A 143241-nucleotide genomic window follows, 5' to 3' on the forward strand; every position below is an offset into this window, starting at 1 on the left:
CATCGTCTCTTCGTTAAACCTCCCAGTGAACGGACGCCACTGTTGACGGTTTCGTTTTGCCCATTGATCGGTGGTGGTGCGGAGGCTCAGATCATTTGCCTGTCTTGTTTCGTCTTTGCTGGTCTTTTATAGTGTGTAGGTTAGCATTGTTGCTCCGCTTCTCTTAATCTTATTAGGGGGACGGAATCCCTGGATCATCGGAGAAGGCTTGCCAAACTATGATGATCTTTTTTTGAGAGCATGGAAGCCACAAAGAAAACAGTTTGCCGGGCTTGGTCTCGTCGGTTTTCCGGTTTTGGACTGGGCGGTCGAGGCCAACGTACGTTGACGCGTATGATCATGAGAGAGAAAGCGTGAGTACCAAACTCCAATTATTCGATCCTATTATGGGATCAACGATTTTGAAATATATTCCTCGCCTAATTTAGATTTTGTTATTCCTGGTTTTTTCTTCTGGTTGCCGCACAAGCAACACTACCATTGAATTAGTTTTGATGTGCGATTGGACGGGAACATTGTATACCCGCAGATTATATCATGGCTTTTCCTGTTGTAGTTGGAAATGCAGTAGCAAATCATTTCCTAGTAGTTCAGATTTTCCAAACATTTTTTCCACGACAACTGCTGCAAAATGCGCATGGACCTTTTCCGCACCGCATCGGTGGTGGTGTCACACTTGTCCCTATTTATCTACCAAATGACACCTCACACGAATCCATGCCATCTCACCCTCGTAAAAAAACTCCTCGTCTCAAATGCACAGAAAAATGTCTTGTAAAAACAGTAACATAGGGTTGAGTTTGGTGCTCACGCTTTCTCTCGCCCCACAAATATACATCTCATAGTTTTCTTTTTATACTAAAAAAAACTTAGCTTATCCCACCAATGAACAAAAACTAGAGCATATAAACTTGGCTAACAAAGCATAGCTTATCTCAAACGCACGCAATGCAAGCAGTCTGCCCACGTCAAAATGGTCCTTATGTAATATGTCCCGTCGATTTGTTTACTTAACAAACAAACTAATATTACTATTATACATGACTTTCTTTCATGGATTTTCTTTCGCAAAAAAAAAAGACGGCACAGCCACCGCCGCGAGTGACATTTGTTTCCTTCCTTTTGCTTATTATTTGCTCGGCTCATCCCTTTTCCTATCAAAGGTAGTGTTGAAGTTGCAAGAAGGATGCAATGAGAGTTTGTGAGTGAAGAAGGCGACGGTCCAAAACCTCGAGCGCTCACCATATTGTCATCACTGTCTCACCAGTCACCACCCCAGGGCCGGGTTCGCCATTGAGCTATTGTACAACGCCTCCGCCAGAGCTCGGGGCATTGGGTCTCCCGTCGCCGCTAGTGCCACCGACCTCCTTGTGGCTCCTTCTTCCCTGACAGTGCAGTTGACGACGAGACAGTCTACACAAGCATGGTCGTACACTACGACTGCTCACGAGAAAAAGTGTCTACATTTTGCGTGGTGAAAATTAAAGTTTGGTATGGTTTCATGTTTACGTGTTGTGAAGTCAGCGAATAAGACTTAAATCGGTGTAGTTCCATATGCGCCATTGATACATAATACATTAGACCCATTAGTGTGCAACAAACTTAGGTAGACCTCGCCTACAGCGAGTGGAGTAGCCACGAAGAGCTATGCCCAAAGTATCAATTTTTCTATAACACACGATTTATATTATCTGTGGTATTCAGCTCCATAGAAGTACCCAAACGGCTAGACAACGCACTTCGGCTTGCAACGCTAATCTGAAGACTAGCACCACACACTACAACTACAACCACAAATGCACAAGGGCCTCACCCAAACATGAACCACATCTTCTTTCGGACTCTTCTTCTAAATGTACGATCCACCCTTGAGTGCCCAAGGATTTGGCTGAGTGGGTGGTGGGACTTGACAATCCCAAGAAAGGTATCGTCTTGGAGTCATCCGCAACAGCGTCGATTTTGCCCCGGAAGATCAACCTTAAGCATCATTAACACAAGAGCAGTGCAACGCGGGAACCGATCTGCTTCACCCAACAATTGTCTCCAAAAGAAAAGAAAAAAGATGCTTTCAACAACAAAAAAAGCAAGGCCGAAGCGGCCTCCATAGCTGATCCGGAAACGACACTAATAGTAGTAAATAGCTTACAGTCGTAAAAATAATAGTGGTGCACCTCCAAAATACCACGCCTATTTGGCCAAAATACAAGAAGCGTACGAAATTATGCTATGCCACCTTTTTTTTAGCGTAAGATCCATCTTTATTCAAGTAATAATGTTTATGTGTACAAAGACAGGATCAGGAGGAAAACCAAGCCACAAATGACGGCCGGTTTGTAAAGCTACTAAAGATCTAGCAAAATTATGAGCTTCTGTGTTGAAGGATCTTCGTTCATGCACCACCCTAAAGTTGTTAAAATGCCGGCGGCGCTCTGCAATCTCTTTTGATATAGAACCATATGAAGCTAAGCTGCCATCATTGATTTCTCGCGAGTCAACTAGGCAGTCTGTAATCACTTGGATATTTGCAATATTGAGATCCTGAGCCAGAGCTAGCCCCTCAGAACATGCAAAAGCCTCCAACATCGTAGGGTCATTGATACTGACGTGGGCATAATCTTTTGGGTACTCGACATTGGCATACCTGATGCAAATTATGAAGATAGACCAACACAAGAACTCGACGAGCTGGACCCGCAAGGAATATCAACTTGGACTACAAAGAAAGAAGGCTCCAATACGGATCCTACTAGGCGAATTCCCTCCCTCACGATCGCTCGCTCAGGCGGTTAGATTCTACCACGCGCGCTGCCGCTGTCTTGTTTTTGTCGTATTATACCGTGGTTCCGCCCGCGCTGAGCTAGAAAAAATAATCGCGGCTCACGCGATTCGAACAAGAGACCTCTTGCACACAAGCGGGTGAACTAACCATACGAGCTACTAACACTTCGCGAGGAATATCAACTTGGACTACAAAGAAAGAAGGCTCCAATACGGATCCTACTAGGCGAATTCCCTCCCTCACGATCGCTCGCTCAGGCGGTTAGATTCTACCACGCGCGCTGCCGCTGTCTTGTTTTTGTCGTATTATACCGTGGTTCCGCCCGCGCTGAGCTGGAAAAAATAATCGCGGCTCACGCGATTCGAACAAGAGACCTCTTGCACACAAGCGGGTGAACTAACCATACGAGCTACTAACACTTCGCGAGAAGAAAAGAGACAGAAGTCTTTTGTACTATAGACTGTACATGTTATAAAGATAAAAATATGGACTTTTTTCGCGAATTACCTTTACTGCTATTTTCCATTTTTATCAGTTAGTTTTGATTGCACAATTTTATAAAAAATTCAAACTATTTGTGCAAGTTTTTTTACAATTCCCTTTGTACAATTCCCTTTTTCAAATTCAGTTTCATTTTTTCTCTTAGATTAAATTTTATACGCTAATTCATGTTCTTTTGGATCAAATTTATAATTCCCTTTTTCGGGCCAATGGGTTTTATGGGGAAAATAACGGGTGGGGAAACCACTTGCATCTCAAATAAACTACCACTTGCAACTTAAATGAACTACTACTTTCCACTCAAATAAACTACTATTTTTGGGGTCGATAATTTTTCACATTTACCATTGATAAATAGCGGCAGAGGGGTTCATAAATTTGAGAGCTAAAATGGCCAAAACAATTTTCTAAATATAATTAGCTTTTCGGGTTGATAAATTTTCATATTTACCGTTGATAAATAAGTGACAAAGGGTTTGATAAATTGTGAGGTAAAAATATTCGAAAAATATTCTAAATAAAATTAGGTTTTTGGGTCGATAACTTTTCGTATTTACCATTGATAAATAACGGGCGGAGGGGTTGATAAATTATGTGATAAAATGTTTCTAAAATATTCTAAATGAAATTAACTTTTCGGATTGATAACTCTTCACATTACCATTGCTAAATAATTAACAACGGGGTTGATAAATTGTGAGCTAATAATGTTCCCAAAATATTCGAGTTGACATTTAGCTTCTCGGGTCGATAACTTTTCACATTTACCGTTGATAAATAACGACAAGAGGGGTTGATAAATTGTAAGCTAAAAAATTCGATAAATATCTAAATGAAATTAGCTTTTTGGGTCCATTACTTTTCACATTTTACCGTTGATAAATAATGGGCAGAGGGGTTGATAAATTGTGAGATAAAATTGTTTCCAAAATATTTAAATAAATTAGCTTTTTAGATCGATAATTTTTTGAAATTTATCGTTGATAAATAACGGATATATGAATTGATAAATTGTAAGCTAAAAAAGTTCATAAAACATTCTAAATAAAATTAAATTTTTGGGTCGATAATTTTTAACATTATAGATAATGGGTAGAGGGGTTGATAATTTTTTACCTTTACACTAGATTTCTCTTTTTAAATTTTCGATGCACTAATTTTATCGACCAGACCAGTGACCATCGAGTGGCTTTAGGAGTTGTACGGTTTACTAATATGTTTGCTGGTTTTTTTTAGTGTTTGAAAAGTTCCCTTTTTACTTTTAACAGGTAGGTTGTATAGAACAAAAGTTCTCGCTGCTGCGAAGGGGCGAGGACCGAAGGTCCCAGGTTCGACTGTCGTGGGCGCCCGAATTACTTTTTTCCTGTTCGCGCGGTTTGGAAAGTGCCGGAAAGGGAATAGAGAACCATGTACGGAAAGTGTAATTAATATTGTCGGAAATCGACCGCTGAGTACCTGCTGCGCGCTTGACCGCCAGCTAGTTCCCTGAAGAGACCGCAGATACGAGCAAGCTCCGTGTCCTCGTTATGAGCCCAGACCTCCACGACTCGCGCCTTGCCCGCCCAGGCTTCACTACCCGGCGACATGTTCTTCTCAACTAGGCCTGAGATGTGAGATCAATCTAATCTAATAGGAGGAGATGAAAGTCCTCGTCCCGAGAAGATCTTATATACAAATTACTAGGATCTGTCATTGGCAACCGTAGCGCGGATCCGAAATCGTATGGGATACTGGTATTTTCATACAAGAAACCAAACTGGTGTGGACTTCGGATGAACTGGGATTTTCTTTCGACTTAGAGCACCTGCAGCCATTTGAGGCCCTAGGGCGAAATCCGGACGAAACTAACGCTGGATTGGATGAAAATAGGGCGTGGGGCACTAGTTTTCCGGTCGCACCCCCAGCATTCGCTCAACAGCGGTGATAATTTCAAAAAATCGTCTTCCCGCTACACAAAAGCATCGCCCAATAGTTCGGCGATCGGATCAGCCACATACCGGCGATCTAAACAGAAACTAGACGATAACAGGGGCATCGGCAGTCCCTTCCTGCGTCTTGTCTGTCACGGAGTTTGGCGTCGATGCAACGTTGCCCGCCGGAGTCGCAGCAGCGGGATTGGACGTCGGAGGAGAGGACGAAGCAGTCGACGGAGGGGGTCGGAGGATGTCTTGGTGATGAGCATCGTACCAAGCTCTCGTCTCCTCGTCCGTCGTGCCGTCGTTGCCACCGATCAGAAACGCTAGGTCGGTGTTCCTCTTCTTCGCCGCGGAGGTTCCTTCGGCAAGGCGATCCGGATGCCCTGGCCAGCATCTCCTTCCGCCCGAGCTGGACTGAGTTGGCTCGCGTCCAGCGTGAGCCATTCCTCTAGTGTATTTGAAAACAAAAATGCGATCAAACAGAAGATAATCCACATATAGCATCCAAAATACCTGAACATATATAGCACACTCAGTGGTTTTCATTGGTTTTAACAGAATAGCCAGTACATACAACAACATGTATTAGAATGAAATTCGCGCATAAGAAAAATCATAAAGGCCAAACTGCTTGGTCCTCTTAATTTTGGTGAGGCATCAGGCATGCATAAAACTGAGGAGCCAACAGTGTGTTGTTAGTTGTTACTAGATCCAAAATGCGGCGTGAGAGAAGTAGCCATTGTTCTTGGACACTGCATAGGACCTAGTGCCACGAGGAGCCGTAGTTCGGAGCTCTCCCATGTGATCATAGTTGAGGCCAAAGAAGGTAACATGGAGCACGGTGCCGTCGTCGATGTCGTCCTCGCTGCGTAAGACGTTCTCGACGAGGCAAAATCTGCTACCGCCCATGTAGGTAAGAGTGGCCTTCATGTACCGGCCACCGTCCGTGTAATTCTCCTCGTCGTTGAGGCGGAACAGCTTCTCCTTGAGCACCCTGCATTCCGGCGGCCGTCTGACGGTGGCGACGCTGCGGGAGGCGACCTGGCAGCAGCAGACGCATCCAGCGTCTTTGCGATCAATCCCAACCCACGCATCTAGGTCGGTGTCGAAGAAGGCTTGGCCTCTGAAGGGTAGCACCCAGCCGCTCCCGAACTCCTTCCACGCGCCGGTGTTGGTGTCAAAGGTGTGGGTTCTTCCCTTCTTCGTGGACATGAAGATGGTGCGTCCGTCCGGGTGCAGCGCATAGCTGACGATGTCGATCCCGTGGCACCGGGGTCGTGACGACCGCACTCTTCTCCAGGACCATTCCATGCTTGGCTCCCATATCTTCTCTGTGGCGGTGCGACCCCACGACAAGGCCTGCAAACAGGGGGGATCAGGCGAGTCTGCCGTCGTTAAGGCATAGAGCGTTTCGCTAGCAGCCATGAAAGTCGATAAGCCATCAATCCCGCGTGGAATGCGTGGGCCGACGGTGAGGGCAGCAGTCTCCGTGTCGTAAACGAAGACCCGGGGTGCCTTGTCGCCGCGGTTGTGCGGGTTGGTGTCGATGAAGATGGTCGTGCCCAGAGCGGTGAAGATCATCCTGCCATACACTGGTGTCTTTATCCGGATGGCAGCAGGCTCGGGAAGCTTGTGCTCTCCACCGTCTCCCAGGTCGTCCAAGAAGATGTTGTCGGCGTCAAGCTTGTGGATGCTGTACCCGCCCTCCCAGTCATCCAGTGCCAGATAAAGGTGCTGCTTCCGCGGCGGCCTGCTGCTACTCCCGGCGTTCCGTCGCCCCCGCTTGGAGGACGTGCCGCTACTCTCGGCGTAATCAGGCGATCGTCGCTGCCGCTTGGAGGACCACTCATCCAATCTGCCACCCATCGCGGTTACCACTACCAGAAGGAATTTCTTTCCCAAGGAAACAAGGATTAGAACTATTGATTGACTATATGAAGCGGTGTAGCCGTGTAGGTCTGCCAATGCAGGGGGAGATTGATTTATAGAGGGAGGAATTCGAGTCGCAATATGTTCGATTCCAAGTCGGTTTCGCTTGTGATGGAAAAAAAAACTTCTACTTAGTACTCCCTCCAATTCAGATTATAATAGCAAAGAAAAATACTACAACCAACTGTTCTCTATAACATAGACATTATGCTCGAGAAGAGCCCGACTTTAAATTAATAAAGCCACACCGGTAGCATCCATACAAAGTACCAACAACACCAGAAACCAACATATGAGCCACACACGAAACACGCCCAACTCGGACAACAGATAAGCATAGAAGTCAGATACAGGCACAAAGCAAACAAAGCATCCTAACAGCAGTCTACGCCCCAACGTAGACATACACACAGCCGAGGCACAAGTCCTAGGGTCTTCTAGGTAGGATCCTTGATAGAAGCATACAGCGCCCTGATCTTGTGAATCGTCAGCTCGATCATCGTCCGGTCCTATCTCCTAGCCACTAGCCTCCACACCTGCAGATACATTGATAGTTTATAGAGCGCATCAGCTGGTTGGTTAGGAAAAACCCGTTCTATGGTAAACTTGTTGCGAATGTTCCATATGGTCCAACAGAGGGCAGCACCGCAAATCCAAAGGACGCGTTTGGATTGGCCCTCACAACGTTGAAGCTGTCTATAGAGGTCGGCAAAACACGCGGGGTTACAGGAGCATCCCAACAGTTCCCTAACTGTGCTCCAGAGGAACTTGGCCATGGGGCAAATGAAGAACAGATGATTAGTGTCCTCATGTTCATCACACAGCGCGCATCTCCCATTAGATGGACCATGTCGCTGCTGGATGTTGCCATTAGTGGGTAAGCGTTTACGCACTAACTGCCACAGGAACACTCTGATCTTGAGCGGCATGGCAACCCGCTAGAGCTCGCTGTAATGCTTTCGAGTTGTTCCTTGACACAACTTGCGGTAAAGCGAACTAACCGCGAACTTCCCGGAACGCTCCAGTGTCCATGTGAGCTCGTCCGGTCGGGGCGACAGGTTGGTCCCCGCCAACATGCGTCGCATCTCCTCCCACTCTAACCTCTCGCCCCTACTGAAGGTTCGACGGAAGGGGACCACCCAGTCCCCCCTCTCCAACTATGCGCTACCGACGCCTCAGGGTCCGCCACAATAGCATATAGGGAAGGGAAGCGTGACCTAAGGGTTGTAGGGCCGGTCCACCGGTCAAGCCAAATCATGGTGGAGGTGCCATTACCCACCAAGTGCCTGGCCCCCAAGCGTAGGACACCCTTAATACGCTGAAGCGCATTCCAAAACTGCGACCCGGGACGGTGGTTATCAGTCAAGAGATATTTGGATCGGAGGTACTTTTGTCTTATGAGGTCCGCCCACAAGCCCTGTTCCCGCAGTAAAGCTTCCAGATCCATTTTGCCATGAGGCAGATGTTCATAATCTTGGTGTCCATGATCCCCAAACCCCCCAAGGATTTTGGTTTACACATGGCATCCCAACGGACCCAATGAAATTTATGTCTAGGTCCATTAGCCTCCCAGAAGAATCCTGAACGGTGCTTGTTCATAACCTGGTGGACTCCGTCTCCCAGAAGACACACCCCCATAGCGTGTAGAGGGAGGCTATAGAGGCATGCGTTAATGAGCGTAAGGCGAGCCGCAGAGGACATGAACTTGCCCATCCATGGGTCCGCTCTCTTTGCCACTTTGTCCGTAACCGGACCCCAATCCGAAGCTAGGAGAGCTCGCTCTCCAATGGGCAGACCTAGATAGGTAAAGGAAAGGTTCCTTGTTTGCAATTTAACATATTTGCAATCCTAAGTTGGCCCAAGTCCGAGTCCCCCAAGACCAAGACTTCGCTCTTGTGGAAGTTGATGCGTAAGCCGGATATACTCTCAAAACATAGCAAAAGGAATTTGAGGTTCGTGATATCTAAGGCCTCTGGTTGAATCATGATGAGCCCGGTTTCAACCGGATCCTGCACTGGTGCCAGCCGGAAGCATTCTGGTTCTCGTCTCGGCGCACCCGGTCATGATCCGGCCCCAGGCCCGTTCCAAATCGGACCGGCCGGCCCCAGGCCCGGTCGACTGGCTCCTGAGCCGACCGAGTCCGAGTCTGTCTCGACCAGATTCCGATCTGGGTCGGTTATTCTTGTATTTTCTCGAACCCTGGTCGTCCTGAACCCCTATATAAGTGCCCAGGACGCCCCCAAATTAGGTTTAGACCATGTTTAAGATAAACCCTAGTTCATAGTTGATTGCTTTGCAACTCTATTGAATCCCTACACCATATTGCATTGATTTGGTGTATACTCTGAAAAGACTTTTGTGATCTGATGTTCAATTGGGAACTAGACGGTTGCAACTTACCGCTTCGTGGTTGGCGGCTACGTGCGCAAATGTGTGGAGTTGCGAATATCTTGCAGGGTTGAGAGCTGTTGCATTGGCGACAGGGACCAATCGAGATATCTCGTTGCGTCATACAAGTTATCATCCACTTCATCATTAAGTTATCTCCGTTGTGTTTATCCCGTGATCATCATCACCACCGGGCTTACTGAGAAGATCGGGCAGCCCCTTATCATCTTGGTATCAGATTTCAGTGTTTCCTCGGTAAGCCATCCACAATCCACCCCATAGTTGAGTTGTGAGTGTTTTCCTATCCAGAAAAAACCAAAAATATTAGGGTTAGGGTTTGCCATAGCCTTAGATTGCACTAATTTCGAGTTTTAGTTGCTTTTCATAGTTGTTTTTGCGTATGTTTTCTTCCATCTAGTTTTGTTAGGGTTTGTGTCTCCGTTATCATCTAGTTTCAGTTTTTGTTATTCCGAGTCCACATAGCGTATAGTGTGCTTGTCCCAACCATAGACACAGCTTTTCGATATACGTGACTAGGAATTTCCCCAGAAGAGACTAGTTTTACCGCTCGACAGGCTGCTCGTTAGGGTTTTGGTGCTTTGCAATTTCTGTTGGCCGTGTTATCAAGGATTTGAGTCATAAAATCAAAAAAAATTGAAAAGAAGCAAAAAGAGTTACATAGCTGCGTGTGTTACAAAAATAAAATTCAAAAAGAAAAAGTGAAGTGCTAGTAAGATTCAAGTGAAGGCCTAGTTTACTTTTCTGCACCTGTAGTTGAACAATCTTGTGCCGGTTTCGTTGAGCTTTGCTAGTGTCTCTCGAGTGCATTGCAACCTTTCATCCATATAGTTGCATTGCCACATTTATCGCCTTGTGTGAGTATCATTGGTTGTCTACGGTCAGCACTAGAGCTTGTTATTGGTGCAAATATGTAGCCTACCTACAGCCCCACATATATCCTGCTTTGCCGTGTGATTTGTTCTTATATCCTTGATATTCGCTTCGCTACATCCGTGCACTAGTGTCACTACAAGTGGTAAGCAATACTAATTCACTTTGGAGCGGTAAGATTTTCTTTTCTTATCAGTTTTGAGTGAGTTGTGAGAGTACCACCATATATATTTGCTTTAGTGCACTAACCTACTAACCATGTCTTCTAGTGATGAGAAAATTGTTAACCAGAAAAACAAGAATTCAGCTGATGTGATGACATGGAGGGAGTATGAAGCTCTTCGTAATGAGATGCAACGTGAATTCCGCACTCAGGGCGATGAACTTAAGGGGACTGTTGAGGGGATCTCCCAGAAGTTGGATGCTACTAATGAGACCATCACCACAATGCAATATCAAATGACGGATATCCAGCGCAGTCTTCAAGTTTTGCAACTAGCTGTTGACAACCTCACACAACAACAGCAACAAGATGAAGCAGACCCTGATCTTCAGTATGAAGCACCTGGTGTTGGTCGTGGTGCTGGACGTGGTAACCATGGTCGTGGCTTTGTTGAACTCGGACGCCATGGTCGTGGGTTTGATGAAGAAGATGGTTTGGGTAAGCCCAAGTTCTCCATACCCAAGTTTGAAGGAGGAGCTTATGTTGAAGAATACCTCACTTGGGAGCTGAAGATTGAGACGTTATGGCGCTTACATGATTATACTGAAGATAGGAAGGTCAAACTTGCTTCCTCAGAATTTGATGGCTATGCATTGCGTTGGTGGGATGGAGTTACACGTACTCGTCAAGAAGATGACGAGCTGCCAATTCATACATGGCGTGAGATGAAGGCCATTATGCAAGCTCGTTTCGTTCCCACTAATTATTTGCGTTCTATTTATGATAAGTTGACCCTATTGAGACAAGGTGTGAAGACTGTTGATGAATATTTCATGGAGATGAAGATGCTTATGCAATGTGGCCGTGTCCGTGAGTCACTTCAGATGACAATGCATCGTTTTCTACATGGTTTGAAGTATGATATCTAAGGCATTGTTCGTCATCACAGTTACACTACAATGAATGAGCTGCTACATCATGCGAGAGAAGCTGAAGCACAGTTGGCTGAAGAAGCGCAAATCAAAGGTCGTGCTACGGGAGCTAGGCGCTACACGCCTAGGGCGCCCCCATCTACGGCGCCGGTGTCATCATCGCGCTCCGCACAGTTTCCTACTTCGTCTAGCAAGCCGGTTTCCAATGTGTCCAACACAAAGAGGTCTGAACCTGCTGCAAGTACAAGTGGCTCTAGCATGTCTACTGCGCGCAACCGTGATATGGCTTGTCATACATGTGGTGTCAAGGGTCACTTCAAGAGAGATTGTCCTAACCGCAAGATCATGATTATCAATGAGGACAATGAGTATGAGAGTGGAGATGATGTTGATCCATATGCTCCAGAAGATGATGACTATGATAGTGATGGTGTAGATGTCGGGGGGGAAGACCCCGGGTAGGGCAATGGACGCGGAGCAGCCGGCTTGAGGTTGGCCAGCTGGCGGCAAAGGCCGGCTGAGGAGCAGCCGGCTGCCTCGGGAGCCGGCTGGCTCTAAGTCCTAGTCGGCCTGGCAACGGCCTTCCGCGTTGTGGCTGGGCCGGCTTCTACAAGCCATATCCGACTGGGGTTTACACTCTAGACCGACTCGAGGCTGGCGAGTCTTGCATAAGAAGGAACTGGGTAGGTGGTCCGGGTTCAAAGGTCCACGCTGACCTCATCTCCCGTAAAGCGCGGGGCACTGTGGAGCAATAGTGCCACGCGGCGGACAGGCCATCATGGCGTACGTCGGTCCGTACCGGCTACAGGGCATGATGGCGACAGGGACATCTCCTCGCCATGCCGCTGACCCCCGCAGGCGGACAAGACAGGCCACTACGCCTCAACGGCTCCATGACGTCAACGCCTCGGGAAGGAGCGGAAGCCGAAGCCGGCCAAGCCGGCCACTAGACTATAGGGACTTCTATGTAAAGTGCCAGTGCCTATATAAGCTGGGCTACCCCCCTCATGCGGGGGACGATCGATCATTCTCACTTCATTCTAGTCTTAGCGCTACCCAGGGAGAGAGACCTTCGTCTACCTTAGCCTCCCCGAGCAGCCGGATACAGCTCAAGGAGCACCATTGTACTGTGTGATTACCATATACACTCATAGCAGGAGTAGAGGGGTTACCTCCACAGGAGGGCCTCGAACCTGGGTACGTCAAACGTGTCATTCGTCCCCATACCCGCATCCGGATACCGCCGTGAGACCATCTAGGAACCACCTTCGATTAGCCACCCTATGGCATATGCCGTGACGATACCACGACATTTGGCGCCCACCGTGGGGCTCTCAACGTCCGTGGCCGGTGTCTTCATCCGGACGGGCCTCACCATCACCACCGGCGAGCGGGTCGCTTCAGGCTTGATCTGGAGATTCGGCTCCCTCGACTGCGTCGGCCGACAACGCCGGGCTGCTTCGCCGACAGAGCCTTTCCCTGCCGGCGGCAGCGTCATCTCCTTCGGCGGCCACGACGTCTACGTCGCTACCGTCGCACCGCCGCGCTACCCGCGGCAGGTGCTGCGCTGCGCAAGCCCTCCTCCAGGAGCCGGCATCAGCAACGCCCTCGCCGACCCCTGCATCGTGCAAGTCATGGCAACCGGCGACGAGCAGCCCACCAAGTCCACGCGCGTCCGTGGCCCGGACTTAGAGCGTCCCGCCGCGGCCGGCGCGTCCGGCTCAGGCCCAAAGGCGCCACCACCACCGTCCCGGCTGGAGCAAGTCCGGGCGAAGCTGAGCACCCCGCTCACGCCTGGTGGCGACCCCACTGCCATCGAGGCGGACTTGGAGGCACACCGCCAGCTCCTCCTCAAGCAAACCAAAGAACTGGCCGCTGCCAAGCGCCAGATGGAGATCACTCAGCGCGAGTACAACCGCGCCCACGGCCTCACTCCAGGCGGCGACGGTCCCAGCCGAGCCGGCCAGATCCGCCGCAGGGGTCGCGACCTAGGCGTCGAGATCGCCCGCGACGACGCCCCCTCGCCGGCTCCGTCTATGGAGCAACCCGTCTACAACACCCCCGACAAGAACATGCGCGCGGCGCAGGCCGCAGCAGAAGAGCTGAACCGCCTCGAAGGCGAAGAGTTACGCCACCAGACCAAGAGGGTGACTGAGCTGCTCAACGCAGCCACCAAGCAGTCGGCCGACCCCAGGTACGTCAATGCCCCCAGAGCTTCTCACGCTCGTGGCGCTCCAGGCAACGACAGGGAAGGTGCCAGGGACACGGCCGAGTCCGCCTCCCCAGCACCAAGCCGGCACCGTGACTCCCGGGCCACACACGCCAGCTCAAGCCGGCCGAGCCACCAGCCAAGCGGCAGCAGCAGCCGCAGCCGGCCTCCACCAAGCCGGAACCATGAGCAAGACTCCGAGCCCCGCCGCCAGCACCGGCCGGCTCCAGAAGAAAGCGGCGCTCGCCAGCCGGCACGATCCCGGCTGGGCCCGCTCATCGAGCCAACCGACGCCCGAGATCACCTCGACCGGCTGGTCGAATCCCGCATTGCGGAAGAAGAAGGGCCAGCCGGCCCAAAGTGCTTCGGGCCGCGCATCCTCAACGAGCCCATGATCGATGGCTTCCAGCTTTCGCGTGACACCCCCAAGTACGATGGCACCGCCAAGCCGGAGGACTGGCTGCTGGACTACTCCACCGCAGTCGGCATCGCCAAAGGCAACAAACGCTGGGCCGTGCGCTATTCGCCCCTGATGTTGCTTGGCTCCGCCCGCACCTGGCTCAACAACCTGCCAGCCGGCAGCATAAACGGCTGGCTGGACTTCGAAGATGCCTTCGTCAGCAACTTCACCGGCACCTACCGCCGGCCGGGTCGGCCCTAGCAGCTGGAGATGTGCAAGCAGGGCCCGGACGAGACGGATCGCGCGTACCTGACGCGCTGGTGTGAAATGCGCAACTCCTGCGAGGGCGTGCATGAGATCCAGGCCATCAGCTTTTTCATGGGAGGCTGTCGGCCCAACACCATGTTGTGGCACAAGCTACGCCGCAGCGACCCCAAGTCGTTGGCCGCCTTGATGGCCATCGCTGACAAGTACGCGCTGGCTGAGGAAGCCGGCAAGGCTCCGGCTGAAATTTCGCCGGCCCCCGCCAGGCGGGACAACAACAAGCCGGCCGAGCACAAGCCGGCCGAGGGCGGCTCGCATGGCAGCCGGTGGGACAACTACCGCGCAAGCGGCACAGCGACCAGTCGGACCGCCGGTACGGTTCCGCCCATGTGGCAGCCGTGTCGGACCACGCGGCGGCTGGCGGCAGCCGGCGCCAGAAGCAAGACCGGCCCTGGAAGCCGAAGTACACCTTCGAGCAAATGTTCGACTCGCCGTGCAAGTACCACAGCGGCAAGAACCCCTCCAACCACACCACCCGCGACTGCCGCTTCTTGAAGCGGCTGACGAGCGGCGAACCTCTCCCGCCCCCACCCCCGCCTCCACCAGCCGGCGGGCCGGGTGGCCAAGCCGGCGCAGAAAACGCCAACCTCGAGCACCACGAGGCTAACCACGTGCACCTTGGCAGGTACCTGCCTAAGGATGCTACCTACATCATCTTCACCTCCGAGCCCGAGGACAAGACAAGCCAGCAGAGCCGTTCCCTCGAGGTCAACGCGGTCATACCGCCGGTCCCCCAGTACCTAAACTGGTCAGAGCAGGCCATCACTTTTGATCGCCGCGACACACCGGCTGTCCTGCCGAAGCCGGGCAGCTACGCCATGGTCCTCGAACCCACCATCGGCACAACCCGGCGCAGCGTGCGCTCCTCGCGTGTCCTCATCGACGGGGGCAGCAGCATCAACATCCTCTACCGCGACACCGCCCGCAAGCTGCGCGACACCGCCCGCAAGCTGGGCATACAGGAGGCCGAGTTGCGCCCCACCCCCACCGTCTTCCATGGCATCGTGTCAGGCCACTGCTGCCAGCCGATTGGCCGGATCACGCTGGAGGTGATGTTCGGGAAGCCGGATCACTTCCGCACCGAAAGGATCAAGTTCGAGGTGGTGGACCTCGTCAGTCCCTACCACGCACTCCTAGGCAGGTCGGCTCTGACCAAGTTCATGGCGGTACCCCACTATGGGTACCTGAAGATGAAGCTACCTGGCCCAAAGGGGGTCATCACCGTAGCCGGCGACTACCGCCGCTCCATGGACTGCGCCACGCAGAGCTCCAAGATGGCCCAGACGCTGGTCATCGCCACCGAGAAGCAGCTCATCCACGACGCCGTCGCCCTGGCTAAGGCCGCGCAGGCGGACATGCCAGCTGTAGGCAACCCGGCTGGGATGACTCACTTCCAGCCGGCCGACAACTCCAAGAAGATCCTGCTCGACCCGGCGCAGCCGGACAAGTACGTCACCATCGGTGCCGGCTTGAGCAGCAAATAGGAAGGCGAGCTCACCAGCTTCCTCCGTGAGAATCGGGACATTTTTGCATGGTCTCCAAGGGACATGCCGGGTGTGCCGAGGTAGTTGGCTGAGCACCACCTCCACGTCAGGCCTGAAGCCAAGCCGGTGAAGCAGCCCCTCAGGCGCTTCGCCGAAGAACGAAGGAAGGCCATCGGTGAAGAAATCGCCCGGCTCCTAGCAGCCGGCTTCATCATGGAAGTGCTGCACCCGGACTGGCTGGTGAACCCGGTCCTGGTTTTGAAGAAGAACGGCTCCTGGCTCATGTGTATCGACTACACCAGCCTCAACAAGGCGTGCCCAAAGGACCCCTTCCCCCTGCCGCGCATAGATCAAGTCATAGACTTCACTGCCGGCTGTGAATTGTTGTCTTTTTTAGATGCCTATTCAGGCTACCACCAGATTCCTTTGAATCCAGCTGATCAAATAAAGACTTCGTTCATTACCCCGTATGGGGCTTATTGCTACACGACTATGCCATTCGGCTTGAAAAATGCAGGCGCCAACTACCAAAGGTGCATGCAAAAGTGTTTGCAGGATCAAATCGGCAGAAATGTTCACGCATATGTGGATGATGTCGTTGTAAAAACCAAGGAGATGCCTACCCTCCTTGATGACCTGAGAGAAACCTTCACCAATCTGCGAAGATTCCGGATGAAGCTCAACCCGGCCAAGTGCACGTTCGGCGTGCCGGCCGGCCAACTCCTGGGCTATCTCGTCTCTCGGCCGAGGAATCGAAGCCAACCCGGAGAAGATCAGTGCCATTGAGAAGATGGAGCTGCCGCAGTGCCTCAAGGACGTCCAGAAGTTCACCGGATGCCTGGCCTCCTTGAGCCGCTTCGTCAGCCGGCTGGGGGAGAAAGCACTGCCCCTGTACCAATTGTTGAAGAAATCGGACAAATTTGTCTGGTCACCACAGGCGGATGAAGCCTTCCGTGACTTAAAGCGCGTGCTCTCGACCGCGCCCATCCTCGCATCGCCGGCTTCAATGGAGCCGATGTTGTTATACATCGCTACCACCAATCGTGTGGTTAGCGTCGTCCTGGTGGTGGAGCGCAAGGAAGCCGGCAAGGAGCAGTCGGTCCAGCGCCCAGTCTACTACCTCAGTGAGGTGCTATCCCAGTCGAAGCAAAACTACCCCCACTACCAGAAGGTCACCTACGGCGTGTACATGGCGGCCAAGAAGCTCAAGCACTACTTCCAGGAGCACCCCATCAAGGTGGTGGCCACAGCACCCTTGGCGGAAATCATCGGCAGCAAAGACGCCAATGGCCGGGTTGCCAAGTGGGCCCTGGAGCTAGCCGCCCACACCATCATCTACGAGCCGCGCATGGCCATCAAGTCGCTGATCCTTGCGGACTTCTTCGTCGACTGGGCTGAGATGCAATACTTGCCGCCTGTGCCTGACTCCACACATTGGAAGCTGCACTTCGACGGCTCAAAGATGCGAAACGGCTTGGGAGCCGGCATCGTCGTCACCTCTCCCAAGGGAGATCGGCTGGACTACGTCCTGCAGATCCACTTCGCCGCATCCAACAATGTGGCGGAGTACGAGGCGCTCATCCACGGGCTGAAGCTGGCCAAGGAGATAGAGGATGACATGTGGGACCGACCTGCCAACAGAGTCCTCATCGTTTCAAAGGGGGCAGGGGATCAAAATAAAAAGGCAAATAGCCAGAAATTAGGGGTCAAAAATAACTCCAAGAAAGGAAACTTTTATTGTTCGTAGAGGATGACATGCGGGACCTATGAGCCAGCAGCTTACTCAACGTTTCAAAGGCGGCATGAGATCGAAAGAAAAAGGCAAGTGACGAAATATCGAGAGCCTAAAATAATTCAAGAAAAGAAACTTGATTGTACATAGAGGATGACATGCGGGTCCCATGAGTAAGCAGCTTATTCAACGTTTCCAAGGCGGCAGGGCATCAAAAGAAAAAGGAAATAGCCAAAAATCAGAGAGTGAAAAAATCCTAGAAAATAAACTTTTATAGCACATAGAGGATGACATGCGGGTCCCATGAGCCAGCAGGTTCCTCAACGTTTCAAACGTGGCATGAGATCGAAAGAAAAAAGGCAAGTGACCAAATATCAGGAGCCAAAAATAATCCAAGAAAAGAAAGTTTTACATCGAGGATGACATGCGGGTCCCATTTAGCAGCAGCGGTATCACCGTTTGAGAGGCTGCACGGGATCGAAAGAAAAATGCAAGTGACCAAATATGAGGTGCCAAAAAAATTTCCATGGAAAGAAAGTTGATTGCACATAGAGGATGACATGCGGGTCCCATTTAGCAGCAGCGGTCTCAACGTTTCCAAGGCGGCAAGGGATCAAAAGAAAAAGGAAGTAGCCAGAAATCAGGGGGTCAAAAAATCCAAGAATAGAAAGAATTTTGGTTCATAGAGGATGACATGCGGGACCCATGAGTGCCAAAAATAATCCAAAAAAAGAAATTTTATTGTACATAGAGGATGACATGCGGGTCCCATTTTGCAGCAGCGGTCTCAACGTTTCCAAGGCGGCACAGGACCAAAAGAAAAATGAAGTAGCCAGAAATCAGGGGTGAAAAAAAATCCAAGAAGAAAGATTTCAATTGGGCTGCATCTCGGACATCCGGGCCTTCGAACTATCCTCGCTTGGCCTTTTGACTCGTACAATTTCAGCCCACTCCAAAACAGGAAAGTTCGGAATTTTCTAAAAAAAACAGGAAAGTCCTATGCTTCGCAAAAACAAAAAAACAAGGAGATTCAACATATAAGTTTGTTTATGTAAAAATAAAGATTTATTTTATCCGTTTGAAATAGCTCAGAGCGCAATACACTGTTTATTGTCTGCAAAATAATCAAGATCACATGTTTGTTGTACGGGGAGGCTGACATCGGGGACCCATGAGCCAGCAGCGTCGTCAAAGTTTTAAAGGCGGCAGGGGATGGAAAGAAAAAATAAACCAAAAATTTGTTGGTAAAAAATCCAAGAAAAGAAACATTTTCGTTCTAAGAGGATGACATGCGGGACCCATCGAGGCAGCAGCATCCTCACCGTTTATTGTTCATAGAGGCTGACATGTGGGACCCGTGAGCCGCCAGCGTCCTCAACGTTTTAAAGGCTGCAGGAGATCGAAAGAAAAAATAATCCAAAAATCGTTTGGTCAACAAAATCCAAGAAAAGAAAACATTTACCGTTCTGAGAGGATGACATGCGGGACCCATGACGCAGCAGCATCCTCAGCGATTTCAAGGCGGCAGGGGATCAAAAGAAAAAAAGGAAATATCCAGAAATTGATTAGGGGTTCAAAATAAATCCATCAAAAGAAACTTTTATTGTTCATAGAGGATGACATGTGGGACCGACCCGCCAACGACGTCCTCATCGTTTCGCAGGGGGCAGGAGATCAAAAGAAAAAAGGCAAATAGCCGGAAATTAGGGGTCAAAAATAACTCCAAGAAAGAAAACTTTTATTGTCGTAGAGGATGACATGCGGGACCCATGAGCCGACAGCTTAGTCAATGTTTCAAAGGCGGCATGAGATCGAAAGAAAAAGGCAAGTGACCAAATATCAGGTGCCAAAAAAAACCAAGAAAAGAAAGTTTTATTGTACATAGAGGATGACATGCGGGTCCCATGAGCCAGCAGGTTCCTCAACGTTTCAAACATGGCATGAGATCGAAAGAAAAAGGCAAGTGACCAAATATCAGGATCCAAAAATAATTCAAGAAAAGAAACTTGATTGTACATAGAGGCCGACATGTGGGACCTATGAGCCAGCAGAGTCCTCAACGTTTCAAAGGCGGCAGGGGATCAAAAGAAAAAGGAAATAGCCAAAAATCAGAGGGTGAAAAAAACCAAGAAAATGAACTTTTATAGTACATAGAGGATGACATGCGGGTCCCATGACCCTGCAGGTTCCTCAACGTTTCAAACGTGGCATGAGATCGAAAGAAAAAGGCAAGTGATCAAATATGAGGAGCCAAAAATTATTCAAGAAAAGAAAGTTTTATAGTAGATAGAGGATGACATGCGGGTCCCATTTAGCAGCAGCGGTATCACCGTTTGAGAGGCGGGACGGGGTCGAAAGAAAAAGGCAAGTGACCAAATATGAGGTGCCAAAAATAATTCAAGAAAAGAAAGTTTTATAGTACATAGAGGATGACATGAGGGTCCCATTTAGCAGCAGCGGTATCACCGTTTGAGAGGCGGCAGGGGATCGAAAGAAAAAGGCAAGTGACCAAATATGAGGAGCCAACAATAATTCAAGAAAAGAAAGTTTTATAGTACATAGAGGATGACATGCGGGTCCTATTTAGCAGCAGCGGTATCACCGTTTGAGAGGCGGCAGGGGATCGAAAGAAAAAAGGCAAGTGACCAAATATGAGGTGCCAAAAAAAACTCCAAGAAAAGAAAGTTGATTGCACATAGAGGATGACATGCGGGTCCCATTTAGCAGCAGCGGTCTCAACGTTTCCAAGGCGGCAAGGGATCAAAAGAAAAAGGAAGTAGCCAAAAATCAGGGGGTTAAAAAAATCCAAGAATAGAAAGAATTTTGGTTCATAGAGGATGACATGCGGGACCCATGATCCTGCATCGTAAACGGCTCGATCGGAGAACGTTGAACGAGATGGCGCGATCGAGAGAAAAAAATAATGCCAGAGAGGCTACCATCTGGGCCCTACATCCCTCGGCGGTGCGGAGTTGCGTTGACTCGGCCGGCGAACTCGAGATTTTGAGATGCGCCACGTCCCGGGCCACCATACGCGACGTTTTGGCCGTTTTCGTCGGGCTATGTGGCCTCAAAAACGAGAAAAAAACGTTTTGACATGCACAACGGAGAGACCAAAAATCGTCGGCCATGGTCACCAGCAACCACGGCGCGGCTTCAACTTCGTCGGCCATGGCAACTTTTCTTGTAGTGGGAGGCCAGGTCTCAAGAGGTCTAACCGAGTACGACTAGATTTTACAGTAGATCTATTTCTAAACTTTCCTTCGTTGTCTTGCTCGCCAAGGAATCTTCTGCTGCGCCATCCAAGTGGCCCGTCTTTGTCATTGAATACCTTCATGGGCCTCCAGCTAGATCGTATAGGGTAGGGCAATGTCGGTTACCCGAAGGGTTATGCCCACGTCAACGGGTTTTGCAAGACCCGCAACACGAGCTGATCACTCAAATAATTTGCTGACCAACAAACACACATACGCTTAAACGAGTAATTAAGATTTGCTCCTTCAAAAACTTGCCAACGGCGTTCACATGGTAAAAGTGCGTATATACGCACCTACCGATAAAAATAGTTTAAAATCAACAATCCAAACACTCGATGTATTAACCAAGTCTTCTATTTACAATAGGAGCACGACTCTGACTTATTCCTGTGGAGTTTCTTTTTCTTCAGATACCTTCGAGTTTTCTTCAAGCCTGTCGACAATTATATTGGCAGGCAGTACCACCTTCGGGTACAGCGGATCCAACTCACCCACCGCATTGGCAATTGCTAGCAGGTTCACCGAAGGGTAACGCACAAGAATGAGGGCAAGTGTAAATCTGGCTCCTGCAAAAACTTGAGCTCGAACCAAGTTTCGGATTTTCTTGGTGTTACCAAATTCTGACATCAAAGTCAACAGCGTGGGAGGGACCGCGTTCAAAGGGAACATCGTCTTCCATATTACTCTCAGCCCTTTGTAGCAGTTGTCGAAGAAGCGATGGACCTGCTGGACCCGATCTTGGAACTTTGCGACAGCCGAAGCTTTCGAGTGCTCTTTCCAGAAAACCTCATCCGATGATGATAGCTGAGTCAACGCGTTCACACGCTCGTGAATCCGCTTGTTCTCCTCGGCAGGGTTCAGAGCTATGACTAGCAAAGGAAACAAGGGAAGTTCAGACGATGCATTTCGTAGAAAAACAAGGAGCGAGAGGACAAGGAGGCTTACAGTTCAAGCTTTCTGTGGTCCTATGCAATTCCGTAAGTGCATAGCGCTCTACGTCAGCTGCAAGCTCGCTGTTCTTTCTGATAATAGCAGCCAAAGCATATGTACTGCGTAAATTCTTTTCCATTTGCGCAATCCGATCCTTCATACGCTGGAGTCGATCACTTTCAGAGACAGCACCCGGAGAATCATCGACAAATGCAGGTACGGGGAAAACCTGCAAAACATCGTTAAAAGGGTATGATGGATTGTATCGCTTCAGCATTGGAAGTTACTCCCATCGGGAGAACGCAAGTAAAAATGTCATAATAAGAGTACACTGGCAACATTGCCAGCATGGAATTTATTACAACCACAAGTCTTACGGCAGGACATTGTTTTAAATCAAGCTAAAAGAAGTCTGTTACAAGAATCAAGGGGCTTGGGTCTAGTTTGTTAAACTTGGACCAACTGATGATTTCTTTGCCGAAACCAGCTCAAGGAGTTGGCGTGCACACTTAAGAGCCGAAGTTTTAAAGACACCCAGGTCGACAAACTGCCCATCTTGCTCTTTCGGCAGCTCTTTAGACATCTCTTCAATATCAGCCTTGAAGCCATGACCCATCATGAGTTGGAAGGCTAGAAGGGTGCCATAGGTACGTGAAGTATGTTTGAATACCTCGATGACTTCCTTGGTGTTAACGGCGAAAGCGTCGATAAGTTGCCTCAAAGTCTTCTCTTGACTAATTTTGGGGAAGATCATCGAGTGCATCCGTGTCATGGCTCCCTTGCCCTTTTGAAGGAGGTCCTGCGTGAGCTGGTGGGAAGCGAGAGTCATCGACAGAACATTCGTCGGGGAATTGTTCGGGAGCTTGTCCAGAGCTTCGACAGAAATATCAGCGGCCTCTGCGAAAAACGAAATAAGAGGAATTCATTAACAAAGGATAGAATCCGCAAGTTAATAATCAACAAAAGAGCAGAAAGGGAATTACCGAGCAAGGCCAAGGAAGATTGACGAAGAAGATCGTCCCGTTCAATCGCCCAAGCCTCAGCGGCTAGCCTGGATGCCTCTTCATTCTTCAGCCTCTTCTTCAGCACCTCGAGCTCCTTCTTTAGGGAGTCAACTTCCTGGCGAGCTTTGGCAGCTATCTTTGTTGCGCCCTCCAGCTTCGATGAGGAAGACTTGACCTCCTCTTGCAGTCGGGTCTTGTCAGCTTCCAGGGAAGTGTATTGAGAGGCGAAAGTCTCTAAAGATGATATGACAGCTCGCAAATCCTTAGGAAATAAGGAAAAATAGTTATTATATGAAGAATTATCGACCACAGGTCATTCAGGAGTTCCAACCTTCCTCCATTCAGGAGAGCTCGTGTTGGAACAAAAAAAGACTTACAGGTTTCCCTGAAGAAGGAGCTGCGGCTGCCGAAGGAATATCCTTCCCCTTGGAAACGGAAGAAGCAGTCGATAACTGAGCTGTGGGGGCTGCGGCAGGGGCTGAAGCCTCGGAAGCTGCAGGATTCACCGGAACAGTGCTAGATTTAACTTTCTTGGGCGGGGGCTCAATGAGGCCTTCGTCCCTGCGAAAAAGCAAATTGGCAAAAGTCAGGAAAGGAATGTGAATGATAATGACGAAATACAAATTTTGGGAAAGGAAACAAGGACTTACAGATCAAAAAGATCATCTTCGTCGGCAAAGCCGCCGGATGGTCTCTTTACAGGCGAAGCTTTGGCCTCCTCCACCGCTGCATCAACAAAGGCAGCATGATCAGCATCGTCGTCATGCATTGACCCCGCTGTGTCGCTAATATCGTTGGCTATGGAGGATCAATAAAATCAGCTTCAGAGTTTATCGGATCATCACGTTCGTCCTTTGAGCTCGTATTTTCTTCAGTATGAAATCCTATAGGAGGTGAAGAATATCTTCCCTCAGAAGTATCGTTTGGCAAGTCTCGCAAGTCTTCAGGAGCTATGAGGATCTGTCGAAATGAAACAAGTAAGAATAATGGCAGTTGCATCGATCAAAGGAAACAGCGCATCAAGAATATGGAGAGGAGAATTTACCTCCGTTGGCGGATGATCAGCATCAAATGGTGGATGGGAAGATATCAGCGGGATTGAATCTTCTTGGCTGAAGAGAGTGAGGCGCCGAACTTCGTCAAGCAGTTCCTTTTCCAATAATTCGGCAGCATTTATCCTAGTCTCATCCTTGGGACCCGAATATAACCACATCGGGTGAACCCTAATCATGATCGGCTGGACTCGACGCTTCAGAAACACAGCGGCTACCTCTGTGCCTATCATGGTCTGGCCATCAACTTCTTTGATCCGAAGAAATCTATCAAATAACTTGTCGACTGCTGGCTTTTCGTCGGGAGAAAGGATATTCTTCCAGGATTGCTTAGGCTTGGCTTCGAGAACGTCGGAGAAGCGAGGAAGCTGAGATTCGATTGTTGAAGAGTCCCTAATGTAGAACCACTTCAGTCTCCATCCTTGCACAGATTCTCTCATCGGAAAGTTGAAGTAATTAACCTCTTTACGAGCAACAAACCCAACTCCCCCAATGACAAAGGATCCGCCACTACTGTTGTATCTTTTCACGAAGAAAATTTTCTTCCACAATCCGAAGTGGGGCTCAATGCCCAAAAATGCTTCGCAAAGGGTGATAAAAATGGCAAGATGAAGGATTGAGTTGGGGGTCAGCTGCCATAGTTGGATCTCGTAAATTCGGAGAAGGTGATGAAGGAATTTGTGGGCAGGGAGCGAAAGGCCTCGGTACAAGAACGACAAGAACATCACGGTAAAACCAGCGGGAGGGTTAGGCCGTGAAATCGCACCTGGGAGAATGACATTCCCGTCGTCGGAAGAAATTAGTCCAAGGCTCTGAGCCTTCTTTTCATCGTGCTTCGTGGTGGTAGACGCCGGCCAATCGCCAGGGTTGGGCCCAGCCGTAGAGCTTGACGGTGATGACCCACAAGTATAGGGGATCGCAACAGTCTTCGAGGGAAGTAAAACCCAATTTATTGATTCGACACAACGGGAGACAAAGAATACTTGAAAGCCTTAACAGCGGAGTTGTCAATTCAGCTGCACCTGGAAACAGACTTGCTCGCAAGAGTTTATCAGTAGTGTCAGCTTTATAAGCGAAGCAATAGTGAAATAACAAGAAGAGAGTAACAAAGACAGCAGTAGTGATTATAGTAAACGAGCAGGATTAAAATACCGTAGGCACAGGGATGGATGAACGGGCGTTGCATGGATGAGAGAAACTCATGTAACAATCAAGATAGGGCATTTGCGAGATAATAATAAAACGGTATCCAAGTACTAATCAATCAATAGGCATGTGTTCCATATTTAGTCGTACGTGCTCGCAATGAGAAACTTGCACAACATCTTTTGTCCTACCAGCCGGTGGCAGCCGGGCCTCTAGGGAATCTATCGGAAATTAAGGTACTCCTTTTAATAGAGCACCGGAGCAAAGCATTAACACTCCGTGAACACATGTGATCCTCATATCACCGCCTTCCCTCCGGTTGTCCCAATTTCTGTCACTTTGGGGCCTCGGGTTCCGGACAGCAACATGTGTATACAACTTGCATGTAAGATCATAAAGCAATGAATATCATCATGAATTGATAACATGTTCAGATCTGAGTGGCACTCGGGCCCTAGTGACAAGCATTAAGCATAACAAGTTGCAACAATATCATAAAAGTACCAATTACGGACACTAGGCACTATGCCCTAACAATCTTATGCTATTACATGACCAATCTCATCCAATCCCTACCATCCCCTTCAGCCTACAACGGGGGAATTACTCACACATGGATGGGGGAAACATGTCTGGTCGATGGAGAGGCGTCGGTGGTGATGATGGCGATGATCTCCTCCAATTCCCCGTCCCGGCGGAGTGCCAGAACGGAGTTTCTGGTACCGAGACGGAGTTTCGCGATGGTGGCGGCGTACTGGATAGTTTCTGGCGACTTCGACTTCCCGTCTCACGTTTTTAGATCGAGACCCTTAAGTAGTCCACAGGGGGCGTCAGAGGCTGGCCGAGGGGGCCCTGGGCCTCCCCCAGGCCTGCCCTTCTGGCTCCGTGAATCTTCTGGAAAAATAAGCCCTTCGACATAAATTCCGGGGATTTTCCTGAAAGTTGAATTTCTGCACAAAAACGAGACACCAGGGCAATTCTGCTGAAAACAGCGTTAGTCCGTGTTAGTTGTATCCAAAATACACAAATTAGAGGCAAAACAATAGCAAAAGTGTTCGGGAAAGTAGATACGTTTTGGACGTATCAACTCCCCCAAGCTTAGCTTATTGCTTGTCCTCAAGCAATTCAGTTAACAACTGAGTGCGATAAAAGAACTTTCACGAACACATTTGTTCATATGATGTAAATATTCTCATGATATGGCATGTACTTAAGCAATTCATAATAAGATACATGCAAATAAAGTCATCTAATAGCTATATCAATCATGGAAAAGGTACCAACAAATTAATAATAAGCATCATGAATCATGTCTATCAACAGGATTGCAATGTTCATAAAAGGATATGATAAAGTGGTATCTCGCTTGCCCGTATTTGTACAGCAAAACATAAATGCTCGAGCACCTTCGAAGTTCATGGAAAGACTGGAAGTAGAGATTATCAAAGATAAAAGCATCAAAGTTGTACCACAGTTAATCATATTTTGGGACAAGCATATTATACTAAGAATGACAGTTGTGCTCTCAAGAAAGTGCTCAAAGAAAGGATGGAGACTCAATGTAAAAGTAAAAGATTGACCCTTCGCAGAGGGAAGCAGGGATTAACATGTGCTAGAGCTTTTCATTTGTAAAAATAGGAGTAAAATTATTTTGAGAGGTGTTCGTTGTTGTCAACGAATGGTAATGGGTACTCTAACTACCTCATCAACCAGACTTTCAAGAGCGGCTCCCATGAAGGACGTTATCTCTACCAACAAGGTAGATCATCCCTCTTCTCTTTTGTTTACACATGTATTTTAGTTTCATTATGGATGACACTCCCCCCAACCTTTGCTTACACAAGCCATGGCTAACCGAATCCTCGGGTGCCTTCCAACATTCTCATACCATGGAGGAGTGTCTATTTGCAAATTAAGTTCCTTACTGATAAATCAGGGCAAAGCATGTGAAGAGAATTATTGATGAAAGTTAATTAATTGGGGCTGGGAACCCCGTTGCCGCCTCTTTTTGCAAAATTATTGGATAAGCGGATGTGCCACTAGTCCATTGTGAAAGTCCGTCAGGAGTAAATGACAAGATTGAAAGATAAACACCACATACTTCCTCATGAGCTATAAAACATCAACACAAATTGAGAAGCATTTTGAAGGTTTTAAAGGTAGCACATGAGAATTTACTTGGGATGGTTTGAAATGCCATGCATAGGTATTTATGGTGGACACTCGGAATAACTTGGTTTTCGTGGGTTTGGAAGCACGAGCAGCGCTCTCGCTCGAGTACAAGTGAAGGCTAGCAATAGACCGGGAAGCGACAATCAAGAGAGCAATGCATCGTCATAATCATGCTTGCGACAAAATAAATTAACGGAGGCATAAAAGTGATACAAGAACTCTGAGGTAAAGTAAATCATCGAGGCTTAATTGAATTTTGTTCAGTCATATGCATGCGTGAGCATGTGCCAAGTTGATTCAAGTGAATTATTCAGATGAGGATACCACAATGTCATATCTATCTATGAATAAAGCAATGCAAGCAAATATTTATGACATGCTACTCATATTAATAAATTGGAGCTAAACATGAGAGATCATGAAATACTAGACTTTCTTAAATGACATATACCTCACATGAACCAATTAAGCATTCTCACATGGATGAGTATATGTACAAAAATGAAAAAAAAGTGTTCATACAAGCCTCTCACCACAGTCGGATTGTTGTAGATCGTCATTATTGCCTTTTCACTTGTGTAGCTTGAATAATATGGAGTGAAAACCAAAATCCAACCACCGAAGACAACTGAACTCCATAATGAACTTTACAAAACCAAAGAAGAACAGCAAATATTTTTGGTGTTTTCGAATTGGAAACAAGAACAAAAGGAAATAAGCAAACAAAGCAAAATCTTTTTGGATTTTCTTATAGCAAACCAACGATAGCAAATAAAGCAAAATGAAAGCAAGAAACCAAAATAAGCAAATGGTAAAGAGAAACAACAGAAATATTTTTGGTCTTTTTGTGTTTTAGGAAAGAAACAAAGCAAAAACAAGAAAATGAAAACTAGAAGAGTCACATAAACACAAAGCAGCAGGAGTCTGCCAAACTTGACAGCAGTACAGTAATCGATTTTTAAGAAATTCTTCCGCTGCCCAGATCGGAAAGTGTTCAACTAATGAAAGTTAGATAACAACCTGGGGAACATGAACAAAAATTGGCTTCACAAAATAACGTTCTGGATGTTTTTGAGATTTTTTTTGGTATCAGTCCAGAATCTGTTTTCAATCGGCACTTCCCCAAATATCATCTCCCTCTTATTAGAAAACCACTTTAAGAAGCTAAACAAGTATGTACAAGTATCCAGCAACCATAATATGCAAAGAATGAGTGATGTCGGTATACCTCCCCCCAAGGTTAGGCTTTTGGCCTAAGTGGAGATCAATCCCATGGTGCCCATGAAGTAGCACCTCCGTAGTACGACGAAGATGGATCCTGTTCCGGGTATGTGCTGGAGGAAGCACCAGGATACGTGACGGTGTAGTCGTGGGAGGGCTCGGCATCTTCGGAATCATGCTACTGGTGAAAGCCATGTATCTTCAGCTGCTCATCCACCTCCTCCTTAGAGCGCGACCATGGTTTCATGTGAATACTGAACAAATCTGGCTGCGGCAAAGGGATTTCCCTCTCTTCCCCGTCAGCAAACAACATTCTATAGACAATATTATCTAGGCTAGAGTCATTTGTAACAAATTGGTGACTCTTCATAGCAGCAATATCAAGCCTTATAGGAGTTAATTTCTCATCAGTAGGGTCAAGAGGAAGATCTAGATGTGCTAAAATGCGTGAGGCAACAATTCCTCCAAAAATAGGCCCCTTGTTAGACAAGCGACGGGCAACAAGAGCACCAAGATGATAAGGTGTCTCTCCAGTAAGTGCAGCAACTAAGAAAGCAAGATGATAACTAGAAATATTGCTAGTGTTCTCCCTACCAAGAATGCTAGTGGCAAGATAGTAAGCGAAATATTTAATGGCAGGGAGTTGAATGTTTCTTATCTTGCCACGCTGAATGGTGCAACAGTCATCATTGGTGATTCCTCGATAGAGCTCCAGCAAAGCCTTGGGATTGTTCTCGATCTTCTTCACTGTACCTACAGGGGCAATATCCAATGCAGTACAAAAATCCTTCAACTTCATAGTAATAGGATCATCATAAATCCTGAATGTAACTGATGGTTGGTAGTGTTTGTTGTTGAACTGAAAGCTCTCAACAAAGATTTTAGTAAGCATGTGGTATTGATCCCTCTCTTCCTCCATGTAGGCGGTTAAGCCCACATTACCAACGAGGACAAAGAAATCATCCAGCAACCCTGCATTACTCAAAAAGTTATAACATGGAAAAGATGAAGCGTTAGGGACTCCATTGTCCTCTTTAACTTCGAAGCTCGGTGCGATGACATCCTCATTATAGGATCGTCTAATCCGAGTGGATGACCTTGAGGGCCTCCCCGTGCTTGTCGTCTCTCTTTCAAACATTTCTCCAAAGTTATAGTTATCCATCTTCCTTTTCTGAAATTTTTCAGCAAACATTATAAAATTTGACTTGGTGACATATAATTGAGGGAAACTACTATGGGAACTTGCTAGGGTACTAAGCATGCATCAAAACTAGTTTTTACCACTTAGAACAAGCATGCAAGCTCACTAAACATGTTACCTACAGCAGCAAAATATTCAAGATATACTCAACCAAAAAAAATTCTACTTGGATAATCGGAGGAGTCACATACCGGAGAGCAAATGTACCAAATTTCAGACAGAAATCTGGGCTGAGCAAAGAGATCGAGAAATCTTGAGCTCTTGAGCAGAAACGTGAGTGAGAGAAAGTGAGTACGAGTTTTTTCGGGAGAGAGAGTGCAATGAGTGGAAAAGATGATGAAGTGGGGCAAGGAAGGGCCCACACAACAGGGTGGCGCGCCCCCCTTCCAGGCCGCGCCGGCCTGTGGGGTGCCGCCCTGGCGTGCCCCACTGGTCATCCCCAGGTGTTCCCAGGTGCCTCTTCGAAAAATAAGACCAACGGTATAATTTTTGTGAATTTTTAAAAACTTTGAAAAACGCACATTTCTGGGTATTAAATTTATTATTACTGGGCAGAAAAAGATTTGCAAACCTCTAAACAACTAAAGCATCTTGCAAAATAAGTAGTGCTACAGCAAGTAAAACAAGTGGAGGAAGAAAGAAATGTTGTTTAGCTCTTCTATGCATATAAAATATACTTGTTAACAAGGGTGATCAAGTCTTGCCACCAAATAAATTTTACATAACATAAGAAGAATTAAACCTCAAATCAATCATGTTACCTTGTATTGTATTGATACGGATCCAATCACAAGAGTTTGATATTCTTCTTTTGGCTCATATATTGGACAATCAATAGTCCCCACTTTGATAGATCTCACATTAGAAATGGTATTAACTCCACATACTTTATCAATCCTCTTGGGAAAATAAACGGTATGCTCCTTATCATCGACATTGAAAGTGACTTTTCCTTTATTGCAATCAATAACAGCCCCTGCGGTGTTAAGACAAGGTCTCCCAAGAATAATAGACATATTATCATCTTCAGGCATTTCCAACACAACAAAATGAGTTAATATCAAGCAGTTATTAGTAACTTGAACAGGAACATCCTCACATATACCAACAGGAATAGCAGTAGATTTATCAGCCATTTGCAAAGATATATCAGCTTGGTATCAACTTATCTAAATAAAGTCTCTTATAAAGAGAAAAAGGCATAACACTAACACCCGCTCCCAAATCACATAGAGCAGTTCTAACATAATTATTCTTAATAGAACAAGGAATAGTCGGTATACCTGGGTCGCCAAGCTTCTTTGGAACCTTGCCATTGAAAGAGTAATTAGCAAGCATAGTGGAAATCTCCTCATTAGGAATTTTCCTTTTGTTAGTGACAATATCTTTCATATACTTTGAATAAGGAGGCAATTTAATAGCATCAGTCAAAGGGATTTGCAGGAATAAAGGTTTCATCCAATCACAAATTTATTATAGTGTTCTTCTTCCTTTGATTTTAGTTTCTTAGCAGGAAAAGGCATTTGCTTTTGAACCCAAGGTTCCCTTTCATTACCATGTTTCTTAGCAATAAAATCTTCTTTGGTATACTTTTTATTTTTAGCATGCTTTTCAGGTTCTTCTTCAACCTCTTCTTTATCAGAAGCATCATTCTTATCGTTATCTTTATCATGTTCATTACCGCTTTCAGTTTCAGCATCAGACATAGAAATACTATTAGGATCGTTAACAGGTTCAGAGGATTCTACAACAGTTTTATGTTTCCTTTTCTTTTTCTTAGATGGAGCACTAGTTTCAGTTCGTTGAGAATCTTGTTCAACTCTTTTGGGATGCCCCTCAGGATATAGAGGATCCTGAGTAGAAACACCACCTCTAGTTGTTACTTCATAAGCATGTTTTTCTTTAGAATTATTTTTTAACAAGTCATTTTGCACTTTAGTGAGTTGATCAATTTGAGTTTGAACCATATGAAAGTGTTTAACAAGCATCTTAACATCATTGGAGGTTCTCTCCACAATACCATGCAATTCACTAATAGCTCGAGAGTTTTCCATTAAATGATTCTCTACTCTCATATTAAAATTTTCTTGCTTAACAATATAATTAAGCATTGAGCAGGAGGTTTCGAATACGGAATATCTTCCCTAGTAAAGCGGTGAAGAGAGTGTACCTCAATCATGGATGAAGGGGGGGTTATCTTACATAAATCTTCTATAGGAGGTAAATTCTTCACATCTTCGGATTTAATACCTTTCTCCTTAAGAGACTTCTTGGCTTCCCTCATATCTTCATCATTTAATTTAATTAAACCCCTCTTCTTCAATATCGGTGTCGGAGTTGGTTCAGGTGTAGACTAATCATCATGATTCCGGCCTATTTTAGCCAATAATTCTTCAGCTTCGTCTGGAGTTCTTTTCCTGAAAACACAACCAGCACAACTATCCAGGTATGGCCTAGACTCAATGGTTAGTCCGCTATAAAATATATCAAGTAAATCATGCTTTTCCAAATCATGTCCAGGTCGAGCTCTAATAAGAGAGCAAAATCTTGCCCAAACTTCAGGCAATTTCTCTCCATCTTCCTGGTCAAAATTGTAAATTTTCTGCAAAGCAATATGCTGAGCACTAGCAGGAAAGTATTTCCGAAAGAAAACATCAAGAAAATCACTTGGACTATCAATAGAACCAGGAGGCAAACTATTATACCAAGTTTTAGCATCATCCTTTAATGAGAAAGGAAAAATTTTAGCAACAAAATAAGTACGCAACTTGACATCATCAGAAAACAAGCTACTCAAAGTAGAAAGCTCATTCATGTGTTCTACAACACTTTCTTTTTCAGTACCACAAAAGGGTGTTTTCTCAACAATAGATATATGAGATAGATCAAGAGAAAAATCATAATCCTTATCCTTAATGTTTATAGGAGATGTGGCAAATTTAGGATCAGGAGACAGTTTATATCTAACGAGTATGTTGTGCAAGCAACTTTTTAATTTTTCTTGCATCGGTAGTAGCATTGCATTTATCAATAAAATCATCATGAAGTTCCACATAATCTTCATCGGGATCATCACTAGAGTATTCAACGAGACTCGGGTGAATTAACGAGTGTAGCAAGCATTTTCATTAGGAGTTTCAGTATTTTCAATTTGTCTAGACCTAGCAATTGTAGCATCTAGAAAAGATCCTAATGAACCATCATTATCAAGTACAGCAGAAGCATCATCAAAATTATAAGAGGAATTTTCAGATCTAGCAGAAGTACCAGCATGTGAAGCTTGTGGTGGTGAAACAAGTTTACTTATCACAGATGGTGAATCAAGAGCGACAGAGGTACTCAGAGTTGTACCTTTTCTTGTAGTGGATGGTAATATGGCGACTTTAGTATCGCGAGGTTTACCCATGATGGAGAATTTGCAGCGAACAATATCAATCCAAGTGAACTTGCAAATAAAGCTATGCTCCCCGGCAACGGCGCCTGAAAATAGTCTTGATGACCCACAAGTATAGGGGATCGCAACAGTCTTCGAGGGAAGTAAAACCCAATTTATTGATTCGACACAAGGGGAGACAAAGAATACTTGAAAGCCTTAACAGCGGAGTTGTCAATTCAGCTGCACCTGGAAACAGACTTGCTCGCAAGAGTTTATCAAGATAGTAACAGCTTTATAGCAGAAGCAATAGTGAAATAACAAGCGACAGAGTAACAAAGACCAGCAGTAGTGATTATAGTAAACAACAGGATTAAAATATTGTAGGCACAGGGATGGATGAACGGGCGTTGCATGGATGAGAGAAACTCATGTAACAATCAAGATAGGGCATTTGCAGATAATAATAAAACGGTATCCAAGTACTAATCAATCAATAGGCATGTGTTCCATATTTAGTCGTACGTGCTCGCAATGAGAAACTTGCACAACATCTTTTGTCCTACCAGCACGGTGGCAGCCGGGCCTCTAGGGAATCTATCGGAAATTAAGGTACTCCTTTTAATAGAGCACCAGAGCAAAGCATTAACACTCCGTGAACACATGTGATCCTCATATCACCGCCTTCCCCTCCGGTTGTCCCAATTTCTGTCACTTTGGGGCCTCGGGTTCCGGACAGCAACATGTGTATACAACTTGCATGTAAGATCATAAAGCAATGAATATCATCATGAATTGATAACATGTTCAGATCTGAGATCATGGCACTCGGGCCCTAGTGACAAGCATTAAGCATAACAAGTTGCAACAATATCATAAAAGTACCAATTACGGACACTAGGCACTATGCCCTAACAATCTTATGCTATTACATGACCAATCTCATCCAATCCCTACCATCCCCTTCAGCCTACAACGGGGGAATTACTCACACATGGATGGGGGAAACATGTCTGGTCGATGGAGAGGCGTCGGTGGTGATGATGGCGATGATCTCCTCCAATTCCCCGTCCCGGCGGAGTGCCAGAACGGAGTTTCTGGTACCGAGACGGAGTTTCGCGATGGTGGCGGCGTACTGGATAGTTTCTGGCGACTTCGACTTCCCGTCTCACGTTTTTAGATCGAGACCCTTAAGTAGTCCACAGGGGGCGTCAGAGGCTGGCCGAGGGGGCCACACAGTAGGGCGGCGCGCCCCCCCCTCTAGGCCGCGTCGGCCTAGTGTGTGGGGGCCCTGGGCCTCCCCCAGGCCTGCCCTTCTGGCTCCGTGAATCTTCTGGAAAAATAAGCCCTTCGACATAAATTCCGGGGATTTTCCTGGAAGTTGAATTTCTGCACAAAAACGAGACACCAGGGCAATTCTGCTGAAAACAGCGTTAGTCCGTGTTAGTTGTATCCAAAATACACAAATTAGAGGCAAAACAATAGCAAAAGTGTTCGGGAAAGTAGATACGTTTTGGACGTATCAGACGGCGCTGGCGGCGCCGGAGCTGGAGGAGCAGCATCTGGAGGACCTCTCTTCGGTGGATTTGGAGAAGCTTTGGCGGTGACTGATGGCGTGTAACTCACACGTTCGTTGGGAACCCCAAGAGGAAGGTATGATGCGCACAGCAGCAAGTTTTCCCTCAGAAAGAAACCAAGGTTTATCGAACCAGGAGGAGCCAAGAAGCACGTTGAAGGTTGATGGCGGCGGGATGTAGTGCGGCGCAACACCGGGGATTCCGGCGCCAACGTGGAACCCGCACAACACAACCAAAGTACTTTGCCCCAACGAAACAGTGAGGTTGTCAATCTCACCGGCTTGCTGTAACAAAGGATTAACCGTATTGTGTGGAAGATGATTGTTTGCAGAAAACGGTAGAACAAGTATTGCAATAGATTGTATGCGATGTAAAGAATAGGACCGGGGTCCACAGTTCACTAGAGGTGTCTCTCCCATAAGATAAATAGCATGTTGGGTGAACAAATTACAGTCGAGCAATTGACAAATAGAGAGGGCATAACAATGCACATACATGATATGATGAGTATTGTGAGATTTAATTGGGCATTACGACAAAGTACATAGACCGCTATCCGAGCATGCATCTATGCCTAAAAAGTCCACCTTCGAGGTTATCATCCGAACCCCTTCCGTATTAAGTTGCAAAACAACGGACAATTACATTAAGTATGGTGCGTAATGTAATCAATAACTACATCCTCGGACATAGCATCAATGTTTTATCCCTAGTGGCAACAGCACATCCACAACCTTAGAACTTTCTCGTCATCGTCCCGCATTTAATGGAGGCATGAACCCACTATCGAGCATAAATACTCCCTCTTGGAGTTAAGAGTAAAAACTTGGCCAGAGCCTCTACTAATAACGGAGAGCATGCAAGATCATAAACAACACATAGGTAATAGATTGATAATCAACATAACATAGTATTCTCTATCCATCGTATCCCGACAAACACAACATATAGAATTAAGGATAGATGATCTTGATCATGTTAGGCAGCTCACAAGATCCAACAATGAAGCACATAAGGAGAAGACAACCATCTAGCTACTGCTATGGACCCATAGTCCAGGGGTGAACTACTCACTCATCACTCCGGAGGCGACCATGGCGGTGAAGAGTCCTCCGGGAGATGATTCCCCTCTCCGGCAGGGTGCCGGAGGTGATCTCCGGAATCCCCGAGATGGGACCGGCGGCGGCGGCGTCTCGATGAGGTTTTCCGTATCGTGGCTCTCGGTACCGGGGGTTTCGCGACGAAGACTTTAAGTAGGTGGAAGGGCAACGCGGGGGCCACACGAGGGCCCCACACGCCGGGCCGCGCGGCCTAGGGCCGGGCCGCGCTACCCGTTGTGGCGGCGCCTCGTGGCCCCACTTCCTTTCCCTCGGTCTTCTGGAAGCTTCGTGCAAAAATAGGACCCTGGGCGTTGATTTCGTCCAATTCCGAGAATATTTCCTTTGTAGGATTTCTGAAACCAAAACAGTAGAAAACAACAACTGGCTCTTCGGCATCTTGTTAATAGGTTAGTGCCGGAAAATGCATAAATACGACATATAATGTGTATAAAACATGTAGATATCATCAATAATGTGGCATGGAACATAAGAAATTATCGATGCATCGGAGACGTATCAGCATCCCCAAGCTTAGTTCTCGCTCGTCCCGAGCGGTGTAAACGATAACAAAGATAATTTCGGAGTGACATGCCATCATAACCTTGATCATACTATTGTAAGCATATGTAATGAATGCAGCGATCAAAACAATGGCAATGACATGAGTAAACAAATGAATCATAAAGCAAAGACTTTTCATGAATAGTACTTCAAGACAAGCATCAATAAGTCTTGCATAAGAGTTAACTCATAAAGCAATAAATCAAAGTAAAGGTATTGAAGCAACACAAAGGAAGATTAAGTTTCAGCGGTTGCTTTCAACTTATAACATGTATATCTCATGGATATTGTCAATGTAAAGTAATATAACAAGTGCAATATGCAAGTATGTAGGAATCAATGCACAGTTCACACAAGTGTTTGCTTCTTGAGGTGGAGAGAGATAGGTGAACTGACTCAACATAAAAGTAAAAGAAAGGTCCTTCAAAGAGGAAAGCATCGATTGCTATATTTGTGCTAGAGCTTTTATTTTGAAAACATGAAACAATTTTGTCGATGGTAGTAATAAAGCATATGTATTATGTAAGTTATATCTTACAAGTTGCAAGCCTCATGCATAGTATACTAATAGTGCCCGCACCTTGTCCTAATTAGCTTGGACTACCGGGATCATCGCAATACACATGTTTTAACCAAGTGTCACAAAGGGGTACCTCCATGCCGCTCGTACAAAGGTCTAAGGAGAAAGCTCGCATTTTGGATTTCTCGCTTTTGATTATTCTCAACTTAGACATCCATACCGGGACAACATGGACAACGGATAATGGACTCCTCTTTAATGCATAAGCATGTAGCAACAATTAGTGTTCTCATATGAGATTGAGGATATATGTCCAAAACTGAAACTTCCACCATGATTCATGGCTTTAGTTAGCGGCCCAATGTTCTTCTCTAACAATATGCATGCTCTAACCATTAAGTGGTAGATCTCCCTTACTTCGGACAAGACGGACATGCATAGCAACTCACATGATATTCAACAAAGAGTAGTTGATGGCGTCCCCAGGAACATGGTTATCGCACAACAAGCAACTTAATAAGAGATAAAGTGCATAAGTACATATTCAATACCACAATAGTTTTTAAGGCTATTTTGTCCCATGAGCTATATATTGCAAAGGCGAATGATGGAAATTTAAAGGTAGCACTCAAGCAATTTACTTTGGAATGGCGGAGAAATACCATGTAGTAGGTAGGTATGGTGGACACAAATGGCATAATGGTTGGCTCAAGGATTTTGATGCATGAGAAGTATTCCCTCTCGATACAAGGTTTAGGCTAGCAAGGTTATTTGAAACAAACACAAGGATGAACCGGTGCAGCAAAACTCACATAAAAGACATATTGTAAATATTATAAGACTTTACACCGTCTTCCTTGTTGTTCAAAACTCAATACTAGAAATTATCTAGACTTTAGAGAGACCAAATATGCAAACCAAATTTTAGCAAGCTCTAGGTGTTTCTTCATTAATGGGTGCAAAGTATATGACGCAAGAGCTTAAACATGAGCACAATAATTGCCAAGTATCAAATTATTCAAGACATTTTAGAATTACTACATGTAGCATTTCCCGATTCCAACCATATAGCAATATAACGAAGAAGATTCAACCTTCGCCATGAATACTATGAGTAAAGCCTAAGGACATATTTGTCCATATGCAACAGCGGAGCGTGTCTCTCTCCCACACAATGAATGCTAGGATCCATTTTATTCAAACAAAAACAAAAAACAAAAACAAATCGACGCTCCAAGCAAAGCACATAAGATGTGACTGAATAAAAATATAGTTTCAGGGGAGGAACCTGATGATGTTGTCGATGAAGAAGGGGATGCCTTGGGCATCCCCAAGCTTAGACGCTTGAGTCTTCTTAGAATATGCGAGGGTGAACCACCGGGCATCCCCAAGCTTAGAGCTTTCACTCTCCTTGATCATGTTGCATCATTTCCCTCTCTTGATCCTTGAAAACTTCCTCCACACCAAACTCGAAACAATTCATTAGAGGGTTAGTGCACAATAAAAATTAACATGTTCAGAGGTGACATAATCATTCTTAACACTTCTGGACATTCCATAAATCTACTGGACATTAATGGATCAAAGAAATTCATCCAACATAGCAAAAGAGGCAATGCGAAATAAAAGGCAGAATCTGTCAAAACAGAACAGTTCGTAAAGACGAATTTCAAAATGGCACCAGACTTGCTCAAATGAAAATGCCCAAATTGAATGAAAGTTGCGTACATATCTGAGGATCACGCACGTAAATTGGCATATTTTTCTGAGCTACCTACAGAGAGGCAGGTCGAAATTCGTGACGACAAAGAAATCAGAATCGCGCGAGTAATCCAAATCTAGTATGAACCTTACTATCAAAGACTTTACTTGGCACAACAAAACACAAAACTAAGATAAGGAGAGGTTGCTACAGTAGTAAACAACTTCCAAGACTCAAATATAAAACAAAAATACTGTAGTAAAAACATGGGTTGTCTCCCATAAGCGCTTTTCTTTAACGCCTTTCAGCTAGGCGCAGAAAGTGTGTATCAAGTAACATCAAGAGACGAAGCATCAACATCATAATTCATTCTAATAATAGAATCAAAAGGTAACTTCATTCTCTTTCTAGGGAAGTGTTCCATACCTTTCTTGAGAGGAAATTGATATTTAATATTACCTTCCTTCATATCAATGGTAGCACCAACAGTTCGAAGAAAAGGTCTTCCCAATATAATGGGACAAGATGCATTGCATTCAATATCCAAGACAAAAAAATCAACGGGGACAAGGTTATTGTTAACCATAATATGAACATTATCAACTCTCCCCAAAGGTTTCTTTATAGCATTATCAACAAGATTAACATCCAAATAACAATTTTTTAATGGTGGCAAGTCAAGCATATCATAAATTTTCTTAGGCATAACAGAAATACTTGCACCAAGATCACATAAAGCATTACAATCAAAGTCATTGATCTTCATCTTAATGATGGGCTCCTAACCATCTTCTAACTTTCTAGGAATAGAGGTTTCAAGTTTTAGTTTCTCTTCTCTAGCTTTTATGAGAGCATTTGTAATATGTTTTGTAAAGGCCAAATTTATAGCACTAGCATTGGGACTTTTAGCAAGTTTTTGTAAGAACTTTATAACTTCAGAGATGTGGCAATCATCAAAATCTAAATCATTATGAGCTACAGCAATGGGATCATCATCCCCAATGTTGGAAAAAATTTCAGCAGTTTTATCACAAGCAGTTTCAGCAGTTTCCGGCAGTTTTGCAGGCTTTACATTAGAAGTAGAAACATTGCCAACACCAATTCTTTCACCATTATTAGTAGGAGGTGCAGCAACATGTGGAGCATTAACATTACTAGTGGTGGTAATAGTCCAAACTTTAGCTACATTATTCTCTTTAGCTAGTTTTTCATTTTCTTCTCTATCCCACCTAGCACGCAATTCAGCCATTAATCTTATATTCTCATTAATTCTAACTTGGATGGCATTTGCTGTAGTAACAATTTTATTTTCAATATCCTCGGGTTTAGCAGCCATTTTATTAATTAAAGAAGATTGTGACGCAGACATGTATGAGATTCGGTTTTCAGCATTTGCAAGTTTAGTTTGCAACCCATAAATCTCCATATTCAGATTTTCAAGTTGATTTCCTATATTCTTCAACAAGGTAGATTGTTCATTCATAGTTTTAGTAAACAATTTTTTTTGCTCATATTGTGATTGCATAAAGCTCTTGGTAGATCTTTCAATCTCTAACATCTTTTCCTCATTAGGTGAAACATATCTACCATAAGAGTTACCATTAGCAGGATATGGCCTAGAATTTTGAGCAACCAATGAAGCTAACGGAACATTATTAGGATCAACATTAGTCCTATCATTCACAAGCATAGACATAATAGCATCAATCTTATCACTCAAGGAAGAGGATTCTTCGACGAATTTACCTTCTTACCTTGTGGAGCTCTTTCCGTGTGCCATTCAGAGTAATTGATCATCATATTATCAAGAAGCTTTGTAGCCGCCCCCAAAGTGATGGACATAAAGGTACCTCCAGCAGCTGAATCCAATAGGTTCCGCGAAGAAAAATTTAGTCCCGCATAGAAGGTTTGGATGATCATCCAAGTAGTCAGTCCATGGGTTGGGCAATTCTTTACCAAAGATTTCATTCTCTCCCATGCTTGAGCAACATGTTCATTATCTAATTGCTTAAAATTCATTATGCTACTTCTCAAAGATATAATTTTAGCGGGAGGATAATATCTACCAATAAAAGCATCCTTACATTTAGTCCATGAATCAATACTATTCTTAGGCAAAGATAGCAACCAATCTTTAGCTCTTCCTCTTAATGAGAAAGGAAACAATTTCAATTTTATAATGTCACCATCTACATCTTTATACTTTTGCATTTCACACAATTCAACAAAATTATTGAGATGGGCAGCATCATCATCAGAACTAACACCAGAAAATTGCTCTCTCATAACAAGATTAAGTAAAGCAGGTTTAATTTCAAAGAATTCTGCTGTAGTAGCAGGTAGAGCAATAGGTGTGCATAGGAAATCATTATTATTTGTGGTTGTGAAGTCACACAACTTAGTGTTTTCAGGAGTATTCATTTTAGCAACAGTAAATAAAGCAAACTAGATAAAGTAAATGCAAGTAACTAATTTTTTTGTGTTTTTGATATAGAGAACAAGGCAGTAAATAAAGTAAAGCTAGCAACTAATTTTTTTTGTGTTTTGATATAATGCAGCAAACAAAGTAGTAAATAAAATAAAGCAAGACAAAAACAAAGTAAAGAGATTGGATTGTGGAGACTCCCCTTGCAGCGTGTCTTGATCTCCCCGGCAACGGCGCCAGAAAAAGAGCTTGATGGCGTGTAACTCACACGTTCGTTGGGAACCCCAAGAGGAAGGTATGATGCGCACAGCAGCAAGTTTTCCCTCGAAAGAAACCAAGGTTTATCGAACCAGGAGGAGCCAAGAAGCACGTTGAAGGTTGATGGCGGCGGGATGTAGTGGGGCGCAACACCGGGGATTCCGGCGCCAACGTGGAACCCGCACAACACAACCAAAGTACTTTGCCCCAACGAAACGAGTGAGGTTGTCAATCTCACCGGCTTGCCGTAACAAAGGATTAACCGTATTGTGTGGAAGATGATTGTTTGCGAGAAAACAGTAGAACAAGTATTGCGATAGATTGTATGCGATGTAAAGAATAGGACCGGGGTCCACATTTCACTAGAGGTGTCTCTCCCATAAGATAAATAGCATGCTGGGTGAACAAATTACAGTCAGGCAATTGACAAATAGAGAGGGCATAACAATGCACATACATGATATGATGCGTATTGTGAGATTTAATTGGGCATTACGACAAAGTACATAGACCGCTATCCAGCATGCATCTATGCCTAAAAAGTCCACCTTCAGGTTATCATCCGAACCCCTTCCAGTATTAAGTTGCAAAACAACGGACAATTGCATTAAGTATGGTGCGTAATGTAATCAATAACTACATCCTCGGACATAGCATCAATGTTTTATCCCTAGTGGCAACAAGCACATCCACAACCTTAGAACTTTCCGTCATCGTCCCGCATTTAATGGAGGCATGAACCCACTATCGAGCATAAATACTCCCTCTTGGAGTTAAGAGTAAAAACTTGGCCAGAGCCTCTACTAATAACGGAGAGCATGCAAGATCATAAACAACACATAGGTAATAGATTGATAATCAACATAACATAGTATTCTCTATCCATCGGATCCCGACAAACACAACATATAGAATTACAGATAGATGATCTTGATCATGTTAGGCAGCTCACAAGATCCAACAATGAAGCACATAAGGAGAAGACAACCATCTAGCTACTTCTATGGACCCATAGTCCAGGGGTGAACTACTCACTCATCACTCCGGAGGCGACCATGGCGGTGAAGAGTCCTCCGGGAGATGATTCCCCTCTCCGGCAGGGTGCCGGAGGTGATCTCCAGAATCCCCCGAGATGGGATTGGCGGCGGCGGCGTCTCGGTAAGGTTTTCCGTATCGTGGCTCTCGCATCGGGGGTTTCGCGATGAAGACTTTAAGTAGGCGGAAGGGCAACGCGGGGGCCACACGAGGGCCCCACACGCCGGGGCCGCGCGGCCTAGGGCTGGGCCGCGCCGCCTCGCTGTGGCAGCGCCTCGTGGCCCCACTTCCTTTCCCCTCGGTCTTCCGGAAGCTTCGTGCAAAAATAGGACCTCGGGCGTTGATTTCGTCCAATTCCGAGAATATTTCCTTTGTAGGATTTCTGAAACCAAAAACAGTAGAAAACAACGAATCGGCTCTTCGGCATCTTGTTAATAGGTTAGTGCCGGAAAATGCATAAATACGACATATAATGTGTATAAAACATGTAGATATCATCAATAATGTGGCATGGAACATAAGAAATTATCGATACGTCGGAGACGTATCAGTGACACGACCGCTTGCAGCGCTGGAGGCGACGGTGGAGTTCTTCTTCCTCACCATTGATGGATCTGGGGAAGATCTGGAAAGCGGCGGCGGCGCAGCGGTTATGAGTGGAGAAGATGAAAGAAAGAGAAAGGAGATGCGAGGGTGAAGTATGGAAAGGGGAGAGTTTGCTCTGAAAGATTATAAATGGCAAGGAAACCTGAGAAATGAGTGGGCACGTGTCGTTGTTTCCAATTCATTAAGAGGACCCTCTTTTTAAAAGTGCATCGCAGAAATTGAGGAGACGCCTTGGTAACTGTACGCGGGTAGCGGTCATTTCTTAAAACAGAACCGCGCAGAAGTAGGATGGGCCCAACGGGTCGTGTCCTGTCAGTCAGGATTGCAGCAGTGATTGCGTCATCAGTGAAGTCGTGAAGCCCGCCGGAAGCATCCGAAGAAAAACGAAAAAACATCGGATGGTCAACTTGAGTCTACGCACGGATCGCAAGCATCCGCACCTAGACTCGGGGGCTACTCCCATCAGGGGCGCTGGACGCGCACCCGATAAACTTGAACTCGAAGATATTCTTGTGAAGTAATATTTGAAGAAAGGCTCAGCTCGAGTCTGCACCCGGTCACAAGCGCCCGTGCCCAGACTCGGGGGCTACTCCCATCGGGAGCGCTGGACGCGCACCCGATAAATTTTTTTTGCACTCCAGGATCATGCCCGGGGACTTGATTCTGTGTAGGGTAACGATGTTTTGTCATCGGCAGTTAACCAACAAAGTTGGGCACGTTACTCAATATCCTTTACGCATTCAAACCTTACTGAAAAGTACAAGCCCTGATTAAAATGTATCGGGTGACCTATGAAGACCTGTAGAAAACTTCGGCAGCAGAAGACGTTCGAGTAGCACAACTTGAGTCTACACACGGATCGCAAGCATCCGCACCTAGACTCGGGGGCTACTCCCATCGGGAGCGCTGGACGCGCACCCGATAGAAGAAGATGATGCTGTTACAAGATGGACAAGAACAATCAAGGGGGAAGAACATTTAGTGGAGGCATGCTTTAGTCTCTACCCGAATAATCTTCGGCTAGACACTCAGGGACTACTGACGTGGGCATTACCCTTCGGGTAACCGACATTGCCCTATCCTGTACGGCCCAACTGGAGGCCCATGAAGATACCCGATGGCAAGGTGGGCCACTAGGACGGTGCTGGAGAAGATTCCTTGAAGTACAAGACGAAGAGGAGCCGAACAAGGAGCTAGGTCTTTTGTAAACCTAGTCGCACCCGGACAGATCTCTTGAGACCTGGCCTCCTATATAAAGGCCAAGAGAGGGGCTGCCGAGGGACGGAATCAATCTTAGCAACTTTAGCCACTAGAAGTCTAGAGCTAGGTCGTCGTAGCACTTAGCCTCTCGACGAGATCACAGCCGAAACCTTCGGCACCCCATTGTAATCCGATATTTTTATAATCAAGATCAGACAGGCATGACGTAAGGGTTTTACCTCATCGAGGGCCCCGAACCTGGGTAAATCGCTCTCCCCGCTTGTCTGTTAACCGATGTCTCGTGTCAGCCTACAGGATTCCATCAGCCCTAAGCCCCAATCGGAGGGCATTGCCGAGGAGTACCCTCGACACCGCATGTCGAGTTTGCTTACAACAGGGCGGTACATTCTACCACAGAGCTGTGTCCCTTTGAGGTGGTGTATGGTTTCAAACCCATTACTCCACTTGATTTGTTGCCTTTGCCCATACATGAGAGAGTCAATATGGAGGCATCAAAGAGGGCAGATTTTGTGCGAAAGATTCATGTGAAGACTAAAGAGTTGATAGAGAAGAAAGGCAAGAACAATGTTGCAAGCGTGAACAAGAAGCCCAAGGAGATGTTGTTCAAGCCTGGTGATATGGTCTGGGTATATTTTCGCAAGGATAGGTTCCCAAAGTTACGGAAGTCCAAATTGCTTCCTCGTGGTGCCGGTCCTTACAAAGTGCTTGCCAAGATCAACGATAATGCATACTCTATAGATCTTCCAATTGATGAGTTTGGTGTCAGCAATTATTTCAGTGTGGCTAATTTGACACCATATGACGGAAAAGACCTTGAAACCGGATCCTGCACTGGTGCCAGCCAGACCCGGTCCAACCAGTGCAAGATCGGGCAACCCCTTATGACAAGGTGACGCGGAGACAACGATGTATCCCAAAGTTCACACTCTTGCGAGTGCTACTGAAAGTTCATAGAGCCCCCATATGTGGTTTTGGTAATTAATGACAATCCCTATGGACTAATGTTTGCATTGAGTCATATGTGTAGGAGTTGTCCATAGGCAATGCTTGAACCATGAGTTGGCTTCAAGATTGCAATACAAAGAAATGAGGTGCAAGTTCAAGATGGGTCTACTCGGAGAGCTCAAATGTTGAATCTTTCCATTCATATGTGTTCATGGATATGTGAAATTGCACCGAAGAAGAAGCTCATCCATAGTGGAGTATGGGGGAGCAATCCGCAAGACCTCATCTTCATCAAGCAAGCACAATCAAGAACGACGTTTCATCTTATTGCGGTCAAGATCGCCATCATCGAGCTCAAGTGGAATGCGCAAGGTTACAGTTTGCTCTTGATAGGGTTTCTTTCTTACCGGTCTCGTGATTTAGTTGGGAGACCGGGTTATAGGTTAGTTGTCGCACTATCAAGGGGCTCTCGAGTGAGTAACTTGCTCGTTTCATTCGGAGAGAGCTTAAACCTTTACATCCTTCCATCATATTTCTTGGTTGTTATTTATATCTTATCCATATGGTGTTTTAGAGCTTGTGCTTATTCTCATGATAAGCTCTAGTTTATCGAAAACAGATTCCACATGAAATACTTGTTGCGTTTTCGATATTGGAGTTTTTCTCGGTTCATTATATTGTGAGATTTCACCTCTAAATTCCTAAAAAAATATATCCCACATGTTATTAATATTTTATCTCCTTGTAGTCTACCTTATTTCATCCTCTTTCTAACAAAATTGGTTTTACTTAAGTCCGAGTTTCCTAACTCAAGTTGTTGCATTTTCCCTATTGAAGGTGTTACCGGTTTATCTGTTTTAGATAGGTTAAACATTTCCCCATTTGATCTTGTGCTCCATGGTTGGACTATGATGTTTCCCTGAATGATCTTATAGAGCTTTTTGTTGTGATTCTAACGAGCCCAAGATCATCAAATTCGGAGTTCGGATGTGAAAATAACGACGTTTTCGGTGTGGAGTGCGCTGCCGGCCAGAGTGGTCCGGCCACGGGCCAGCCTTAGTCCGGCCAGGATCTCGGGTGCACGAAAGTTATGCCTGGAATGGTCTAGCCTTGGTCGGACGAGTCCGACCGGCCAGAGTGGTCTGGCCAAGCCCGGAAGGTCCGGCAGGGGGCTATTTTTTGGTGTGTTTTGAACGACTAGATTCCATTTTGGAGGTCATATATAACCCCCTTCTTCCCTATTGAGTTGGTTGCTTCTCCTACTCTCTCTCTACTCCATTGTTGACATTGAGAAGCTTCTGCTTCCTCTAATCCCTCTATGATTCTTGCTCATATTTGAGGAAAAGATAGAGGAGATCTATTTAAGGCATTGTAACTCAGAAGGTTCAAATTTTATCATTTGTTTCGACAGCTTCACTTTATTAAATATTTTTTCTGCATATCCTCATAATGGACGGGCGCAGCAAAGCGCGCCTTAATGGTCTAGTAAATTGGAAAATGTTAGTTTTTAGAAATAAGACTGTAAACATAAAAAGGAAAAAAGAAAAAAAATATTTACTTGATGGGCTGCGGCCCACTAACAGCCGCCGGGTCAGAAGGGTGTGCAGCACCCGGTACCTGCCAACCCGGTCGGCATATAGCACCTCCCACTTCGGCCTATCAAAGGCGGGTATTCTAACGAGTGGGTCATACCTTCTCATACACTATGGGCCTTTCAGCCTTTTTACCCTGGGCCAGGAAGCCTGGACCCCCTGGTGTGTATCGACCTCTGTCTAAGTCGATCCTTTTTCATATCGCTTCTTCTCCTCCCCCCCCAACTACTTCCCGGGAAATCACCACAGAAACCCTAATCCCCTTCTTCCTCCCCGCCAACCCCATGGCCACCGACTCGCCGCGACCTGCCGCCGCACCTACCTCCTTATCTGTCGGAGGCCTCCTGCTTGCTGGACAAGTATGACAACCTCCGCCGCGGCCTCTCCATCTTTCTTTTATCTTTCGCTTTCGGTTTCTGATCTAGTCGAAATCAAATAGTTTGGCCTAAAATCGATAGAGATAGGTAGGGCTCATTTGCCCCCTCCAGTCGGATTCATGTCGGAACTTGCCGATGTATGATACACCTCACAGTTTCCGTAGTCGTAGCGTCTTATCTAAAGAAAGTGTTCATATGCATCGCACAAGAAGTAAGTTATGTATTGTCTATCAAGCAGACCATAGCACGATGATGATAGGGATCATTCATCTCCTAACAGATAAATTTCTGTAGAGGGATATTTATGGCATGGTTGGTTTGGTGCCAATTTCATTCCCTGTGTTTCGTGGCAAGCCAATAAAAATTGGCGCCCAATTGGTTTGATCCCTATATTTTGAAATGCCTATAAAACTTGGCACACTTGTGTCATGTTGGTAGCAAACCAGACTTGCCAAATTCTGGCTTGCATCAACATTGGCAATGCAAAAGGTGGCACCTAACCAATCAATTTGGATTTTCAGCTGTATTTCTGCCCTCTTATTGCCTTCTTTGTTGTAGGAAGCACAGAAAAGGAAAATATTAATAATATTTTCTTATTGATTTTGGTTGTGTTATGATGGTAATATTGATCATCCATTCACCGCCTAAGATTGGTGCTCATCCAGCCTGCTTGTTCCACTTCAGGTCTGAGAAAAGTGTGGGTGGGCCTGCATCTGGACAAACGTTGCATCAAAACTTGCATGATGCTCAGCGGGACACCATTTGGGTCCGGGAACAGCACGATTGGGGGCTCACATTTTACACCAGGATTGATCTTCGGGGATATTTCTGCACATATCCTAAGGTGGGCGGACCATTTAACAGCTTAGAGGAAGCTAGCAATGCCATTGATCGCTATCTTCATGACCGGCAGGATCCAATGATGTAAAGTTTCTCAACTCTTTTTGTCTATGTTTTGATCTGCTCATTTCTCCTATTTCGGGTACATACATGCAATTGATTAGAGTTAAACAAGTGCCAAATGCTTCTGCCCTCTATGATTTGGGGCACAAAGATAATCACAGTTTTCACAGCATGAATGAGGACAAGAACAAACAACCCCAAGCTAGATAGTAGATATTTCACATGTTTTACAAAAATAAAAGAAAATATTAGCCTACCTTAATTTATAAATTCTTGTTTTGTGACCACTTAGTGTTGATAAGACGGTTTTAACTCTATATTTGTGAGAGAGTTGTTGAAGGAGTGCATACATTAATATGGACGCTACGCTACCACTTTGTATGAAGGCTTGTTTTGTTTTTGCTGATTACTGCCATGAGCTATGTCAGAAGTCGCGTGCGAGCGGTTTGATCCATATCAAACAATGCTACATGCAAATTTAAACTATTTCTATCTAGCCCTGTTTCTGAGTGATGACACTAAAGTGTACTTAGTATTGCTCTCCACTATTGTGAAAGTAAAATATATTAATCATGAAGAATGCTCTGATCTAAACTAGGCGGAAGGAGCAACATGAGTTCTATGAAGTGGGTAAGGCTAGTGTGGAGAGGGGTATACGAGCTTGTCTTTACTGGCCTGATGGCTCAAAGAAGATGCATGTGATATCAGAACAAATTGATAAAAGCCGTTGCAAGATGCTCCAGTTGGTTCAAGCTTTGGTGGACAAGTATAATGAGGATCCTCTTCATTTTGAGGTTTTCTCTCTGCCCCCCCGCCGTCCGTACTGTACTTTCTTATCCGTTCGTCCAATAACTAATTGCTGATGGGATCCATTCTTGTTATTTAAGGATGTTCCATTTGAACTTAAAGATGTTGTGTGCTCCGAAGTAATATATGAGGGCGACCGTTGCTACTATCATACCAATTTCACTACAAAGATGAAAGGAGCAAAGACAACTGACAATCTATTCTTTGCGGAAGTCACACATATGCCAGGAGAAGACGGAAAATTGGTAGTCAGCTGTATCTGCAGGGTTGATACTTTTGATAATGGTATTCTGTTCTCTTATCATAAGGATTACTGAAATACTGTTTATTATTTGCATTAACTAACAACTTATCTGTTATAGTCTTTCTGACTTAGTATACAGTATCTGAATCGACCTATTTGTTTGTGCCTTATGTCATCTGATCCATTATCCTTGAGCTTTGCATTCATTATCTCTCAAACTGCTTCACGCACATCCATGTGTCACGTGTCTCTTTTATTACCTTCAGTTAATTCACTGTCATTATTTAAAGGCTCTCATCTCCCTCTTTCTGTAAACAAAGGTCAATGCTACGGTTGTGGAAGTAATATGAAGCACCCAAATGCTGATGCATACAACGGTGGTCACTCTAAGGATTTTAAGTTTTTTCACATTGGTGACGGATGTCGTGGACCTAATATCGACACCGCGAAGACTATGGATGATGTAAGTATTATGGTTTTTTTCCCGGCAACCTAGCATTTGACATTTTACGTTACTGTATTCATTATTAATTGAATGATCGTGTTTGACAGTGGAAAGCTGAGGAGGCAAGGGTAAGAAGATTGTTCGAGGTAAAAGACATATCTTGTGTGGTACATTACCATTTTTAGTAGCATGATGTGGGTTACTTGGTTGATCGTTCATGTTTGTGTATTTGTTGTTGTTAGGGCCTTGATGATCCAAGTGTTGTGGCGAGACTCATGGAACCACCTAAGTTTGAGTTTGGAGCAAACATGGCCACTGATGACGAAGTAGATTGTTTCATGGAGTCGATCATGGGGCCATACAATGGCAGCACTGAAATCATAGATGCTAGTACTGCAGAAAGATTTAGAGCGCAACTAAAGTAGCTCGGAGCTTTCTTGTGACTACATAGTTTGCCACCAGGGAAGCCTTTCAATACCAAGTTATGCACCCAAGTTGATGTATGATTCTTCTGTGAACCTTGGTGAAGTTGCAAGGTTAACAAAATTTCTCTTATCAAGGTAATTTTCTTGTCTAGCAATACTCCTGCTTTGTTTGATGTAGCATAGGGATGATTATGGTGATCCTTAGGCATTTGTCTTCAGAAAAAAAAAGGGTTGTGTACAGTAGGGGTGTTCAAACCTGGTTTGGATTCAAACCCTTGTTGTACGGCATCAGTATTCCAGGAAACCTTAGGATGACACCCTGTCGTATCATGCCCCTAAAATACATGCACTTGTTTTAAGCTTGTGTTGTATAGTGGTTTAGGACTTGAGGACATACTTGCGTTGCGTGGTACTATAGTATTTACTTTTCTGTTTAGCTTTACACCTGTTCATGATATATATATGGACGCAAGTATAGAGATGTCTGTAAATTAAGGAACCTGGTGAGAATGGTAGTTTGTAGATGATCTTATGGTGAATAGCTTCAGAAGTTCTATGTGTGTCCACTCCCATTTATCACCACACCTATGTTCGTTCAGAATTAGCTCCTTGGATCTGTGCCTATGCATTATATTCTGTTCTTTCTAGCATTTCTTTATGGCAACCTGCTTATCCATTGTTCTCCTTTTCTGATGTGCGCAAAGCAGTGCTGCTGTGGTTCTTGGTGGTTGTCAGTGTGAAGCTGGGGCGTCCCCACATCGTCCACCACACAGTGGAGCTGAAGCAGGCGCGCAAGTTTGTGGTCTGTCGCGGCTACCTTGTGGCCAAGATGCTCCTTGACGTCTCTCCAACCTCCGAGCTGTCTCCCTGGAGGACGGCGGGATGTGGCCTGTCCTCAAGTGCAACTCCTGTCCTTGAAGTGAAACACCTGCCCGCATGTAGCAACAGGTTTAACTTGGTTCTGACGTAGAGTTAGCCCTCTGCAAACACAGTAATCTATGCACATGCGTTCGAACCTCTCACTTGTTACAGTAGAAATGGTAGGATTGATGAAACCGTGAGGGTGAAGTGGTAGCGATAATTGGTCATTTGCTTGTTTATTATGCGGGTGCACCCCATTCTTTTTGTGACACTTTCAAGTTTAAGAAAAAAATTAAACTAAAATTCTAGACATATATTGTGTTGTATCTTGTGCATCTGCGAAGTTTCATCCAAAAATATGATAATATGTGTTGGATTTAACCGTCGCTAATTGTTATTGCATTTTGGAGAAATTTGCCAGAGCAAGCTATATGAAAAACTATCTATGATACTATAACTTAGATCAGGAACCTAATTGTAAATTCTCACAATTTTGATACTATACCACTGAATTGGAATATATATACCTATGCAACACTGTCATCTTTCTTTGGCTGTGAGTGTGCACTTCTATATATAATATGGTGACCCTCTTAATATTGATAACCAAATGCGTCAAACAGCCATATCCGGACAACGCTGCATCGAAGCAAAAAAGAAAAGACAAGTCATGCATGCAAAGGTGGATAAAAAGGAGACGGGCAGTGGCAGGCAAGGGAGCCAAGATGCCATTGGAGAGAGCACTGCAGTTACCATAATAGGATGTTAATTTATAGAATGTGTTTTAATAAAAAAGTAACAACTGAACTTTGTTTGAAATGCACAGCTTTTTAGAAGAAACATTTTCGTTTATGCTTCCAAATTAGCTTATGAATCCGATGTGATGCAGACTGGAGTACCTGCTTCTCATTATTTGATCACTACTCTTGCTTCTGTACTTTACTGAAGATCATTTATGTAATATTAGATGGTCCATTGTCATCTTCATCAGGATTATAAGGTAACCATCTGAACCATTGACTTTCATTGTCAAAATAAATATGTTTGGCCACTCTATAGAAAATGTCCAAAAAGTATTGGAGAGTGAATTAATCACCGAGGTAAATTGGCAGCATGATGATTCTTAAAAACGGCCACTTAGAAGAAGCAGCATTCATTTTTTATTTTTTTTTGAAATGGGGGAAATATCGCCCCAGCTTCTGCATCCAAGGGATGCACACGACTTTTTATTAGATTATTTACAATAACTTACAAGAAGCAATACAAAAGATCAAACTCGAAGCCACCTCGCTAAACCTATAGTGGGATGAAGAGGGTGACAATACACCAACTCACATCATCCAGAAAACCAAATGTCTTCCCAGGCCGCCAATAGCAGATGAGAAACACATCCAGTCAAACAAACTCTCAACGCACGCCAACGCCCACGCCATAGGAGCTGCTACCGCCGTCTTCCTCGACTCCATCTTCAAGAGGGATCATCGCATTGACCTTGCCAGGCCTGCCATCGATGCCGCCACGGCGTCAGACGACAACACCATCCTGCGCGTGTCCATCACACTGCGTCCGTCTCCGAGACACCACTGCACCATGCCGCGGAGACTCGACGACGCCGACACAACAAAGAACACCGCTCCACCTCAGCACCACCACCATCCGCTGTCTGCTCCAAAACGATGCCCCCAACAGGTAGAACGGCGCTGCACGCCGCCATCGTCCGATCCGGAAGACCCGGGTCTAGGGTTTCCCCTGGAGCAGCGCAGGCAAAGAACGCAGATTGCAAAGACAATGCCTTCAACAAGGTAACGACAAACATGCGCCACCATCATCCGCCATGACCGAAGTCAGGGCCGGCTTTCACCGGTAGCTACGCCTCACCATCGGGAGCTAGACGACGGATCGCGAGATCCGCTAAAGCTAGCCACACAACTAGCCGATCTCCTCCGGCGGAAGAAAAGACCACCACCGCCATGTATAGAGTAGAAACTCCAGGCGCCCTCGTGAAGCGGAAGGGACCCAAACAAAGACCGCACGCCGCTGCCCGCAGGAGCCCGCCCACCCCCTCCGCCCGATCCCCATGGGGACCGGATCAGATTGAAAGGAGAAGCCGCTGCATCTTGCGGCCACCGGATCCGCTGTGGCCGCCGTCCCTTCGCTGCACCGACGAGCGCCGTCGTCGCCGCAACTCGGCGTCAAGAGGACATCCGCCGCCGCCACCACACCGCCCAGGCTTTGCCTGGCGATGCTGCCGGCAGCTGCGGCGGAGAGGAGAACGCCGGGAGGGGTGCTGGAGTGGGCGGGTGGAGGTGGGCGCCCCGGCGGCGGCGTGGCGCCGCCGCGCGGGGGCGGGTTAGGGTTGGGAGTCGGGGGCGGGTCGGCAGCATTCATTCTTATCAACTTGGTTTCCATTTTGGTCCTCAATATTTAGAAATTATATGAGATGACACTGAGTGGTGCATGAATGTTATTTTTAGGAATGCCTCCGCAGACTGGTGGCAGCATGCTTGTGGCTCGCTCTCTAATAGCAGAACGTTTCTTCTAGGAGTGAGGTTCTGTCCCAACAATTAGGAAAAGAAAAGCAAAAAATGGATATTGCAGGGCTAGGAGTTAGTTTTATCAATGAACAAGAATGTCCCATAAAGTCGGATTACAAATCACATAAGTATAACTGAGTTGACTTTCTAATTAAGTTGGAATTTCATATATTATGTTGCTTAGTTTTGTGAATGGCACTCTCATACTGATACTTACTACTGCTTTGTCTTAGTCAACACAAGATATAAATTTTAGGTTGTTATGCATAGATAATGTCCATTTACAGATTTGTATCTAATTGTATTAGATGCAAAGTAGTTTTGTTTTGCAAAATAATGTGGCTATCACTTTACATAGTTTGAATTATCATGTGTTAACTTCCCATGTGTGGAAAGACAAAATATTTGAGAGATCCGTAGCAACGCACGAGCATTTAACTAGTTTTTGTGGTATTACAGACACCACTTGTCGTGTGTGGAAGGAGGTGCCTAAGGTCGTCTTTTTAGAGATTTCCGCAACTCGTCCAAAAGAAAAACCAAGTTCGTAAGATAGAAGAGCCATTGGTTCCTCTTGTTGTTGGCAAAGTGGGCATGAGCGGAGCGGGCATTCATGGTTGTTTCTCTCCTCGAGCTAAGGCGAGCTCGGCAATCACGGCTCCGGTCATGCATATCTTGCCTGAGCTAATGAAGCTGTGTGGTGATGTGCTTACGCCTCCTTCCGTCGAGGAAGTGAGGCCCGTCTCACACGAGTCCTCGGATATGGCTTCTCCGCCGTGTCTTGGCTTTGAGAAGTGTGATATTATTGACGCTGCAGTCTCTCTCTCACCTGAGTTTGATAGGCAGGTGGTTCCTATTGGTGATGAGGTTTCAGAGTCTGGACTGTTGTCAGCGGTGCCTGGAGCGGTCGTCGCCAGAGAAGTTTGCGATTTTCTCGCTACCTTGGCTATTGCCTACGCTGGACCTGCACCCTATGTCGTAGCTTATCCTTTACGGCTCGATGTTGGAGTGTTGTGTTTGAGTGTTTGTAAGTATCGCGATGTTGGAGTGTGTTGGTTGTGGGTGTGTGGGTATGTTGTTTGTGTGGGCTCGGTCCGTCGTAGGTTTTCGGTCAGTTTTCTCATAGAATCTGAGCACACTCTTCTTAACAAAAAAAAAAAAAAAAACCGCGCCTAGGCCTTTTGTCACCACGAAGTCAGCCGCGAGGCTACAAATACGGCCCACCGGCCTCTCGACCTGGCAAAACAAAAGCAAGAGAGAAAAGCAAAGTTAAGAAGAGCTCTCGACTACTGAAACCCTACCCGGTGCCCCGCCGCCGCCGTCGCCTCTCGCTCTCGCCGTACACCCTTGCACCCCAAAACTCAATCTTTCTCTCCCACCCGACCCGATCTGATCCGATTCGTGCGTGCTCGTCTAGGTTTCCATCCGCCGCGCCGCCAGGAGAGCAGGGGTTGAAGAAGGCCAGCGCCACCATGGCGGACGAAGAGCATATGGAGAGGAAGGAGGAGGCCACCGAGGTGAAAAGCGCTCTCTTTTTCTCTGTCTCCTCTCTTCCGTTTCGCGCAGCTGCTTCGGGGGATTCGTCTTTGGTTTGGGCGGCGAATAGGCTACCCGAAGGAAGGGGACGGGTTAGGGTTTCGTGCTTATGAATCCGCGACGATGGGGGCGATATGTTGTCGATTTGTGTGCATACTAGGTTATTGAAGAACGAGTTATTCTGCGAAGCCAAGGCATAGGTTTGGTTGATGCGCGATGTGTCGTCAGATGCAAGGGCTGTGCCGGTTTGTTCTCTGGGTTGGAATGTAAAGCCAAATTATTCAACTTATTCTGATTTGTTTCACGTGCGAGAGAGCTGAAGTCAAGCCTAGGATTTCAAGCTCATGTAGCATTGAACAGCAGTATGTGGTTGGCTAAAACATTTGAACTCTTAATGTTTGCTATACGACTGTAGTGTCGCCTGATGCAAAGTTACTGGCGTGGTGTACTATATATTATTAAGTCCACTTTGGTTCGGAATAGCTATCACCTGCTTGTTGGTGTTTGATATATATAGATTCGATTTTCCCTTGTCTTGTCTGTAGGGCATGCTTATTGACAATGTTTGTGGTATTTTGCAGATCGCCCCTTTCGATCCAACCAAGAAGAAGAAGAAGAAGAAGGTTGTGATCCAAGATCCAGCTGACGAGGTTGATAAGTTGGCAGAGAAGACAGAAAGCTTGGCAGGTTTGTTTTGTATGCTGCAAAAGATGGTTTCATGATCTGCTTGCTACTCTTGTTGAAACTTGTATGCATTGTTTTCAGTCGCTGAGTCTGGCGAGCCAAGCTTCGCAGGATTGAAAAAGAAGAAGAAGAAACAGGTCAGTTCCTTAGGCCAAGTTTATTGTTTCTGTCCTATGTTTTGATTATTTTTATGCTGTCAAGAAAAAGATGTTGTGAGATGTGCGCTATCCTATTTTGTACATCAAATTAAATTCTCATATCCCATTCTCCTCTTATATGTATCTCATATGTTTTGGAGATCAATTCCTTTATGCAATTTTCTACAACTCACTTATGCTCAAATTTCAGGTGGAACTTGACCCATCGCTTGTTGAGGCTGCTGATGGTGAAGACACTCTTGGTAAATATATTGATCATTAGTAGTTCTATTTTCCCTCGGCATTGTATTTGCTGCAGTCTCTGAGCATGTGATTTCCAGATGATCAAATTGGAGAGGATGAACAAGGAGAAGGGATTGTGTTGGGTGGAGTGACCCAATACCCGTGGGAAGGGACTGATAGAGATTACAAGTATGACGAGGTAATTGATACTTCATTTCTGTTAAAGTTTCATTATCCTGTTGCTATTGTATGTGGACAAATGATAGACCATGAGCTCTATGAACAAATAAATAGAAAAGATCATGAGTGTTTTCTTTAAAAGCAGTAAGGCGGTACCTTCTCTCACACCATCAGTATATCTTCACAAGGCATATTTCGTAAGGTGGTACAGTGTATATATTGAGAGTGCTGTATTTTTTTTGTGTGTTTCTTGATTTAGCTATTTCTTTGCTGTTTATACTGTAGATGCTCTGGTACATAATTAGCATGTTGGGCAGTGCCAATTTTTTATCGTTTTCAATTGCATTACCTTTTCTGAAACCTTATCACTAATTTGTTTGGTTACAGCTGCTTGGCAGAGTCTTCAATATCCTGCGTGAGAATAATCCAGATCTTGCTGGTGATAGACGAAGAACAGTTATGAGGCCCCCTCAAGTTCTTAGAGAAGGCACAAAGAAGACAGTTTTTGTGAACTTCATGGACTTGTGCAAAACGTATGATTCTTCCTTGTTTTCACTCCTTTTGATCTTGTTCCCCTGTTAGTTTGTTTTCATTCGAAAATCATAAGGCTGTCATGAGCTAATTTAAGTGGTATTTCTACTTACCAGAATGCATAGGCAACCTGAGCATGTGATGATGTTTTTACTTGCTGAGATGGGAACAAGTGGATCCCTTGATGGGCAACAGAGGTTGGTTATCAAAGGAAGATTTGCCCCGAAGAACTTTGAAGCAATACTGAGGAGATATATCAGTAAGTTTGCTGTTTCTTTCATGACTGCGGTTTCAGCTCCTTTTCTGCGTCTTTTATGTGCAAGTAGTGGTAGCACTAGATGCACTTAGGAGAAGAAAATGCATAAATTTTCTATATTCTTATCTCTGAGCTGCTTTAATTTTTTATGCTCAATGGACTAACTTCTGCTATCGCAATTTCACTCGTTTCAGATGAATATGTCATATGCAATGGATGCAAGAGTCCAGATACTATCCTTTCCAAGGAGAATCGGTTGTTCTTCCTACGTTGTGAACAGGTAAGCACCCTATTATTCTGCGCAGACGAGTTACACTAAGCAGTTTGAATTTGATCATGTTTATATCTTCTGTTTCTTGTACAAATTTTCCTAATTTTGGTTTTATCTGTGTTTTGCCTTTGATAACTTTCCAGACTGCATTTTGTGACAAGTATTTGTGTAATACTATCTGCAAGAGCTCAGGCTCAAAATCCATCATAGTTTTTTCTTTTTGGATTGCATTGTCATCTTTTGCTGAACCTAGATATTGCAAGTGCTATTATTTGGTTACATTGTTTGACAAATATGTTATGTGAACATTTGAGGTTTAAAGCTGTACCATAGGTCCTTGGTATTCCTTTTTATTGTTTTAAGCTATTATGTTCTGTTTTTTATGTTTACGTTCAGTTATAGTGTTTCCCATGTCTACTCTCTACCTATGATGAATTGCAAACTGTATTGCCTACATTGGTTGATCAATCTTATGAGAAACTTCTGCAATTTCTGAGGATGGTTAATTGCCATTTATTTAGTCAGCTGCATTTTTAAACGTAGAATTTATAATCTGTATTCAAATGAGAATCTAGTTTCTACGTATAATGAGTTGCAAACTGTATTTGGTTGCCACTTATGTAGTTCTGTCCATGATGAGCTGCTGAGTTATTTGGTTACATTGTTTGACAAACATGTTGAGAATTGAGATTTAAGGCTGTTCCATAGGTTCTTGGTATTCCTTTTTATTGTTTTAAGCTTTTATGTTCTGTTTTTATGTTCACATTCAATTAATTAATAGTATTTCCCCGTGTCTAGTCTCTACCTATGATGAGTTGCAAACTGTATTGCCTACATTGGTTGATCAATCTTATGAGAAACTTCCGCAACTTCTGAGGATGGAACGTTGCCATTTATATAGTCAGCTGCATTTTTAAATGTAGAATTTAGAATCTCTATACAATTGAGAATTTAGTTTCTACCTATGATGAGTTGCAAACTGTATTGCCTACATTGGTTGATCAATCTTATGAGAAACTTCCGCAACTTCTGAGGATGGAACGTTTGCCATGTATTTAGTCAGCTGCTTTTTTAAATGTAGAATGTTGAATCTCTATACAATTGAGAATTTAGTTTCTACCTATGATGAGTTGCAAACTGTATTGCCTACATTGGTTGATCAATTTAATGAGAAACTTGCACAGCTTCTGAGGATGGAACATTGCCTTTCATTTAGTTAGCTGCAATTTATGTATTTTTTAATGTAGAATATATAATCTGTATACAATTTTGCCTACATTGTTTTACAAATCTATTGGTGATAATATTGCAACGTTCTGAGTTTTGTATGTTTCGTTTTAATTGTTTTTAGCTAAAATGCTGTGATTTATGTGTTGAATGTGCTACTGGTGGTATCTGGGCTGTCTTTCCTATGATGAGTTGCTAACTGTATTGCCTACATTGTTTGATCAATCTTATGAGAAACTTCTGCAACGTCTGAGGATGGATACCTTTACATTTCGTACTAGTTCATGTGTTCTCTACCTATGATGAGTTGCAAACTTCATTGCCTACATTGTTTGACTAATGGTATGAGAAACTCCTGCAACTTCTGAGGATGGAACACTGATATTTGTTTGTATTGCGTTACCTCTAGAGCTTTGAACTTTCTACCTATGATGAGTTGCGAACTTTATTGCCTACATTGTTTGACCAATCCTATGAGAAACTGATGCAACATCTGAGGACTCAACATTATCATTTCTGAGAATCTGCTGCAATCTAGTACTCCCTCTGATCCAAATTAATTGTTGCAGATTTAGGCAAAATGTATCTAGATCTGTCTAGGTTCATTGAATCTGAGACAACTGATTTGGGTCAGAGGTAGTATATTTGTCTTGCCTTAAGAGTTCAAATATTAGTTTGTAGTACTGGAGTTATGCTGATGATGAGTTGAAGTTATTGCCTACATTGTTTGACAAATATGTTAGTGATATAAATACTGCAACTTCTGAGGCTTCAGCGTTATCATGGCTCTTCTGCATTTTTACTTGCTGTCTTTATCTGAAAACTAATGCTTACAGTGTCTTTTACCTATGATGAGTTGCAAACTTCATTGCCTACATTGTTTGACTAAACTTGTGAGAAACTTCTGCAACGTCTGAGGATGAAACATTGCCCTTTATTTGAATCTGCTGCAGTTCAGGAGGTTCTCATCTGCACACCTATTTTAACCAAACTAACTGATTTTCTTTATTATCTTATCAGTGCGGTTCGTCAAGGTCAGTTGCTCCTATCAAGGCTGGATTTGTGGCGCAAGTTGGCCGTCGGAAGGCTGGGACTTAAGTTATCTAGTGCTCGGATGCTATATCAACATAGTCCAATTTGCCGATTTACAACAATTATTGTCCAGTTCTTACTGTGCCTACACTGTTTTGTGGATTTCGTTTCCTGTACTTCAAATGTTGCTGTGAATTCCAGTTTATCTGAGAGGATCTATGTTTGCGGCCTGACTGCCTGTCCCCTGCTTTGATTTTCATGGAAGAAATCATTGTCTTGCTGCTTTGCTAGCGTTGTCAAAACACCTCAAAATATACATAACAGTGTATGAACGCTGGACGCAACTGTCGTCATTAGGGTTAGGAACCCAACAAGATAAAATCCAGGGATGTCGCTTCTATCCTAGGGATGACAATTGGGTCTTCTCCTTACATTTCTGTCCGGATCCCCGTTTAATAATCGGGTAGCCTGGTACAAAACCAATTTATGCAAAGCATGAGAGTATCTATTGCCATTCCTTTGGCTGATTCATTTCCTTTCGGCGGGGCCGCTGACACGATTTGTCTTGTAATTTGTTTTTTAACCAAATTCACAAAAGAAGTCAATACATGAGCAGAAGTGACATGCAAACAACGAAAATAGTGGTTAGCAACTGGGAGTGGTACTTTGGAACATTAGAGTATATGCTTTCTTTATTTTGAAATGCATAAATGCATGCTAGACATACTTTGAGATTTCAAAAAATTGAAATGAAAAAGTCACACATACATCTTCACTCATAAAGTTGTTTCATGAAAAATCGACTTATCGTATGACGTGTGTAAAAAAGATAAAATTCAATGCTAAAAATAAGGTTTTTAGAAGATAAATTTTCTCCTTTTGTTCCTAGCGAAACTTGAGGAACACATATATTTAGAGATGTACATGTAAAATCTTTTTTCAAAAAAATTTGATATTTTAACATATAATTTTTTGGTAGAGGGAGCATACCCATCCAAAAACCGAATTGAATTTCCGCTAATAACATGGCTACTTTAGTCAATCCCAAAGTGCACATAAAGAGTAGCTAATCAAGTTGCCAAAGGGGCACAAATTTGATTAAAACGAAGATCGTGTCACGTTGAATGGGGCTCTCTTCTTGATGCTCAAATCGGCGAACATGATTTAGTTCTCCTCCGAAAGCAATTTGGTTGCAGCGTCCCTCAAATTTTTAACGAAAAAGCCTTCCCCAACGCATTGTCAAAAAGAACCACCTCACGAGTGAATTATCAAAAAGAACCGCGTGCCACCCTTAACTATGGCGGCAAGTGCCTGCCGCCGTCCGCTGTGGTGGCACATTAGCCATGGTGTATGCCTCCGCGGGCTCTGGCGGCATGTCCTGGTACTGACCATGTCAAATCATGAGTAAAGAGGGAGCTGTGCTCCATTGCTGTGTCCATTAATCACAAGCTCCCGCTGCGCTCGGCCGAGGATAGAATAGACGAAATGGACTTGTACCAAGTACCACATGACATGTAGTACGAATGCAGATGTCTGTGTATGCTTGTTGTCAGGTCATCTCCAACGATGCGACCCAAATTAGACGTTGTTGAGCTGTTCGATTGTGACCGTTTGGGTGGCCGCGCGAACAGGTGACCATGGCCAACAATCCGTTTGGGTCGCGCAGTGCGTCCAACGCGCGGACGCAACACAAAACAATAAAATCGCAAAGAAACAATTAAATTTAAACTAAGTTCATTAAACGATGCCCTATTTTGGGCAAATTTACACAAAAGAAAGTCCAATATGGGCTTAACTAAAAAAAAGAAATAAACCCTAGGCTAGGGTTTGGAACGCGGTGGCCGCCGGCGTGCCACCTAGTCCTAGTAGTACTCGTCGTCGTCCTCGCTGTCGATGACAACTACGCCTCTGCAAAGTGCGGCCATTTGGCCAGATCCTCGAGGTCATTGACCTGACCTCGAGGGACGTCCTTGCGTCTGGTCGAATGGTTGAAATCGACCGCGTGCGTTTGCGTCTAGTGGTGTCCCCAGCGGCCCGATGCATAATCTTTTTTCCCCATTTGAAAACCATAATTTACATATTTGTAAAAATACAATAAAATGCTCTAGAAAATAATAAAAGGGCCAGCAAGGCATGCTAAAACCTAGGTATGGACTACTGCTCGTCGACGCTGACGAGGTTGATGATCTCCGGCATCCGCCATCGGAGCTGCTACGCCGGAGGTGGTGGAGGAAGGGCAGTCTGCGGTTAAGGTGGCCACACATCCCAGGCTGTCGAAGGAGCATCAGACGGCTCCGAGGTAACTCGCTCGGCGGCGCGCGTCGAACTCCCACGTCCCGAAGGAGATCCAGTTGTAGGTGTTGAGTGTGTACGCCGGATCTTCTCGGAGATCGGCCGGCAAGATGGCTCGGCGGCGCACCTCGTCATGGCGCTCTCTGTCCTCGCGTGGCACGGGAGGGGCCGACACTCGCCTGGACTTGCGGTACCAGCCTCCTCCAGGCACACTCGCATCCGTTCATGGCACTGGCCGGTTTTCCTCCCAGAGGCGGCGCGCGAACTCGATGCGGACGTACCACCCCACCCGCGGCTTCTTTCCAGACCGCGAGCCGCTAGCCTCGTGGTCGTTCTTCGTCTTGCGGAATGGCCAAGACTTACCCATGGTGTCGGTCGGATGGATACGGCGGGCTGTGGCAATGGTGCGGTCGAGAAGATGGGCTTTGATGACCCACAAGTATAGATGATCGCAACAGTCTTCAAGGGAAGTAAAACCCAAATTTATTGATTCGACACAAGGGGAACCAAAAAATATTTATAAGCTTTAATAGATGAGTTGTCAATTCACCTGCACCTGGAAATAGACTTGCTCGCAACAGTTTATTAGTAACAATTTTATAGCAGTAGTAGTAGTGAAGTAACAGCAGTAATGAAATAAAAAGCAGTAGCGATGATTGCAGTAGACAGCAGGATTAAAATACTGTAGACACAGGGATGGATGGATGAACATGCACTGCATGAATGAGATAGTTCATATAATAAGCAAGACATATGCATTGCAAGTAATAATGATAAAAGCATCATAGTATAAATTAACCATAGGCGTGTGTTCCTATTTAGTCGTGCGTGCTCGTAATGAGAAACTTGCACGACATCATTTGTCCTACTAGCCCGTTGCAGCGGGGCCTCAAGGGAAACTACTGGTAATTACGGTACTCCTTTTAATAGAGTACCGGAACAATAAACACATGTGATCCTCACATCATAGCCATCCCCTCCGGTTATCCCAATTATTGTCACTTTGAGGCCTCGGGTTTCGGACAACGATATGTGTATACAACTTGCAGGTATGATAAAAAAAAAATTGTCCTCATGAATCAATAACATGCTCAAATCTGAGATCATGGTACTCGGGCCCGAAGTGACAAGCAGTAAGCATAACGGTGACGTACATTCGGTCGCGCATCGGCGTCGGCGGCCCCATGTCGAAAGTCGTCGGCGCGGCGGCTTGCCGGCTGCTGCCGGCCTCGTGGTCGTTCGCCGATGGCTCGAACTCGCGCTTCGGGGCCATGGTGGCGCGGAAGCTCGAGCGAGCCGGGCGGAGTGGAGTGGGGAGTGGGGACTGGATAGGGACAGCCCCCCTCCCCCTAGTCCACATTTAATAGGACTCGCCCGCCGATAGGTGGGCCAGCAAGGCGAGCAGGTGAAAGCGCGAGGACACCGCATGCCATCCGTAGCCACGCAAACCTGGCCCAGATTTGGGCCGGGTTTGGGTCGTCCCGAACACCGCGACCATCCGCATTTGAGGTGCGCCGCCGCGTTGGGCCTGACCGCATTTTGTTCGTCGCGACCCATCCGGATGGGCGAGCGCGGGTGGGTAGCCGCGTTGGAGATGGCCTAAGAGATGGAAAAGAAACGAGTTCCACTAGGTAGTAGATCCTCATCGCTAGACATTGTAGATTGATGTATCTGGCATCCACTAATATGACTTGGTACATAGGTCTGCAAGAAAATATGTTTTACCCCCACCCTGAAAGGAAAAGCACCCGCATTACTGTGAGTAGTAGGCATCCTACCATAGGCATCCTAGCCTGGCGTCAGAATTTTTAGCAAGGGGCGGAGCCTGCCGCCGCACTCAGTGGAGGCATCTCCACGGCACCCTGCTGCTGTTGCCTCCGGTGGCATGGCCCACCACAGCTGACGGCAACGGATGGTGCTGCTCGACGTCTAACGTGCCGCCACGACACGGGACGGCAAGCTCCTGCCGCCACAGCATGTGGCGGTATGTGCTACGTGTCGCCTAGGGGCGTTACCGCCACTGAGAACGTGGTCTTTTTTGTCAATTGCATTCACAGGTGGTCCTTTTTATCAATAAATTGGGTAGGGTGGTCTCTTTTGCCAAAAATTTGCGTCCCTCCTAGTCAGGGCCTCTTATGTCTTGACCATCATCGTCTTCAAGATCTCGCTCAACGCGAGGGCCGACACATCATGCTTCAGATCAATCTTGATGGACTTGTGGCCCCTTGGCCGATAGATGGGCATTTTGGCCTGGGGCTTCATCTTCGCCATCAACCGACCACTACCACATCGGCTTTGCCATTGTGGATATTGATCTCGTAGATCGCATGCCAATAATGAACCATGTGGTAGCCCTTGTCCCACTATACCTTCAAGAACTCCAAGGCCTGGGGCACCTTTAGATACATAATTTGTTATACCTTGGTGATATGACAATGCATTTACATTCCACGAACAAAGCTGGATGTGTCCATACCACATCGACAATGCTGAGGCCGCTCACTTTACCAGAAACGACATGATCGATCGTCGCGCAAAACTAGTTTGTCTCTTGTTGGATGTACACCCCTCTTTTGAAGGGACAATTGGTTGCAGATACTATGAATCCGGAACGGAGCGAGTTACCGGTGTTCATAGAATTCTTGAGTGACCTTCTTCCAATACGCATGACCTTTTTGCTCGGCACCACATATAGGATCTTGGATAATGGAGAGCCAAGAATGGCAGAGCACGAGGCCCTCTTTGTTGATGTAGTCGATGGTCCTTTGGCTCGTGCCCTTCTTCTTTCTATCGTCGGTGTCCTCGGCCCAGGTCTCGGCCTCACCCTCCTTGAAGCCCTTACCATTGCCACCATCAAGCACGAGAGTGTCTTGATTCATTGGTTGGCCAATTTGGGAGAACAATGACTCCCCATCAATGTCATACCCTTGGGTTCGGGTTTCGATCCCAAGGCCGTCTACTGGGATAAAGCCGCTGCCATGGACCATCGCGTCAATGGAGGCATCGTCCTGCTCAGCGTAGGAGGCCTACGGATCACTAGACATCAGAGGAATATAGCACATGAGAAGGGACACGAGGTCGAACGAGCATACTGGGTCGATTGGCGTCAGGAGGGTCCGTGGCATTTCCTCGAACAGGTTGCGGGGCGCAGGCATGTTCTCCGGTGGGATTGCTCGAGCCTTCGTGATGGGGTCAGTTCCCTGATACCCTCCCGGCTCCCCGATCCCCACCCAACGTGCGGTTCATGTGCAGATGCAAGGACACCCTCGATGTACGGGACATCTGGTGACGAAGACCGCGAACTGGTGATATGGGAGAGCGGCGCCTCGACCTGCCTTGCGAGCACAACATACCTGGCGGCAAAATTGACGACCGTCATTGTAGAGGTAGTCGTCTGGCCTAATAACTTAAAGAGTTCATCGACGAGGCCTGGGCATGGCCGATGATTTCCCCCGCTTCATCACGAGCATGGGCTCATCGACGGAAGGCAATATGCCAAGCTAGGCGTTGGCCTGCATCTCCAAGGCCATCACAGCAGCCACCCTCGCGGTGGCGTTGACAACTTGCTGGTCTCTCTTCGCCGGCATGATGGCGCTCCGACCCTTGCGTTTCTTGGCATGTATCGCCCTCTCCTCCGCCGCCTGCTCCTTTTTCGACACCTTGGCCTTTGTCCCTCGGCCGGCGGCCACATCCTGCTTTGGGGTTGGCTTTGGGGTGGGGCCTTGGACGGTTGGGCGCTAATTCCGGCGGCTTGGTCGACGTCCATGGAGGCGACGTTGTCTATTTCAGGCTAGGGCTTGGCGGTGATGAAAATATGATTTTTCTAGCGGCGGGAGTGCGAATGGCTTCCGTGCCACTAGCAAGCGGGCCATGTAGGTATAGATGGTAGATAACAAGTGATCGCACGTGGACTCGCTTACTGTCCGCACTAACTCGTTTCGAGCCCAAATTTAAGCTAGGTTTTACCCATTTTCTGACCGATCAAACACAAACGAATACTTTTATTTCATTTGCATCAAACCGCTGGAGATGCCCTTATGCTTGAAGTCCCGTATCAAATGACTCTCGTGGACAGCCTCACAAGTCACGTACGTACCCCTTTGCTCGTGACCTCAGGCGATTAGGGTTAACTGCCTCCCACCGGCGGCCGCCTCCGATCTGGCCGCCTCTGTGGCCTTCGGGCCATGGAGGTGGGGCAGATCGCGGTCCTCGTCGTCGGCGGGAGGGCTCCGTTTCCCAGTTTTGGGAGCTTCGTTTCCCGTCTTTAGGGTTTTTGTTTGTAGGGGCGGTGCTCAGGTGGTGGTGGCGGCGCCTCGTGCAATAATATTTCCCCGGCTTCAACCCCATCTCGACGGCGACATCGAGAAGCTTGTGGGTATGGTGTGGTCTTCGAGGATTTTGTCTGGCTGTGGGGATCTTTGGATCGTCAAGGAGCTTCATCGGCAGTTCATCCTACTTCTTCGTCTTCGGGACGGATGTGGTCTTTTCGATCCGTTCGGCGACTTCCTGTCCGCAATCAACAACGTCAGGCTGGCTCAGGGAGGAGCGGCAGCGGCGGCGCGCCGTCGACACGGTTTAGAGGTTGAAGATGAAGGGCTTCTCAAGGATCTCGTTGTAATTTTCGTTTTTCTTGAGCTGCTTTGTACTGTTCGGTGTTTCTTTTAATGCCAGTGTCCTATTCGCAAAAAAAAAAAATGACTCTCCTGGAAAAAAAAAATGTGATGAGATGATGGCAACATGGACCCAAGCTCATCGCATATGGCCTAAGAAATATGAAGCCAACAACAAATATTTATCACCAAACAATTCAAACGATGCTCCCATTCATTTTTGCGAGAACAAGTTCAAAATGTTCCGACATGACGCGCTCATGAGCACGTGGAAACGTCAACTCGTTCGCCGCCGGGCGTCAACGGGTCGCTGTTGGGTCATTCTCTGGTCCCAGTTCCTCTAGGGTGTGGCGTCCGTGGCCATCAAGAAACTTGTGCGCCTTGTTTTTCCACAAGCCGCAGCCCATCATCCGTGGCCGCCAAGCCAAGGGCCAAGACATCGTTCGTACGAAAGAAAAGAGAAACAAAGAAGAAAAACACCAATGTCTATAAAATGCCACTTGATCTGAACTACTTGTGCACACAGCACACAACTTCACGGACAGTTAACACTCACAAAAAGACTTAACAAATCGACTAATGGTGGTCGAGGTAGCAGCATCGGCTTCTTCGTCACCATGGAGCCGGCTCTGCGGTCTGGCTGCCATTCTCGTTCTGTGGGCGCGGCCGGTGAAGAATCAAGAATCCTATACGTACGAGTGCGCAACTGGCTTGATTCCGTACGTATGTGCGCGCCTACGATCGCTAAGTTTCGCATGATTGATAAAACAACAAGAAACACGTGAGCTCCTCACTCTGAGTTTATTTTTTTTGAAGCTGAACAGTGAGTTTCCTCGCATATATTTTTATTAATTTTATGGGGTCACTCTGAGTTTATTGTTTTATGTTTCTTGTTTTGCACATAATTAACGGTGTTGTGAAACATCGTCTACCAGTATTCCATTTTGTATATATCTAATTAAAATACTTTTACTCCATTCTCCCCTCACATGCAACTCATATGTTTTGAAGCGTAATATAGACATAGACATATATTATGAAATCACGACAACCTATCCCCATACCAAAAGGCGAGTCGAAACAAATGAGATGCCAACACATAATCCATGGCAACGATCAACCCTCTTATATTGACTCAACACTTTTGACGGTGTTTTAATCATCCATCATAAAGTAATAAATAGTTGAACAATAGTACATGATGAATTGTGTCTCACATGGATGCATTGTGCTCCTCAAAGAGAAAATCATAATGTGCGGCCATTGGGACTCTTCAACACTCAACACATGTACTTATAATCACCAACCAAGCGAGCATCGATGGCTCATACATAAACAAGCATAACTGATGACATAAAATGCTATAATGCCTCATAAGTAATGCTTGCCTTGATGGTAGCAATGGGATCATATGCGGATAGGTTGAAAACGTTGGATAATTCCGGTTACACCAATCATCAAGAATGTCACTACCGCCAAGATTCGACATCAGTTAATCATCAGCCTACATATTGACCAAGCAAACATGAACCGTAGCTCACAAATCATCATTGGCCTTAAAGATCGACAAACCAAACATCCATGGTGGCCTCACAAATCATCATCCGCGTGTCTATATCCTCCCAAATAAAACTTCCTACCCTCCACAATAATGTAATCTACACCCAAACTAATTTGTCTTGCATGTAATACTAGTCCATACAAATGAGACAAATAACTCTAGATGAGAACTTATATACGACAAACAGTCTTAAAAGTGCAATTGCGTCATCATCGTATCCTAATCTAGGGTTTGGGGATTACTTAATGTCGTTGCCTGGGCCGATGATGAGGAATGTGTTGCATCATAGAGAGAATGGGTGCCATGAACACCAGAAAGAGGAGGGAGTTGACGCCATCACCGTCGCGGTGGTGGTGGTCTTCAATGGAGGGAGACGATAGGTAAGAGAAGTGGAGAGGAGAGCAATAAGGCGAAAGAGGGTGAGGGGAGGGGGCCTGGACGATGTGGGAATACATGGAACCGTTCTATAAGGGACGATGCACCTCTCGCATGTCTGTGTGCATGAGTGTTTGCCTCCCTTGTGCCCACTCGGGCCTGGCTCGCTAGAAACGGGCAAATTGACCTTTCCCACTAGGCTTGGCTCAATGGTCCTTCAAGCAGGGCACCAACCAATCCCGAGGAGTCTTGCAAACATCCAAACATCACAAACTACATGTGGTGAGCATGCTTGGTGGTCATGCTGGTTATTAAACACGGCCCCTAGATCTTCATCGTGTTGCATAACCTTTACACACACACAAGTATGTGTTTTCTCCAAATTAGATACAAGGATCGAGCCATCACATAGTATTGCATATTGACACTCTATATTACCCCAATGTCCTTGAATAGTTCCCTTTTTTTGTTAAGATCATATGTGGAGAACCGAGACTAATTTGCTATATTGTACTATATGAGCTGTTTTGATTTTCTATGTTGAGTGGACTAACTTCTGTTGTCGCAATTTTCACTTACTTTATATGGAAATGCCATATGGAATGGATGCAAGAGCCCTGATACCATCCTTACCAAGGAAAGTCGGTTGTTCTTGAAGTTCTTCCTTCGTTGTTAACATGTAAACTCTTACTCCGTATTATTGTGCGCAAATACTAGTTTCACTAACAATTAGAATTTCAATTCATACGTTGACCTAAATGCAATTTTTAACAAATAAATGCATCTTTAGTGCTTCCAAATTTCTCATTTGGGCTTTATCCGTATGACTGCAATTTTTCCGGAATTTTGCGACTTTTTTTGTTTCGAGAGTTAGAAAAATATTTGCATTTCTCTTAAGATATTTCATTAACTGAATTTACATATTCAAACTAACATAAATCCTCACAATTAGACAACTAAAATGGTTCATACGTGAGGGATTACGCAGTACCATGGTTCGTATGCTTGGTCTTTATTGTTCTTAGCTAAATGGTGGTATTTGTGTTTTGAATCTTCTACTAGTGGTTCCTCTTTTTCATCTTCATTTTTATAATTAAAATGGTGCAATTTTTTTAGATAAAAGGCACTGAAGTGCCCGACTTTGAATTAACAAAGCCAGCAGCGGCGAGAACGATACATAGTGCTGAACCCAGCTTACAAAACGACACCACACACCCACACGAACTACCGAAGAGGCTACAGCCGAAAGTGCGACCAAGAAGCTCAGCCAAAGCGCCTACGAGGACTCGAAGAAGAGCTGGAGTCTACAGTGTCGGGCCGGAGCTCACCCTAGAGCGAGCCATTTTTCACGCGCGCCTCAACAACACTCCTTCGTCGCAGAAGCGCCACCGGAAGCCGACCACCACCGGGGACCAACCCGCGTTGCTCACAGACCGAGAGGTAGCACCAAGGAGGCTCGACCAGGGGAGGGCACGGAGCAAGCCTTGCCGATGATCGCCGAAGAACCACCTCCGTCACAACCATCGAGAGAGCCTCGTGTTGTGGACTCCAAGACGATGTCTTCAAGAAGAGAACGACACCGGAGTGCCGCCACCGCCCGATCCGAGGATCTAGGGTTTTCACCCGGAGCCTGTAGATGGATAGAGAGAAGCCCCAATCGACGCCTTCAGGAAGGTCACGGCGTCCGCGAACGTCGCCGTCGTGGCCCAAGCGGGCAAGGGTTTCCCTTCGGCAAAATCCCTCCACCATCTACAGATTGGACCAACCAGAAGGTCAACCCACCACCGCACCACGCTGCTCGCCGGCGCCACGCCGCCCTCACGGCCGTGGACACTGGCCAGCACCCGAGCCACGGCACGCCCGCCAACCAACAAGCTCCCACCTTCCAGGGCCGCCGCCCCGGCGTCCAAGCGCACACACCTCAGATTGAAGAAGGAGACACGGCCCTGCCGCGAAGAACCCGAGACGAGAGGCGGCGAGGGGGGTTTCCACCAGCCAGATCGGCGGCCAGCAGCCCCCTGGCTGCCAGCGGCCCTCAGATCTAGGGGTAGATCGGAGCTCGGAGTGCCCAGAGGCCCCTGCCCCGGCCCGAGCCCACCCGCCACGCGCGCCTCCACGAATTCGTCGGGTCGCCCCGCCCAGCGCCGCCCCAGGCCGTCTTCCGCCGGAGGAGCGTCCGCGCGCGTCACCAGCCGCCGGGGAGGATCCCGAGAGCCCCGCCCCCGCGACGGGTACGCCGAGAACACGAAGCCGCCACGCCGCCGCCGCACGACCACGCCACGGCGCCCCTCGACCAGCGCCGCGCCCCCGCCGACCGCCGCAGTCCGCGCCACCGCAACCGAGCGAGAGGGGAGAGAGTCCCCGCCGCCGCCGACGCCCCCGAGGCTTCGCCCCGGCACGCCCTCTGGCGGCGGCGAGGGAGAGGACAGGGGAAGGGGAGGCCCGGCGGCGCGCGAGTTAGGGTTTCGCCCTGCCGCTCGCGGGAGCGGGCAGGGACGAAACGGTGTCTCCGACCATTGTGCCTAATTGTGTCACGGAACAAAATGGTGCAATTTAATCCACATCTACTTACTACTAATGTTTGGTTTGCTTTCTACCTATGACTTGCCAATTGTTTTTTTTACGTTCTTTGACTATTCTTATGAGAAACTTCTGCAAGGTAACATTGCCTTAATTTTTTTAATAACTTTTTTTGCAGTTTCGTTATATTCTTGCATTCAAGAGTTCGCAGATTTTCACGTCATGCCTATGATGAGTTGAAATCATTGCCTACATCGTCTGATAAATATTCTATGATATAATTCAACATCTGAGGCTGAGGCAGTACCTTTCTATTTCTTGCTTGCCGTTTGTAGCCATGAATCACATTTAGTAATAGTTCATATGTTTTGCACCAACGTTGAATTGAAAACTTTGTTGGATACATGTTTTAAAATTGCTTTACGTTTAGATATTGCTTTTCTATTTTGGAGTTGTTTTGATATTGAGTTGAAACTCTTGCCTACATTGTTTGACAATTGCTTTTGTTGTAATAATAAAGCCACAACTGGCCATGAGTGTTACAATGGTATGCTGAGTTTCTAGCTATAGATTACAAGCTCAGAGTACAACTACAATACCATACAAGATGTGAGAAAACAAGCTAATCCTAAGGCATGTCTTCAGCTGTACCTGAGAGTCACCGATCCTGATCAAAACTAACATACCTCACTTGCAACCACCTCGCTAACCATAGAAATAGATGCTGGACCAGCACATCAAGAAGACTGAAGAATGGACAGGAAAGGGGCTTCGAGGAACTTCTCTAAGATAGGGAACAACGCCCAATGACATAATCGTCGTCGACATAGACCAAGATCATGCAAAGCTTTCGCTAAAGCACCAAACCAGCATCCCATCGTACTCGTCCACCAAACCATCATTGGCATGAGGAAAACATCGGGTCAGCTGTCGATAGAAAATGTCTCAAAGAAGATCTCCATGCAGTAAGAGGCTGGCGAAGGTGAGACCAAGGGTTGGCTCCAAAATCACAGTGGTAGCAAAAGACAAGCAAAAGTCCATGGTGACGCACACATACACAAGAGACATGATCCAGCAAAATGGAAGAGATGAGCTTCATCGTGAACCCATTGGTACATGTCTTATCATATTCAGGTTGTATCTTGTCTGAAGTATATGGATGCTACCAACAACAGATATATGTATTGCAACAAGGATTCTTCCATGAACCAATACATAAATAACACCAAAATACTCAAGTAGCGTCTATTTATTTATGACAAGATAGGAATTGAATATGATATGACCAACAGCTTCACTTCAGTGACGGACGTAGGATTTCCTTTTTGAGGTTAGCGATATAGTTGACCTCAGCTAGAAACAACTCAACATAAACACGTAGCCGGAAGGAGTGAACATCAGATTCGTAAAAATTACAAGTGCATTAATATTTTTGTATATCAAATTTCAAACAAGTTTATCAACATATACTACGTATTATATATGATAATCTCCAAAGCCTTCTGACAAGTAAAATCCATTCCAAAATTCAATGAACTTCAGTAACAAAATTTGTTGGTAACGAAAATGAATCCTTGTGCTAGTAATAATACTAGAACATAGCCATCTTACTGTTTAGGGATGTCTTCCTCCTGGATGACCGATGACATCCCAACTCATAATATCGTCCTTAGGCATAGATTCAACTAAGATACCGAGTTTCATTGGATTTGTTAAAATGTGTTTATAGCCATCTAGTACTGAGTTCATCCGTAAAGTTCTCTTGAGTCAAATCTCTTTCCCTTCCTTTTCCATCCTTGATGTCCCTCTTTGCTAGGTCGCGATTTCCTTCCTTAGAGCAAACAGATCTCCTACTTTTTTCTCACACCTCATGATGTTCTTCCTGACGCTGAACCCTTTCTTTTCAGCATAAGAATTTTAGAAGTTGCAACATTCTTCTTCACTTTGAAATGTCACGTGGACATTTCCCAGTACTCATCTATCGCTTCGCTTTCTTTCCCAAAGTTGCTAAACCTCCGTTCATGGTTCCACAATCATTAGGCCCAATCAAATAGATGTTTTCCTGTCATCAATAAACAGTTTCCTAATCAAATTCAGTTCATTATAATTTCCATCCCAAGTACATTGCATAACATCATAAGTAGCTAGGTCTAACAATCTAAGAACATAACAACCTTACCTCTATATTGTCACTGTCGGACAAATTGCCCCCAAATGCATAACCACTACATGCATTCACTTCATCTTCACTGCTAGCAATAAGCATGATAACAAATGACAATAACGAACAATAGATTGCAAATAGAAAAAATCAGATTCTAGAACAGTACTGATGTGTAGCTATACACTTGGTAACTGGTCATTTGTAATACCAGTTAATGATTTTTTCAGAAATTACTGTGGTTCCGTTTAGCTAATACTTGTACATCAGGATAATCTACAATTTATATTCAAGCAAAGTATACAGATATTTAGAAACAATCACCCACAACTGCATGCTATGTAAAAGCAGGTTTTCGCTGCATTTTCTGAGATGTACATGTGAACTTGTTCAGTTATAAAACGCTTTTATCTACATACTAGCAACTAGGTGCACTTGGTGGGTAAAAAACATTCTCTTATAGGAGTTCATGTGTCTCAACATAATACTATCTAAAAAGAACAGTCTGGGATTTGAACATGCTACAACCTGCGAACCCGAAGTATTTTTTTTTTTTTGACAAAGGAAAAATATTAATATCAGAAGATACCAATTACACCCAACCTCTGCAACAAGGCAATGTCCTAATAACATTACGGATGCACAAAACCAAAAAATAGAAATAAAACTAAGAAATAAAAGTCCCGCTACAGTATCTCAGCCCTAGCAACAGTAATACATCCATCACCAAGACAACACCTTAAATTCAGACTCTTCAAAAGCAACGCCTCCAAGATGGGAACAGTGCACCAGCACCATCGTCGCCCAATCAAAGATCTTGGGTTTTCACGCTGAAGATAGTCACCGCTCTCAAAACAATGTCTTCAACAAGGACATTACCAGACACAACAAAGGCCATACCTTGGGTTTTCACCCTAAAAGTAAAGACTCCGAACATCACATGTGCTGCCGCCCCACTTTCATACCACTGTTGCGAAGTCCGGAACATCAAGCAATCCCCTCAACAGCGCAAAGATTTGAACCTCCATTAGCTAGTCCTTCAAATCCGGCATTCATGATATTCTCTTCTTCTGACTTCACCATGGATCACCTGTCACTTGGCGTCAACACAGAAAAGAGCTTCGGGCAGCACCCTCCAAAACCAAACGGTCAGAATAAAACATGAGCGCGCACGACCGAATACCACCGATCCAACAAACTCTAGGCAATAGAAGCACTGTTACATTCGCTGGCGGTGCCTTCCGGAACTCAACACTCCAACCAGATCATGAAGGGCAGGACTCCGTAAGGTCTTCATCATCTTCGCGCAAGAGAGACCCTAGGACCGCCGCCTTTATTCAGGTCGGGCCCCCACGCCAGCGACCATCCCAGGCTGGCCATGGTTGCCGCCGGAGACACCAAGCAGATCGCGTAGTTCGAAGACACCGCACACGCCTGGGCACCGCCGCAGCCGAAAGCCAGCCCTCCACCGCTAGCCGCCGAGAGGCAAGGAGAAGGGGACCTAGGGTTTCCCCTTGCGGCCCGCCCCCACCCCTCCCTCCACCGCCGGCAGGGCACTCCACCACCTCGTTGTCCGTCATGGCGTCCCCGAGCCAAGGCCAGGCGCCGCCATCAAGATCCTCGGCGAAAGGGCCGCGCCAGCCCGAGGAAGACAGCCCACGCCCAACCTCCTCACGCGAGATGACGAAGGATCCCCGCCGCCGGCACCGGCCAGCCTTTGCCAGACCGCGCCCCCTGGCGGCGGCAAGGGAGGGGAGGGGGAGAGGGGGAGGCTGTGACGGTGGGGTAGAGTTCCCCCCGGCCGCCACACGGGGGCGGCTCGGGATGAGGACGGGAGGGTTGGGAGGACGGGACGCGGGGACGCGGGTGCGCCTCCCGCACTTAGAATTCTGCCCTTGAAGAAAGCTTGGTATACCTGAAGTATTGTTATAATTGAGATGCACAATAAACGAAGAACGAAAAGTAAAACACTGCAGGGGACACGAGATTTTAACGTGGAAAACCCTTGCAACACACAAGGGAAAAACCACGGGCGCCAGCCAGACAAAACTTCACTATTTCGGTGGTGTTTACAAACGCCGTGGGTGTACAATGATGCGATGATAACCCTAGCGGCGGCTTACGGGGAATATAAATAGGCGGTGGCAACGATCCGTACGCTTCGGCCCAAGCCTCCGGCGACGGGCCTCGCTCCGCTCGTCAGAAGTTAGCCTCCCTTTAGTATATGAATTTGGATCACAAAATAACAAACTCCACCTTGAGACAAATTCCTTGTAGCATGAACTTCAACAATCACCTGAATCAACAAAGAAAACACTTGTCGGCGCCAATAGCCACTTGGGCTAAACAAGTTATACCAACCAAGCTTGAGCAAAGCTCAAACTTGGACACGAGGGACAGAGCTTAGTCATCATATCGGCAGGATTATCATGAGTACTAATCTTGCATACCTTCACTTTACCTTTTGCAACCACATCTCCGATTGCGTGGTACTTAATATCAATGTGCTTTGTCCTATCATGGAACATCTGATCTTTAGTAAGATAAATAGCACTTTGATCGTCACTCGAACAACTTAATGCAAGAATTATCTCCACAAAGCTCAGCATATAACCCTTTCAGCCAAACAGACCTCTTTACCTGCCTCGAGCAATAGCCATGTACTCAGCCTCGGTAGTAGATTGTGCAACGAGCATCCCGCAAAGTAGCCTTCCAGCTAACGACAAATCCACCAACGAGTAAACACATAACCCTGTGAGGGACCTTCTCCGATCCAAATCGCCGGCATAATCTGAATCCACATATCCGGCGAGCCCCTCACCAATCCTGCCAAACCTCAAGCAAGCTTTTGATGTGCCGCGAAGGTACCTGAAAATCCGCCGAACAGCTTTCCAATGTTCTTTACCAGGATTAGCCATGTATCGACCGACCAAACTCATAGCATATGATAGATCGGGACGTGAACAAACCATGGCATACATCAAGGAACCAACGAGCACTAGAATAGGGAACTCGAGACATGTACTCAATATCATCTTTAGAGCTAGGACATTGCAAAGTCGACAACTTGAAATGAGAAGCAATAGGAGTAGTAACTCGACTTTGCATCATGCATATTAAAACGATGAAGAACTTTCTCAATGTACTTTTCCCGACTAAGAAACAACAAACTAGACTTTCTCGTCCCTTTTGATTTCCATGCCTAGTATTTTCTTAGCAGGACCAAGATCCTTCATCTCAAACTCACTACTTAATTGATTCTTTAAAGTAGTGATCTCTTTCATGCTCTTGGCAGCAATCAACATATCATCAACATATAGCAGCAAATAAATAGGTGATCCATTAACAAACTTGATATACACACAACTATCATACCGAGATCTCTCAAAACCATGTGTAAGCATAAATGAATCAAACCTTTTATACCACTCGTCGTGGCGATCGATTTCGGACCATAAAGGGACCTCTTTAATTTGCAAACAAGATCCTCCTTACCGAGGCACAACATAACCTTCAGGTTGGTCCATATATATATCCTCCTCCAACTCACCATGCGTAAAAGCAGTCTTTACATCTAGCTGCTCAAGCTCAAGATCATGCATAGCAACAATACCAAAGAAAGCACGAATAGAACTATGCTTCACAACCGGGAGAATACATCATTATAATCAACACCTGGAATTTGACTGAAACCTTTTGCTACTAACCTTGCCTTAAACCGTGGAGGCTCATTAGGAGACAAACCTTCCTTTCTTTTGAATATCCACTTGCAGCGGACAGCCTTCTTTTGTTTAGGCAAGTGCACAACATCCCATGTGCCATTCTTCTCAAGCGATTGCATCTCTTCTTGCATCGCACCTACCCACTTCTCTTTATCAACCGAAGCAATGGCTTCGAGTATATGTAGCTGGTTCAATATCATGCTCCACCTGTTCAGCACAACTCAAAGCATAAACAACAATATCACATTCTTGAATTAATCGGGTAGGAGGTGTAATATTTCTCTTAGGGCGGTCAGCAGCAATAGACCGTCCTTGTCGCTGAACAAAAGGTGGTGAAAGTGGAACATCATTATCATCATTGTTGGTTTCAGGAAACACATTTTCATTCTCCTTTGCGTGCTCCACCTGCACGCCAATTCTGTGCTGCTCATCATCAGAAACATCGGGAGAATCAATAGCATCGAAATATCAGTAGACGGACTATCATTAAACATAACCGCCTCATTAAAAACGACATTCCTGCTCAACACAATTTTCTTAGTTTCAGGATTCCATAATCTATATGCCTTAACTCCTGAACCATAACCAAGGAAGATGCACTTAACAGCCCTTGGCTCCAACTTTCCATTATCAACATGAGCGTAAGCGAGGCAACCGAAAACTCTCAAATCTGAATAATCAGCGAGCGAACCGGACCATACCTCAATTGGAGTTTTCTTATCAAGTGGAACAGAAGGTGACCCGTTGATGAGATAACATGCGGTGGAGGCTGCTTCAGCCCAAAAACCTCTATGCATCTTTGCATTAGACAACATGCAGCGAGCCCTCGAAATAATGGTCCCGTTCATGCGTTCGACCACGCCATTCCGTTGAGGGGTGTACGGAATGGTATGATGTCTTACCATCCCATCATTGCTGCAAAACTCATCAAATTCATTTGAACAAAATTCCATACCATTGTCGATACGGAGTATCTTAACCTTCTTTTCAGTTTGGGTTTCTACCATAACTTTCCACTTCTTAAAAGCATTAAAAACATCAGATTTATGTTTCGGGAAATATGGCCACACTTTTCTTGAGTAATCATCAATAATTGTAAGCATGTAATTAGCACCACCATTAGAAGTTCTACGGGACGGACCCCAAACATCAGCGTGTACATAATCTAAAATGCCTTTGGTGGTATGAACGGAAGCATTAAATTTTACTCTTTTATGCTTACCAAAGATGCGAGTGCTCACAGTAACTCAAGATTACCTAAATCGCAGCCATCAATTAGCTCTCTCTTTGCCAATTCTGCCATGCCAAGCTCACTCATATGTCCAAGACGCTTGTGCCAAAGGTTAGTCTTACTAGTTTCATCGTAACTAACGACAGACAGCAATACCAGGCAAAGTGCTACCTCTAAGGACATATAATTTCGCAGAATTCATATCACCAATCATAATAATGAGAGAACCTGATGATACCTTCAAAAGTTTGTTCCCACCTTTGTACTTGTACCCGTCACAATCAAGGGTACTCAAAGAGATCAAATTCCTCGCCATGGAGGGTATGTGTTTCACTCCTGTCAACGTGCGTGTCATCCCATCATGGGTCTTGATCCGAACAGAACCAATGCCAACAATGTCTGCACCGGTTGTCATTCCCCACACGCACAAAATCTCCACTCTGCACGGACTCATAAGAACCGAACCAATCTTTGTTACAGCAAATATGAAACGAACATGCGATATCAAGAATCCATTCATCATCACGTGAAACACATGCAGCCAAAACAGCTAAGCAATCTCCATCGAACTATCACTACCAAGCAACAACAGCAACCTCACCCTTACCGGTGACAACGGCAGCCTTACCATTACCATCATTATTTTTCGGTTGGTAAGTTCCGTTCCTTTTCTCCTTGTTCTGCAGCCTTCCAACAATCATCAATATTGTGGCTAGATTTCTTACAATACCTGCAGAACTTGTCACGTCCTTTGGACTTTGAGCGACCTCTATCGCCCTTGCTCTTATCTCTCGTTGTTGTGGTAGTAGTTATCTCGCTGCTCGGTCCCGCCACGGACCTCTAACGCCTCCGCCTTGGAGGACGAACTTTCAGCCTGCACCATAGATTTCATTTTCTCCTTTTGTTGGAGAGCATCATAAACTTCCGCGAGAGTTAGTTTGTCGCGGCTCAATAATATGGTGTCACGAAAATTACTGAAAGAATTAGGCAGCGAGCATAAAAGAAGAAGACCTAAATCCTCATCCTCATACTTAACTTCTATAGACCGCAAATCGAAACAATCTCTTTCCAGGAAGATAGGTGATTCATTACCGAACCTCCCTCTTGCAACTTATGTGAGAACAGACTTCATCTTCACGTGCAATCTGCCCGTGAGATCCTTGGACAAACAGATCTCCTCTAGTTTGACCCATAACTCGGCGGTGGTTTTCTCCGCAGCGACTTCCGCGAGAATATTATTGGACGAGATGGAGTTGAATCAACGATAAAGCCTTACGGTCTTTCCGCTTCTCCGCATCGGTCCAGGTATCCTTCGCTTTCTCGCCGAAAGCATCGATCGCTTCATCCAGATCTCGAAGATTGGGCGAGAATCGCCCTCATCTTCACTTGCCACAAAGCAAATCTCGTGGTGTAGTCCAGTGCGGTAGATCGAACTTCGGTGACGACATCTCGTAAACCCTAGATCCAAAGAACACGGGCTCCGATACCACTTGTTATAATTGAGATGCACAATAAACGAAGAACGAAAAGTAAAACACCTGCAGGGGACACGAGATTTTAACGTGGAAAACCCTTGCAACACACAAGGGAAAAACCACGGGCGCCACACGACAAAACTTCACTATTTCGGTGGTGTTTACAAACGCCGTGGGTGTACAATGATGCGATGATAACCCTAGCGGCGGCTTACGGGGAATATAAATAGGCGGTGGCAACGATCCGTACTGCTGGCGGGCTGCCGCCCCGCACCCCCCGCAGGCGTCCCTGTAGGGCACGACATATTTCTATTGGGATGGTCTAGAACGTGAAATAGCTGCATACACAGCAGCAACTATTGCACTCAGTTTAGAAGCGAGGCTGCGTCTATTCAGTTAGCAAAACACATATATTCACTACATTCTTGGCGTGAATGCGTGTGCTGAAAATATAGCATCATACTGGTTTCTGGCAGAAATTTACAAAAAAATCCTAATCCTATCATGTTACTGAGCTGCAGAGAAGACTGGATCCGCGGCGCAAGTTGGCTGTCGGAAGGCTGGAAGTGGAACTTAAGTTGCCTGGCGCTCTCTATCAATCTAAACCCGAGTTACAGCAAATTATTATCGTCTAGCTTTTGGCTTTCCCCATGCTGATTCGCCGAGTTAGAGCAATCATTCCTGTACACCAAATGTTGCTCTGAATTTCGATTTATCTGAGAGGATCCCAGTTTGTGGCATATTATCAGACTCCTTGTCTCCTTCCCTTGTGTAGTCGTGTTCGTGTTTTGTATGAACTCCATTGGTTAGTCCCTGTGAACATAGGGTCGCCATTTCGGAGTTAGAATGGCCAAAAACGTGTTGTTGCTGAATACGTACCACGTAGCCGTGTCGACACTCGACAGGATGAAATCCTGGGAACCCAAAGACAGCCTTACAAGAAAACAAGTCATGATAAGAGGATAAGCCGACGTGTCGCCTCTTCCCTTCGTCCTCGACGACTGCTCTGCCTAATGTATCAAACGACTCGCGCCATCCAACCCTGACGACCCCCTTCCCTTCTCCCTCCACCGCACGCTGAGCTAGCTAAACATCACAGCGAGATGAGGGCCGCATCGTCTCCCGTGCCCGCCATGCTCGCCGCCCCGTCGGCGGCGGCCGTCGCGAAGCCGCTGCCTCCACCTCGCTCCAGCACGGCGCTCCACGCCACGGCAGCATCAGCCACGGCGAGCAGCAGGCGCGACGTCCTGGCCGGCACGGGCCTGGGAGCGGCCCTGCTTCTTGCGCTGTCGCCGTGCGTGGGCGCGGCACGCGCGGCGGCGGACGAGGAGTACGTGAGCGAGACCAAGGAGGTGATCGGAAAGGTGCGGTCGACGATCAGCATGGAGAAGACGGACCCCAAGGTGGCGGACGCGGTGACGGAGCTCCGGGAGATGTCCAACTCGTGGGTGGCCAAGTACCGGCGCGAGAAGGGCCTGCTGGGGCGGCAGTCGTTCCGGGACATGTACTCGGCGCTCAACGCCGTCTCCGGCCACTACATCAGCTTCGGACCCACCGCGCCCATCCCCAACAAGCGCCGCGTCCGCATACTCGAGGAGATGGACTCCGTCGAGAAGTCGCTCCAGCGCGGACGGTGAAGAACCACTGACGTACGTACGTTTTGCGGCTGGTTTGGTTTGGTTCCTGGCGAAATGTATGTTCGTGCGTGTGTTGCACAGGGTGGGGAACGTCGCGTTTGCTTATCCCGTGGGTACAAAGCGCTCGGATTTTGAGCATCGAGGTTTATGAATTGTGTGTAAGAATTCTGAATCGGCTGATCGACATGGTGATAATATTGTTGGGGCAGGTCCCGGAGTCTTGGCACCCGTCAATCTTGTTTGATTCCTACCTAGAACTACTTCTGTGTATCGGCGTTTTTCTTGCAACCATGAGGCTATCCCAAAATTCAACACTCCGTCAGGTTGCAGAAAACAGGAACAAGCTCGTGATCGTGTGGACAAATCGACAACTTAATGCACTCCAGGCTTATTTGAGCATGCAAATCAAGATGGGCTAACATTGCAAAAACCGACCACGATGATCACACTTGTTGGCACCGGATTGCTGCGAGAAGAAACAATTTGACATAGTTTTGTTCTCTTGTTTCACCTGGCGTAGTACATTGATGAACATCTGCAACATGATTGTTTCCTTAAGAAAGAGGGGGGGGGGGGAAGTTAAGATGCAGCTCTATAGACGAACAAGGGGATACATTGTCACTACCAAGTCCCATCTGCCCGCTGGACGGATAGACAAATAACACAGCACATACAACATAATCATCTTAGTCTTGAGCAAATATAGGACATTGGTTCCCACAGATAAATCACTAGTAGTACACTGTAAAGTAGACCTTCAGCCTAGAGGACTTGGCTTCTGAAAAAACGGCGCTGGACGCACAAAGCTGAATCCCACGAAGTTGCTATCTGCAGAGACGGGGCTGGCTACTGGAGAGTCCAGCACGGGCATACTCGTCCAGCACTTGTCAAAGTTTTCGGTGCAGTTCTGGCCAGCAACATTAGGGCAGAAGCTTGGCTGGATCTGTCGAGCCTCCAGTCTCTTCCAGTTTACTTCTTTGAACCACTTGTGGTTCTTTATCTCGTCACTGCCGCCTGGTCCACTTCCCAGTCGCTTGCCAGCTTCTTTGTGCAGCAGCTGGAAAAAACAGTGCTGAGATAGTAAGATTAACCTTTCAAAAGAAAGCATATTCAGGTGAAATTAGCACCAACAAAGGCACCCAGATTCCACTCCAACTAACAAGGCATGGATCATATCTGAGACGAGGCTTCTAGGGTTCAGGCTTCACTAGAAGCAGAGGGTCTAATTTTATTTACCCAGGAATGAGATAACTTATCTTATCAAATTTGGAATCTGATCAAACTCAAACTGGATGACTTTGTAAACAAGCAAAGGGCAGGATGCACAAAAAACATGAGCGCAAGGTGACCATGGCAAACTTACCCCTTTTAGCAGAGAATGAACTTCACTACTCAAATAGTGTGGAAGCTTCATCTTATCCTTCACTATCTTCTGCTGAATTTTGTCCCTCTTTCCACCAAAAAATGGGGGCTGCAAGATACGAAAATGATAAGTATATCAAGCAGATAGTTCATCTGCGATGCAGACATTTCTAAAATAACTCACCTTGCCCGTAAGCATTTCGAAAAGAAGGATCCCCACACTCCACCAGTCTGCAGCCTTATCGTGGCCTCGGCCCTGAACAATTTCTGGGGCCATATACTCAACGGTGCCACACATTGAATTTGATCTAGTGTTCTCATCAAACTCTTTGGCCAGGCCAAAATCAGTCAGCATTGCCTGAAATGGAAGACATACATCAAGATTTTTTTAAAACTAGTGGTCATAAGATGAAGGTAAAAGAAGTGACACATGAAGATATGTTTAAGGATCCATACATGGCCACAAGCATCCAATAAGATGTTCTCAGGCTTCAGATCTCTATGCATAATCCCATTGGCATGAAGGTGGGCTACAGCAGATACAATTTCAGCAGTATATGTGCGCGCAAGCTCCTCCCTGCCAGATAAGTAGTAGCTTAATCAAAGGCTGGTACATCTGGATAGGTGCAAAGATAAAATACGAAATTAACTTACTTAAACAAACCCTGTTGGTAAAGCTGGAAGAAGAGATGGCCCCCATTCACAAAGTCCAAGACAAGGTAGAGTCGGTACTTTGTCTGCCAATTAAGTGACGGCTTTAGTATTGAGAAAGCAAGACAGTAGAGATATATATCCATGTTAGACAAGGGAGTATACACACAGAAATAGCAGCGGCGTACCTGAAAGGAGTACCTCAGTTGGACAACAAAAGGATGGTCAACTTTTGTCAGTATATCTCTCTCTGCTTTCATGTACTCAGCATGGTTCTTCTCCAAAATCTTGTCCTTCCTCATGACTTTCATTGCATATATGTCTGAAGTACCTTTCTTCTTTACCTGATAGACTTTGCCAAATGCCCCTTGGCCAACAAGCTTCAAGACTTCAAAGTCGTCTAGTCCAACAGCCTCATTCTCCTTTGTATTACCGAGCTCTTCATCACTGAGAGCCTCCTGGTCACTTTGTTTATCTTTAGACAGACACTCCAAAAGATCTGATGAGCTCTCCGACTCATGTAGAGTAAGCTTACTAAGTGGCAAGGACTGGCTAACAAGTAAAGTTGGACCAACAAGAGAGTGAGATCGCTTGGTAATGACTACAGGGTCATTGTAGACCTCCTCACCAGACTCAGCGAAATGTGCAGGGCTGTCCGGAGTGAGAATGCTTGCTTCTGTGGGGGTATGGACCGCCGGAGCACCAAAGACGTCATTAAAATCAAACTCAACATTTTCAGGAAGGATGACATCTGGAGGCCCTTTTGGCAGAAGTATCATCCCTCTGAAGACCTTGCGCCCCTGTGTATGGGTTGTTGTAACAGAAGGGACCTCAGAGGAAACCATCTTTAATGACACAAGATTCAGCTATCTGAGTCCTGATGCCACTATTCCAGCTAAGGGTAACTGAGTGGCTTCCTGCTATCAATTCTCAAACTACAACAATCACTTTATGGAGCAGATCCGTCTAAGGGAGCCTCCGTCCACAAATACCAAAGACAACAGAAGATGCAGGACTGCGAACAATGGCCTTGAACAAGTGGAAGTTCACGGAGACAACAGGGAATCCAAGAAATCCGGGGCAAAGGCAGAGTGGGAAGCTTCCGTTGTTTCCCGATGAACAGGAAACTCTGGATGCCACTGTTCTTCCTGAATACATGAGATCAACTTGTCTATGGGCTGCAGGCAGAACGTGAAAAGTTATTAATTTGATAATTTTGCAAACAAGAACTTGTGTTAGGAACATTAAAAACGAAAAAAATTATAAAAAGGAGTGACATACTAGAACGCCTACTGAGTAATGCCCATGCATGAAGTTGGTCACATGATTCAGCACGACATTGCACTAATAATTAGTTAAGTGTAGTCGTAGAAAATTACAAGATAGCAGAAGCTACATGATGACTCTGCGGTAGCTATCATCATGAATACAATCTACACTAGTAGATCACGTGGCAGGATATGTGGTCAGAATTGCTAGATTCCACTGAAGTACATAAGAAAGTACCGGGTAACAAAGTAATGCTTCTTCTTTTTTGAAACGTTTTTTTTTAAACGAACAAAGTATTGCTTCTTAATTTGGAAGGAAGAGCATAATGAATCAAACAAAGGATTAACAACACTTATAATCGAAGGACAGGAGGGAAATTTAGTATTTTTTCACAGCATCAAGCCATGTGTTACACAATCGGTGGGGTACCATGTTTACCTTTATTTCAGAGACTAGGAACTGTAAAGACAGTAAAGCGCTTTCCTAAAAGTAATTTGCTACTCCAATCAGAGGAACATCGGTTTTGTAGTCAAGAGGAACAAGGGCATTCCAAATTTAGCCCCACGGCAGCCACAAGAACAAACCAAATACGTCTCTATCTTGAATTAAAACCTATACCAGAGAAACGTGCATCAACTGCATTCATATCTGACAACAACGAGGATGCATGCCGAAATTGAAAGCAAAATTACTGCGGAGCACACAAATTTACGGCCGAGCAACGCCTATCCAGCACGATCCATGTGGCGGCGTGCATCCCAAATTAACCGTACCTAACCTAAATTTCGAATTTTTACGAGGCAAATCGACTCCCCCCTCCCTCTCGTCGGCAAAACAGATCCAAAGAATCGAATCGTGTACAGATCTAACAGACCCGCGAATCCAGCGCCCAAGCAAGCAGCGCAACCGGACGCCGCAAGACCGGTAACGAGCACCGGCCCGGCGAGCGATGCCAGAACGATAACTGCAGCCGAAACAATCGAATAAAAACGAGTACCTAAAAGAAGCGTGCACGCGCCGGACGGGCGCCTCGGGGAGCGCAGAGCTAGGGGACGGAGCAGGACGAGGACGAGGAGAGGAGGGCGTGAGAGGGAGAGAGGGCGAGGAGACGACTCACCTTTGCGTTGCGGAGGGTGAGGCTGGACGCGGCGGCGAGAGGTCGGCGATCCCCTGCGGCGGGGCGGCGACGGGGCCCCTATTATAGCATCGGCGCGTGGGGCGCGGGGGCTCCGGTAACCGTATGGGGGACGCGTGTCGGGCCCGGATTGGTGGGCTCCGTGACCGGATCGGGAAGGCCGCGCGCGATGCGAGTTGGCTGCTCGGGAATATGCCGAGTTGGCTGGCCCAGTTAGACCGCGCCGGGCCCACTGTCATTGGCGCTGGGCTGGATGGGAGTGGTGGTGGTTGATACGCTTTCCTCGCGAAAAAGCCAAGGAGCCTGTGTGTAGGTTTGGCGCCAACGTTGCTTCGTGTTTTTGGTTTGGTTTTCCTATCGGCAAGAGGAGACTCAGCTAGTCAGCTCCGACGTGCCGTGCGCATCTGTGAAGAATGGTTTGTTATGAAGGTTGTGTAAAGAATATTGGTTCTGTAGATAAGATAAGTCCTCTATAGTCCATTGCATACGTGCCGTGTCCGTGTGTATGCATTCTATCGTTATCTGGATAAACAACAATTACGTGTAAGTTACAAAAAAAAGGTATAAAATCTCGTTGGCGGGAGGGCTCTATTTTTCTGGGTTACGATCAAGGTAAGGTTTGGTGGGGTGACACTCAGGTCTAGAGGAGCGGCAGCGACACAGTCTGGAGGTTAAAGACGAAGGACATCTTAAAGTTTTTTTTTATAACTTTCAATTTTGTTAAGGTGATTTATATATTGTTCCATGTTTCTTTTATGCTACATTCTTTTATGCACAAAAAAACCGATGGTGCAGTTTCTAAAATCAATCTCTTGTTTACATATATGGTATTTCTAATCTCTTGCACGGATCAATGTTATATTTTGTGTCTAAGCATAGATTTGGGGATATTACATACTGTTTGCTTGACATGCATAGACCAGGGCCATTTGTTCTCTTGGGGGAGCATCTCCATTCGTGACCCCAATAGCTCTCTCCAAACGGCTATTGGAACATTCACACCGAAATTGGCCCCCAAACGCGACTTGGGTCCGTCGTGGCCCAAAAAAAATTGTCTGACGGCCAGGGCAAACCCTACCCACAGGAGCATCGGACAAAAGGCATGGCCCACGCCACGTCAACCAAATTAATGGCTGCTCGGTGCGCCCCGCTCTCCGTCGGCCTCACATGGTTGGAGGAGGACACTAGGAACCTCATTGACCAAACAACAATGGTGCGAGAACAAGTGGCAGCGTGAGCACCAGTGCCGGCGTCAAAGATGAGGAGCCTGACTACGCCGCCTCCTATAGTGGTTCATTTGCGCCCGTTGCGACGAAGAGTAGATCTAGGTTTAGTTTATCTTTTTAAATTTAGTTAAATTTCATTATTATTTGTAAAATATAACTAAAATTGGATGAAATTTAAAGTTCCGTTAAAATTTAGTTGAATCACACACACTAGATAGAGGCATACGGGTGTGTTCGGTTCTGGAACCAGGAGGGATGGAATGGAATGGTTCCATTTCGACGTCATGGGATGGTTCCGGCCCCGTGTTCGGTTCAGAAAAAGTCGAGGAACAGAATGATTCCGTTTTCCGGTTCGGTTCTGGAATCCCACAGCGGAACCGAACGGTCTAAACATGAATTTTTTGTCCAAATCAAAATCAACAGTGGCCTAGACATGATTTTTTAGTGCAAATCAAAATCAACACATGCCAAAATCAACAAGCAAAACAGGAGGAGCACGGTCTACCAGCAGGCGCGCGTACTGGCCATCGGGCGTGCTTGCCGCTGCCGCGCGTGCCTGGCAGCCGCTGGTCGGGCGTGCTTGCCGCCCGTGTGCTAGCCGCCGCCGCGTGTGGTTGCCGCTAGGCGTGCTGTTCGCCGCCGCATGTTCGTCGTTCGTGCTAGCCCGAGCAAGATTAGCGACAAGTCAGAATTTTTTTTCCCGCATGTGTGGACCAATGCTTAGCGAGCCGCTCCCCAAATTCCACCGATTTGGCCTTAAAAATATATCCGTTTCTAGAAACTACTCAATTCTATTCCTTTTGCCAACTGAATGAATATAGGAACATGCGCTAAACCGTCCGTCTCATTTGTCATGATTCGAGGACCGAATACACCCTAAACGTTCGATTCGGTGAAGATGCTCATGTGGAGGGGAAGGAAGCAAGTAGAGCCGTGTGAGTACGTGATAGTGAGACAAACGTGTGAACTGGGGGACCCAGCTAGTTCTGTCCCCGCTACTTTTGGGGTTTTGTGTCGCTGATTGGACCCCTTGGATGGATGGCATTTGTTTCCACACTTTTGAACGTGTTGTTTTTTCTTATCTCCGCTATCTCTTTCGATTTGGATAGATAAGAGCATCTCCAGTCGCGTCCCCCAAACCGTCCTTCAAAGCGATTTCGGGCGCGCCGGACAAAAAAAGCGTTCCAGCCGCGTCCCCCAAAGCCCTTTTTTGTCCGGCGCGCCCCGATACGGTGTCCGGCGCCCCGAGCCCGTCCCCGTCCCACGGGGACGCACCGGGACGCCGAACACAACGAAAAGCGAGGCGGGCTCCCACATGTCGGCGACTATTTGCATAAACCGTTGGTTCGCGCCTCTTTTCTCGTCGCTCCTTCCTTCCCGCGCCTCCCGCCCCACCGCCGCCGCCGGATTTCCCGGCCTTTTGGGCGTCCGATCCGTGCCGCGAGTCGGCCACCGTTGTCGCGGTCGGGGCTCCCACCGGTCGTGCCGCCGCCGCCGCGTCGCCGCCGCCTCCCGAACGCGCCGTCAAATCCGCCCCACCTCCGCGCACGAAGGTGCTCGACGACTTGCCGGGTAGGCGCGATTGGTCGCCGTTTGTTGCGTCGTCCGCCTCGGCGCAATTTTAACCATTGATTTTGCTTTAGCCATGGACAGCGACGATGAGATGGTTGCCCTGCTGGCCGGAGGACGATCAAGCGTTCGACGACGACCTGCGGGAGCATTTGCCGATCATCGCGTCCCTCCAGGACATGCTTGACGCCGAGGCGGAGAAGAGGAAGAGGCGCGCGCCGCGGAGGATCAAGGCCGGGAAGAAGGAAGTCGAAGCCCGGCGAGAGGATGGAGGGCATGCCATGCCGCACAACGACTACTTCGCCGACGGGGCAACACATGCCGACAATTTTCGGCGCCGGCACAGGATGTGCAAGGGCCTGTTCATGAATATCCTCCACGGCGTTCGAGAGTTCGACCCCTACTTCAAGCTCAAGCTCGACGCCGTAGGCGTTCTCGGGTTCTCATCCATTCGAAGTGCACCGCCGCCATGAGGATGCTTGCATACGGAGCACTCGCCGATACACAGGACGACTACCTTCGCATGAGTGAGTCTACCGCCATTGAGTGCATGTACAAGTTTTGCCGAGCTGTGGTGGGAAAGTTTGGCAAATACTACTTGAGAGGGCCAACCGAGGAAGAGATCGCAAGGATCATGGCACAAAATGCTGCCGGAGGATTTCCTGGAATGCTTGGAAGCATCGATTGCATGCACCGGGCATGGAAGAACTGCCCGTTTGCTTGGCAAGGTATATACAAAGGGCGTCATGGATATTGCGAGTGTGGTGCTTGAAGTCGTGGCAGATTATGACCTGTGGATTTGGCATTCTTTCTTTGGCATGGCGGGATCACACAATGACATCAACGTGTTGCAGCGGTCTCCGTGTTCGACGGACTAGTGGAAGGGCATGCTCCACCATGCAACTATGAGATCAATGGCCACCAATATACCAAAGGCTATTATCTAGCCGATGGTATATATCCAAAATGGGCCACTTTTGTCAAAACAATCTCGAATCCATTAGGTCCGAAGAATTCTCACTTTGCTACACAACAGGAGGCTTGCAGGGAAGGATGTCGAGCGGGCATTTGGTGTGCTTCAAGCACAATTTGCCATTGTCCGGTACCACTGCTCTAAGCTGGTCTCACGACCAAATGTGGGAGGTGATGCGAGCTTGTGTGATCATGCACAACATGATCATCGAGGATGACCGCAAGAATCATGTTAGGTCACATGTTGGTCCCTATGAGTGTCAAGGACCTCTCGCGGAGGTTGATCATGAGGTGCCTGCAGATTTTGCTGATTTTGTGGTCATGCACGCAGAGATCCGTGACAGCAATGTGCATGAGCAACTTGAAGCTGATCTCGTTGAGCATTTGTGGAGGATCAAAGGAAATACCGTGGCACCTTGATGTATCATCTAGCCCTTTTATTATATTTGATTACTTGTTTTATTGTTTGTTGTAATTTAATTTGAAAACAATCCTCGAAAACATTTTTTTCATATGCTACATTTGATATAAATGGTTTATGTGTTAAAAAAATTATTTTAAATGTTTGGGGGCGGCGTTTGGGGGACGCGGCTGGGGAGCGACGTCCCCCAAACGCGGCACGAACAAAACACGTCCCCCAAACGCTCAATCCGGCGCGCTTTGGGGGACGATTTGGGGGACGCGACTGGAGATGCTCTAAGGAGATTGGCTCATGGCTACGAGCTCACGCAAAAGCCGGACCCACCAAAGAATTGTTGAGCGGCTGTGCATTAAACGCATTTTCTTTGCTTATGGAACTATTCCATCGAAATGCTTTTTTGTATCCCCAAAAGGCAACTGAGCACTCAGACCAAGCGCTTAGTTGAGAAAACAACTACGGAGCAATACAATAGTTTCTCTTTTCTTGAAATTTACTTACTGGCACTTACAGTTATGATGCCTCGAGTGTCTTTGCTTAGGAACCTACTCAACCCAAATGATTTTGTATCTGTAAGACAGCCAACCACTCAAAAAATGCTTAATTGTAAAACAGAATGGGGGGAATGAAACTCAAGACAAAATTTTGCAGCAACTCTTTTCTTTTATAACGCACACTATAAGTTTTCCTCGGTTTTATGGATATTTACTTGCATATAAATGGATGTGCTACTTATTTGCTAGAGTGTCTTTGTTTTCGGCAAGACAAGTGCATTCGGCACATGAGCACCAGTGCTTCTGATTTTTGAAAATCATATTTCTTGGCTTCTGAAAAAATTAATACCCACATACAAATAAATATTCCGAAGGTACGGTAGAAATATTGGAGAACTTTTTTGTATTTTAAGCTACACAAAAAAGACAATTTTCTGACAAACATATGCCCCTATACATCCACAATTTTTTTTCATGTAGCTCTAAATACATTGCAATTTCACCGAAACTCCGCACGAGTATTCATGCTATATGTATGCATTCATGGAATAAATGTGACAAATTTTTAAACATAGATGATACAGTTTTTAAATAATTTGAAAACTAGGAGCACAGGAGCTCATGGTCACCATATCTCCTTCGGACAAGTTGAGCATTCCATGCAAACACTTAGGGCCATATACAACACATGTTGTAACGACATGCGAAAATGTCCAAATCCCATTTGATTCGTTCTCTGCGGCGTTGGATCACAGGTTTGTTGTTTATCAACATAAAAAGGACACATGTTTCCTAGAGCAGATCTTGATATGCACCACTAGTAGTAGCACATTATTTTCTTGAGTTTTAGTTGTTTTATGTATCATCTGTCACTATAGTAACAATGCCACTGGAATGAGTACATACAACTCATGTGGTGAGTAGATGCTACTTGGGGCCTTCTCCCAACTCCTCCCGAATTATTTTGTATTGGAGATTGTAAGTAAATATAGTAGTCTCCTCGTTTAAAAATAGATGTCTCAACTCTATCTAAATATGGATATATCTTTAACTAAAAGTGAGACACCTATTTTTAGACAGAAGGAATAAAAACTCGAATAGAATTTTATATCTTATCTATTGCATGATTGAACGACCGATGGTGCAAGCTCTAGTGGCATCTTTTGACTATCAATGAATGAAATTTCCGGTTTAAATTTTAGGATTCAAGATGGTATGACTTTTCTATTCTATATTTCCATATTTAGAGTCACACAAATAAAAGGCACACTTAATAATCACGTGCGGATTACAGCACACAACAAGATCGCAAACCACTAGAACCAGAGATAAACTTTTGAACAAAGGATGTAACTAATGTATACTGAAATATGGTTTAGAACTGCACCTGAAGGAGAGCTCTCACAAGAGCAATGCAATTATTGTCACACTACATGATCTTGTTAATCTAAAAAATATATATCCATGGTTCCAAAGCTCTCGACACATTCCTCATTCGACCTTTTTGTTGGGTACGCCTTTCAGTTTACGCTGACGGCTTCATGTCTTTGATTCTATTGTCTTCCGCTTCCTTTCTTGAGAAAGCGTATAGACCAGTTGACCGCTTCTCGCATAGTAGACGCTGCTTCCTGGCTCCACCAACGCAATCCCATCGTCTCCGAGTTCGAACTCCCTCGCCAGTCAGTCGTTCAACGATGTGCTCCTGCGCGCCCCTTCCCCACCCACCCTTCAAACCCGCGCCCGCGGCCCCTCCAAGCCTAAACCCAAAGCCCACCGCCGCCTCCGCGCACGGGCCAACGCCGCTCCGCCGCGCACTCGTCGCACGCGCGGCCGCGCGGGACGACGCGCCGCCGTCCAGCTTCGACTTCCTCGCGCTGAAGCGGGAGCTCGAGGTCGAGGAGCAGGAGGAGGCGGTGGTAGCGGTAGATGCGAAGGCAAGAGGAGGAGAAGGGGTTGTTGACGAGGAAGATGGCGAGAGGGAGGCGAGGAGGATCGGTAGCGGCGGGAGGCGGACGAGGAGGCAAATGGCGAGGCGGTCGGGGCTGCTGGCGAAGCAGGTGATCAGCGTCAGCTCGGCGCGGAGCCTCGGCTTCGTGTCGCAGCTCTGGGTCGACCCCGCGTCGGTACGGGATATGCTCCTCCCCTGCATTTGTTTCTCTTAGACTGAACCCTGCACCTGTGTCCGTTTGCCCATGCTATCCGCTGTGATGCCGTCTCTTTGGCTAGTTCGCGAGTGTCGATTGCGAATTACGGTTCACGTCCTTCTGTTTTGTTTCGGAATTTCGTATGGATGGCACAATCTACCATTATGATGCAATGCCTTACTGTGTTATCTATCATCACGTCCGCGGGAGCGTGACGCATTTTATACTGTTTTGGTTAGTCTCAAGTCTTAACTGTGATATGTTTTGTGTAATGTGTTAACGGATGATGATCTAGCCTAATTTTTAGATTTGGATATCTTTTTTTTCCTCCGAGATTAGCACACATTTCATACCTGCTAAGCGGACCTTTCCTGCATTATGTTTGAATTCTGCACTCATATGCCTGATCAACTACCGGTGGATGATTGCCGATAATAATGGCATAAACTGTGACATAAGTAAGATCCGTTTAGTATCGTGGCTTGCTAGCGCTAGAAGAATTGGGCAGGAAACATGTGCATTCATCCCTTATGATGCACACTTACCGAATTTTCGGTTTGGGCACCAAATCATCATAAATTTTTCGAAAGTATCCTTCAAAGTTCAACTTCTAATTATAACCGTGTCAGAAGAAAGGAAGAAAAAAATCATTCTGAACTGTATCATTTGTCTTCTTTTCATTTATCACATGTCAGATTTTTCTCATTTCTGTTACTCTTAAATTTTTATACTACATAGGTGTACTGAACTGAGTACACAATGGATTTTTGTCATGATGATTTATTGCCCAAACTGAAAGGGACTGCATTGGATATGATGATATGTTGCTATGAATATAAGATACATGGCTGGATAAAAGACACCTTGCTAATAATGTACATCCTCTGGTCCATTTAGTTTGCTAAAACATATACATTATGGAACAGAGGGAGTACATCTTAGCGCAAGTTCTGATGTGGTCTTCAGATCTCCCTATGTTCAGCGCTAGCACTAGGGAGGGTGATAGGTTGTGTTTGACCGGATATGCTAGATAAGGAGGATGCAAGGAATGGACACCACCTGTTAGGAACGCAGCTACGAAAAAGGGCTTTCTGTTCAGATTTTAGCCTAGGGTAGTAGGGTGTCTAACAAGGCTTCACCATTCATCTTCTCCTGTAGACCATTTTTTCAACTAGAATTCACACCGCAGCTAAATCCAATTAGTCTGAGATTCCTGAGTACATATTTTCTCATTTCTGTTACTTGTAAAATGTTACATAGGTGTACTGAACTGAGAAGTACACAATGGATTTTTTGTCATGTTGGTTTATCACCCAAACTGAAAATAAGTGCATTGGATATGGTGATATGTTGCTATGAGTATAAGATACATGGCTGGATAAAGGTATCTTGCTAATAATGTACATCCTCTGTTCCATAATGTAGTATGTTTTGGCAAACTAATTTAATGTAGGAGTAAATCTTAGCGCAAGTTCTAATGGTGGTCTTCAGATCTCCCTATGGTCCGCGGTAGCACTAGGGAGAGTGATAGGTTGTGCTTGGCCGGATATGCTAGATAAGGAGGATGCAAGGAATGGACACCACACCAGTTAGGAACATGGCCACCAAAAAGGGATTTCTGTTCAGATTTTAGCCTAGGGTAGTTGGGTGTCTAACAAGGCTTCACCATTCATGTTCTCCTGTAGACCATTTTTTTGATTAGAATTCACACCGCACCTAAATCCAGTTAGTGTGAGATTCGTGAGTACACATTTTTTTTCTTTATTAAATAAAACTTCCCAGCTCACCATAGCAACTGGATTTTTTTTTTTTTTTTGCCAATGATGACTTACAAGCCCAGTGATCCAACAGTGTCCTGATGTCCAGTCAACTTATGCATGCGGAATATCAACTTCTATGAGAGATTTAAAATCAGAATACATCATCTTCATCTTAACACACCTCAGCTATCGAAGCTCAGCCTACTCACTTGTCAGTATCAATCATCAATATTACCTGTGTTTTCTGGCCACAGCCTGGAGCTGAGTTCCGATAGCCCTCTGTTTTATGATTTGCACATTCATTACAGAAAGAGCCCACAAGTATCTGAAGTAACTTTACAAGTATATTATTTTGTGTTGATGCATATCAATGAACATCACAATATTTATCCAAGTATAAGCAACCTGTAATAACGCTGCAGCAGTGATGAGGACATCCCCAACCTTGTGGGTCCTATCCTAGTTCACAATCATAGGTCCAATCTGGTATAGGATCTAGTTTACTATCATAGACCACATTCCACCTTCATCTTATTTTTCTGAAGCAGCCCCTTTTTTTTGAATGAACCTTCCTCCTTTTAGGATTCACACGTTTTAAAAAACATTTTCCTAGTAGCGAAATACCACAGTCACTCACTGGGGCTTATATTCCGAGTAGGTCATTGTCATATGCGCTAAATACATGTGCTCTGCCACAGATAGAAAAATATTACTGATCATGCTAAGCCACTGTTGTCGTCTCAGTCTGCTCCACACTTCATCTACGTGGCCGCGGCCATCTGAGTTCCACCCAGACCACCGTGTTCGCATTGTGCTCTGCGTCATGCTCTGTTAGGAGGTGGTTGAGTTAGTTTGTGGTGTTTTCATTGTTAAATGTTTCATAGCAGCATGCGCGTGAGTAATAGACGTGGGAAGCGTGGCTGAACTATGCTTCACCAACTCCTGTTTATAAGATAGAGACTTAACGTTGCTATTTAGATAGTGTTAAGTTTTCTGGTAATAATAGTTTTTTTATTACCTGGCGGCCTGGGCGCTCTGAACCTGAAGCGCATGGGTTGGGCCCTCAGTGCATGATGGTCGTGGCTTGGTCGCACTGATCCTACAAAACCTTGGGTTAGCTTCCCAATCAAAGAAAATCGAGACATTAGCGCCCTCATCCATGCTGCAACCAAATCCAAACTGGTAGATGGCACCAAGCTCCTATTCTGGACTGACAAATGGTTAGCTGGACAGAGCATCTCCGATCTTGCACCTGCTATCTTCGCTACTGTCAGAAATCGAATTGTCAAGAGCCGGACTGTCTCCAACGCCCTTCCTGAAAATGCCTGGATCAGAGACATCTCGGGCACTCTTTCTGTCGAAGGAGTTGGTTGTGGTCGACATCCTTGCAGAACAGCAGATCGAGCCTGACTCTGAAGATGAGATAACCTGGAGCCTTACTACTTCCGGGGAATACTCTGCAAATCTGCCTACACAGCTCTTTTCAAAGGCACCACAAGATCCCCGCATCACAACTCCATATGGACTGCTGGACACCTCTGAAGTGCAAAATCTTCGCCTGGCTTGCAACCCTTGATAGATGCTGGACTGCTGAACATCGCATGCGCCATGGCCTGGATGACGATCACACTTGTGCCCTCTGCGATCAGGAAAGAAAATCAATCTCGCACTTGTTGACGCAATGCTCCTTTTCCCAACAGATTTGGCATGATATCCTCACAAGGTTGAACCTTCAAACATGCATCTCGAACTCTGACGAAGACTTCAGTTTCTGGTTTCAAGCTGCAACTGCGAACCTGGAACCTGCACTTCAGAAAGGAGCTAAATCGGTCACCCTATTAACCCTGTGGAGACTTTGGAAAATTCTCAACGATGCCATCTTCAAAGGCACCAGCTCTAATCGGCAGGACCTTGTGCATTCAATCCTAGATGAAGCCAGGTTGTGAATGGCTGCTGGTGCCAAAGCTCTACGTCGATTACCTCTACATGCCAGACCGCCTGATGCATAATTGACTAGACCCTGAAGGCAAACAAGTGCATCCTCTACATTGTACATCCTCTGTTCCATAATGTAGTATGTTTTGGCAAACTAATTTAGTGTAGGAGTATATCTTAGCGCAAGTTCTAATGGTGGTCTTCAGATCTCCCTATGGCCACTGCTACCACTAGGGAGAGTGATAGGTTGTGCTTGACCGGATATGCTAGATAAGGAGGATGCAAGGAATGGACAGTTAGGAACATGGCTACAAAAAGGGCTTTCTGTTCAGATTTTAGCCTAGGGTAGTTGGGTGTCTGACAAGGCTTCACCATTCATCTTCTCCTGTAGACCATTTTTTAATTAGAATTCACACCGCAGCTAAATCCCATTAGTGCGAGATTCGTGAGTACGCATTTTTTCTTTATTAAAGAAAACTTCCCAGCTTACCATAGCAACTGGAAATCTTTTTTTTATTGCCATTGATGACTTACAAGCCCAGTGATCCAAGAATGTCCTGATGTCAACTTATGCATGTGGAAATATCAACTTCTGTGAGAGATTTAAATCAGAATACATCATCTTCATCTTAACACACCTCAGCTATCGAAGCTCAGCCTACTCACTTGGCAGTATCAAACTATCAATCATCAATATTACCTGTGTTTTGGCCACATCCTGGAGCTGAGTTCCAATAGCCATCAGTTTATGATTTGTACCTTCATTACAGAAGGAGCCCACAAGTATCTGAAGTAACTTTACAAGTATATTATTTGGTGTTGATGCATATCAATGAACATCACAATATTTATCCAAGTATAAGCAACCTGTAATAACGCTGCTGCAGCGATGAGGGCGTCCCCAACCTTGTGGGTCCTATCCTAGTTCACAATCATAGGTCCAATCTGGTACAGGATCTAGTTTACTATCATAGAACATATTCCACCTTCATCTTATTTTTCTGAAGCAGCCCCTTTTTTAAATGAATCTTCCTCCTTTTAGTATTCACATGTTTTTGAAAACATTTTCCTAGTAGCGAAATACCGCAGTCACCCACTGTGGTTTAAGGATCTTTTAATCCGAGTAAGTCATTATCATATGCGCTAAATACATGTGCTTTGCCACGGATAGAAAAATATTACTGATCACGCTAAGCCGCTGTTGTCGTCTCAGTCTGCTCCACACTTCGTCTACGCGGCCGCAGCCATCTGAGTTCCACCCAGACCAACGTGTTTGCATTGTGCTCTGTGTCATGCTCTGTTAGGAGGTGGTTGAGTTAAGTTTCAGTGTTTTCAGTTACTTTGTTTTATATTTATTGTTAGATGTTTCATAGCAGCATGAGCGTGAGTAATAGACGTGGGATGCGTGGCTGAACTATGCCTCACCAACTCCTGTTTATAAGATAGGGACTTAACATTGCTATTTAGATAGTGTTAAGTTTCCTGGTAATAATATTTTTTATGACCTGGTGGCCTGGGCTCTCTGGACCTGAAGCGCATGGGTTGGGCCCTCAGTGCACGATGGTCATGGCTTGGTCGCACTGATCCTACAAAACCTTGGGCTAGATTCCCAATTAAAGAAAATCGAGACTTTGGCACCCTCACCCATGCTGCAACCAAATCCAAACCGGTAGATGGCACCAAGCTCCTATTCTGGACTGACAAATGGTTAGCTGGACAGAGCATCTCCGATCTTGCACCTGCTATCTTCGCTACTGTCAGAAATCGAATTGTTAAGAGCCGGACTGTCTCCAACGCCCTTCCTGAAAATGCCTGGATCAGAGACATCTCGGGCACTCTTTCTGTCGAAGGAGTTGGTTGTGGTCGACATCCTTGCAGAACAGCAGATCGAGCCTGACTCTGAAGATGAGATAACCTGGAGCCTTTCTACTTCCGGGGAATACTCTGCAAATCTGCCTACACAGCTCTTTTCAAAGGCACCACAAGATCCCCGCATCACAACTCCATATGGACTGCTGGACACCTCTGAAGTGCAAAATCTTCGCCTGGCTTGCAACCCTTGATAGATGCTGGACTGCTGAACATCGCATGCGCCATGGCCTGGATGACGATCACACTTGTGCCCTCTGCGATCAGGAAAGAAAATCAATCTCGCACTTGTTGACGCAATGCTCCTTTTCCCAACAGATTTGGCATGATATCCTCACAAGGTTGAACCTTCAAACATGCATCTCGAACTCTGACGAAGACTTCAGTTTCTGGTTTCAAGCTGCAACTGCGAACCTGGAACCTGCACTTCAGAAAGGAGCTAAATCGGTCACCCTATTAACCCTGTGGAGACTTTGGAAAATTCTCAACGATGCCATCTTCAAAGGCACCAGCTCTAATCTGCAGGACCTTGTGCATTCAATCCTAGATGAAGCCAGGTTGTGAATGGCTGCTGGTGCCAAAGCTCTACGTCGATTACCTCTACATGCCAGACCGCCTGATGCATAATTGACTAGACCCTGAAGGCAAACAAGTGCTTGCCTTGTACAGCTTCTTGTGTTTTCTTTTTTGTTTTTTCCTATGTAGCTTTGCTACATCCCTCTACTGCCCGTCTTCTGACGGTTTTCTTCTAATATACAAAGACACACGCTTAGGCGTGTGTTCGAGATTTTTTTTTAAGACCAACACTGCCTCTTCTTGATTTTGTTCTATTTTATTTTCTCCAGTGGGCTGTTGCACTGGTTGAAGTGAGGCCAAGCTTGCTTTCAGGAGAAGCTGAGAAATTCCTTTTTGAGGATATATATCAGGTTGAACATTCAAGAATGCTCGATTTGTTTTTCTATGTACATTTATTATTGTTATCCACTTTGACATTTGAAGTATATGTTATTATCAATAGTGCAGCAGATACTTCAGTTATAATGATATGCAAGGTACTAATTGATTTTGTAGGTTGGGGATGTTGTGCTTGTTGAGGATGAATCCGTGGTTGAGAACGAATTTAAGCTAGCTGGTCTGCACGGCTTGGTATGTTAACTTTCTAATTTCAAACAAGTTTTGGTGTTCAGGTTTTATTACTCACTCCGATTCGTATTACTTGCCATCAATATGGACGTATCTAGAACTAAAATGTATCTAGATACATCCATATTAGAATCAACTAATATGGATCGGAGGGAGTACATATTTTTAGCTAGAACATCAGCCTTAAAATGTCAAGTGCTTCCTACATGCAAAAATAGGTCGTTTTGTAAGTCTCATTTTCTCCACAAATGTCTAGATCATTTCAAAGTATTTTTCCCATTATGCTCCATTGTCATTAATCTCATGGAGCAGTGAATCTACTTCCAAGTGTTTCTCATTAGAGAGTGAACACGGAAACTGAGAGAGCAACTAGAGCACCTAGGAGCAGCACAAGGGAATTTAGAGTAATCCTTAATTCTGGTGCCCATGGCTAAAGTAATCTGCATGTGTGGACCAGCGTTGGTAGTGTAGAAGCTAAACTCTACCATATAAAATATTCATTGAAAGGGAATATCTTCATTCCATATCCTTTGGAATCCCTCTTAGTGCAGTCTTCTCAATAAAGAATAAAAATCATTGATCTCAAGATCTTGGTAATATCAATACATAGCAGTATTTACATGCTTTGTTATTTACCATTCCACAATATTATATTTAGGTTGGCTATAATGTTGTAACTTCCAGGCGGCGCAATGTCGGTAAGGTGAGTCTATCTGATCTTTGAGAGAGGTAATCTGATTATCTGAGTGGATTTCATTTCTCAGTTGCATTTCAAGAGTTTACTTAATCTAGATGGTTCTAAGCAACCTTTTTTTTTCTTCAGGTGCGTGGCTTCACCTTTAACATTAACTCAGGTGTTGTGGAGTCTCTTGAGCTTGATTCATTTGGGCTGACTATTGTCCCTGCTAGTCTGGTAAATTGACTGAAGACCTACTTGTCATCTTATAACGATCTAGATCCTTCGCTTCTGTCTCAGTATAGCATTTATTTTCCTTGCAGGTAAGCACATACTGTTTATTTGTCGAAGATGTGCTTGACATAGTTTCTGATACAATAGTGGTGCATGAAGATGCAGTCTCTCGTGTTCAACGATTGACACAGGTATTGTTTCTGATACAACATTGGACATAAAAATACCTGGATACCAGTTAAATCATAACTGAAGCAACAACCATGCTGAGTGAAAATATCTTCTAATTAAATGTTAGGGCATCTGGGGCACTCAAAATATTCAAGGGCCTGGTGATCAGATGGGCGAGTACAGTAGATATGGAAGGCGAAGAGCTAGGCCCGTTAAGAAACAAAGTAGCCGGGGAAAATCCGTGGGCCGGAATCTCCCTAGGAAAACGAAGAATCTGGAAGATGAGTGGGAACTGCCAATGGAATACTGACACAGAGACAACACTAGCTCTCTTCTCATCCTCTGGAAACACTGCTGCCCCCGCTGTTCATGCTAGCGCTTTTTAGACCACGGCAATAGGATATTGCCATGGCTGTACATATTGGAGGATCACGATCGAACAGTAAAGGAAATTGTTTGGCCATCTTTGGCATGCTCTGGCTCGGTGGGTTAGTGAAAAGCGAGTGTGTCTGCCCACCTCCGACGTCTTACTAGTTCTGGCAAAAAATGACTCGCTTGTGGGGAGCGAGGGCCCCTGGCGAGTTCATTCTGTCATGTAATGATGAAGCCTCTTTTGACTTTCACTGACAGTATATGCGTGTAATCATGTAGTGATGTTACTACCAGTGGAGACTGGACTACTAGTACTACTAGAGTAGTATAGCTCTAGCCAGAATGTCAAGATTCCTGGTTTTCTTTGTTCAAAAGAGAATAAACAGTTTGGTTTCTGAAAGGGAGGTTCAGTCTACTTCAACTGCCACTATGCTCTTTTCTGTTTTCTGTTCCTCTTAAACTAGTGAATGTCCATTTCCAAATCTCCAATAGTTGCGTGACCCGGACCCTGCTGACTGATGTGCTGTGGTTGACCCCTCACGTGTACCATGCTGCGGAGCGACTGACGGCCGACCTCAACCGGACCCTACAATTTAGTCAGACGACCTACCCAGCTCACGGGCGTCTCTACCAGCATGTCCCTAACTAAAACGCACGTACTGTACTTTTTTTTTTGTTTCAATCCGGGGACTGTATCGATGAATTGGATGACAGCGTTGACGCAGTTATCGCATCGCCTGATCGGCACCAAACTCTGCTGGCCTTATTTATGACCCGACATCTGCAACAGCTCAACCCGACGGTGCGCATCAAAGATCACTCATCACCATATCGGAAAAGTTTAAATAATCACTCATCAGTCATCACCATCTCAGAAAAGATTAAAGAATAACTCATCACTGCTCAACAGTGTCGCTGCTCGAGCCGTTCACGGTTCACTGGATCCAGACGGGTTTCGCTGATCCACGGACTTACTCGGGTAAATGCGTCATGCGTTTCGCGCCATCTCATTCTCTCAAGTCTTAACTGATCGAAGTGGTAATGTTCGTGTCTTCGAAACTTTGGTGAAGTCGCGTTCTTTTCTTCATCAAAGTCGCATATGTTTTTGACTACGGCAGTGTTTGGTTTAGTCGACCGAGCTGAGTCACCGAGGGGAAGCAGAGGAGGACGAGAAGAATCATGGATGTGGATGAAAATGGACAATCGGACAACGTTCTGTGGGCTCTCTTGTTCTAGAAGTAGCCGTCCATATGATCAGAGCTCACCTACACCCTGATTTCTCACCTACCTTCAGAGCTCACCTACACCCTGATTTCTCACCTACCTCCAGATTTCTCCCCAACCATATTATCAGTTACGGCAGGGTCGGTCACAGTGACCTTTCCCAGTTGCATCCTGTGGGGCGGTGGCTGTGCTAGCATTAGCCGCCAGCTGAGATCGCAGAGTGGGTTCTTGAGTGCCAAATCAGCGGTGTGATGAAAGAAACAAGGCTAACATTCAAAATGGTGAATTGTTAACAAAAAAAAATTAAAATGGGGACAGAGATTTGGTGCACATGAGCACCAGTGATCCTTTTTATTAAGTAATTAAAAATCATATTTGTAAGTTTCAGAAAAATCTAGAAATAAATCATGATGTAGTCAGTGTTGTATCCCGTGTAAATTTTCAACTGGAAATAATGTGTATTTTGGGCTCCAAAAAATAATAAATATGTGGATCTAAGTATAGTGATTTAAATCTCCAAGAAAATTAGACTTTATCATTTTTGTGTAGCTCAGAAAACACAACATTTGTAATTGAGATTTTATACGTTAGTGGAATAAATGATTATCTACTTTTAGAATTTCATTACATAATTTTTTAAAATATATAAATATAATTTTTGAATTTGTTAATACAATGAGAGCACTGGTGCCCATGATCCAAAAAGAATTTTCGTCAAAATGGCGAGATTGCTAATAAGTGAGGCTTTTGCTCATTCCACCCTCTCCAAGCTTTGGCTCTCTAATACTACTTCGTAGGCTAATTTATATCTTCAACTTTAATGGTTGAGAGGATGGGAGGGAGGGACATTGAAGCACACCTCAGTAAGTGATCCATAATATCTGGCGTTGGTCACCTTCAGGTCGTGATGATTCTCAATTGTCCAAATCGTACTTTTACTCCTCACCCCTCACTTAATTTAAGGTGTTATATATAACTCAAACCAAATGAGAAGATAAATAGTTTTCGTCATAACCTGCCGCGTCCTTGGAGGCAATGTGTGAGATTTGGACTGGCTTGTGAGACTACTGGCAGACGGTGGTGCTCAAGGAGGTGGAGCACTGTTGCATCTGCCGCGTCGACAACGGGATGGCGCAGTGGGGTCTCGGTGTCAGACATAACATGATGAGCTCGTGCAGGGCGGGGATGGCCCGGTGAAGACATTGTGGATTACTACCCAACAATTTGTCAGCCGTGATGACTTCTGGAGCGTGGGCATGGGTGCTCGTTTTATGTCTGCTGAACCAGATGTGTGCTCCCTTTCGCCGTAGATTGGCTCGGTGATGATCGTGGTACATAGTTGATATGTTGTTTTTGTTTTTAGGGCATAATAAGGCCTAGTGACATAATCTTCCTTCGTTGTCGGGTTTTGTAGGTGTTGTGCGGTAGTTTCGGATTTTTCGATATGTGCTCTTGCTAGACACGTTGAATACAGTAAAATATAAGTAAAAGTTGTATATTTTTTCACCTAGAGGCCGGGGCTCTCACCATTTTTTATCCAAAAAGAATTGGAAAAACATATGTATGAACTCTGAAGAAAGATGAGTGCTGCAAAGCAAGCTCGCGGATCCGCGGAGGCAAGCACGCGTGGATAAGGGGTGCGGGGCCCCACACGACGTTTCTGCAGGACCCAGAACCACGAGTTGAGGAGCCGCTAGTCTCGACGTGGCGGCGATCGGCGCCTACCACCGCCACCGGGAAGCACTAGCGTCGAGCGAGCAGCCAAAGCCGCGGGAGTCAACAGGAGCCCATCCCGTCAACCATCTCCCTCTCGCGAGTCATTCCGTGGCGCTGTTAATTTATACCGCGCGCACGTTTGACCACAGAACTTCCCGTGTTCTCTTCTTCTCTTCTCCCACCTCCATTCGCCCTTCGCCATCGGTCTCCGCTGCTGCGCCGCCCCGTTCAGACCGGAGATCGGGGGCATTGATTAGGCTTAAAGCTTCCTCCTGGTCAACTCCCCGCTCCACCTCCATGCCAAGGAGAGGAGGAGACTCTGTTTTTATTTATACTACCTTCTCTGATTCTCTCAGTTCCGCTTGACCTGACTAGCTTAGCGTAGCTTGGCGGCGAACGCCGGCACGCGGCGTGGAACTTCCGAGAACTGGACCGGGTGTTGCGGGGGGATCGAAGAAAGACGACGACGACGACGACGGGCTGCACAAGCTAGCTTCCGAGCTTGTATTTGTTCCGACTTGCGACTGGCCGGAAGGAGTGGTGGAAAGAACGAGGAAAGGTGAGTTCTTGGCCTCTTCCTCCTCCCCTCTTTTTCTCTTTGATTGATTGAAGGAATTTGTTTCCTCTTCTTCCTCGACCCTTCGGATCAGGTTCTGGTCGTTTTCCATTTTTGTTGCCCACACCCAAGGTTTTGGATACCGGTTTGAAAAAAATCTCGGAGGGGACTGAGATTTCCGGTAACCGTGGTTACCGGAGATAACCGGTCAAATATTGAACGAGATTCTCAAACAAAATTTGAATTTCAAACTGAAAAATATCTTAATATTTTAAAAATAAGATTTATAGGAGAAAGGAAGTGAATGATTCGGACAGATAAGTTGAGGCATGTGGTTATAGTGGTGAAGGAACACGTACGGTTCAGGTCGCACTAACCAACCAATCTAAATTCAAACCAAATTTAAATAGACCGAGATTTTTTAACCGATAAGTGCATTTACCGGAGGGGACTGAGAATTCCGGTTATCGGCCGGTAACCGCGGTATTTCATCCGGTAACCAAATCCCTGCCCACACCACACAAGAGGTCGTCTGCTCTCTCCGCCGTGTGCCCCCGCTTCTTCTGGGCTTTTTCCCCCGTTGGGTTGGTTTACTCCAACCCAATCTCCACATCGGGGGTGTAGTTTCTTCTCCCATCCCCTCCCCCTCTTCCTGCCTCTCCACCTCAATCTGGCCAAAGGTGTGCCTAGTCCTCAACCTTCAGTAAGCATCCATTTCTCTGCCTTCTTCGCGCTCTAGTAGAGTATAGGTTGCTACTCCACACGCACGCACGCACGAGGCACGAACGATTCTCTTGCGTTCTTTACGGAGATCCTACTTTGGATTTTTGCAACCGCTATGTGCTACCAACCAACCGTCATGACGAGATTAGTTATAGCTGCTGAACACCGTTACGTCTTTGTTCCAGTACTTTTTGGCTACCAGGGAACTTGGATAACTCGGATCTCTGATCATCTCATGAACAGGACAAAGGGGTCCGAAACAGTCGGTGCCTTTTTGTATGATCTCATCGATTTGTTGTTTTCCTACTCGACCAACAACACCCAATGAATTGCTTCCTGTTTGCCCATAGGCCAAGATGCATACCCATGTACTGATCCCAATGCTTCACCAGCTAGCATGTGGCGCTACAGCTTGTATTTTTTGCAGCACCTAGTCGTTTATCATTGTTCTCGTTAGTATTCGTGTTACAGATTACTAGTCCAACCAGGAGTTGCGTACCTGCCAGTGGAACTGATCATTTTTCCTCTTGAACGTTTGCAGATACAGGAACACTGGATTCTGGACCTGGTATTTCAGAGCATAGGAGACGGCGTTGGCATTCATAGCGGCTTGGTGGTGATTGGTACCTGCAGCCTGGAGGTCTTGTGCTGCGGCCTGCGGGTGATGTCCTTGGCCCTTCTTGTTTGATGGCAAGTGCAAACACGGGAGGCTTCCGCCTCGTGAGGTGCCCAAAGTGCCTGAACATTCTACCAGAGCCTGCAAATGTTTCAGTCTACCAGTGCGGCGGATGCAACACCACTCTTCGAGGTACACATTCGATCAAGGACACAGTGGCTAATCAGAAATTAAGAAGTTGCTAGTTTTCTCCATGATTTATGAACCTATTAACATCAAATGGTTTGCTCATGTGTGTTGATGCTTATGCAGCTAAAGTCCGTGCTGGCAGTGCACAAAATGTGGCCACGAAACAAGTTCAGCAAGACTCTGGCGATCACTCTGTTACTACACCTGTGAGCAATGGTGCGTCCACAAAACAAGTTCGGCAAGACTCAGGCAGCTACTCTGTTGTTACCTCTGTTGGCAATGGGGTGTCTCCTCAAAGCAAGGAACTGGATTCCATTGGTGCTGCCCTGGATAATCCCTGCACTCCAGATACTCCATGCGCCGAGGCCGAGCACGAGAGCAATGGCTTTGGAAGCAATGAGGATGGTGATGTCATGTCAGCTGAGAAGAATGTGTTGGAGGTTGCAAATACTGAGTGCAATGAAGAAGGCAGTTCTGATGGAAGGGACACCGATGGAGAATTGGAAGAGCTTGCTGCCCTAATACATGGCACACATATAGGTTCTGACAATGAAGAGAACATCACTGTGGAGCGAAGTGCAGAGAGTCCAGAGGCTTGCACAGTAGGAGAGGAGGATGAAGAGGAACGCAGTCTGAAAGCCTCACAGCCCTTGTCTGATGGAAGAGGATCGCCTGTCAATTCGCCAGAATCTGAGCAGAGTGGAGCATGCAAAACTGAAGCTGCTGCAAGCACGAGAAGGAAGCTCGTGAGGGTGCAATCTCGATCTTGTGATCTCCGAGAAGGGGCTAGAGTGTCGGTTCACTCGCTTGATTTCCACTCCTCTCGGACTTCATTCCAGTCAAAGAGCTTCAGGGCAAGTGAACCCCTTGAATCAAAGATCATGAAGACGGTGGATGAATTGAAAGATGACCTGTCCGAAATTTTCAGTAAACCATCTTCTGAATGCAAGCCAAGGGCACACCCTGCACGTCCTCTGAAACAAGATGGTTACAGGCATCATGTTGCCATCACATCCAGCCAACCTCTTACAGCTTATCATCCTGCTACCAAGCATTCTGGCATTGCATCTCGTCTGAGTAGGTCTGGCCAAGTTGCTCCTCATGGCCATGGGCCACCCTTACCGCGGTATCGTCGGCACAGTGCTTATTCGTATGGTCACAGTGGGCAAATGGAGATGAGACCATGCCCTCACCAATGCTACCACCATAGCTGCGGGCCACCTTGCTGCAGCTCCTGGAAACAAGAAACTACACCACAGAAGCCACAAGCCAAGAAGACGAAGCGGCGGCCTCCACCGAAAAATCTCTGTCGACCAGTCCTAAGGGGTGCGCCATTCGTCCTTTGCTCGAACTGCCTCAGGCTCGTCCAGCTGCCCACCGGTTTTGCCATTCCAAGCAGAGGAACACGCAGGCTGCAGTGTGGCTCCTGCTCAAAAGTTCTCTCCTACTCTTACAGAGACCCAAGCAGAAAGAAACTTCAGTCACCATTTGGGGGGGATGAGTCCAGCATAGATGAGTACGGAAATCAGCAGGCAGATGATGAGTACAACGGTGATGCCCATCAAGCTGACCCATACTCGTACTCGGAAGAGTACGGTATCTCAGCTGGTGCAAGCTATTCTACCGAGGAAGGACAACCCCTGCATGTGTCAAGGAACTCGTCTTTCAACACCATCGATGAAAGAAGTGCCAAGGAGTCTAAGCTTCACCGGTTGATGGGGTACTCTTCAGCGAGTGAGTTGATGCGGTGTTCTCCTGATCTCTATGAGAGTTTCAGCAGACGAGCACCTAATGCAAGAACATATGACATGAAGGGGAAAGGCGTTTGCGTGACCGGTGACGATTCAAGTGCAGAACATATTGCAGTGAAATCAAAAGCAAAAGAGAGAAGTGTAGGCTTGACATTCCAAGGAATGTTCAAGAAAAGGATTCATTGACTGGAGTCTCTCAATCTCAGGCCATAGCTAACCTCGGTTCCCAGCTGGTGAGTTTAGGAGAAAGTATACAAGTAGATTCAGTTTTTGGAATCGTGATAGAATGATGGGTATTTTGGTGTAGTAGACTAGTAGTAGTTAGCCTTCCAATCGGTGAGTGAGTTCACTGAGTTATTTGCCAAACCTATGTAAGGTTACTGGTTTGGCAAAAATGTGTGCTTTTCGACGTGTGTATAGTTTCTGGGCTCCAAATTTTCAGCATTGTGATCGCATCTATAGATGAAATAATATGTGCTTTATTATTTTTGTTTTTTAAGCAGGTGGCATTGCACAATTATGCACTTTTGCCTTGCGAACAAGCACGAAAGAACATAGCAGTCGTTGAACAGAAAGGACATAGCAGTCGTTAAACAGAAAGCGCTAACAACATAAAATCTTGTTCCAAAAAAAAATATCATAAAAATCAATCTTCTGTAGCAGCATACTCCTAAACATAGGCAACAGCTGAAGTACTCTGCCACAGCCTGAAATCAGCAGAGAGCAAGAGTAAGAGATTTTTTTAGATAAAAGGCATCTGGTGCCCGACTTTAAATTAATAAAGCCCTCAAGGTAGAGTAAGAGATTCAGTTAGTCAAACAGAACAACTAACTGAAACTTGGAGAAGTTAAACTGATATTCATGGAATGGAAGCTTAGTTATGTTCCGGTTTTAAGCTTAAAGCGACATACAGTGGTAAGGAAACTTCACTGAGGCTGCAATACCAAATGTAACCAACAGAAATAACCAAATAATTTATTCTTTGAATAGCAACACTTAACCCAGCATGTATCTGAATATCAGTAAAATAACTGAAATGCATGGGGCATCAACTGCACAGGAGCCTCTGAAAAAAGTCTGGCCACTTTCCATCTATCTCATAGTTTAACTCTTTGATGAAAAGATGAAAAAGGAAAAAAAAAAAGAAGGACGTACCCAGTGCTGAGAGCTCCCGCACTGTGCGGGGTCTGTTAAGAGATCGGTCCACATACTTTGTGGCGTGCTCTTACGCTCACCAACCTCTCCGGGGCTTCGCTCCATGGTTACCTCGACGGCACGGTGGCGGCGCCAGCCAAGACCATCACCGAGGGCACCAGCGACGCCGCTCGGCAGGTTGACAACCCCGCGTATGGTACGTGGTGGACTCAGGACCAGAAGGTCCTGGGCGTGCTCCTCTCCTCCATGACTGAGGAGATCGCGAGCCAGCTCCTCGGCTGCAAGACGGCGGCCGCGGCTTGGACGGCAATCCAAGCCATGTTTTCCGCGCAGAGCCGCGCTGGAGTCAGGCATCTCCGTCGCCAAATTCAGGGACTGCGGAAGGGCGATGCGACCGCAAGCGAGTATATGCACAAGGTGCAGGCTCTGGCTGACGCCATGGCCACCGCTGGGTCTCCTCTTCGTGACGATGAAATCATCGATTACATGCTTACCGGCCTCGGCTCCGCTTTCAATCCGATCGCGGCGTCCCTGAACATGATCACCAGGGTGGTTACTGCCACCGAGTTCTATTCCATGGTCCTGAACTACGAGGGCCTGCAGCTGTCACAGCTGGCTGAGACCGAGGAGTGGGCCTCGTCTGCCAATGCTGCTGCTCGTGGTGGTGCTCCCTGGCAGCCCCGCGCGCCCTTGCCCGCCTTCTCTGGCGGAGGCTCTCAGCCTGGTTACGGCGGGGGCAACAGCGGCCGTCAGACTTACGGCGGTAACGGTGGAGGCGGCTATGGGTCGCCGGCGGGCGGCCACGCCCAGCCCTACGGACCGCCAGCGGGCGGCAACGGCAACGGTCGCCCAACTGGCGGCAATTACGGTGGTAACGGCGGCGGTGGCAACCGCGGCCAGAACGGAGGACCCCGGTGTCAGCGCCCGCAATGTCAAATCTGCGGCTATTGGGGGCACAGCGCCGATGATTGTCAGAACCGCTTCAACCCCGACTTCGTGCGCGGCAGCAACCAGCAGCGCACCGGCAACAACCAGCAGCGTGCCGGCAACTCGGCATCGACCAGCTCTCCGCCTCGGATGATGGACACCGGGCGACGGATCATGTGACAAATGATCTTCAGCGTCTCCACATGCAGGAGCGCTATGGCGGGACGGATCAGGTTCAGGTGGCCAACGGTGCAGGTTTGTCTATTGCCCACATTGGTCACTCTTCTTTAGCCGGTTCACAACTAAAACTGAATAATATCCTTCATGTCCCGCATATTAGTCAGAATCTTCTCTCTGTTTATCGCCTTGTCTGTGACAATGATGTCTTTGTTGAATTTCACCGATATTTTTCTGTGTTAAGGACAAGGTCTCCCGGAGAATTCTGCTTCACGGTAGAAGTCATGGCGGATTCTACCCCGTTCCGTTTAGCCGTGCGTCTTCACCGTCCACTCGTCGTGCTCTTTCTGGTGCCAAGGCTTCATCGTCTCAGTGGCATTAGCGTCTAGGTCATCCCACCAATAATGTTGTTCACACTATTGTTAAGAACCATGATTTACCCTGTACTTCCACTAGTCCTCGTTTGGTTTGTGATGCTTGTCAGTGTGCCAAAAGTCATCAACTATCATATACTTTGTCTCATCGTGTTACCACTATGCCTCTTGAGCTTATACACTCTGATGTTTGGGGTCCTGCTATTGCTTCTTCCGGTGGTTTTAAGTACTATGTTAGCTTTATCGATGACTATTCTCGTTTTTGCTGGATCTATCTCCTTAAACATAAATCTGATGTTGAACGGGTGTTTTATGCTTTTCAGGCTCATGTTGAGCTCCTTTTGAACACCAAAATTAAAGTTGTCCAATCCGATTGGGGCGGTGAATATCATAAACTTCATCAGTATTTTCAGCGCACGGGTGTCTCACACCGTGTCTCCTGCCCTCATACCTCCCAGCAAAACGGTGTCGCTGAACGCAAACACCGTCACTTGGTCGAGACAGGTCTTGCCTTGCTCGCTCACTCCTCTCTCCCTTTACGTTTCTGGGATGAGGCTTTCCTGACGGCTTGCTACTTGATTAATCGCATGCCTACACCCGTTCTTAACAAAGAGACACCACTTTTCCGCCTTCTCAAAATTCCGCCCAATTACGAGTTTCTTCGTATCTTTGGCTGCGCGTGTTGGCCGAGTCTTCGCAAGTATAATGCTCACAAGCTTGAGTTTAGATCCAAGATGTGTGTTTTCTTGGGCTATAGTCCTATGCACAAGGGCTACAAGTGTCTTGATAAATCCACGGGTCGTATCTACATCTCTCGTGACGTCGTTTTCGATGAATCCGTGTTTCCGTATGCCACTCCTGGGGTCACGGTTGATATTCCCACTCTTCGTGAAGCTATTAATTTCCCTGTCACTGAACCGGCTACGAGTGATCATGTGCGTCAATATGACCTATCTTACCTGTCCACTAACCTGTCCTCTCCACTCGTTGATCTCCCCGTGCAGCATACCGCGGTGGTCGACGTCTCTCCTCCGGCTATGGACGTGCATGTGCATGCCCCAGAAACCGCGCCCCACTCGGATGCTGCCACGTCGCCGTCGGGTCCTCACGGCGCGGATGTTGCCGCGCCGCCTCCGAGTCACACTGCTACGGATGCGGTCACGTCTTCGGCGTGCCCTCCCTCGTCGCCTGCATCGTCTCCCGGATCGCCTGCGTGTGGCGCGCCAACGCCACCGCATTCAGCTCCAGCGCCTGGCGGGCCGTCCGCTGAGCAGCCGGCTCCGGCGGCCTCACAGCCTGGCCATGGCATGGTCACTCGTCTGCGTGACAACACTCGTCGTGAGAAGCACTACACCGACGGCACTGTGCGGTACGATACTCGTCGCCGTGCTCTCTTTGCAGCCGCCGGTGTCTCACCATGATGCTCTTCGTGAACCGGCGTGGCGCGCCGCAATGAAGGATGAATTCACCGCTCTCGCTCAGACGAAGACCTGGACTCTGGTTCCTCGACCACCTGGCACTAATATTGTTGGCAGCAAGTGGGTGTTCAAAACCAAGCATCGTCCCGTATGGTTCAGCTGAGAAGCACAAAGCTCGCCCGGTTGCTCGCGGCTTCACTCAACAACGACGGCATTGACTATGGTGATACTTTCAGTCCCGTTGTCAAACCAGCCACCATTCGCCCGGTTCTCTCTCTAGCCGTTTCTCGAGGCTGGACCCTTCGTCGTGGCTACGTCGCAATGCTTTTCTCCATGGTTTTCTCGACAGAAGATGTCTATATGCAGCAGCCCCCTGGTTTTGAGGATGTCTGTTTCCCCTCTCATGTATGCAAGTTGCAGCGTGCTATCTATGGTCTGAAGCAGTCCCCTCGTGCTTGGTATGCTCGCTTGAGTACTTGATACGTCTCAAACGTATCTATAATTTCTTATGTTCCATGCTACTTTTATGATGATACTCACATGTTTTATACACATTATATGTCATATTTATGCATTTTCCGGCACTAACCTATTGACGAGATGCCGAAGAGCCGCTTGTCGTTTTCTCGTTGTTTTTGGTTTCGTAAATCCTAGTAAGGAAATATTCTCGAATTGGATGAAATCAACGCCCGTGGTCCTATTTTTGCACGAAGCTTCCGGAAGACCGAAGGAGTCACGAAGTGGGGCCACGAGGCGCCGCCACAACGGGCGGCGCGGCCAGCAAGGGGCCCGCGCGGCCCCGTTGTGTGGGGCCCCCGTGGCGCCTCTTGACCTGCCCTTCCGCCTACATAAAGCCTCCGTCGCGAAACCCCCGAGCACCGAGAGCCGCGATACGGAAAACCTTCCGGAGACGCCGCCGCCGCCAATCCCATCTCGGGGATTCAGGAGATCGCCTCCGCACCCCGCCGGAGAGGGGAATCATCTGCCGGAGGTCTCTTCATCGCCATGATCGCCTCCGAATCGATGTGTGAGTAGTTCACCCCTGGACTATGGGTCCATAGCAGTAGCTAGATGGTCGTCTTCTCCCCATTGTGCTATCATGTTAGATCTTGTGAGCTGCCTATCATGATCAAAATCATCTATTTGTAATCCTTCATGTTGTGTTTGTTGGGATCCGATGAATATTGAATACTATGTCAAGTTGATTATCAATCTATCATATATGTTATTTATGTTCTTGCATGCTCTCCGTTGCTAGTAGAGGCTCCGGCCAAGTTGATACTTGTGATTCCAAGAGGGAGTATTTATGCTCGATAGTGGGTTCATGCCTCCATTAAATCCGGGACAAGTGACAGAAAGTTCTAAGGTTGTGGATGTCTTGTTGCCACTAGGGATAAAACATCGATGCTTTGTCTAAGGATATTTGTGTTGATTACATTACGCACCATACTTAATGCAATTGTCCGTTGTTTACAACTTAATACCGGAAGGGGTTCGGATGATAACCTCGAAGGTGGACTTTTTAAGCATAGATGCATGCCGGATAGCGGTCTATGTACTTTGTCGTAATGCCCCGATTGAATCTCATAGTACTCATCATGATATATGTATGTGCATTGTTATGCCTTCTTTATTTGTCAATTGCCCAACCGTAATTTGTTCACCCAACATCTCGCTATCTTATGGGAGAGACACCGCTAGTGAACCGTGGACCCCGGTCCTATTCTTTACATCCGAAATACAAACTGCCGCAATTGTTCTTTACTTGTTCTTCGCAAACAACCATCATCATCCACACTATACATCTAATCCTTTGTTTACAGCAAGCCGGTGAGATTGACAACCTCGCTGTTACGTTGGGGCAAAGTTCTCGTGATTGTGTTGTGCAGGTTCCACGTTGGCGCCGGAATCCCCGGTGTTGCGCCGCACTACACTCCGCCGCCATCAACCTTCAACGTGCTTCTTGGCTCCTACTGGTTCGATAACCTTGGTTTCTTACTGAGGGAAAACTTGCTGCTGTGCGCATCACACCTTCCTCTTGGGGTTCCCAATGGACGTGTCATCTACGCGCATCAAGAATGTTTTCTGGCGCCGTTGCCGGGGAGATCAAGACACGCTGCAAGGGGAGTCCCCACTTCCAATCTCTTTAATTTGTTTTTGTCTTGCTTTGTTTTACTTTATTTACTACTTTGTTTGCTGCATTATATCAAAACACAAAAAAATAGTTGCTAGTTTTACTTTATTTACTGTCTTGTTCTCTATATCAAAAACAAAAAAAAATTAGTTACTTGCATTTACTTTATTTAGTTTACTTTATTTACTACTGCTAATATGGGTACTGTTGAGAATACTAAGTTGTGTTATTTCACTAGCACAAATAATAATGATTTCCTATGCACACCTATTGCTCCACCTGCTACTACAGCAAAATTCTTTGAAATTAAACCCGCTTCATCGAATCTTGTTATGAGAGAGCAATTTTCTCGGTGTTAGTTCCGATGATGCTGCTGCCCATCTTAATAATTTTGTTGAACTATGTGAAATGCAAAAGTATAAGGATGTAGATGGTGACATTATAAAATTAAAATTGTTTCCTTTCGCTTTAAGAGGAAGAGCTAAAGATTGGTTGCTATCTCTGCCTAGAAATAGTATTGATTATTGGACTAAATGTAAGGATGCTTTTATTGGTAGATATTATCCTCCCGCTAAAATTATATCTTTGAGAAGTAGCATAATGAATTTCAAGCAATTAGATAATGAACATGTTGCTCAAGCATGGGAGAGAATGAAATCTTTGGTAAAGAATTGCCCAACCCATGGATCGACTACTTGGATGATCATCCAAACCTTTTATGCAGGATTGAATTTTTCTTCGCGGAACCTATTGGATTCAGCTGCTGGAGGTACCTTTATGTCCATCACTTTGGGGGCGGCAACAAAGCTTCTTGATGATATGATGACAAATTACTCTGAATGGCACACGGAAAGAGCTCCACAAGGTAAGAAGGTAAATTCTGTTGAAGAAACCTCCTCCTTGAGTGATAAGATTGATGCTATTATGTCTATACTTGTGAATGGTAGATCTAATGTTGATCCTAATAATGTTCTTTTAGTTTCATTGGTTGCCCAAGAAGAACTGTTGATGTGAACTTCATTAAAAATAATAATTTCAACAACAATGCTTATAGAAATAATTCTGGTAACAACTATAGGCCATATCCTTCTGCTAATGGTAATAGTTATGGTAATTCTTATGGGAATTCTTGCAACAATAATAGGAGTGTACCCCCTGGTCTTGAAGCTATGCTTAAAAAATTTATTAGTACACAAACTGCTTTTAACAAATCTGTTGAGGAAAAGCTCGATAAAATTGATATTCTCGCTTCTAAGGTTGATAGTCTTGCCTCTGATGTTGATCTTTTAAAATTGAAAGTTATGCCTAATAGGGATATTGATAATAAGATTGTTACTACAGCAAATGCCATCCAAGTTCGAATTAATGAGAATATTAGATTGATGGCCGAATTGCATGCTAGGTGGGAAAGAGAAGAAAATGAAAAACTTGCTAAAGAGAATAATGTAACTAAAGTTTGGACTATTACCACCACTAGTAATGTTAATGATTAACATGTTGCTACACCTCCTACTATCAATGGTAAAATAATTGGTGTTGGCAATGTTACTACTCCTAGTGCAAAGCGTGCAAAATTGACTGAAACTGCTAAAACTGCTGAAACTGATAAAACTGCTGAAATTTTTCAAAATGTTGGGGATAATGATCCCATTACTGTAGATCATAATGGTTTAGACTTTGATGATTGTCACATCTCTGAAGTTATAAAGTTCTTACAAAAGCTTGCTAAAAGTCCCAACGCTAGTGCTATAAATTTGGCCTTTACAAAACATATTACAAATGCTCTCATAAAAGCTAGAGAGGAGAAACTAAAACTTGAAACTTCTATTCCTAGAAAGTTAGAAGATGGTTGGGAGCCTATCATTAAGATGAGGGTCAATGATTTTGATTGTAATGCTTTATGAGATCTTGGTGCAAGTATTTCTGTTATGCCTAAGCAAATTTATGATATGCTTGACTTGCCACCATTGAAGAATTGTTATTTGGATGTTAATCTTGTTGATAATGCTATAAAGAAATCTTTGGGGAGGATTGATAATGTTCGTATTATGGTTAACAATAACCTTGTCCCCGTTGATTTTGTTGTCTTGGATATTGAATGCAATGCATCTTGTCCCATTATATTGGGAAGACCTTTTCTTCGAACTGTTGGTGCCACCATTGATATGAAGGAAGGTAATATTAAATATCAATTTCCTCTCAAGAAAGGTATGGAACACTTCCCTAGAAAGAGAATTAAGTTACCTTATGATTCTATTATTAGAACAAGCTATGATGTTGATGCTTCGTCTCTTGATGTTACTTGATTCACACTTTCTGCGCCTAGCTGAAAGGCGTTAAAGAAAAGCGCTTATGGGAGACAACCCATTATTTTACTTCTGCACTTTATTTTATATTTGTGTCTTGGAAGTTGTTTACTACTGTAGCAACCTCTCCTTATCTTTATTTTATTGCATTGTTGTGCCAAGTAAAGTCTTTGATAGTAAAGCCAATACTAGATTCGGATTGCTGCGCAGGAACAGATTTCTTGCTGTCACGAATTTGAACAGTAGTCCCTGTAGAAAAATCAAAAAATCTGCCAATTTACGTGCGTGATCCTCAGATATGTACGCAACTTTCATTCAATTTGGTCATTTTCATCTGAGCAAGTCTGGTGCCACTTTAAAATTCATCTTTACGAACTGTTCGTTTTTGACAGATTCTGCCTTTTATTTCGCATTGCCTCGTTTTGCTATGTTAGATGGATTCCTTTGTTCCATTAACTTTCGGTAGCTTTGTGCAATGTCCAGAAGTGTTAAGAATGATTATGTCACCTCTGAATATATGAATTATGCACTGACCCTCTAATGAGTTTGTTTCGAGTTTGGTGTGGAGGAAGTTTTCAAGGGTCAAAAGAGGAGGATGATACAATATGATCAAGAAGAGTGAAAAGTCAAAGCTTGGGGATGCCCCCGTGGTTCATCCCTGCATATTTTAAGAAGACTCAAGCGTCTAAACTTGGGGATGCCCAAGGCATCCCTTCTTCATCGACAACTTATCAGGTTCCTCTAGTAAAACTATATTTTTATTCCGTCACATCTTATGTGCTTTACTTGGAGGGTCTGTTTGTTTTTATTTTTGTTTTTGTTTGAATAAATCGGATCCTAGAATTCTTTGTTTGGGAGAGAGACACACTCCTCTGTTTCGTATGAACACATATGTTCTTAGCTTTATCTTTAATGTTCATTGCGAAAGTTGAACTATTTCATTCACTGTTATATGGTTGGAAACGGAAAATGCCGCATGTGGTAAATGGTTTAATATCTTGAATAATGTGATACTTGGCAATTGTTGTGCTCATATAGATCTTGTTTAAGCTCTTGCATCATGTACCTTGTACTCATTAATGAATAACTACATAGAGCTTGTTAAAATTTGGTTTGCATGATTGATCTCTAGAGTCTAGATATTTTCTCGGTTGAGGTGTTTGAACAACAAGGAGACAATGTAAAGTCTTATAATAGCTACAATATGTTCATATGTGAGCTTTGCTTGCACCTTTTATATACTTGAGTTTGCTTCAAACAACCTTGCTAGCCTAGCCTTGTATTGAGAGGAATTCTTCTCGTGCATCCAAATCCTTGAGCCAAATACTATGCCATTTGTGTCCACCATACCTACCTACCACATGGTATTTCTCCGCCATTCCAAAGTACATTACTTGAGTGCTACCTTTAAAATTTATATTCTTTACCTTTGCAATATATAGCTGATGGGATAAAATAGCTTAAAAACTATCGTGGTGAAGAATATGTACTTATGTGTCTTATTTCTTAGTAAGTTGCTTGTTGAGCGGTAACCATGTTTTCTGGGGACGCCATCAACTCTTTTACCTTTGTTGAATATCATGTGAGTTGCTATGCATGCTCGTTGATACGTCTCCGACGTATCGATAATTTCTTATGTTCCATGCCACATTATTGATGATATCTACATGTTTTGTACACATTATATGTCGTATTTATGCATTTTCCGGCACTAACCTATTAACGAGATGCCGAAGAGCCGATCTGTTGTTTTCTGCTGTTTTTGGTTTCAGAAATCCTAGTAAGGAAATATTCTCGAATTGGACGAAATCAACGCCCGGGGTCCTATTTTTGCACGAAGCTTCCGGAAGACCGAGGGGAAAGGAAGTGGGGCCACGAGGCGCCGACACAACGAGGCGGCGCGGCCCGGCCCTTGGCCGCGCGGCCCTGGTGTGTGGGGCCCTCGTGTGGCCCCCGCGTTGCCCTTCCGCCTACTTAAAGCCTTCGTCGCGAAACCCCCAGTACCGAGAGCCACGATACGGAAAACCTTCCAGAGACGCCGCCGCCGCCAATCCCATCTCGGGGGATTCAGGAGATCGCCTCTGGCACCCTGCCGGAGAGGGGAATCATCTCCTAGAGGACTCTTCACCGCCATGGTCGCCTCCGGAGTGATGAGTGAGTAGTTCACCCCTGGACTATGGGTTCATAGCAGTAGCTAGATGGTTGTCTTCTCCTCATGTGCTTCATTGTCGGATCTTGTGAGCTGCCTAACATGATCAAGATCATCTATCTGTAATTCTATATGTTGTGTTTGTCGGGATCCGATGGATAGAGAATACTATGTTATGTTGATTATCAATCTATTACCTATGTGTGTTTATGATCTTGCATGCTCTCCGTTATTAGTAGAGGCTCTGGCCAAGTTTTTGCTCTTAACTCCAAGAGGGAGTATTTATGCTCGATAGTGGGTTCATGCCTCCATTAAATCTGGACCAGTGACAGAAAGTTCTAAGGTTGTGGATGTGTTGTTGCCACTAGGGATAAAACATTGATGCTATGTCCGAGGATGTAGTTATTGATTACATTACGCACCATACTTAATGCAATTGTCTGTTGTTTTGCAACTTAATACTGGAAGGGGTTCGGATGATAACCTCGAAGGTGGACTTTTTAGGCATAGATGCATGCTTGGATAGCGGTCTATGTACTTTGTCGTAATGCCCAATTAAATCTCACAATATTCATCATATCATGTATGTGCATTGTCATGCCCTCTCTATTTGTCAGTTGCCCAACTGTAATTTGTTCACCCGACATGCTATTTATCTTATGGGAGAGACACCTCTAGTGAACTGTGGACCCCGGTCCATTCTTTACATCCGAAATACAAATCTGCTGCAATTGTTCTTTACTCGTTTTACGCAAACAATCATCATCCACACTATACATCTAATCCTTTGTTACAGACAAGCCGGTGAGATTGACAACCTCACTGCTTTCGTTGGGGCAAAGTACTTTGGTTGTGTTGTGCAGGTTCCACGTTGGCGCCGGAATCCCTGGTGTTGCGCCGCACTACATCCCGCCGCCATCAACCTTCAACGTGCTTCTTGGCTCCTCCCGGTTCGATAAACCTTCGTTTCTTTCGAGGGAAAACTTGCTGCTGTGCGCATCATACCTTCCTCTTGTGGTTCCCAACGAACGTGTGAGTTACACGCCATCAAGCTCTTTTCTCGGCGCCGTTGCGGGGAGATCAAGACACGCTGCAAGGGGAGTCTCCACAATCCAATCTCTTTACTTTGCTTTTGTCTTGCTTTATTTTATTTACTACCTTGTTTGCTGCATTATATCAAAACACAAAAAAATTAGTTGCTAGCTTTACTTTATTTACTGTCTTGCGCTCGATATCAAAAACACAAAAAAATTAGTTTACTTGCATTTATTTTATCTAGTTTGCTTTATTTACTACTGCTAAAATGGCTACCCCTGAAAATACTAAGTTGTGTGACTTCACAACCACAAATAATAATGATTTCTTATGCACACCTATTGCTCCACCTGCTACTACAGCAGAATTCTTTGAAATTAAACCTGCTTTACTGAATCTTGTAATGCGAGAGCAATTTTCTGGTGTTAGTTCTGATGATGCTGCTGCCCATCTCAATAACTTTGTTGAATTGTGTGAAATGCAAAAGTATAAAGATGTTGATGGTGACATTATAAAATTAAAATTGTTTCCTTTCTCATTAAGAGCAAGAGCTAAAGATTGGTTGCTATCTCTGCCTAAGAATAGTATTGATTCATGGACTAAATGCAAGGATGCTTTTATTGGTAGATATTATCCCCCGCTAAAATTATATCTTTGAGGAGTAGTATAATGAATTTTAAACAATTGGATAGTGAGCATGTTGCACAAGCTTGGGAAAGAATGAAATCTTTGGTTAAAAATTGCCCAACCCATGGACTGACTACTTGGATGATCATCCAAACCTTTTATGCAGATCGAACTTTTCTTCGCGGAACCTATTGGATTCAGCTGCTGGAGGTACCTTTATGTCCATCACTCTTGGTGAAGCAACAAAGCTCCTTGATAATATGATGATTAATTACTCTGAATGGCACACGGAAAGAGCTCCACAAGGTAAGAAGGTAAATTCTGTCGAAGAAACCTCTTCCTTGAGTGATAAGATTGATGCTATTATGTCTATGCTTGTGAATGATAGGACTAATGTTGATCCTAATAATGTTCTGTTAGCTTCATTGGTTGCCCAAGAAGAACATGTTGATGTGAACTTCATTAAAAATAATAATTTCAACAACAATGCTTATCGGAACAATTCTAGTAATAACTCTAGGCCATATCCTTATAATAATGGTAACGGTTATGGTAATTCTTATGGGAATTCTTACAACAATAATAGAAACACACCCCCTGGACTTGAAGCTATGCTTAAAGAATTTATTAGTACACAAACTGCTTGTAACAAATCTGTTGAGGACAAGCTCAATAAAATTGATATTCTCGCTTCTAAGGTTGATAGTCTTGCCTCTGATGTTGATCTTTTGAAATCGAAAGTTATGCCTAATAAGGATATTGAAAATAAAATTGTTACTACAGCAAATGCCATCCAAGTTAGAATTAATGAGAATATAAGAATGATGGCCGAATTGCATGCTAGGTGGGAAAGAGAAGAAAATGAAAAACTAGCTAAAGAGAATAATGTAGCTAAAGTTTGGACTATTACCACCACTAGTAACGTTAATGATTCACATGTTGCTGCACCTCCTACTATTAATGGTGAAAGAATTGGTGTTGGCAATGTTTCCACTTCTAATGCAAAGTCTGCAAAACTGTCGGAAACTGCTAAAACTGCTGAAACTGCCTGTGATAAAACTGCTGAAATTTTTTCCAACATTGGGGATGATGATTGATGTCTACGGGAGCTTCTATTCTTGTAGACAGTGTTGGGCCTCCAAGAGCAGAGGTTTGTAGAACAGCAGCAAGTTTCCCTTAAGTGGATCACCCAAGGTTTATCGAACTCAGGGAGGAAGAGGTCAAAGATATCCCTCTCATGCAACCCTGCAACCACAAAGCAGGAAGTCTCTTGTGTCCCCAACACACCTAATAGGTGCACTAGTTCGGCGAAGAGATAGTGAAATACAGGTGGTATGAATAAGTATGAGCAGTAGTAACGGCGCCACAAAAGTGCTAGCTGGCGTGCAGTTGATGGTATTAATATTGCAGGAAGTAAAGATGCAGTAAAACAGTAAACAAGCAGCGATAGCAGTATTTAGGAACAAGGCCTAAGGATTATACTTTCACTAGTGGACACTCTCAACATTGATCACATAACAGAATAAATAGATAGATGCTATACTCTACACTCTCTTGTTGGATGATGAACACCACTAACTATGTAGGATTACACGAACCCTCAATGTCGGAGTTAACAAGCTCCACAATATTCAATGTTCATATTTAAATAACCTTAGAGTGCATAACAGATCAACATAACCAAACCAAGTACTAACATAGCATGCACACTCGTCACCTTCACACTACGAAAGGAGGAATAGATCACATCAATACTATCATAGCAATAGTTAACTTCATAATCTACAAGAGATCACAATCATAGCCTACGCCAAGTACTACACGATGCACACACTCGTCACCATTACACCGTGCGGGAGGAATAAACTACTTTAATAACATCACTAGAGTAGCACACGGATAAATTGTGATACAAAACACATTGCAATCATAAAGGGATATAAATAAGCACTTCACTATGCCATTCATAACGGTGAATAAGTATTCCGTGAAATATAGCCTAAGAGACCCACACGGTGCACACACTCGTCACCTTTACACACGTGGGACAAGGAGTCTCCGGAGATCACATAAGTAAAATCCACTTGACTAGCACAATGACATCTAGATTACAAGCATCATCATATGAATCTCAATAATGTAAGGCAGCTCATGAGATTATTGTATTGAAGCACATAGGAGAGAGATTAACCACATAGCTACCGGTACAGCCCCGAGCCTCGATGGAGAACTACTCCCTCCTCATGGGAGACGAGCAGCGTTGATGAAGATGGCGGTGGTGTCGATGGAGGAGCCTTCCGGGGGCACTTCCCCGTCCCGCGGCGTGCCGAACGGAGACTCCTGTCCCCCGGATCTTGGCTTCGCGATGGCGGCGGCTCCGGAAGGGTTTCTCCGGTTTCGTCGAACGTGTCATGGTTTTCGCGACGGAGGCTTTAAATAGGCGGAAGGGCAAGGTCGGAGGGGCCCGGGGCCACCGAGACACTAGGGCGGCGCGCCCCTCCCGGGCCGCGCCGCCACCATGTGTGGGCCCCCGTGGCCCCTCTGCGGCGGTTCTCGGGTGTTCGGAAGCTCCCGGGGATTCTATGATCTTCGGTGTTGATTTCGTCCGATTCCGAGAATATTTCCTTACTAGGATTTCTGAAACCAAAAACAGCAGAAAACAGCAACTGGCCCTTCGGCATCTCGTCAATAGGTTGGTTCCGGAAAACGCATAAATATGACATAAAGTATGCATAAAACATGTAGATATCATCAATAATGTGGCATGGAACATAAGAAATTATCGATACGTCGGAGACGTATCAGCATCCCCAAGCTTAGTTCCTGCTCGTCCCGAGCAGGTAAACGATAACAAAGATAATTTCTGGAGTGACATGCCATCATAACTTTGATCATACTATTGTAAACACATGTAATGAATGCAGCGATCAAAACAATGGTAATGACATGAGTAAACAAATGAATCATAAAGCAAAGACTTTTCATGAATGGTACTTTCAAGACAAGCATCAATAAGTCTTGCATAAGAGTTAACTCATAAAGCAATAAATTCATAGTAAAGACATTGAAGCAACATAAAGGAAGATTGAGTTTCAGCGGTTGCTTTCAACTTATAACATGTATATCTCATGGATATTGTCAATGTAAAGTAATATAACAAGTGCAATATGCAAGTATGTAGGAATCAATGCACAGTTCACACAAGTGTTTGCTTCTTGAGGTGGAGATAGATAGGTGAACTGACTCAACATAAAAGGTAAAAGAATGGCCCTTCGCAGAGGGAAGCATTGATTTCTATATTTGTGCTAGAGCTTCGGTTTTGAAAACATAAAGAGAGCATAAAAGTAAAATTTTGAGAGGTGTTTGTTGTTGTCAACGAATGGTAGTGGGCACTCTAACTCCCTTGCCAGACAAACCTTCAAAGAGCGGCTCCCATGAATTATTTTTATTTTTTGGTGGCACTCCTTCCAACCTTTCTTTCACAAACCATGGCTAACCGAATCCTCGGGTGCCTGCCAACAATCTCATACCATGGAGGAGTGTCTATTTTTGTTAATTAATTTGGGATTGGGAATCCCATTGCCAGCTCTTTATGCAAAATTATTGGATAAGCGGATGAAGCCACTAGTCCATTGGTGAAAGTTGCCCAACAAGAATGAAAGATAAACACCACATACTTCCTCATGAGCTATAAAACATGGGATTTCTATTTTCGTGCCCTCGGGTCGTTAGTTGTACTCAGTTTTCCCCAGCCCCTTAGTTTTTCCTCAGTTTTCCCCAAGCCTATGTCTGAAACCCGCAGAAGGATCTCAGACGGAAGGAATCCGTTTATTTGGACGTTACTGTGCCGACGTGTTGCGCCGCGTCGTCCGTGGGGCCGCGTCGTGTGGGGCCGCGTCGTGTGGGGCCGCGTCGCGTGGGGCTGGTAGAAAGGGACCGCGTGGGACAGGACGAGAAGCGTTTGGTTGCACGTGAGCAGGAGCTGGGTTTTGTCTCTCTCGGCCCAAATTGGCATTTTTAAGAGCACCTTTTCCCCTCTTTCTCTCTCTGTCTTTTTAGAAGCTTCTATTTCTGTCTTTCTTCAATATGGCAGCAAATCTAGTAGCAAATCTAGTAGCAAATCTCTGGGGTTATTTATGCCTTTTGGCCCTCGTTTTTTGCCCAATATGGCAGCAAATATAGTAGCAAATCTAGAAGCTAGTATATGATAAATTCACAACAGCATAATCACAAAACTAAGTATAATACATAAACCGCATACGAGCAGCCAAAAGCGAGCAATAACGTTGTTAATGTTCACGACAAACTAAGCTGAAAAATATACAAGACGCACGCAATGTATGGACAACAAGAAGATTAGGATGAATGAATTTGTTCTTCATTCCTCCCCATGTATTTCTTCCTCCCTCCATTCGTGCATTTCCCCAAGGAAATATTCATTGAACTCCTTCCGTCCGCGAGTGTGAGGCCAATACATCCTCCAAACGGTATGGCATGTGTTCATTTCTCATACCGTAGAGTCCTATTCTATCCACACGTAGTGGCCACTCATCCCAGGCCTTTGTATCATGAGAGTACTCTCTGATATAACCCAAATCCGTGTAGTAGATGCTACCAGGTCGAAGTGTCGGGTACACTCTGGTATCGACGGAGATACACCGGATATAATTCACGAAGAAGGCATTACTGCCAATGTTACTGACCGGATGGAGAGAGCGGCTCTGAGTGTCCACACGGTACACCAATGGTTTGCCCGCCAAAGCCTCGCTGACCAACAACACAAGCAGAAGATCACCATCCGACTTCACAAGGTAGAACTTCTGACGTCCAAGTTCTGGAAATGAGATTAGTGTCTCCATCTTGACAGTGCTCGCGCGCTGCTGCAACCTGTACATTGGTGCACACTATTCTTCGATCTCAAAATTGTCCGCAGCCTACGCATACGGTTCACCATTGAACGGGGTAATGCAACGCAGACAATGGTTCTTGATCGAAAATCTTCCTTCTCCCCAATCTTCATTTATATCCTTAGTTGGAGTGCTCTCATCGACCCAACCAATTTCCGGCGGGTAATGTGCGGCAACGAAAACCATAGTCGGGGATTTGATAACGGCGATCGATTTCGGAAAAACGAGATGGCATCTGCGCCTCAAACATAGTGTTCGATTTCTTTGTGAGTGGGTTCAGCAGCCGTATCTTGTGCGGCGGGTTCTTCTGGGCAAGCACAATGACACCACGGCAAAAGCCGACGAAGTAGTATCTAAAATATATTGATGAAGATAACATTCAGCACTAAGATGTGTTTAAGATTGAAAATAAAAAGGTAGATATGGAGGAATTTGAACCTTGTATGAACGTCCGATAGATCTATGGTGACGTAGCGTGATGTGCCGAGTTGGAGGAAGGTGAACTCAGCGACGCGTGGAAGGGCGTGGTGTAGCATGATCCATTCGTCCGGGTGCACGTCGGGCTCGGGCAAACCCGAGCGCCAATTTCTACGAGACTTGCCTCATAGCAGAGTAGGTGTCGGCGTACTCCTCGTTCGCCAGTAAGCATTGGCCGATCTTGTGAAGTGGTCCATCAGCCGAGAGAGAGGCCCAGTTCACGGAGGCGACGCGCTTGGATGCGCCGCCCTCGGAGGAGACGCGCTCGGCGGCTGATGCGTGTAGTTGACACGTCCGTTGGGAACCCCAAGAGAAAGGTGTGATGCGCACAGCGGCAAGTTTCCCTCAGTAAGAAACCAAGGTTTAATCGAACCAGTAGGAGTCAAGAAGCACGTTGAAGGTTGATGGCGGCGGGATGTAGTGCGGCGCAACACCGGAGATTCCGGCGCCAACGTGGAACCCGCACAACACAACCAAAGTACTTTGCCCCAACGAAACAGGTGAGGTTGTCAATCTCACCGGCTTGCTATAACAAAGGATTAACCGTATTGTGTGGAAGATGATTGTTTGCGAGAGAACGATAAAGAACAAGTATTGCAGCAGATTTGTATTTCGGTATAAAAGAATGGACCGGGGTCCACAGTTCACTAGAGGTGTCTCTCTCATAAGATAAAAGCATGTTGGGTGAACAAATTACAGTCGGGCAATTGACAAATAGAGAGGGCATAACAATGCACATACATGACATGATAAATATAGTGAGATTTAATTGGGCATTACGACAAAGTACATAGACCGCTATCCAGACATGCATCTATGCCTAAAAGTCCACCTTCAGGTTATCATCCGAACCCCTTCCAGTATTAAGTTGCAAAACAACAAACAATTGCATTAAGTATGGTGCGTAATGTAATCAATAACTACATCCTTAGACATAGCATCAATGTTTTATCCCTAGTGGCAACAACACATCCACAACCTTAGAACTTTTCGTCACTCGTCCCAGCATTTAATGGAGGCATGAACCCACTATCGAGCATAAATACTCCCTCTTGGAGTTAAGAGCAAAAACTTGGCCGAGCCTCTACTAATAACGGAGAGCATGCAAGATCATAAACAACACATAGGTAATAACTTGATAATTAACATAGCATAGTATTCTCTATCCATCGGACCCCGACAAACACAACATATAGTATTACAGATAGATGATCTTGATCATGTTAGGCAGCTCACAAGATCCAACAATGAAGCACAATGAGGAGAAGACAACCATCTAGCTACTGCTATGGACCCATAGTCCAGGGGCGAACTACTCACTCATCACTCCGGAAGCGACCATGGCGGTGAAGAGTCCTCCGAGAGATGAATCCCCTCTCCGGCAGGTTGCCGGAGGAGATCTCCAGAATCCCCCGAGATGGGATTGGCGGCGGCGGCGTCTCGATGAAGGTTTTCCGTATCGTGGCTCTCGATGATCGGGGTTTTCGCGACGGAGGCTATTTGTAGGCGGAAGGGCAGGTAAAGAGGCGGCACGAGGGGCCCAGACGACAGGCCGGCGCGGCCAGGGCCTGGGCCGCGCTGCCCTGGTGTCTGGCCACCTCGTGGCCCCACTTCGACTCTCCTTCGATCTTCTGGAAGCTTCGTGGAAAAATAGGACCCTGGACGTTGATTTCGTCCAATTCTGAGAATATTTCGTTACTAGGATTTCTGAAACCAAAAACAGCAGAAAACATCAACTGGCTCTTCGGCATCTTGTTAATAGGTTAGTTCCAGAAAATGCACGAATATGACATAAAGTGTGCATAAAACATGTAGATATCATCAATAATGTGGCATGGAACATAAGAAATTATCGATACGTTGGAGACGTATCAGCATCCCCAAGCTTAGTTCGCTCGTCCCGAGCAGGTAAAACGATAACAAAGATAATTTCTGGAGTGACATGCCATCATAACCTTGATCATACTATTTGTAAACATATGTAATGAATGCAGCGATCAAAACAATGGTAATGACATGAGTAAACAAGTGAATCATAAAGCAAAGACTTTTCATGAATAGTACTTCAAGACAAGCATCAATAAGTCTTGCATAAGAGTTAACTCATAAAGCAATAAATCAAAGTAAAGGTATTGAAGCAACACAAAGGAAGATTAAGTTTCAGCGGTTGCTTTCAACTTATAACATGTATATCTCATGGATAATTGTCAACATAGATTAATATAATAAGTGCAATATGCAAGTATGTAGGAATCAATGCACAGTTCACACAAGTGTTTGCTTCTTGAGGTGGAGAGAAATAGGTGAACCGACTCAACATAAAAGTAAAAGAATGGTCCTTCAAAGAGGAAAGCATCGATTGCTATATTTGTGCTAGAGCTTTTATTTTGAAAACATGAAACAATTTTGTCAACGGTAGTAATAAAGCATATGAGTTATGTAAATTATATCTTACAAGTTGCAAGCCTCATGCATAGTATACTAATAGTGCCCGCACCTTGTCCTAATTAGCTTGGACTACCGGATCATCACAATACACATGTTTTAACCAAGTGTCACAATGGGGTACCTCCATGCCGCACTGTACAAAGGTCTAAGGAGAAAGCTCGCATTTTGGATTTCTCGCTTTTGATTATTCTCAACTTAGACATCCATACCGGGACAACATGGACAACGAGATAATGGACTCCTCTTTAATGCATAAGCATGTGGCAACAATTATTATTCTCATATGAGATTGAGGATATATGTCCAAAACTGAAACTTCCACCATGAATCATGGCTTTAGTTAGCGGCCCAATGTTCTTCTCTAACAATATGCATGCTCCAACCAAAAGTGGTAGATCTCTCTTCCTTCAGACAAGACGGACATGCATAGCAACTCACATGATATTCAACAAAGAGTAGTTGATGGCGTCCCCAGAAACATGGTTATCGCACAACAAGCAACTTAATAAGAGATAAAGTGCATAAGTACATATTCAATACCACAATAGTTTTTAAGCTATTTGTCCCATGAGCTATATATTGCAAAGGCGAATGATGGAATTTTAAAGGTAGCACTCAAGCAATTTACTTTGGAATGGCGGAGAAATACCATGTAGTAGGTAGGTATGGTGGACACAAATGGCATAGTGGTTGGCTCAAGGATTTTGGATGCATGAGAAGTATTCCCTCTCGATACAAGGTTTAGGCTAGCAAGGTTTATTTGAAACAAACACAAGGATGAACGGTGCAGCAAAACTCACATAAAAGACATATTGTAAATATTATAAGACTCTACACCGTCTTCCTTGTTGTTCAAAACTCAATACTAGAAATTATCTAGACTTTAGAGAGACCAAATATGCAAACCGAATTAGCAAGCTCTATGTGTTTTTTCATTAATGGGTGCAAAGTATATGATGCAAGAGATTAAACATGAGCACAACAATTGCCAAGTATCAAATTATTCAAGACATTTTATCAATTACCACATGTAGCATTTCCCGATTCCAACCATATAACAATTTAACGAAGAAGATTCAACCTTCGCCATGAATACTATGAGTAAAGCCAAAGGACATACTTGTCCATATGCAACAGTGGAGCGTGTCTCTCTCCCACACAGTGAATGCTAGGATCCATTTTATTCAAACAAAAACAAAAACAAAAACAAACCGACACTCCAAGCAAAGTACATAAGATGTGACGGAATAAAAATATAGTTTCAGGGGAGGAACCTGATAATGTTGTCGATGAAGAAGGGGATGCCTTGGGCATCCCCAAGCTTAGACGCTTGAGTCTTCTTAAAATATGCAGGGGTGAACCACCGGGACATCCCCAAGCTTAGAGCTTTCACTCTCCTTGATCATATTGTATCATACTCCTCTCTTGATCCTTGAAAACTTCCTCCACACCAAACTCGAAACAACTCATTAGAGGGTTAGTGGACAATAAAAATTAACATGTTCAGAGGTGACACAATCATTTTTAACACTTCTGGACATTGCATAAATCTACTGGACATTAATGGATTAAAGAAATTCATCCAACATAGCAAAAGAGGCAATGCGAAATAAAAGGTAGAATCTGTCAAAACAGAACAGTCCGTAAAGATGGATTTTATTGAGGCACCAGGCTTGCTCAAATGAAAATTCCCAAATTGAATGAAAGTTGCGTACATATCTGAGGATCACTCACGTAAATTGGCATAATTTTCTGAGTTACCTACGAGAGAATTAGGCCCAGATTCGTGACGAGCAAAGAAATCATGTTTACGCGCAGTAATCCAAATCTAGTATGAACCTTACTATCAAAGACTTTACTTGGCACAACAAAACATAAAACTAAGATAAGGAGAGGTTGCTACATTAGTAAAAAACTTCCAAGACTCAAATATAAAACAAAGTACTGTAGTAAAAACATGGGTTGTCTCCCATAAGCGCTTTTCTTTAACGCCTTTCAGCTAGGCGCAGAAAGTGTAAATCAAGTAACATCAAGAGATGAAGCATCAACATCATAATTTGTTCTAATAATAGAATCAAAAGGTAACTTCATTCTTTTTCTAGGGAAGTGTTCCATACCTTTCTTGAGAGGAAATTGATATTTAATATTACCTTCCTTCATATCAATAGTAGCACCAACGGTTCGAAGAAAAGGTCTTCCCAATATAATGGGGCAAGATGCATTGCATTCAATATCCAAGACAACAAAATCAACGGGGACAAGGTTATTGTTAACCATAATATGAACATTATCAATTCTCCCCAAGGGTTTCTTTTTAGCATTATCAGCGAGATTAACATCCAAATAACAATTTTTCAATGGTGGCAAGTCAAGCATATCATAGACTTTCTTAGGCATAACAGAAATACTTGCACCAAGATCACATAAAGCATTACAATCAAAATCATTGACCCTAATTTTAATGATGGGCTCCCAACCATCCTCTAGCTTTCTAGGAATAGAAGTTTCAAGTTTTAGTTCTCTTCTCTAGCTTTTATGAGAGCATTTGTAATATGTTTTGTGAAAGCCAAGTTTACAACGCTAGCATTGGGACTCTTAGCAAGTTTTTGTAAGAACTTTATAACTTCAGAGATGTGGCAATCATCAAAATCTAAATCATTATGAGCTACAGCAATGGGATCATTGTCCCCAAGGTTGGAAAAAATTTCAGCAGTTTTATCACAAGTGGTTTCAGCGGTTTTAGCAATTTCAGGCAGTTTTGTACGCTTTGCACTAGGAGTAGAAACATTGCCAACACCAATTATTTTACCATTGATAGTAGGAGGTGCAGCAACATGTGAGGAATCAACATTACTTGTGGTGGTAATAGTCCAGACTTTAGCTACATTTTTCTCTTTAGCTAGTTTTTCATTTTCTTCTCTATCCCACCTAGCACGCAATTCAGCCATTAATCTTATATTCTCATTAATTCTAACTTGGATGGCATTTTCTGTAGTAACAATTTTATTTTCAATACCCCTATTAGGCATAACTTTCGATTTCAAAAGATCAACATCAGAAGCAAGACTATCAACCTTAGAAGCGAGAATATCAATTTTATTGAGCTTTTCCTCAACATATTTGTTAAAGGCAGTTTGTGTACTAATAAATTCTGTAAGTATAGCTTCAAGTCCAGGGGGTGTGTTCCTATTATTATTGTAAGAATTCCCATAAGAATTAGCATAACCGTTACCATTATTATAAGGATATGGCCTATAGTTATTACTAGAATTGTTCCGATAAGCATTGTTGTTGAAATTATTATTTTTAATGAAGTTTACATCAACATGTTCTTCTTGGGCAACCAATGAAGCTAACGGAACATTATTAGGATCAACATTAGTCCTATCATTCACAATCATAGACATAATAGCATCAATCTTATCACTCAAGGAAGAGGATTCTTCAACAGAATTTACCTTCTTACCTTGTGGAGCTCTTTCACGTGTGCCATTCGAGTAATTAATCATCATATTATCAAGGAGCTTTGTTGCTTCACCAAGAGTGATGGACATAAAGGTACCTCCAGCAGCTGAATCCAATAAATTCCGCGAAGAAAAATTTAGTCCTACATAGAAGGTTTGGATGATCATCCAAGTAGTCGATCCATGGGTTGGGCAATTTTTAACCGAGAGATTTCATTCTTTCCCAAGCTTGAGCAACATGTTCATTATCCAATTGTTTAAAATTCATTATGCTACTTCTCAAAGATATAATTTTAGCAGGGGGATAATATCTACCAATAAAAGCATCCTTGCATTTAGTCCAGGAATCAATACTATTCTTAGGCGGAGATAGCAACCAATCTTTAGCTCTTCCTCTTAATGAGAAAGGAAACAATTTTAATTTTATAATGTCACCGTCTACATCTTTATACTTTTGCATTTCACATAGTTCAACAAAATTATTAAGATGGGCAGCAGCATCATCGGAACTAACACCGAGAAAATTGCTCTCGCATAACAAGATTCGATAAAGCGGGTTTAATTTCAAAGAATTCCGCTGTAGTAGCAGGTGGAGCAATAGGTGTGCATAGGAAATCATTATTATTTGTGGTTGTGAAGTCACACAACTTAGTATTTTCAGGGGTGGCCATTTTAGCAGTAGTAAATAAAGCAAACTAGATAAAGTAAATGCAAGTAACTAATTTTTTTTGTGTTTTTGATATAGAGTGCAAGACAGTAAATAAAATAAAGCTAGCAACTAATTTTTTTGTGTTTTGATATAATGCAGAAAACAAAGTAGTAAATAAAATAAAGCAAGACAAAAACAAAGTAAAGAGATTGGGAAGTGGAGACTCCCCTTGCAGCGTGTCTTGATCTCCCCGGCAACGGCGCCGGAAATTTGCTTGATGCGTGTAGTTGACACGTCCGTTGGGAACCCCAAGAGAAAGGTGTGATGCGCACAGCGGCAAGTTTCCCTCGATAAGAAACCAAGGTTTAATCGAACCAGTAGGAGTCAAGAAGCACGTTGAAGGTTGATGGCGGCGGGATGTAGTGCGGCGCAACACCGGAGATTCCGGCGCCAACGTGGAACCTGCACAACACAACCAAAGTACTTTGCCCCAACGAAACAGTGAGGTTGTCAATCTCACCGGCTTGCTGTAACAAAGGATTAACCGTATTGTGTGGAAGATGATTGTTTGCAGAGAACGGTAAAGAACAAGTATTGCAGTAGATTTGTATTTCAGTATAAAAGAATGGACCGGGGTCCACAGTTCACTAGAGGTGTCTCTCTCATAAGATAAAAGCATGTTGGGTGAACAAATTACAGTCGGGCAATTGACAAATAGAGAGGGAATAACAATGCACATACATGACATGATAAATATAGTGAGATTTAATTGGGCATTACGACAAAGTACATAGACCGCTATCCGAGCATGCATCTATGCCTAAAAAGTCCACCTTCGGGTTATCATCCGAACCCCTTCCGGTATTAAGTTGCAAAACAACGGACAATTGCATTAAGTATGGTGCGTAATGTAATCAATAACTACATCCTTAGACATAGCATCAATGTTTTATCCCTAGTGGCAACGAGCACATCCACAACCTTAGAACTTTCATCACTTCGTCCCAGATTTAATGGAGGCATGAACCCACTATCGAGCATAAATACTCCCTCTTGGAGTTAAGAGCAAAAACTTGGCCAGAGCCTCTACTAATAACGGAGAGCATGCAAGATCATAAACAACACATAGGTAATAACTTGATAATTAACATAGCATAGTATTCTCTATCCATCGGATCCCGACAAACACAACATATAGTATTACAGATAGATGATCTTGATCATGTTAGGCAGCTCACAAGATCCAACAATGAAGCACAATGAGGAGAAGACAACCATCTAGCTACTGCTATGGACCCATAGTCCAGGGGTGAACTACTCACTCATCACTCCGGAGGCGACCATGGCGGTGAAGAGTCCTCCGGGAGATGAATCCCCTCTCCGGCAGGTTGCCGGAGGAGATCTCCAGAATCCCCGAGATGGGATTGGCGGCGGCGGCGTCTCGATAGGTTTTCCGTATCGTGGCTCTCGGTGCTGGGGGTTTCGCGACGGAGGCTATTTGTAGGCGGAAGGGGCGAGGTAAAGAGGCGGCACGAGGGGCCCGGACGACAGGCCGGCGCGGCCGGGGCACTGGGCCGCGCCGCCTCGGTGTCCGGCCACCTCGTGGCCCCACTTCGACTCTCCTTCGGTCTTACGGAAGCTTCGTGGCAAAATAGGACCACGGGCGTTGATTTCGTCCAATTACGAGAATATTTCGTTACTAGGATTTACGAAACCAAAAACAGCAGAAAACAACAGACTGGCTCTTCGGCATCTTGTTAATAGGTTAGTTCCAGAAAATGCACGAATATGACATAAAGTGTGCATAAAACATGTAGATATCATCAATAATGTGGCATGGAACATAAGAAATTATCGATACGTTGGAGACGTATCAGCGGCGACGCGCTCGGCGGCGACGAGCTCGGCGGCGACGGGCTCGGAGGCGACGGGCGCGGAGGCGACGGGCTCGGAGGCGTCGGGCTCGGAGGCGACGGCCGCCGGCGCATTCTTCTTCTCCATCGCCGGCAGGGTAGCGTGCGTACGGCGGTTGGGTTTTTTCGATTTGGAGAAGTTGATGGGACGTGAGAGGGGTGGTTTCATGCGTGAGCGAGAATGAGACGACTGTGTGCAGAGGGAGGGAGGGAGGGGCTTACGCGTCCTAAATGCGACCCGCGTCCACTATTTGCACGTCTGCACCGCGACACGCGTCAACAATGGCACGTCTGCCACTTCTGCACCGCAACACGCGTCCTCGGGTCTAACCACTGGAAATTTAGATATACTCGGGTATACCCCAGAGTCATGTACTAGAATTTTTTGTGTGCTCAGTTTTCTCCTTGAGTGCTAATACTGGCTAGTGTAATATACTCAGTTTTACCCTCAAGTGGCTGGTCAACAGAAAGTCAACAAATGGGATTAACTAGTTAAATTAGTTATTTAATGTGCAAAAAAATCCGAAAAAGAGTGGCACTTACTCATGGAGTCTTTACCACAAATTGCCACTTCACAAATCATAGATAAATCATAGATAAATCAAGTTTCACCACAAATTGCCACTTCTCAAATCACCTAGTAGCTATGAAGGTGCATGGTTTTCCATAATAAGCCCTACCCAAAACAGCTTTCCCCAAAACATACTTTGTCCGAATGAGGCCATAATTTTCACACTCATGTAGATTTGTATTGCAAATAGTTTGAGGTAGGCCAAGATGGGTTTCATTGTACAAAACACGCATTTTCCATTTTTTAAATCTCATATTTGAATCCCTTAGTCTGTTTACTACTCACTTGCCCTTGGTTTCTTGATACTACTCAGTTTTGCCCTCTCCCTTCCCAAACTCTCACAGACGCCCAACATTGCCCTGATTGGTCTAGCCCATGTCACGCGGATCGTGCCCGCCGACCGTTGATCGTATGATCTAACGGGCAGGATAACCCCTATCTCTCTCTCTGGTCGGGGCCACCACCCTCTCTCTCTCTCCGTCGTCGGTTAGCTTCACGCAAAGTTTGGTTTTCTGCATTATTTTTCACGAGCTAAATTATAACTCTTTTTAGGCATTACTTTTCACGCAAAAAATGATAAACCATCACCGATTTGTTGTAGCCATTACTTTTCACGCAAAAAATGATACACCATCACCCATTTCTTGTAGCCATTACTTTTCACGCAAAAAACGATAAACCATCACCGATTTGTTGTAGCCATTACTTTTCACGCACAAAAATGATACACCATCACCCATTTCTTGTACCCATTACTTTTCACGCAAAAAACGATAAATCATCACCGATTTTGTTGTAGCCATTACTTTTCACGCAAAAAATGATACACCATCACCCATTTCTTGTAGCCATTACTTTTCACGCAAAAAACGATAAACCATCACCGATTTTGTTGTAGCCATTACTTTGCACGCAAAAAATGATACACCATCACCCATTTCTTGTAGCCATTACTTTTCACGCAAAAAATGATAAACCATCAACGATTTGTTGTAGCCATTACGGTAAATGATAAACTATCACGAATGACCATTTCTTTTAGGCATTACTTTTCATGGTAAAATGATAAACTATATCACGAAGTTCCATTTCCGTCAAGATAGTCCGCATTACTTTTTTGTTGAGATATATACCCCCACAACGGCCGTCTCCTCCTTAATTTATTGTGTAAACCCCCACAACGGTCATCTCCTCCTTAATTTATTGTGTAAACCCCCACCAACGTTCACCTCCTCCTTATTTTATTTTGTAAACCCCTACAACGGTCATTTCTCCCTTATAAACACCCACACGGCCATCCCTTGTGTCAATAGGTTCTGCCTCTCTCTTCTTCGGTCACATACACTTGATCATCCATTGCCATGGCTTCCACGTCTCGGACGCGGACCGGAAGGGGAAGGGGAAGGGGAAGGGGCGGCCGGGGTGGTGGATCATCATCATTGTCACCACCACCGTCGTCAACACTGCCATTGATCATAGAGGAGTTCTTCATCATCATCTATGAAGACCCTTTGGTCAAGAAGGTACGTACGCGTTCACACATATATGATGCATGTGATTAATTATGGGCATGTTCTAAAAAACCTTTAATTTCAAACGATCGGCGCTCGATCTCTTTGCAGACACTCCCAAAAAAGTTTGCCGACTATCTTGACGGCCAGGAGCCAGCTAAGGTGTATCTGCGAGCAGGCGACTCGCGGTCCTCGTCTCTCGGACCGTGGAGGTCCTATTTGACGGACAAGGCCGGATGTATCTCGACAAGGGCTGGGAGGATTTCGCCATCGCGCACGGTGTGGATATCGGCTGCTACGTACACTTCAAATATGAAGGCGATGATGTGCTCACGAGTGAAGGTGTTCGACGGAACAATGTGCAGGAAGTACTACTACTCGGACGACGAAGATACGACGATGAAAGTGACGACAACGTGAAGCCATGCATCCATCCCCTTTAGATAAGGGGATTATGACCAAGAATATATATGTAGCTTCATATGCATCGATTTAGAGATCTAGCTATTTTCTATATATTATGTAAAAAATAATATCGCATTTCCACTATTATTCGAGCACCACATCCTCCAAACGATGCCGATGCCGATGCCAATATCGGCATGGTCAGAACGGCTATGCTCGCCGCCACTGCTAGGTCAATGTCGGGATGCACAATGTTTAGCATAAGAGTCACTTTAGATTAAGCTGCGAAAATAGTCACTCGCCACAGCGGTCATTGGCTGCGAGAGGCCCCACAGAGCGGCAATATATAATTTTCTATAAATAAATAGACGACCCACTTGGTCATTGGCTGCGGCAGCCCCATAGAGCGGCCCCATTTGTCATTGGCAGCACCGCGTATACAATCGGGAAATAAAACGGCCCACGCGTCGGCGGTAGATGGATGGCTAAGAGCGGCCCCATTTGTCATTGGCAGCACCGCGTATACAATCAGGAAATAAAACGGCCCACGCGTCAGCGTGATAGATGGATGGCTACCCGTCGGCACGAGACGGTCGGAGAGGAACCGACCCGACGGTAACGGTAAGACCTCGACTCGACGGCAACCCGCGTCTTCGAGGGGTTTCAAACTAGAGGGAGGGGAAAGCTGAGGAAAAACTAACGAGCTGGGGAAAACTGAGTACAACTAACGAAGCAGGGGCACGAAAATAGAAATCCCATAAAACATTGACACAAATCAGAGGTGATAAATTTTGAATTATTTAAAGGTAGCACTCAAGCAATTTACTTTGGAATGGCGGAGAAATACCATGTAGTAGGTAGGTATGGTGGACACAAATGGCATAGTGGTTAGCTCAAGGATTTTGGATGCATGAGAAGTATTCCCTCTCGATACAAGGCTTAGGCTAGCAAGGTTATTTGAAACAAACACAAGGATGAACTGGTGCAGCAAAACTCACATAAAAGACATATTGTAAACATTATAAGACTCTACACCGTCTTCCTTGTTTTTCAAACTCAATACTAGAAATTATCTAGACTTTAGAGAGACCAATTATCCAAACCAAATTTTAGCAAGCTCTATGTATTTCTTCATTAATAGGTGCAAAGTATATGATGCAAGAGCTTAAACATGAGCACAACAATTGCCAAGTATCACACTATCCAAGATATTTTACCAATTACTACATGTAGCATTTTCCGTTTCCAACCATATAACAATGAACGAAGCAGTTTCAACCTTCGCCATGAACATTAAAAGTAAAGTGAAGAACACAAGTGTTCAGATGAAAAAGCGGAGCGTGTCTCTCTTCCACACAAGCATGAATTTATTCAGAGAACTAAGATAACAAACGAAATTGAAAGCACATAGACGCTCCAAGTAAAGTACATAAGATGTGACCGAATAAAAATATAGTTTGAAGAGAAGAAACCTGATAATTTGTCGATGAAGAAGGGGATGCCTTGGGCATCCCCAAGCTTAGATGCTTGAGTCTTCTTGAAATATGCGGGGATGAACCACCGGGGCATCCCCAAGCTTAGAGCTTTCACTCTTCTTGATCGTAGTATATCATCCTCCTCTCTTGACCCTTGAAAACTTCCTTCACACCAAACTCGAAACAAACTCATTAGAGGGTTAGTGCTTAATCAAAAATTCACATGTTCAGAGGTGAAACAATCATTTTTAACACTTATGGACATTGCACAAAGCTACTGGAAGGTAATGGAACAAAGAAATCCACCCAACACAGCGAAAGAAGCAATGTGAAATAAAAGGCAAAATCTGTCAAAACAGAACAGTCCGTAAAGACGAATTTTATTGAGGCACCAGACTTGCTCAGATGAAAATGCCCAAATTGAATGAAAGTTGCGTACATATCTGAGGATCACTCACGTAAATTGGCATAATTTTCTGAGTTACCTACAGAGAATTAGGCCCAGATTCGTGACAGCAAGAAATCTGTTTCTGCGCAGTAATCCAAATCTAGTATCAACCTTACTATCAAAGACTTTACTTGGCACAATAATGCGATAAAAATAAGATAAGGAGAGGCTGCTATAGTAGTAACAACTTCCAAGACTCAAATATAAAATAAAAGTACTGTAGCAAAATAAACACATGGGTTATCTCCCAAGAAGTTCTTTCTTTATGGCCATTAAGATGGGCTCAGCAGTTTTAATGATGCACTCGCAAGAAATAGTAGTTGAAGCAAAAGAGAGCATCAAGAGGCAAATTCAAAACAAATTTAAGTCTAACATGCTTTCTATGCATAGGAGTTTTGTAAATAAACAAGTTCATGAAGAGCAAAGTAACAAGCATAGGAAGATAGAACAAGTGTAGCTTCAAGATTTTCAGCAAAAATAGAGGTGTTTTAGTAACATGAAAATTTCTACAACCATATTTTCCTCTCTCATAATAACTTTCAGTAGCAACATGAGCAAACTCAACAATATAACTATCACATAAAGCATTCTTATCATGAGTCTCATGCATAAAATTATTACTCTCCACATAAGCATAATCAATTTTATTAGTTGTAGTGGGAGCAAATTCAACAAAGTAGCTATCATTATTATTCTCATCATCAAATATAGGAGGCATATTGTAATCATAATCAAATTTATCCTCCATAACAGGCGGTACTAAAAGACCAATATCATTATAATCATCATAAATAGGAGGCAAAGTATCATCAAAGTAAATTTTCTCCTCAATGCTTGGGGGACTAAAAAGATCATGCTCATCAAAACCAGCTTCCCCAAGCTTAGAACTTTCTATATCATTAGCAACAATGGTATTCAAAGTGTTCATACTAATATGTTCCATGGGTTTTTTAATTTTCACATCAAACCATCCATGTCTTAAATCAGGAAATAGAATAAGAAGCTCATTGTTGTCCATTATGCCAAACTAGTGTAAACAAGAAACAAAAAGATGCAATTGTAGGATCTAAAGGAAATAGCTTCGAGCACACACACAACGGTGCCAGAAAAGTACTTTACCTGGGACCGGAGTATGAGTGCCTTTACCTTTCCTCCCCGGCAACGGCGCCGTAAAAGTGCTTGATGTCTACGGGAGCTTCTATTCTTGTAGACAGTGTTGGGCCTCCAAGAGCGAGAGGTTTGTAGAACAACGAGCAAGTTTCCCTTAAGTGGATCACCCAAGATTTATCGAACTCGGGGAGGAAGAGGTCAAAGATATCCCTCTCATGCAACCCCGCAACCACAAAGCAAGAAGTCTCTTGTGTCCCCAACACACCTAATAGGTGCACTAGTTCGGCGAAGAGATAGTGAAATACAGGTGGTATGAATAAGTATGAGCAGTAGTAACGGCGCCGAGAAAAGTGCTTGCTGGCGTGCGATTGATGGTATTAATATTGCAGGAAGTAAAGATGCGAGTAAAACAGTAAACAAGCAGCGATAGCGATATTTAGGAACAAGGCCTAGGGATTATACTTTCACTAGTGGACACTCTCAACATTGATCACATAACAGAATAAATAGATAGATGCTAGACTCTACACTCTCTTGTTGGATGATGAACACCACTAACCGTGTAGGATTACACGAACCCTCAATGCCGGAGTTAACAAGCTCCACAATATTCAATGTTCATATTTAAATAACCTTAGAGTGCATAACAGATCAACATAACCAAACCAAGTACTAACATAGCATGCACACTCGTCACCTTCACACTACGAAAGGAGGAATAGATCACATCAATACTATCATAGCAATAGTTAACTTCATAATCTACAAGAGATCACAATCATAGCCTACGCCAAGTACTACACGATGCACACACTGTCACCATTACACCGTGCGGGAGGAATAAACTACTTTAATAACATCACTAGAGTAGCACACGGATAAATTGTGATACAAAACACATTGCAATCATAAAGGGATATAAATAAGCACTTCACTATGCCATTCATAACAGTGAATAAGTATTCTGTCAAATATAGCCTAAGAGACCCACACGGTGCACACACTGTCACCTTTACGCACGTGGGATAAGGAGTCTCCGGAGATCACATAAGTAAAATCCACTTGACTAGCACAATGACATCTAGATTACAAGCATCATCATATGAATCTCAATCATGTAAGGCAGCTCATGAGATTATTGTATTGAAGCACATAGGAGAGATTAACCACATAGCTACCGGTACAGCCCCGAGCCTCGATGGAGAACTACTCCCTCCTCATGGGAGACATCAGCGTTGATGAAGATGGCGGTGGTGTCGATGGAGGAGCCTTCCGGGGGCACTTCCCCGTCCCGGCGGCGTGCCGGAACGGAGACTCCTGTCCCCCGGATCTTGGCTTCGCGATGGCAGCGGCTCCGGAAGGTTTTCTCCGGTTTCGTCGAACGTGTCGTGGTTTTCGCGACGGAGGCTTTAAATAGGCGGAAGGGCAAGGTCGGAGGGGGTCCGGGGCCACCGGACACTAGGGCGGCGCGCCCCCTCCCGGGCCGCGCCGCCACCATGTGTGGGCCCCCCGTGGCCCCTCTCCGGAGGTTCTCGGGTGTTCGGAAGCTCCCGGGGATTCTAAGATCTTCGGTGTTGATTTCGTCCGATTCCGAGAATATTTCCTTACTAGGATTTCTGAAACCAAAAACAGCAGAAAACAGGAACTGGCCCTTCGGCATCTCGTCAATAGGTTAGTTCCGGAAAACGCATAAATATGATATAAAGTATGCATAAAACATGTAGATATCATCAATAATGTGGCATGGAACATAAGAAATTATCGATACGTCGGAGACGTATCAATGATCCCATTGCTTTAGATTACAATGGTTTGGATTTTGATGATTGCCACATCTCTGAAGTTATAAAGTTCTTACAAAAACTTGCTAAGAGTCCTAATGCTAGTGCTATAAACTTGGCTTTCACAAAACATATTACAAATGCTCTCATAAAAGCTAGAGAGGAGAAACTAAAACTTGAAACTTCTATTCCTAGAAAGTTAGAAGATGGTTGGGAGCCTGATGACCCACAAGTATAGGGGGTGTATCGTAGTATCTTCGATAAGTAAGAATGTCGATCCCAACGAGGAGCAGAAGGTGTTGACAAGCAGTTTCGATTAAGGGTTCACTGTAAATGCTCACAGACAAGTATTCAGGGGGTTTTGATGTAACAGATGAATAAAGTACAAGTAAGTAAAATGCGAGAGAAATAATTGCAGCGAGTGGCCCAATCCTTTTTAGCACAAAGGACAAGCCGGTTTGTTTACTTATAATGACCAAACGTTCTTGAGGACACACGGGATTTTAGTCTAGTGCTTTCGCTACATACGACTGATTAATCTTCATTGTTTTGATAAGTGTTGTGTGGGTGAACCTATGCTAATGTACCGCCCTTCCTAGGACTAATACATACTTGTGATTATACCCCTTGCAAGCATTCGCAACTACAAGAAAGTAATTAAGATAAATCTAACCACAGCCTTAAACTCTGAGATCCTACGATCCCTCTTGCATCGATATACCAACGGGGGTTCATGTTTCTGTCACTCCGGCAACCCCGCAATTGGCAAACGAATACAAGATGCATTCCCCTAGGCCCATAAATGGTGAAGTGTCGTGTAGTCGACGTTCACACGACACCACTAGAAGAATGACACCACAACTTAAATATCATAACATTGAATATTACTCAACCGTAATTCACTACTAACATTTAGACTTCACCCATGTCCTCAAGAACTAAACGAACTACTCACGAGACATCATATGGAACATGATCGGAGGTGATATGATAATGAATAACAATCTGAACATAAACCTTGGTTCAACGGTTTCACTCAATAGCATCAATAACAAGTAGAAATCAACATCGGGAGAGTTTCCCCTATCAAACAATCAAGATCAAACCCAAATTGCTACAACGGTGACGAGGTGCTGCGGTGGAGATGGCGGTGATGATGATGAAGATGATGGTGATGGTGATGGAGATGATGTCCAGCTTGATGGCGGTGACGATGGCGTCGATTTCCCCCTCCGGGAGGGAATTTCCCCGGCGGATTCCTGCCCGCCGGAGAGCTCTTTTCTCTCTGGTGTTCTCCGCCCCGCAGAGGCGGCTGTGGCTCTTCGCGATGTACCCTCTGGAGCTTAGGTTTTCGGGACGAAGGGTTTCGCGAAGAAAAGGAGGCCAAAGGGGCTGTGGGGCCCCCTCACCACCAGGTGGCGCGGCCAGGCCATGGGCCGCGCCGCCCAATGGTCTGGGCCCACCTTGGGTCCAGCTCGGCCCCCCTTCTGGCTTCCTTCGTCATCTGGAAAAATAGGATTTTTGGTATAATTTCCTTCCAAAGTTGATCTTCCGAAATATTGCATTCTGACGGTGCTTTTTCCAGCAGAATCCTGGCTCCGGTGCTCGATCCTCCAATAATCATGAAATATGCAAAATAGATGAAATAACATATGTATTGTGTCCCAATATGGAATATATCAATGAATAACAGCAAATTATGATATAAAATAGTGATGCAAATTGGACGTATCAACTCCCCCCAAGCTTAGACTTCGCTTGTCCCCAAGCGAAACTAAACTCGGTAAACAGGACCACATGTTTATGGAGTGAAGAGTCGATAGATAAAATACGGACAAGAAGCATCATATTCATTCACACAAGACATTATAGTAAACAACTTCCTCATATAACTCAACTTGAAACAAGTATAAGATAATCACAAATAAAGGTGCATAAGAAATCATATTTGGTGATGGCAAACTTTGTTCTTGGTCAGAGAACAGTTAACAGATTATACTTATCTATTGAGCAGCGCTCTCATATTAAAGCTTATGGTAAACTTGCATACTTAATCATAGTAATCATTGATGACTTTCAAAGCTATATTCATTCAGGTAAAACTTGTACTAAACAATAAAGAATAAAAGACATGATGAAGCAAATCACAATATAATAGTTTGATCACAACAACTAAAATGCTTGCTTGAGATGGAGGGAAATAGGTTTACTGACTCATCATAAAGTAAAAGACAGGCCCTTCGCAGAGGGAAGCAGGGATTAAATCATGTGCTAGAGCTTTTTCAGTTTTGAAATCATATAAAGAGAATAAAAGTAAAGTTTTGAGAGGTGTTTGTCGTTGTCAACGACTGGTAGTGGGTACTCTAACCCCCTCGCCAAACAGACCTCCAAAGAGCGGCTCCCATGAAGGACGTTATCTCTACCAGCAAGGTAGATCATCCCTCTTCTCTTTTGTTTACACATGTATTTTAGTTTATTTAAGGATGACACTCCCCCCAACCTTTGCTTGCACAAGCCATGGCTAACCGAATCCTCGGGTGCCATCCAACAATCTCATACCATGGAGGAGTGTCTATTGCAAAATTAAGTTGCTTACTGATGAATCAGAGCAAAACATGTGAAGAGAATTATTAATGAAAGTTGATTAATTTGGGGCTCGGGAACCCCGTTGCCGACTCTTATTGCAAAATTATAGGATAAGTGGATGAAACCACTAGTCCATTAGTGGAGGCTGCCTAACAAGACTGAAAGATAAAACACCACATACTTCCTCATGAGCTATAAA

At 45.2% G+C, this 143241-nt stretch overlaps 6 protein-coding genes, 10 non-coding genes and 1 pseudogene across 19 annotated transcripts; 15 read left to right on the plus strand and 2 right to left on the minus strand.

Moving 5' to 3' along the window:
• Window positions 1-5891: 5891 nt before the first annotated feature.
• Window positions 5892-7062, minus strand: LOC124695573 (annotated as a pseudogene).
• A 39712-nt stretch (window positions 7063-46774) lies between these two features.
• LOC124698288 lies at window positions 46775-49837 on the plus strand. Of its 2 annotated transcripts, XM_047230784.1 has the most exons (7): window positions 46775-46905; window positions 47608-47847; window positions 48425-48620; window positions 48736-48918; window positions 49198-49340; window positions 49430-49468; window positions 49565-49837. In XM_047230784.1, the coding sequence occupies exons 4-7, from the start codon at window positions 48804-48806 to the stop codon at window positions 49745-49747; spliced, it is 480 nt and encodes a 159-aa protein (XP_047086740.1). In that variant the 5' UTR covers window positions 46775-46905; window positions 47608-47847; window positions 48425-48620; window positions 48736-48803; the 3' UTR covers window positions 49748-49837. The 2 variants fall into 2 exon arrangements, with proteins under 2 accessions (XP_047086740.1, XP_047086739.1); XM_047230783.1 differs by lacking the exon at window positions 46775-46905 and having other exon boundaries at window positions 47299-47847.
• A 4598-nt stretch (window positions 49838-54435) lies between these two features.
• LOC124702394 (eukaryotic translation initiation factor 2 subunit beta) lies at window positions 54436-59466 on the plus strand. The gene is made up of 9 exons (XM_047234534.1): window positions 54436-54656; window positions 55257-55362; window positions 55441-55496; window positions 55708-55759; window positions 55838-55938; window positions 56307-56452; window positions 56567-56709; window positions 56901-56986; window positions 59225-59466. Exons 1-9 carry the CDS (start codon window positions 54612-54614, stop codon window positions 59300-59302), a joined length of 813 nt encoding a protein of 270 aa, XP_047090490.1. The 5' UTR covers window positions 54436-54611; the 3' UTR covers window positions 59303-59466.
• Window positions 57398-57480, plus strand: LOC124704874. The gene has a single exon (XR_007003744.1). It is a non-coding gene; the product is annotated as a small nucleolar RNA SNORD34 (small nucleolar RNA).
• Window positions 57778-57860, plus strand: LOC124704867. The gene has a single exon (XR_007003738.1). It is a non-coding gene; the product is annotated as a small nucleolar RNA SNORD34 (small nucleolar RNA).
• Window positions 57935-58017, plus strand: LOC124704868. The gene has a single exon (XR_007003739.1). It is a non-coding gene; the product is annotated as a small nucleolar RNA SNORD34 (small nucleolar RNA).
• On the plus strand, window positions 58093-58175 carry LOC124704873. Its single transcript, XR_007003743.1, has one exon. It is a non-coding gene; the product is annotated as a small nucleolar RNA SNORD34 (small nucleolar RNA).
• On the plus strand, window positions 58381-58464 carry LOC124704862. Its single transcript, XR_007003734.1, has one exon. It is a non-coding gene; the product is annotated as a small nucleolar RNA SNORD34 (small nucleolar RNA).
• On the plus strand, window positions 58497-58579 carry LOC124704865. The gene has a single exon (XR_007003737.1). It is a non-coding gene; the product is annotated as a small nucleolar RNA SNORD34 (small nucleolar RNA).
• Window positions 58625-58708, plus strand: LOC124704870. Its single transcript, XR_007003741.1, has one exon. It is a non-coding gene; the product is annotated as a small nucleolar RNA SNORD34 (small nucleolar RNA).
• On the plus strand, window positions 58894-58978 carry LOC124704864. The gene has a single exon (XR_007003736.1). It is a non-coding gene; the product is annotated as a small nucleolar RNA SNORD34 (small nucleolar RNA).
• LOC124704863 lies at window positions 59045-59128 on the plus strand. Its single transcript, XR_007003735.1, has one exon. It is a non-coding gene; the product is annotated as a small nucleolar RNA SNORD34 (small nucleolar RNA).
• An 11348-nt stretch (window positions 59467-70814) lies between the features above and the next one.
• On the plus strand, window positions 70815-70893 carry LOC124704869. Its single transcript, XR_007003740.1, has one exon. It is a non-coding gene; the product is annotated as a small nucleolar RNA SNORD34 (small nucleolar RNA).
• A 9282-nt stretch (window positions 70894-80175) lies between these two features.
• Window positions 80176-81054, plus strand: LOC124702395 (photosystem II repair protein PSB27-H1, chloroplastic). Its single transcript, XM_047234535.1, has one exon. The coding sequence runs from the start codon at window positions 80287-80289 to the stop codon at window positions 80818-80820; it is 534 nt and encodes a 177-aa protein (XP_047090491.1). The 5' UTR covers window positions 80176-80286; the 3' UTR covers window positions 80821-81054.
• Window positions 81055-81395: 341 nt separating this feature from the next.
• On the minus strand, window positions 81396-85291 carry LOC124702396 (serine/threonine-protein kinase AtPK2/AtPK19-like). The gene is made up of 7 exons (XM_047234536.1): window positions 85220-85291; window positions 83022-84011; window positions 82837-82919; window positions 82639-82759; window positions 82367-82540; window positions 82184-82291; window positions 81396-81877 (listed from the first exon to the last, which is right to left on the minus strand). The coding sequence occupies exons 2-7, from the start codon at window positions 83676-83678 to the stop codon at window positions 81578-81580; spliced, it is 1443 nt and encodes a 480-aa protein (XP_047090492.1). The 5' UTR covers window positions 83679-84011; window positions 85220-85291; the 3' UTR covers window positions 81396-81577.
• A 6319-nt stretch (window positions 85292-91610) lies between these two features.
• On the plus strand, window positions 91611-100641 carry LOC124702397. 2 transcript variants are annotated; one of them, XM_047234538.1, is made up of 7 exons: window positions 91906-92039; window positions 98470-98550; window positions 98696-98770; window positions 99426-99470; window positions 99591-99680; window positions 99767-99868; window positions 99976-100641. In XM_047234538.1, exons 1-7 carry the CDS (start codon window positions 91941-91943, stop codon window positions 100156-100158), a joined length of 675 nt encoding a protein of 224 aa, XP_047090494.1. In that variant the 5' UTR covers window positions 91906-91940; the 3' UTR covers window positions 100159-100641. The 2 variants fall into 2 exon arrangements, 1 of the variants encoding a protein (XP_047090494.1); XR_007002446.1 differs by lacking the exon at window positions 99976-100641 and having other exon boundaries at window positions 91611-92039; window positions 99426-99496; window positions 99767-99792.
• Window positions 100642-103268: 2627 nt separating this feature from the next.
• LOC124702398 (protein ENHANCED DISEASE RESISTANCE 4-like) lies at window positions 103269-107480 on the plus strand. 2 transcript variants are annotated; one of them, XM_047234540.1, is made up of 3 exons: window positions 103269-103719; window positions 104981-105247; window positions 105368-107480. In XM_047234540.1, the coding sequence occupies exons 2-3, from the start codon at window positions 105127-105129 to the stop codon at window positions 107179-107181; spliced, it is 1935 nt and encodes a 644-aa protein (XP_047090496.1). In that variant the 5' UTR covers window positions 103269-103719; window positions 104981-105126; the 3' UTR covers window positions 107182-107480. The 2 variants fall into 2 exon arrangements, with proteins under 2 accessions (XP_047090496.1, XP_047090495.1); XM_047234539.1 differs by lacking the exon at window positions 103269-103719 and adding an exon at window positions 104266-104419.
• The last annotated feature ends 35761 nt before the right edge of the window (window positions 107481-143241 follow it).

This window comes from Lolium rigidum, chromosome 3 (genome assembly GCF_022539505.1).
Source record: "Lolium rigidum isolate FL_2022 chromosome 3, APGP_CSIRO_Lrig_0.1, whole genome shotgun sequence".
Taxonomy (NCBI): Eukaryota; Viridiplantae; Streptophyta; class Magnoliopsida; order Poales; family Poaceae; genus Lolium; species Lolium rigidum.

What these genes read in the sequence shown, in the direction of transcription:
- LOC124702397 (XM_047234538.1), top strand. Translation starts at nt 91,941, where the DNA reads ATGGCGAGGCGGTCGGGGCTGCTGGCGAAGCAGGTGATCAGCGTCAGC. An exon ending in TTTTTGAGGATATATATCAG is followed by an intron (nt 98,551 to 98,695) that starts GTTGAACATTCA and finishes TTGATTTTGTAG; the next exon opens with GTTGGGGATGTTGTGCTTGT. An exon ending in TAGCTGGTCTGCACGGCTTG is followed by an intron (nt 98,771 to 99,425) that starts GTATGTTAACTT and finishes TATTATATTTAG; the next exon opens with GTTGGCTATAATGTTGTAAC.
- LOC124702396 (XM_047234536.1), bottom strand. Translation starts at nt 83,678, where the DNA reads ATGGTTTCCTCTGAGGTCCCTTCTGTTACAACAACCCATACACAGGGG. An exon ending in AACTGAGGTACTCCTTTCAG is followed by an intron (nt 82,920 to 83,021) that starts GTACGCCGCTGC and finishes CTTAATTGGCAG; the next exon opens with ACAAAGTACCGACTCTACCT. An exon ending in TTCATTCTCTGCTAAAAGGG is followed by an intron (nt 81,878 to 82,183) that starts GTAAGTTTGCCA and finishes TGTTTTTTCCAG; the next exon opens with CTGCTGCACAAAGAAGCTGG.
- LOC124702398 (XM_047234540.1), top strand. Translation starts at nt 105,127, where the DNA reads ATGGCAAGTGCAAACACGGGAGGCTTCCGCCTCGTGAGGTGCCCAAAG. An exon ending in ATGCAACACCACTCTTCGAG is followed by an intron (nt 105,248 to 105,367) that starts GTACACATTCGA and finishes ATGCTTATGCAG; the next exon opens with CTAAAGTCCGTGCTGGCAGT.
- LOC124702395 (XM_047234535.1), top strand. Translation starts at nt 80,287, where the DNA reads ATGAGGGCCGCATCGTCTCCCGTGCCCGCCATGCTCGCCGCCCCGTCG.
- LOC124702394 (XM_047234534.1), top strand. Translation starts at nt 54,612, where the DNA reads ATGGCGGACGAAGAGCATATGGAGAGGAAGGAGGAGGCCACCGAG. An exon ending in AAAAGAAGAAGAAGAAACAG is followed by an intron (nt 55,497 to 55,707) that starts GTCAGTTCCTTA and finishes CTCAAATTTCAG; the next exon opens with GTGGAACTTGACCCATCGCT. An exon ending in TGATGGTGAAGACACTCTTG is followed by an intron (nt 55,760 to 55,837) that starts GTAAATATATTG and finishes TGTGATTTCCAG; the next exon opens with ATGATCAAATTGGAGAGGAT.
- LOC124698288 (XM_047230784.1), top strand. Translation starts at nt 48,804, where the DNA reads ATGAAAGGAGCAAAGACAACTGACAATCTATTCTTTGCGGAAGTCACA. An exon ending in GGTTGATACTTTTGATAATG is followed by an intron (nt 48,919 to 49,197) that starts GTATTCTGTTCT and finishes CTGTAAACAAAG; the next exon opens with GTCAATGCTACGGTTGTGGA. An exon ending in GGGTAAGAAGATTGTTCGAG is followed by an intron (nt 49,469 to 49,564) that starts GTAAAAGACATA and finishes TGTTGTTGTTAG; the next exon opens with GGCCTTGATGATCCAAGTGT.